Source organism: Coregonus clupeaformis, unplaced genomic scaffold (genome assembly GCF_020615455.1).
Source record: "Coregonus clupeaformis isolate EN_2021a unplaced genomic scaffold, ASM2061545v1 scaf0199, whole genome shotgun sequence".
NCBI lineage: Eukaryota > Metazoa > Chordata > Actinopteri > Salmoniformes > Salmonidae > Coregonus > Coregonus clupeaformis.
The window spans coordinates 389,213-532,500 of NW_025533654.1; the positions used below are offsets into that span (position 1 = coordinate 389,213).

The 143,288-nt window shown below is 42.6% G+C and overlaps 5 protein-coding genes and 2 long non-coding RNA genes across 9 annotated transcripts in view; 1 reads left to right on the forward strand and 6 right to left on the reverse strand.

Annotated features, from left to right (window-relative positions):
• Positions 1-6,640: 6,640 nt before the first annotated feature.
• On the reverse strand, positions 6,641-9,839 carry LOC123484113 (calcium/calmodulin-dependent protein kinase type II subunit alpha-like). Its single transcript, XM_045214126.1, has 2 exons — positions 9,725-9,839; positions 6,641-6,876 (listed from the first exon to the last, which is right to left on the reverse strand). The coding sequence occupies exons 1-2, from the start codon at positions 9,837-9,839 to the stop codon at positions 6,644-6,646; spliced, it is 348 nt and encodes a 115-aa protein (XP_045070061.1). The 3' UTR covers positions 6,641-6,643.
• Positions 9,840-36,018: 26,179 nt separating this feature from the next.
• Positions 36,019-37,918, reverse strand: LOC123484109 (hepatocyte cell adhesion molecule-like). Its single transcript, XM_045214123.1, has 5 exons — positions 37,759-37,918; positions 37,040-37,372; positions 36,544-36,801; positions 36,307-36,438; positions 36,019-36,190 (listed from the first exon to the last, which is right to left on the reverse strand). Exons 1-5 carry the CDS (start codon positions 37,808-37,810, stop codon positions 36,090-36,092), a joined length of 876 nt encoding a protein of 291 aa, XP_045070058.1. The 5' UTR covers positions 37,811-37,918; the 3' UTR covers positions 36,019-36,089.
• A 6,572-nt stretch (positions 37,919-44,490) lies between these two features.
• Positions 44,491-51,569, reverse strand: LOC123484111. Its single transcript, XR_006658405.1, has 3 exons — positions 51,553-51,569; positions 44,748-44,816; positions 44,491-44,634 (listed from the first exon to the last, which is right to left on the reverse strand). It is a non-coding gene; the product is annotated as an uncharacterized LOC123484111 (long non-coding RNA).
• A 9,384-nt stretch (positions 51,570-60,953) lies between these two features.
• LOC123484110 lies at positions 60,954-61,744 on the forward strand. Its single transcript, XR_006658404.1, has 2 exons — positions 60,954-61,592; positions 61,671-61,744. It is a non-coding gene; the product is annotated as an uncharacterized LOC123484110 (long non-coding RNA).
• Positions 61,745-78,063: 16,319 nt separating this feature from the next.
• On the reverse strand, positions 78,064-121,134 carry LOC121541957 (calcium/calmodulin-dependent protein kinase type II subunit alpha-like). Its single transcript, XM_045214124.1, has 5 exons — positions 120,843-121,134; positions 118,261-118,329; positions 117,998-118,147; positions 79,804-80,032; positions 78,064-79,559 (listed from the first exon to the last, which is right to left on the reverse strand). The coding sequence occupies exons 3-5, from the start codon at positions 118,134-118,136 to the stop codon at positions 79,556-79,558; spliced, it is 372 nt and encodes a 123-aa protein (XP_045070059.1). The 5' UTR covers positions 118,137-118,147; positions 118,261-118,329; positions 120,843-121,134; the 3' UTR covers positions 78,064-79,555.
• On the reverse strand, positions 95,326-99,736 carry LOC123484108 (hepatocyte cell adhesion molecule-like). Of its 3 annotated transcripts, XM_045214121.1 has the most exons (7): positions 99,713-99,736; positions 98,556-98,592; positions 97,382-97,444; positions 96,662-96,994; positions 96,163-96,420; positions 95,926-96,057; positions 95,326-95,809 (listed from the first exon to the last, which is right to left on the reverse strand). In XM_045214121.1, exons 3-7 carry the CDS (start codon positions 97,431-97,433, stop codon positions 95,661-95,663), a joined length of 924 nt encoding a protein of 307 aa, XP_045070056.1. In that variant the 5' UTR covers positions 97,434-97,444; positions 98,556-98,592; positions 99,713-99,736; the 3' UTR covers positions 95,326-95,660. The 3 variants fall into 3 exon arrangements, with proteins under 3 accessions (XP_045070056.1, XP_045070055.1, XP_045070057.1); XM_045214120.1 differs by lacking the exon at positions 99,713-99,736 and having other exon boundaries at positions 98,556-98,684; XM_045214122.1 differs by lacking the exons at positions 98,556-98,592; positions 99,713-99,736 and having other exon boundaries at positions 97,382-97,504.
• Positions 121,135-141,709: 20,575 nt separating the features above from the next.
• The window catches only part of LOC121542144 (calcium/calmodulin-dependent protein kinase type II subunit alpha-like), a 7,711-nt gene continuing 6,132 nt past the window's right edge, over positions 141,710-143,288 (reverse strand). Inside the window, exons 4-5 of the mRNA XM_045214125.1 lie at positions 142,746-142,974; positions 141,710-142,440 (exon numbers count right to left, since the gene is read on the reverse strand). Of these exons, the coding sequence (XP_045070060.1) occupies positions 142,437-142,440; positions 142,746-142,974 (233 nt within the window). The 3' untranslated portion in view covers positions 141,710-142,436. The remainder of the gene's footprint in view (positions 142,441-142,745; positions 142,975-143,288) is intronic.

Below are 143,288 nucleotides of genomic sequence, written 5' to 3' on the forward strand. Positions count from 1 at the left end.
GCTCTTATCCAGAGCGACTTACATGAGCAATTAGGGTTAAGTGCCTTCCTCAAGGGCACATCGACAGATCTTTCACCTAGTCGGCTCGGGGATTAGAACCAGCACCCTTTCGGTTACTGGCACAATGCTCTTAACCACTAAGCTACCTGCCGCCCCGAATAGCTGATATCTGTAATAGCAATACATTAGCAATATAAGTGTATGATTTCAGAAAAAACTATTGTCTTCCACAAGTATCAACATCTGTTGTGGGTCATCACATTCAGTCATCTTATTATTACACAGATACATTTTCACAGGGAGACATTGACTGGTTCAAAAGGACTGATTCAATTAAATATTGTGCACTTTGAAGTTTCACATTCAAACTGTCCAATACTTTACATTGATGGTGCTCTCTGATGTGTCACCGGGGGTCCTCACACCTCCATAACAGATCATACAAAAGTCATTACATTGTCGAGTAAACATCTTAAAAATATGATTTAACCCATTGTCTTAAAAAGTTAAATGTTGTCAACTTAACTTGATTTCTTAAGTTTCCACAACTTTGTTTCATACATACAACTAAATACAGTTTTGTCTTATCTTTCATTCTCTGAACTGAGAGCGATTCATATAATCCTGAGGCAATTTAGATCTCCAGTCTTCTCCAGTTTTGAAGTTTAGAACACGTTTATCACCTTTCTTCAAGCTTATTATGTCATTGCTAATGTGTGAACCAAGGTGTAAGGACAATGATTCTCCCAAAGCCCCATAGCATTGGTGAGTTCCATTCTCTTGAGAGAGATTACAGACCATGGCACTAACTGTGGAGCAATGATCTTAGGTCAGTATGTAAGTGTATGTCTGTTTTGCATAAATGTAAGTCTGAAGGTGCATTCAAGTGGAAATATTTCTTAATGAAAATATAACAAAAGCACAATACAATATAATCACATTCATGCAATGCAAATATTTTATATATCTCAGTTTTAATTATTTATTTAACACTTGTTTTCAGTGGACCCACTCTTATAGATTTGGGCTTTTTTTGGGGCTTTTTTTTTATTTATTTTTACATTTGGTAAGTATAGAAGCAAATAAATGTAAAATTGAATTAGCAGAACATGTTCAACAATTAGCATCATTGTTGTTAGTGTCTTATTAAGTCTTGGCTAGGCCTTATACTCTGTTCTGTGTTATATCATGTCTCACCTTGTGCTGCTGCTGCTGTCACCACCAGAACTATAGTAATCAGAGGATCCATTTCTCTTCAGCCTGCACAAGAGGAGTGACAGTTAGCAGAAGTCTCACAGGAGCAGTACCATCAAAACTGTGTGAATTGATGTGAACGGATCATAATGTGCTGATACTCTACAAATGAAAGAGAAGCTTGTAGACAAGAAAGCGTGTTTGTTTGTCAGGGTGACAGACTTTGACACTTTTGTAAGCAGTGCATGCCTGGTGTGAACAGCAAACCACAAGTATACTGTGCCCGCTTGCAAACAGTATAATTTATTCCAGTTAACTTGTTTACTACCATATTATTTAATGAGGACTGTCCACAGGTGAGATGGATGAGCAGTGAAAATTGTATATCTAAAACATAACCCAAGGATCGCAATTAAAAGGTCACTAACTTGAACCCTTATTTACTGCAATGGAATAAACATAGTAAAAAGCATGAAACTATTATTGAAGTTTTTATTTTAGCAAACGTTTTCTTACTTACTTTTTTTTAAAATCTGCAATGTTGATTAAGGGCTTGTAAGTAAGCATTTCACGGTAAGGTTGTATTCGTCGCAAGTGACAAATCAAATTGTATTAGATTTTTGAGTTGATTAAATTATTTGATCCATTACAACCATTATCAATATCATTGTAGAGATCCTGACAATAGGTCCTAATGTTGTTTGTTTTTTGGGTAAAAAAAAATAATAGTAAAATATAAAAACTCATTAACTTTTACCGTTTTTTTGTTGTTGTAAAGATTGGTTTTATTAGTAATGGTACCTTTGGGATGGTTAATACGTTATGGACCAGTTTCCCGGACAGAGATGAAGTCTTCAACTAAAAAACATGATCAATAAAGAATGTCTATTGAATTGGCTTTTTAGTCCAGGACTGGTGTTTCCGGCAAACCAGCAACACATTCATATACAATGTGTTCAACCATATAATTTACCATTATATTCACAAAATATGATCAATTGCATGCAATTTATTGTAGCCTGGAGCCTACATTATCATAAATTAATTGTAAAAAGACTGGTCATTTTCTCAAGTATGAATCAATATATATAACTCTTGCAGTAACCTTAAACTAATTTAATAAAGAAAAAACATATAAATAAACTGACCAGATTCACTCACCTAAGTCGAAATTGCAGCAATCTAAAGTCCAGATTTCCTGGAGAAAAATAACTAAATGTATTTACTGTAGTAAAGTATTATGCTCTTCACATAGCTTTCATCTCATCTCAGTCCTCTCTTCAACAGTGTGAAAACTATTTGAACAACAGTTTGTGATGTTTGACATCCACTCACACTAGCCAGTTGACTAGACTATCAACGTGGTCTCAGAGAATTTCATATTACTCTGCATGTAAATCAGAGACACTCATTTAGTATGATATGTTACGTATCATATGGTATGTATACATTTTTGGATCTTCAGCACCCATTTCATATGATATGTTATGAATTTGCAAAACATATAATATGTTAAGAATTTATAAAACATACAATATGTTACGAATTTGAAGAAAGTATTATATGTTACTGATTCTAGCTAGCTGCTAACGTTAGCTAGGCTAGGGGTTAGGGTTAGGGGTTAGGGTTAAGGTTAGGGTTAGGGTTAGGGGAAGGGTTAACTTAAAGGGTTAAGGTTAGGGGAAGGGTTAGGTAACATGCTAAGTAGGTGCAAAGTAGCTACATAGTAGTAAGTAGTTGAAAAGTTTATAATTAACAAAAATTGTAACGTTGTCTGTGATGAGATTTGAGATCCGTGATGAGATTCGAACTCGCAACCCATCCACCCCGACCAACTACCCTACTTAAATGTTTTGCCTTAAGTAACCATCTGTTTTATGTAACCATGCCAAACGTAACATATACAAATAAATGGAGTGTCTTGGATTTACATACAGATTAATACTGAAATACTCTGAGACCGTGTTGCAACCATTGTCAAATTGTGGCGCCTGTATCTCTTAAGGCATTGGGCAGCTTACACACAGTTTATGTATAGCTTCCACACAAGAACACAAAAGTCAGTCTAGACGTAAAAGCAGATCTAAAAATGTAAATATATGTCCATTACTACTAATTAGTAATGTCCTCTTAAGTAAGGTATCTTGAGGACTATTTTGTTTAGACAAACACAAATGAAACAAAACACAAATGAAACTAGTTTAATGCAAATTAACAATACAACTTAATGCAAGCCTATGCCAAGTTCAAAGTTAGGTTTTGTGGTATCCCTGACTTTTGGAGAAGAAGAAGCGGAATACTGTTAATTTACACACTCACCTGACAGTTTATTAGGTACACCACCCCCTGTTCATGATATTGGATCGCTCCTACAGACAGTGACTCACGTGGCCGTGGCTTGCTATATAAAGCAGGCAGACAGGCATCGAGGCATTCAGTTACTGTCCGATTGAAAATCAGAATGGGCAAAACGAGTGACCTAAGCGACTTTGATCTGGTATAATCGTCGGTGCCATGCACGCCGGATCCAGTATCTCAGAAACGGCCGCCCTCTTGCGCTTTTTATGAACGGCAGTGTCTAGGGTTTTACAGAGAATGTTGCGACAAACCAAAAATATCCAGTCAGCGGCAGTCCTGTGGGCAAAAACAGAGCTTGATGAGAGAGGTCGAAGGAGAATGGCAAAAATCGTTTGTGCAAGCTAACAGGAGGGCTACAAACTGGCAAATAACGGCGCAGTACAACAGTGGTGTGTCGGAACGGCATATCGGAATGGACAACTTGTCGAACCTTGTCACGGATTAGCTATTGCAGCAGACGACCACACCGGGTCCCACTCCTATCAGCTAAAAACAAGACGAAGCGTCTCCAGTGGCCACGCGATCAACACTGGACAATTGAGGAGTGAAAAAAAATTGCCTGGAACATGACAGTGAGTTCAGTTTACTTGAGTGGCCTGCACAGTCACTCAGACCTCAACCCAATAGAGCATCTTTGAGATGAGATGGAACGGGCTGTTCGCACCATGAATGTACCATTGTACAATCTGCAGCACCTGCTTGATGCCATCTCGTCAGCATGGACCAACATCCCAGTGGAACTTTTCCGACAACTGGTAGAATGCCCCAAATAATTCAGGCTGTTTTGGAGGCAAAGTGGGGTCCGACCCCATACTAAATGGGTGTACCTAACAAACTGGCCAGTGAGTGAAGGTAACTCCTATAGATATATGTATGTGTGTTTGTTTATATGTCTGTATGTATACTGAACAAAAATATAAATGCAACATGCAACAATTTCAAAGATTTTCTTTTCTGGCGTGGTTACACGTGGTCTGGTCTTCGGTTGTGAGGCCGGTTCGACGTACTGCCAAATTCTCTAAAAGGGCATTGGAGGCAGCTTATGGTAGAGAAATGAACATTAAATTCTCTGGCAACAGCTCTGGTGGATATTCCTGCAGTCAGCATACCAATTGCACGCTCCCTCAAAATTTGAGACATCTGTGGCATTGTGTTGTGTGACAAAACTGCACATTTCAAAGTGGCCTGTTATTGTCCCCAGCAAAGGTACATCTGTGTAAGGATCATGCTGTTTAATCAGCTTCTTGATATGCCACACCTGTCACGTGGATGGATTATATTGGCAAAGGAGAAATGCTCACTATCAGGGATGTAAACAAATTTGTGCACAAAATATGAGAGAAATAAGCTTTCTGTGTGCATGGAAAATATCAGATTTTTTACTTCAGCTCATGAAACATGGGACCAACACTTTACAGGTTGTGTTTATATTTTTGTTCAGTGTATATATATTTTTATGTAGATTATTATACAGACTTTGTGGATTACAGATTTAATTACATGCTTTAATTAATATGATGATTTTTATAAACAATCACAGTTCTTAATGACTTGTTCAATGTTAGATGTGCAGTCCTATACACAACAAGGGCTATAGTCACTAATATATAAATGTAATAAGATGTTCTACTTGATGGTGTTTCATTCAAGATAACATTAACTTTCCTCTAGCTGTCAATACAGGAAGGACATCAGATACTGTAGGCATTAACATGAAAACAGAGTGGGAGGAACACCAAAGTGCCATCTCTCAGAAGTGGTTTCATGAAACTCGCCATGCTCAATGGATGGAGCAATTTGAAGAGAAATGCCATACTGCTTTGAGGAAATAGATCTCACTCAATGGCCTTTTTACATTTTACATTTTAGTCATTTAGCAGACGCTCTTATCCAGAGTGACTTACAGTTAGTGCATTAATCTTCAGATAGCTAGGTGGGACAACCACATATCACAGCCATAGTAAGTTATTTCTTCTTCAATAAAGTAGCTAACAGCAAAGTCAGAGCTAGTAAGGGGGAAAATAGTCAAGTGTGATTGACCAACGGTCAGCCATTTAATCATTTAAACCTGTGAGGGGAAAGTATGGTTTCCTCTGTTGTCTACATTAAATGTGCTCTTGAGGCGCCATGATCATGTGGTAGTGGATTATCAATCTGGAACACACCATAAGACATTCATAATCAAAAAGAACATTTCACGCTTTGTAAATGCTTGCCCACATCTCATGATCCAATGTGTTTCAAGTTAACAAACATATAGATATTTTGGCATTATAATTCCCCTTCAACGATACACGGTACATTTTTAATGTTTCAATCATAGCTTTCATGTCAGAGTTCAGAGAATAAACTGTATGGCTGTGTGCAGCGGTATGGTGTACTGTAAGTCTAACTGAATTAAAAAGTCAAGTTTAAGAAAACTGTAGGTGGCGATTACTGCGAGTGCTTTAGAGCATGGGAAGATGTTTAGGGGTGGTGCTGTGGTGTTTTTTGGTCGACAAGGGGTGTGGCTCAGGATAATTCTTGTTGGGGAGGGAAGGTTGGACGTTGCTGCGATTTCCTTCTAACAGAGTTGAGAGGAGCGTAAACTGATTTCAAGTAAAGAGATGAGACGTGGGGGGGCGGGAGGCGGGCGAGATCGTGGTTCCTCAGGCTGGTCGTTGGGCATCCCTCTGTGTCCCCATACAGCCGGCTGGTCCACCGGTGTCACTCAGAGAGACGTCTCACTCAAACCCTCTGCTCTGGAGTTCAGCTGGGGTCAGAGGTGGAGACGAGAGGTTAACTGACTTCATTAAAAAACAAATAGTAGGGAATAAGAGAGATGAAATAGAAAGATTGAAAACTGACCCTTATTACAGAAGCCCATGCCTGTACAGCTACAGAATCACTGGCATTGAGTACTAGCAGGCCTTCATGAAATTGCTACATCTCCCACCCGATGGCAGTCCTACATGAAATTGCTACATCTCCCACCTGATGGCAGGCCTTCATGAAATTCCTACAACTGCCAACAGATGGCAGGACTGATCTGAGCTGAGTGTCTCCAGTATAGAGAGTAAAGGAGAGGTGAGGAGACACTCTCCAGACTGGCTTACTTGGTGATGGCGGAGGGTGATCCAGAGCGGTGGAAGTGGACTATCTGCCACTTGCCGTCACGGCGATGCCAGATGTGTGTCTCCTCAGACTGGGCGGTGCGCAGTATGCTGTTGGTGTTGATATACTGTGTGATACGGATGTACGCGATGCAAGCAGCTTCCTCCCCGACCAGGTGGATGTGGCGGTTCAGGATGGTGGTGTGGACAGGCTTACTGTTCTTAGACCACACTGGGGGAGGAGTAGCATACACACAAGACAACAGTCAGTCAATGAATAAGTCATTCTATGACTGCAGGAGTTTTCACTTTTCACAATGGTTTATGACTAGGTATGCCATATTCTCAAATCAATCAAATAAAATGTTATTTGTCACGTGCCGTATTCAACAGGTTTAGACTACAGTGAAATGGTTACCAACGAGCCCATTTCAAACAATTCAGAGTTAAAAAGTAAGACAAATATTTGCAAAATAAAAAGAAAGTAGTGAGTCAATAAAAACAACAATGAACCTATTTACTAGGAGTAGCAGTACTGAGTCAATGTGCAGGGTACGAGGTAGTAATGAGGCTATATACTAGGAGTACCAGTACTGAGTCAATGTGCAGGGTACGGGGTAGTAATGAGGTTATATACTAGGAGTACCAGTACTGAGTCAATGTGCAGGTTACGAGGTAGTAATGAGGCTATATACTAGGAGTACCAGTACTGAGTCAATGTGCAGGGTACGAGGTAGTAACTCTTAGTATATAGCATCATTACTACCTCATACCCTGCACATTGACTCAGTACTGGTACTCCTAGTACATAGCCTCATTACTACCTCGTACCCTGCACATTGACTCAGTACTGGTACTCCTGGTATATAGCCTCATTACTAACTTGTACCCTGCACATTGACTCAGTACTGGTACTCCTAGTATATAACCTCATTACTACCTCGTACCCTGCACATTGACTCAGTACTGGTACTCCTAGTATATACTCTCATTACTACATCGTACCCTGCACATTGACTCAGTACTGGTACTCCTAGTATATAGCATCATTACTACCTCGTACCCTGCACATTGACTCAGTACTGGTACTCCTAGTATATAGCCTCATTACCAACTTGTACCCTGCACATTGACTCAGTACTGGTACTCCTAGTATATAGCCTCATTACTACCTTGTACCCTGCACATTGACTCAGTACTGGTACTCCTACTATGTAACCTCATTACTACCTCGTACCCTGCACATTGACTCAGTACTGGTACTCCTAGTATATACCCTCATTACTACATCGTAACCTGCACATTGACTCAGTACTGGTACTCCTGGTATATAGCCTCATTACTACCTCGTACCCTGCACATTGACTCAGTACTGATACTCCTAGTATATAGCCTCATTACTACCTCGTACCCTGCACATTGACTCAGTACTGGTACTCCTGGTATATAGCCTCATTACTACCTTGTACCCTGCACTTTGACTCAGTACTGGTACTCCTGGTATATACCCTCATTACTACCTCGTACCCTGCACATTGACTCAGTACTGGTAATCCTGGTATATAGCCTCATTACTACCTCGTACCCTGCACATTGACTCAGTACTGGTACTCTTGATATATAGCCTCATTACTACCTCGTACCCTGCACATTGACTCAGTACTGGTACTCTTGGTATATAGCCTCATTACTACCTCGTACCCTGCACATTGACTCAGTACTGGTACTCCTGGTATATAGCCTCATTACTACCTTGTACCCTGCACTTTGACTCAGTACTGGTACTCCTGGTATATACCCTCATTACTACCTCGTACCCTGCACATTGACTCAGTACTGGTACTCCTGGTATATAGCCTCATTACTACCTCGTACCTGCACATTGACTCAGTACTGGTACTCTTGGTATATAGCCTCATTACTACCTCGTACCCTGCACATTGACTCAGTACTGGTACTCCTGGTATATAGCCTCATTACTACCTCGTACCCTGCACATTGACTCAGTACTGGTACTCCTAGTATATAGCCTCATTACTACCTCGTACCCTGCACATTGAATCAGTACTGGTACTCCTGGTATATACCCTCATTACTACCTCGTACCCTGCACATTGACTCAGTACTGGTACTCCTGGTATATAGCCTCATTACTACCTCGTACCCTGCACATTGACTCAGTACTGGTATTCCTGGTATATAGCCTCATTACTACCTCGTACCCTGAACATTGACTCAGTACTGGTACTCCTGGTATATAGCCTCATTACTACCTCGTACCCTGCACATTGACTCAGTACTGGTACTCCTAGTATATTGCCTCATTACTACCTCGTACCCTGCACATTGACTCAGTACTGGTACTCCTGGTATATAGCCTCATTACTACCTCGTACCCTGCACATTGACTCAGTACTGGTACTCCTAGTATATAGCCTCATTACTACCTCGTACCCTGCACATTGACTCAGTACTGGTACTCCTGGTATATACCCTCATTACTACCTCGTACCCTGCACATTGACTCAGTACTGGTACTCCTGGTATATAGCCTCATTACTACCTCGTACACTGCACATTGACTCAGTACTGGTACTCCTGGTATATAGCCTCATTACTACCTCGTACCCTGCACATTGACTCAGTACTGGTACTCCTGGTATATAGCCTCATTACTACCTCGTACCCTGCACATTGACTCAGTACTGGTACTCCTAGTATATCGCCTCATTACTACCTCGTACCCTGCACATTGACTCAGTACTGGTACTCCTGGTATATAGCCTCATTACTACCTCGTACCCTGCACATTGACTCAGTACTGGTACTCCTAGTATATAGCCTCGTTGTTTTTATTGTCTCACTACTTCCTTTTAATTTAGCTAATATTTGTCTTACATTTTAACTGTGAATTGTTGGAAATGGTCTCGTAAGTAAAAATGTCACTGTAAAGTCTAAACCTGTTGTATTCGGAGCATGTGACAGATAACATTTTATTTTATTTTAATAATATAGCATACCTAATCATAAACCATTGTGAAAACTCTTGCAGTCATAGAATGACTTATTCATTGACTGACTGTTGTCTTGTGTGTATGCTACTCCTCCCCCAGTGTGGTCTAAGAACAGTAAGCCTGTCCACACCACCATCCTGAACCCCCACATCCACCTGGTCGGGGAGGAAGCTGCTTGCATCGCGTACATCCGTATCACACAGTATATCAACACCAACAGCATACTGCGCACCGCCCAGTCTGAGGAGACACACATCTGGCATCGCCGTGACGGCAAGTGGCAGAAAGTCCACTTCCACCGCTCTGGATCACCCTCCGCCATCACCAAGTAAGCCAGTCTGGTGAGTGTCTCCTCACCTCTCCTTTACTATCCATACTGGAGACACTCAACTCAGATCAGTCCTGCCATCTGGTGGCAGTTGTAGGAATTTCATGAAGGCCTGCCATCAGGTGGGAGATGTAGCAATTTCATGTAGGACTGCCATCGGGTAGGAGATGTAGCAATTTCATGAAGACCTTCTAGTACTCAATGCCAGAGATTCTGTAGCTGTACAGGCATGGGCTTCTGTAATAAGGGTCAGTTTTCAATCTTTCTATTTCATCTCTCTTATTCCCTACTATTTGTTTTTGAATTAAGTCAGTTAACCTCTCGTCTCCACCTCTGACCCCAGCTGAACTCCAGAGCAGGAGGGTTTGAGTGAGACGTCTCTCTGAGTGACACCGGTGGGTGACCATGAGGCTGCGTGGGGACATAGAGGGATGCCCACCGTCCTGCCTGAGGAACCTTGAGCCCTCCTGCCCGCCACATCTCATCTCTTTACTTGAAATCAGTTTACGGCTCCTCTCAACTCCTTCACAAGCAAATCGCATTAACGTCCACTTTTTTTATTCAGTTAGACTTACAGTATACCTTACAGCTGCACACAGCCATACAGTTTATTCTCTGAACCCGGACATGAAAGCTATGATTTAAACATTAAAGATGTACCATGTATCCTTGAAGGGGAATTATAATGCCAATATATCTATGTGTTTGTTAACTTGAAACACATTGGATCATGAGATGTGGGAAAGCATTCACTAAGCGTGAAATGTTCTTTTTGATAATGAATATCTTATGGTGTCTTCCAGATTGATAATCCACTACCACATGATCATGGCGCCTCAAGAGCACATTTAACATAGACAACAGAGGAAACCATACTTTGCCCTCACAGGTTTAAATGATTAAATGGCTGACCGTTGGTCTGAATAGCCACTTACCTTATGTGATGATATGACTAGGGCAGCAAACTGCCATTTCTCTATTTCAATGTAATACACATCCCTCAACACTCCTCCCTCAACACTGCTCCCTCAACAATTCTCCCTCAACACTTCTCCCTCAACACTTCTCCCTCAACAATTCTCCCTCAACACTTCTCCGTCAACACTGCTCCCTCAACAATGTTCCTTCAACAATGCAGTACATAAATCATTTAATAATAACAAGAGTCCAATCAGAAATATCAAGTAATCAAAGTAATACTAACATAAATATGTACATAATAGAACATAATACTGGTTGTGGGAGGAGCATCAAAGCACTTCTTTACATTCTTCCAATCAGGACTGTCGGTATTTACCATATATCTTCCCCACTGTTTAGTGTTATCAATACAAACCCCCTCTTGCTTGTTAGAGCAGTTTAACTTACTTTCAACAGACAGTGTAAACTACAGTATTCTGCCTACTTCAGAGTAAGACGCTATTTATAACAGACCACTAACACTGCCCCAGGATGTTCTGCAATAAGTTAGATTGGTGTTTTTACACTAAATGGTGTGTTCTTCTGATAAAGATTTGTTGTGGATTTAAAAAATGACAATGAATTTGAGTGACTTTGTTTTATTGATGCGTCCCATTCCCTCTATGTCTTCACTCTCCAGTGTTAACATCTCTGTTTATTGCATGCAAGTGTATAAATGAGCAGTGGATCTCTCTGCTTGTGTTTCCAGTTCTCATTATGGTACTGTATAGGAGGAGCACAGCATTTTTATTCATGTATGATTTATTCATTTATAGGGGACAATGCACATTAATCAATATTACAATAATGCAACATCCATGTGCCAGGGTTAGCCATAAGCTAATTTACACCTGTAGTCCCAGGCCAGGTAAAGGCAATTACACAGCCACAGTACAAATACACACTAAAACAATACAAAATACAAATACATTACATCAACCTACGAGTATCAGGGAACCACAGCGAGACGATCCAATTCCTGTTAATTAGGTCTCCTCAGGTTCACGTGGTATTGGGTATCTCTTGGCTCCAGCGACACAACCCCTTTATTCAAATCAAATCATATCAAATTTTAATTGCCACATGCGCTGAATACAATGCTTTCTTACAAGCCCATAACCAACAATGCAGTTTAAGAAAAAAATAAAAATAGCAAATAATGAAATAGCAGCAGTAAAATAAAATAACAGTAGGGAGGATATATACAGGGGGTACCGGTACAGAGTCAATGTGCGGGGGCACCGGTTAGTCGAGGTAATTGCGATAATATGTACATGTGGGTAGAGTTAAAGTGACTATGCATAAATAATAAACCAAGTAGCAGCAGTGTAAAAGAGGGGGTTGGGGTGGGGTGGGGTGGGGTGGGGTGGGGGGACTGGTCTACTGGTGCCATCATGGGCTGGAGCCTGTTCTGCCACGCTCATTGCCTGAAGACAGCGCAGCCTGCCCCGGGACGTCTTCCTGGGGGCTCGGAAGTTGCCTCGGACCTCTCCGCCATTCCTTCGGAGTACCAGCACCTCCGGGAGGTGTTCAGTAAGGCCGGGGCCACTTCGCTTCCCGCGGAATCAACCTTATCCCAGGCACCACTCTGCCCCTGGGACGACTGTACTCGCTGTCGGGTCCGGAGACCAAGGCTATGGAGACCTACATTGAGGACTCCTTAGCTGCCGGGTTCATCATCCTTCTGCCTCCCCCGCCAGCACTTGGTTCTTTTTTTGTGGAGAAGAAGGACAAAACCCTGTGCCCGTGCATCGACTTCCGGGGCCTCAACGACATCCCGGTGAAGAACCGCTACCCGCAACCACTCATCTCCTCTGCCTTTTAGCCGCTCCAGGGGGCCAACGTATTCTCCAAGCTGGACCTACGGAACGCCTACCACCTGGTGCGGATACGGGAGGGGGACGAGTGGAAGATGGCCTTCAACATGGCCAGCGGTCACTACGAGTATCTGGTCATGCCATTTGGCCTTACCAATGCTCCAGCTGTGTTTCTGGCCCTGGTTAATGATGTTTTCCGCGACATCTTGAACCGGTTCGTCTTCGTCTACCTCGACGACATCCTCGTCTTCTCCCGCTCTGCCCAAGAACACGTGCTCCACATCCGCCAGGTCCTCCAACACCTTGAGAACCAGCTTTTTGTGAATGTGAATTCCATCGCTCCACCATCCCCTTCCTGGGATACATCATCGCTGCAGGGAGTGTACAGATGGATCCCGGGAAGGTGAGAGTGGTGGTGGATTGGTCCCGGTCCCAGCCTTCGTCCAGAGTGCAGCTGCAACGTTTCCTGGGGTTCGCCAACTTTTATAGCCACTTTATCCGGGGTTACAGCACCTGGCTTCCCCCTGTCTGCACTCACCTCTCCCAAGGTTCCGTTTACATGGTCCCCAGCTGCTGACCGGGCTTTCCGGGACCTCAAACACCGTTTCACCACTGCTCCCATCTTGGATCATCCTGACCCGTCCCACCAGTTCGTGGTGGAGGCCGATGCTTTGAATGTCGGAGTGGGGGCGGTCCTGTCCCAACGTTCGGCCCTGGACATCAAGTTACATCCCTGCGCCTTCTTCTCCCATCGCCTCAACACCATGGAGAGGAATTACGATATGGGGAATCGTGAGATTCTCGTGGTGAAGATGGCGGAGGAGTGGAGGCACTGGCTGGAGGGGGCGGGACATCCGTTCATTGTGTGGACAGACCACAAGAACTTGGAATATCTCCGCACCGCCAAGCGTCTTAATTCCAGGCAAGCTAGGTGGGCCCTGCTTTTCACCTGGTTCAACTTCTCCCTCTCATACCGACCGGGATCCAAGAATGCCAAGCCAGATGCGCTGTCACGCCGCTATAGCCCCGTGGCTACACCCCCGGAGCAGGTCCGGTAGGCACAGCATTCCCAGCCGAATCCCGGAGGGGGGGGGGGCCCAAATAACCAGATGTTTGTTCCTGATGCTGTCCGCTCCTTGGTCCTGGAGCCCACTCCTCCAGGCTTGCCTGCCAACTGGGCTCCTGTCGGATCCTGGCCTTTGTGCGACAACGCTTTTGGTGGCATACCGTGGTTCCTGACGCCTGAACGATCTGTGCACAGAACAGGACTCCTCGGCAAGCTCCGGCTGGTCTCCTCCAACCTCTGCCTGTTCCTCACCGTCCCATATAGAACAGATCTACCGTTTCTTAGACTTGCTTAGACTCCTAGTAAAATGAATCTATATTCTCTCTACTACTATCTGTTCTCCTATTTTAACCCTATTCGTACTATAATTGACAGCACTCTCCATCCGTAACATAACCCCTGAGTCTAAAATTCCCCATTTAATTTCAGAAAAGTTGTTGTCGATGTCATACTTCCTAAGATTTGCCATTGCCATCGTATCATTAATCCCTTCCAAAGTTACCATTAAAGTAGTTGATTTAGTTGATGTATCAACCTTAATTATTTCTAGTGGCAAAGTTACCAATATCCTATGTGTATTATTCACTGTTGGAGTGACTACTGTAACATATTCTTCCTGAACTCCTTTGGTGCCTGTGGAACTTCAACAGATTTCAAATCTTCCATCATAAGCGTTACTTTATGAATTACATAGCCTTTTAACCAATAATTCTTAACCGGAACAAATTTTAATGCTTGCACTAGATAAGTACACATATATTCTCCCTGACCTTTCTCTGTAACATTACGCCAAATAAGTGAACAGTCACTCCTAACCTCTTCCACTTCATATCGTTGTACAAACTATCCCTCCTTTGACTAGGGGACACCGCTTCTACATCTGGTCCTGATAACAATACTTATTCTCCATAATTATCTCTTCATATGGGAGAAACGTCCCCATCCTAACCCTAATAAGTATTCTTTCCCCTAAAATTGGTGCTGTATTGGTTCCCTTATAATCAAATGCGATATATTTATGGCTTTAATAACTATCAATGTTGAAAGAGTTAAATTGCTTCTCACTGTTGTTATAATAGACTGAAGTGTTAATGTCCTTAGTTACTTCTAGTTTCCCCAAAGAAAAGTTGTCTTTGCTTGTACTTCCATCTATCACCACTAGTGTCACTTTTTCAAACTTTTGATTATAAAAAATACACCTATAATTACCTTGATCTTCCTACTCTAAAGTGTCATTCACCATTGTTCTCTCTCTTACTACTAACTTTGAAACTTAGCTTACTGTCTTAGAGTTCCTTCAACCTAGTCCTCCTAACTTATTTTAATCTAATCTTTTCTCTCATAACCTTTAACTTTTTCCACTGATTTATTCACAAAATCCCTTTACCACCAAATTTTTAGAATATGTGATAGGGAAAGTCCCCACCTGCTTCTGACTTTCTTACACACAGACTTGGCAAACGTCTAAACACCTTTTAGCCTAGCCTGAAATCCCTTGGTGTAAGAATGTAACCTAGAATAACAGTCACCCCTTTTAACTTTTTCCAGACAGATTGTCTAATAGGCAGAATCATAGATTATCATCCTTCCTATGATATTATCTTTTTAAGCCAATATGATTCCCAAAAACCCTACTTTTTAAAATCTTCTACCAGACAGTCGTCTAGTGTACATCTTATTGTAAAATTCAATTTAAACAATGCATCTCTTCCCAACACTGCAATAACAGTATCTTCTAATATGCGTATGTCTATTTTAATTTCTCTTTGAGTTCTTATAGCATAGCTCAATTGGTTCCCTAAGAGTACTTAACTGTTTTACTACCTCAAATCCCTATCCTAATTAGTTAATTTTACATAGTGAGATGTTTAACCTCTTTAGGCTGAACACAGATAAGTTTTTACACTATTCACTATCACTTCTCATAGTCCTGTTTTTACTTCAATTGTTAGCTATTTTCTCTTCTTCTCTAATCGGTGCTATCAGCTGACACCCCCCTTCCGGATCTTCTAGGCACTCTAGAATCTTTAGGGTTCACCTGGAGAACAGGTGATCTTGAATTGCCCCTGTATCTTCCTTAAAAATGTTCTCTGTTTTTCCTCCTGACTTGTTGCACTCACAGGTAAAGTACCCAATCTGTCCACAATTATAACAGTCTTCTGAAAGTTGCTGGAAGTGTAGCTGAAATCTTCCTCCTCCTTCTAAGCCTTCTCGTCCTCTTCCTCTCCAATTCTGTAATTCGGTGTCGGTCCAGAAACTGGCTGTGGATATGGAACATTTGGTACCCCCCTTGGCTGGTACAATTGCATTTGATATTGTTCAGTTGAAGCTGTAACAGTGATTGTTGATTTGGTTCACTCTGATTCTTCATAACCAAAGCTTCTTTTCTCCACCAGTTGTATGATTGAGTTTTCTCAGAGTTTCTTCGTCCTGTTCTTTCTTCTTCTCCAATTCTTGGGATCCTTTTCTCAGCAGTTTCTCCTCTTCTGTATCTTCAGCTGTGTTACTTCTTCTAAACTATTTGCTTTATCCAGGCATGATAAACATCGGTCTATATCTCTATTTCTTCTTTGCTAGTCATTGTAGGATAAAATCCTCTTGAACATAAAGCACCTTTAATCTCCAAATCTTCATCGCTTTCTTCATCTTTGCTTTCATCAGAGATCAAATCTCTAGTATCCTTCTTCTTTCCTCTCTTGCCAACTTCCTTCTGATCACAGAGTCATCTCCACCCATGACCTCTTCATCATCACTCTCATCTTCATCATCCTCATCTTCTTTAAGTTCCATCCTCCTTAACCTCCCTCTTTTCTTCCAGACATCACATTTTCTTCCTTCTGGAGTTTTGATTCATCTTCATCGTCGTTTCTGCTTGTCCTCTATCTATTATTCATCTTCATCTCTGATGCAACAATCACCCTCCTGGATGATCACCGGAAGCTGAGGATAAACATCCCTAAGCTCTACTCCCTTAGCCTTATCTCTATAGCTTTGTTTATCTTATCGCTGGAATCTTTTATCAGTTTTTGTTTGAGAATGAAGGGCAACTTTTGTTTCACTTGCCGGATAACCTCGCAATACTTTAGTTAAAGGATTACCATTTTATACCATATCAATCGGTGTAATCACCCTCATATAGCCTTACTGTCCTTTCTCCCAATTGTAACTACTCTTTTATATTCCTTTATCGTGAATTATTTTATTTTAGACTGTATAGCCTATGGCTTCCCCCCTCTAATTATTAATATAACCTAACAACTCCAAAAAAGGAAACATGGAACGCTTATATTTTTTTAAATAAATCAATTAAAAATCCTGAATAATTAAAACCAATTTTTATTCCTATATCCTATGTCACCAATTTATCAATTAGTGTTGGCTATCTTACCACAACCCATCAAATGCAAGTAAATGTAAGCTAGTCAACTTCAAAGCAATCCCAAAAACAAAGCCTGTAACCCTACCATTACTCCAATTCCCATAACCCCTTGCTCTATCAGCACCTAATTATCTTAAATTTACAGAATAATGTCAGTCCTTGATTCCCAACACAACTCCAATCAAACCCCAGTGATGCACATAGCCTCCAAAATGCAATTTTTAATGAAATAGTATTTGCCAAGCCTATGTAAAATTGTCATAACATCACATATCTTGTAACAGTCTCAAAACCTTTTTTTGACTTGATCCTCTGCCGCGTCACGTGACGTGTACGTCATAACTTCCTGTATCTCCTCTCTCCCCTCGCTTATCGTTCCTCTCATGACAGAAGAACAAAGACACAGAATAACATTTTAGTAGTTAATGCAATTACTGAGTATTTCCAACCATTCAATATTCGTTCCTTCTACATTATTCACTCTAAGACTAAACTCAGAACTAAATAGATCGCTCAAATTTTATTTTATTTTATTTTAATCCGTCATTTAATTTAATTCATTATACTTCGCCAACATATATTTAATGTATAAATTCAATAGGTCACAAAACAAGTTTAATCTTTAACCAGCCGCCGTTTAAACTAGAATACTCGTGTCAAAATATATCTTCTCTTTCTGTCTATTTCTCCCCTGCGACACGCAGCCCCCCAGAAATATGACACGTTACCCACAATCCCCTTTGTAGGCTTAGCACAACCGCATGTCGTAGTTTTAGCATCCCCTCGTGGTGTAGTTTAGTGCCGTAAACCAAAACGTGTCCTAATCTCGTGCCATAAACTCCCCCTTTCTGTAGTGTAGTGTCGCAAAATTAAACGCATGCGCAAATGCATTCAATGATACGATTCCCGGACAATAGAACGATAGCATTACGCTACAGCTTCACTATTTTATACCTTATACTCACACAATTACACATAACAGAGCTCACATTTGCGTAGAACTTTACATTCTACACACACATACATATTTTAAGAGGCTTAGTCCATCGCAATGGGACCTCTAAGGATACATTAGCATGTAGCACACAACACAATTAGCATTTAGCATTAGCCGCCATGTACCATGTAGCATGAAACACACTCCCATTTAGCATTAACATTAGCCTTAGCCTTTAGCTAACTGCGGCCTACCCAGCCCTAAGTAACCTGCACCGTGGCCAAATCATTGTCCCAATTACCCCCGTCTAACTTTATGCTGCCGTAAGTTCTGGATAATCATAGAGAGGTTATCCCACACATATACTTCGTCAACTATAAGATGAGCATAACATACATATAATCCGTCCAGCTTATAATTCCCAGAATCAACCTTACCCCACCGAACGCGTTGCAAGGATTTCATGGCCCATTCCTAAAGAATCGCCTCGCTTCGAGGTCTTTACCAGATTCACGGTGCCCTAAATATGCATACGTATTCCAGCCTTTATTCTCTACCAATCCATTTGTTCTAGACTTTACCGTTTACACATCAACCAAATTTAGAATATTTTTCAGACTCCCAGTCAACAGCAATAACGCCACCCGAGGCACGGTCGTAATGGTACATCTCTCCAGTGTACACAAGTCGTATCCAATCTAACAAGCTCCGAAGCGGTAAGAAAAACTCACCCTTGTTTGGCCATGCTTCAAAGCGAGTTAGCCTGGCGGTTGACTGAAACAAAGAAGAGGCGCAGACCAGCCCCACGTTGGGCGCCATTTATCGTATCGGATGAGTGGTGGCAATTATTGCTGATGAACAAAAGGAGTCTGCTCATACTGAACGTTGATCATAAGGTTTATTCAGATCACAAGCTTCAGTATGAGTGACAGGTGACATGACACCCGGAGAGCGACGCCTCAGAATGGCTGCTCGTTCTGCCCTCTCTTTCGTTTTCCCCCCTATTTATAAACAATGATGCTCCCTCTTCTGGCCAATCACCAGTCTCCCCTGTCCACAACACACTTCCTGTCTGTTGTATGCGGCGTTACACTAAAAACATTCCCTCTTGATACTAACATAAACAACATTCCATTTCTTCATGAAAAACATTTAACAAAGACATAATCTTAATACACTACACCTGCCCGAACAAGGAGGAGGAGCAGCCTCGGCCGAAACCGTGACAGTACCCCCCCCTTGACGCGCGGCTCCAGCCGTGCGCCGACCCCGGGCTCGGGGACGACCCGGACGACGCGGAGCAGGGCGCGTAGGATGACCCCGGGCGGAACTCGGTCAGCAGGGACTGGTCCAATATGTCCCTCCTTGGCACCCAGCACCGCTCCTCCGGGCCGTACCCCTCCCACTCCACGAGATACTGGAAGACCCCCCATCCGGCGCTCTCGAATCAAGGATGGACCTCGCAGTGTAGCGCGGAGCCCCTCGATGTCCAACGGGGCGGAGGAGTCTCCTCTATCTCATACTCCTGGAGTGGACCAGCTACCACCGGCCTGAGGAGAGACACATGGAACGAGGGGTTAATATTCCTATAGTCAATAGGGCAGTTCTAACCTGTAACACACCTCGTTCAACCTCCTCAGGACTTTGAATGGCCCCACAAACCGCCGACCCAGCTTCCCGGCAGGGGCAGGCGGAGGGGCAGAGTTTCTGGTCGAGAGCCAGACTCGATCTCCAGGTGCGTACACAGGCCCCTCACTGCGGTGGAGATCGGGCGCCTCGTTTTCTGCCGACGGATGGCCCGCTGCAGATGTACGTGGGCAGCGTTCCATGTTTCCTCCGAGCGCCGCACCCATTCATCCACCGCAGGGGCCTCGATCTGGCTCTCGTGGCCAAGGTGCAGAACCGGCTGGTACCTAACACACACTGGAAAGGGGGTTAGTTGGGTGGAGGAGTTGCGGAGAGAGTTCTGTGCCATCTCGGCCCCAAGGAACGTATCTCGCCCACTCCTCCGGCCGGCCCTGGCAATAAGACCTCAGAAACCTACCCACCTCCTGGTTAACACGTTCAACCTGCCCATTACTCTCCGGAAGGTAACCCGAGGTAAGGCTTACCGAAACCCCCAACCGTTCCATAAACGCTCTCCACACTCTGGAGGTGAACTGGGGGCCTCGGTCAGACACTTTATCCTCGGGTACCCCGTGAATGCCGGAAGACATGGGTAAACAGAGCCTCACGGTCTGTAGGGCAGTGGGTAGACCCGGCATGGGAAGGAGACGACAGGCCTTCGAGAACCGATCCACAACGACCAGGATGGTGAGTATTCCCCTGTGAGGGGGAAGGTCGGTAACAAAATCCACCGAGAGGTGGGACCAGGGTCGTTGTGGAACGGGCAGGGGTTGTAGCTTACCCTGGGCAAATGTCTGGGCGCCTTACACTGGGCACACACCGAACAGGAGGAGACATAAATCCTCACATCCCTAGCTAACGTTGGCCACCAGTACTTCGTGCTAAGGCAGTGAACTGTCCGGCCCGATACCCGGATGTCCAGAGGAGGGGACGATGAGCCCAACAAATGAGGCGATCGCGTACCTCGAGCGGGAACGTACGTCCGACCCACTGGACACTGTGGAGGACTTGGGTCGGTGGCACGCCCGCTCGATCTCGGCATCAACCTCCCACACCACCCGGTGCAACCAGACAAGACTCTGGTAGTATGGGCGTGGGCTCAACGGACCTCTCCTCGCGTCATACCGCCGAGACAGAGCATCTGCCTTCCCGTTCTGGGACCCAGGGATGTAAGTGATTTTAAACACAAACCGGGCTAGAAACATAGTCCAGCGGGCCTGGCGAGGATTCAGTCTCCTAGCTGCCCGGATGTATTCCAGGTTACGATGGTCAGTTAGAATGAGGAAAGGGTGTTGAGCCCTCGAGCCAATGCCGCCACACCTTTAGGGCCTGTACCACGGCTAACAGCTCCCTGTCTCCCTACGTCATAATTCCGCTCCGCCGGACTGAGCTTTTTAGAATAAAACGCACAGGGACGGAGTTTAGGTGGTGTGCCAGAACGTTGGGAAAGAACGGCCCTATACCGGCCTCTGACGCGTCCCACCTCTACTTGGAAAGGTAAAGAGGGATCCGGATGCGCCAACACCGGCGCCGAGGTAAACAGGTCCTTCAGTTTCCCAAAAGCCCTGTCCGCCTCAGCTGACCACCGCAAGCGCACCGGACCCCCCTTCAACAGAGAGCGTTATGGGAGCTGCCACCTGTCCAAACCCCCGGATAAACCTCCGGTAATAATTTGCAAAACCCAAGAACTGTTGCACCTCCTTCACAGTGGTTGGGGTCTGCCATACGCACAGCAGACACCCGGTCTACCTCCATCTTCACCCCTGACGCAGACAACTGATAACCCAGAAAGGAGACCGACTTCTGAAAGAACAGACATTTCTCTGCCTTGACATATAGGTCATGCTCCAACAGCCTCCTCAATACTCGGCGCACCAGGGCTACATGCTCTGCTCGGGTAGGACTGTACACCAGAATATCGTCGATGTACCACGACTACTCCCTGTCCCTGCATGTCCCGGAAAATCTCATCGACGAAGGATTGGAAGACTGAGGGAGCATTCATTAACCCATATGGCATGACTAGATACTCGTAGTGTCCGGAAGTCGTGCTAAACGCTGTCTTCCATTCATCGCCCTCTCTAATGCGCACCCAAGTTATATGCGCTCCTGAGATCCAATTTTGTAAAGAACTGCAGCACCGTGCAATGACTCCGTCATAGTCGCAATCAGAGGAAGTGGATAGCTGTACTTCACCGTAATCTGATTGAGACCGCGGTAATCAATACACGGGCGCAGACCTCCATCCTTTTCTTCACAAAAAGAAACTCGAGGAAGCGGGTGAAGTGGAGGCCCGTATGTATACCTGTCTCAGAGACTCAGCGATGTACGTCTCCATTGCCTTCCTCTCCTCTTGAGACAAGGGATACACATGGCTCCAGCGGGAGAGCTGCTCCTGACTGGAGATCTATCGCACAATCCCCCGTCTATGAGGCGGCAGCTGCGCCGCCTAGTTTTACTAAACACCAGTTTCAAATCCTCATACTTGGGGAATATGCAGTGCTGGCATTAGATTCGGACTTTCCACCGAGGTCGCCCCTATGGAAACACCCAGACACCGCCCCCTCACACTGGGCAGACCACCCTTTAAGAGCTTTCTCTGCTAGCAAAATAGTAGGGTCATGGGTCATCAACCAGGGAAGGCCCAGCACTACCGGATACGCAGGGAGAGTCAATCAGATAGAGCTGAATCGTCTCCTCATGACCCTCCTGCGCCATCATCTTAAGGGGGTGCTGTGACCTCCCCTAATCAACCCAGAACCTAACGGACTGGCTATCTAGGGCATGAACAGGGAAAGGCTTATCAACGGGAAGGAGGGGAATCCCTAACTCTACACAGAACTGGCGATCTACAAAATTCCCAGCTGCGCCTGAATCTACCAGCGCCTTATGCTGGGAACGAGTGCAACCTGTGGAAAACAAACAGGCAAGGTTAGGTGAACGACAGAAAGCTCTGGGTAAGTAGGGCGCCTACTCACCTGGGGGACCCCCCAATGCGTGACCTGCCTTCTCCTCCACCGGGGGACCCTCCCCAACACCTAGCCGCGGTGTGCCCTCCACGGCCACAGTTAGTGCAGGGAACGGCCCCCCGGGTTCCTACCCTCCGTTCTCCTAGCGCCCAGCACCCCCGAGCTCCATAGGGCTCGGCTCGGAGGTGCTGGAGGGTGAAATGGGCGAACCCCACCCGGGACGTCCACGGGTGGCGAGCAGGGTATCCAGCCGAATGGCCATGTCGACAAGTTGGTCAAACGTCAACGAGGTGTCCCTGCACGCCAACTCTCTCTGGACGTCCTCCCCGGAGGCTGCAACGGAAGTGGTCTATAAGGGCCCGCTCATTCCACCCTGCATCGGGCCGCTAGAGTCCGGAATTCCAAAGCAAAGTCCTGGGCGCTCCTCATCCCTGTCGGAGGTAGAACAGACGCTCCCCCGCCGCCTTCCCTTCCGGTGGATGGTCAAACACAGCACGGAAGCGGCGGGAGAACTCCGCACAGGTAGTGGTAGCGGCGTCCATTCTCCTCCATTCGGCGTTGGCCCACTCCAACGCCTTGCCGGTGAGACAGGAGATGAGGGCTGAGACGCTCTCGTGTCCCGAGGGCGCCGGGTGTGCGGTGGCGAGGTAGAGCTCCACTTGCAGCAGGAACCCTGACACCCGGCAGCGGAGCCGTCGCACGCCCTCGGGAGCGAGAGCCGAATCCCACTGGGTTCGGAGATGGGACAGGAGGACTGACCGATGGGGATGGTTCGGTAGGTGGGGTCGTGGGTACCCCGCTGGTTTCCCATCGGTGGAGAGTGTTCATCACCCCCTCCAGGGCATGACAGACCTGGTTAATCCAGTCCTCCTGCCCACGAAGACGTTCCTCCATGCTTGCTGTTGGCACGGTCGCTCCTGCTGATTCCATGGGTGATGTGTGATTCTGTCACGAACGCTGAGTGTGGATGTGGTGTAGGGAATCAAGCGCAGGCACACAAGAGTACGTCAACAGTCTTTAGTGGTGCAAAACAACTCCAAACAGGAGAAAATAGCCAACCCAACCGGGAGGCGAGAACGACTAATACGCACACAACACAGTGCGTAAAACAAGGAAAAAGCGCACGCAGTGCGGACTCTCAACATACACAGAAAGAGAGTCAAAAATACCAAGAACACAAACAGCTGACAAAAACAATCACACATAACACCTGACCCAAATAAACGAAACTAAATAGGGAACACAATCAAACACTAACAAGGGACAGGTGTTACAAACAGACAAAAACAAACAAACATGAAACATAGAACGGTGGCAGCTAGTACTCCGGAGACGACGACCGCCGAAGCCTGCCCGAACAAGGAGGAGGAGCAGCCTCAGCCGAAACCGTGACACCGCCATTCCTTCCAGTTCTCTGCTGCCAATGACTGGAACGAATTACAAAAATCTCTGAAGCTGGAGACTCTTATCTCCCTCACTAACTTTAAGCATTAGTTGTCAGAGCACCTTACCGATCACTGCACCTGTACACAGCCCATCTGAAATTAGCCCACCCAACTACCTCATCCCCATATTGTTATTTATTTTGCTCATTTGCACCCCAGTATCTCTATTTGCATATCATCTCTTGCACATCTATCATTCCAGTGTTAATACTAATTGTAATTATTTTGCACAATAGCCTATTTATTACCTTTACCTCCATAACTTGCTACATTTGCACACACTGTATATATATTTTCTGTTGTATTTTTGACTTTATGTTTTGTTTTACCCCATATATAACTCTGTGTTGTTGTTTTTATCGCACTGCTTTGCTTTATCTTGGCCAGGTCGCAGTTGTAAATGAGAACTTGTTCTCAACTGGCTTACCTGGTTAAATAAAGGTGAAATAAAAAAATGCTTGTTTTGGCACAAAATGAAATTAGACTAACCATTAGAATTTTTGCGTCCAGTAAATGACGGTGCAATTTCTGCATAGTGCATCTTTAAATAAAGGATTTTAAAAAAGCTGATAGCTGTAACGGCAATACATTAGCAATATAAGTGTATGAAACTCACTTACCAAAGTTGACTATTCCTTGAACTAAATGGATGACAAATGCTCTAGATGTATTTTAGAAATGATATGATCTCCACCTATCTATAATAAGTCCTCTCCTCTACAATATGAATACACTTTGAACTACAGTTTGTGATGTTAGTTTGACCTCCGCTCAGTGACCACACTCTATCTTAAGACATGCAGAGGTCAGCTGACACACCTTTCATTTATAGCTTCCAGACAACAACCGAAAGGTCAATAATTAGACTCACAGTATAAGCACATGTTTTAACCTAAATGCCCATAATGTTACTCTTCCTGCAACATCAGTGTCTTCCTAGTTATGTTTCCTTATGACTACTTTAAGTATTATTTTTTTCTATTTTTTTTCTTCTTTTTTTTCTGGGGATGGATCAGCTTAATATTGCAGATAGATTGTATCTTCTATCAATGTAATTGTCTGCATCACTTCCAATCCCCATGTTTTTATATATATACTCCCCTTTATTACTTTTCAACCCCGCCATTCCTTTCCTACTTGGAGTAAATTAGTGAACATCAATGCCCAGGCCTCTACTTCCGGTCTATACTTACTATCTACACTTTATGGACACAGTTAATTTTACAATAATTCTATTACATATATACAGTGGGGAGAACAAGTATTTGATACACTGCCGATTTTGCAGGTTTTCCTACTTACAAAGCATGTAGAGGTCTGTAATTTTTATCATAGGTACACTTCAACTGTGAGAGACGGAATTTACAACAAAAATCCAGAAAATCACATTGTATGATTTTTAAGTAATTAATTTGCATTTTATTGCATGACATAAGTATTTGATCACCTACCAACCAGTAAGAATTCCAGCTCTCACAGACCTGTTAGTTTTTCTTTAAGAAGCCATCCTGTTCTCCACTCATTACCTGTATTAACTGCACCTGTTTGAACTCGTTACCTGTATAAAAGACACCTCTCCACACACTCAATCAAACAGACTCCAACCTCTACACAATGGCCAAGACCAGAGAGCTGTGTAAGGACATCAGGGATACAATTGTAGACCTGCACAAGGCTGGGATGGGCTACAGGACAATAGGCAAGCAGCTTGGTGAGAAGGCAACAACTGTCGGCGCAATTATTAGAAAAAGGAAGAAGTTCAAGATGACGGTCAATCACCCTCGGTCTGGGGCTCCATGCAAGATCTCACCTCGTGGGGCATCAATGATCATGAGGAAGGTGAGGGATCAGCCCAGAACTACACGGCAGGACCTGGTCAATGACCTGAAGAGAGCTGGGACCACAGTCTCAAAGAAAACCATTAGTAACACACTACGCCGTCATGGATTCAAATCCTGCAGCGCACGCAAGGTCCCCCTTCTCAAGCCAGCGCATGTCCAGGCCCGTCTGAAGTTTGCCAATGACCATCTGGATGATCCAGAGGAGGAATGGGAGAAGGTCATGTGGTCTGATGAGACAAAAATAGAGCTTTTTGGTCTAAACTCCACTCGCCGTGTTTGGAGGAAGAAGAAGGATGAGTACAACCCCAAGAACACCATCCCAACCGTGAAGCATGGCAGTGGAAACATCATTCTTTGGGGATGCTTTTCTGCAAAGGGGACAGGACGACTGCACCGTATTGAGGGGAGGATGGATGGGGCCATGTATCGTGAGATCTTGGCCAACAACCTCCTTCCCTCAGTAAGACCATTGAAGATGGGTCGTGGCTGGGTCTTTCAGCATGACAATGACCTGAAACACACAGCCAGGGCAACTAAGGAGTGGCTCCGTAAGAAGCATCTCAAGGTCCTGGAGTGGCCTAGCCAGTCTCCAGACCTGAACCCAATAGAAAATCTTTGGAGGGAGCTGAATGTCCGTATTGCCCAGCGACAGCCCCGAAACCTGAAGGATCTGGAGAAGGTCTGTATGGAGGAGTGGGCCAAAATCCCTGCTGCAGTGTGTGCAAACCTGGTCAAGACCTACAGGAAACGTATGATCTCTGTAATTGCAAACAAAGGTTTCTGTACCAAATATTAAGTTCTGCTTTTCTGATGTATCAAATACTTATGTCATGCAATAAAATGCAAATTAATTACTTAAAAATCATACAATGTGATTTTCTGGATTTTTGTTTTAGATTCCGTCTCTCACAGTTGAAGTGTACCTATGATAAAAATTACAGACCTCTACATGCTTTGTACGTAGGAAAACCTGCAAAATCGGCAGAGTATCAAATACTTGTTCTCCCCACTGTATATATATACATATATTTTACTCCTGAACTTCTTCTTCTCTCAACCTCTCCGATCATTTTCATGATGTCCATCCGGTTTGCTTCTATATGCAATATCTTTCTAACTGTGCTCTTTCCCAAAAGCTCCCAACATACAACCTATATACTTATTATGGACACAGTACGCTTACATTATTAGCTATCTTTGTTATTATTTGTTGTTATTTGTTATTAGTCCCATCCTTCAACTCTATTCAATACCTCCCATCTATCTCTTAACACCATCCATATAGGATTTCTATTTGCCATATATATTTCAACCGTACTGTGATGTTTTACAAAAAGTTCTGAACCTTTCTATTCTCATTGCTTCTACAGATTGTGAATTAAAAATAAACATTTTTGCTAAAAGTATTATACCTTTTTAAACATTCTGTCAAAAAATAAAGTTTTTTTTGTCAATTAGTATATTTGAATTTAACCACAATATTTGTTGCATTATTTGTTCTGTCGTTTCTGGAGGATTAAATTGAAATTGCAACCAACTTTCTATGGCTTGTTTTTAAGTATTTGTTTGTATGATGTCACTTTAGTTTTATGCAAAGTAAGTACACTGTATGTTCAATCATTTTATATAGTAAAACCTGCAAAAGAGTGAATGTAAAACCAGGGAAAAAACGCACTACCCTCACCAGTGCCCCCAAAAACCACACAACCCTTCCCTATTTTTGACCACCCCCACTAAACCTACATGGATGCTAGTAGCAATGGACCAAAATATCACACACAGAGCAGTATATACATAACAGTGGGCTAGCACGCTAAGCTAGGCCATGGGCTAGTAGTAGCAGAGAGTATACACAAGGAAGGCTAGCATGCTAGGCTAGCAGACCAGAGGCTGTGGGTAGTAGAACATATTATAAACAATTGGGCCTATCACGCTAGGATAGTAGGCCAGGGTTAGTAGGCCTCAGGCTTTAGGCCAGAGCTGTGTAAACCCCATGTGCAGTACAGGTAGCCGCTAGTGGGGCTAAGGGGTTAGCGGTAGCATGCTAGAATGCTAATATGTAAACTAGCAGACATTTTGGATGTGGCTAGCAAGTGACAGGGGCATGATGATGTCATAGGCTGGCCATTTTGGGTGAGGGTGAACAATGACTGGCTGGCAGCCATCTTGACTCAGAGTAACTAATGGGGAGAGATTTTACCTCATGGTCTGAATAGCTAAGACACACATAAATGATGCCATGATGTCCAGATAAACAGGAGTAAGTAAAATGGCTAGTACCCAGGCATGAATCGCTCTGGATAAGAGCGTCTGCTAAATGACTTAAATGTAAATGTAAATGTAAATTAATTCCTACCATATATACAGTGAAATAAGTATGTATAAGCATCTACTAACATAGTAATAAGAACCTATGACATTTACAGATTAACTATACATCAACTGAACTCTGAGGTACTGTAACGCATGAAAAATAAATTGCACCTTTATAATAAAGCATTGCATGCATATCATGGCATTCTCGTAGAGGCAAAGAGAAGGAGAGGAAAAGCCTTTACAGAAGTTGTACACATGGGGAAGGTTTTTAGTAGCCTAGGGTAATTCTACTTCATTTTACATGACTGGAGACTGGCAGAATATTTTTGAATACAGCACAAATGATCGAAACAGGCTGCTTTGACACTGAGAATCTGAGATCAATGAAAACGACCTTGTCTTGAATCCATTAATAGCCTAGGACTAGGTGTGTGGAGACACGCATTGTGCAATATGAGCGGGGCCGGACTACCGCATTTCAAGTCCCATTTCCTCTGAGAAAATGTGGCAGTTTTAAGCAAGTTTCCTGCTGTTCTACACATTTTGCTATCATGTGCTAACAATGATTCGCTCAATAGGCCTATTTGGAAGTTGATAACATATGTTGGTAGCCTACAGCAGACTGACTAGAGTCTTCTCTCTTTTCAGCCATCTCATGAGCCATCTCATGGGGCACACACTGGTTTAATCAACGTTGTTTCAACCAAGGTGGAATATACATTGAATTGACGTCTGTGTCTAGTGGGTTGCTTTCCAACCTGTGTTTTTCCCACGATTGTATTTGAAAAAAATTGCGAAAGGTCTGTTTTGTCTGCATGCTGTTCACTGACAGATTTGCTGTGCGTTCCTGACTATAGGCTGCAGCATCTCCAGCACCCTTCCCACGGCTATGATTCTATAAGGAAATAAATAATGAAGTGCTGCTGCACATAGGCTATCAGCCAACCAGAGCGAATATTGATGATGATGTAGCATAAATCAAATGTGTTAATCAAATCTTATGCTGCTGTGGCAGTACTGTTGATATTTAAACAGTAGCTCGCTACACACACTTGACCGGTTGCATCTCAAACCATGCATGTTTGGATACTGGGCATGCGCAATCTCCATACCCTGCAGGGCAGACTGGGATAATGGCACAACCGAGTGCACGTGAGCTTCATACCGGGCAGACCAACGGACGGGGTAGGGGCAGTAGCGGTGTGTGGTTAAAATCACTGGGGAAAACTAAATATGATGTGGCTGTTGATGGTTCTAATTTCTGTCTTTGTGTGTGTGTGTGTATGTGTGCGCGCGCTTGTTCTTACAAGTAGAAAAATATGTTGACTCACCCTACTTGTAGAGAAACACCAAGGCCATCCTCCTCTCTTTCATGTTGAGGAAACGTTCTATAACTCTGTCATACAGTACACGTTCTTATGTTTTGTTGTCCTAGGTCACCTGGCAAAAGGCTTGCTCGCTAGCCTAACTTCCATTCATGGGCAACGTTAGCTAGTTAACATTAGCCTTCTACATCTAGCTACGTACTGAACTTCCATCCTCTCAGACCAGGGGCACAACATTGTATGAATAAATGGTTGGATCAGAATCGCCAAGTTATAATCTTTTTGTAGTTGTGTTCATTATGGAACCCCATTAGCTGTTGCCAAGGCAGCAGCTACTCTTCCCTTGGGTCCAGCAAAATTAAGGCAGTTATACATTTTTAAAAAACATTACAATACATTTAGAACAGATTTCACAACAAGTGTGTGCCCTCAGGCCTCTCTCTACTCTACTACCACATATCTATAACACAAAATCCATGTGTACGTGTGTATAGTGCGTATGTTATCGTGTGTTTGTATGCATGTGTCTATGTTTGTGTTGCTTCACAGTCCCTGCTGTTCCATAAGGTGTATTTTTATCTGTTTTTTTAATCTAATTTTACTGCTGTCATGAGTTACTTGATGTGGAATAGAGTTCCATGTAGTCATGGCTCTATGTAGTACTGTATGAAAAGTGTATGCACTAACTGTAAGTCGCTCTGGATAAGAGCGTCTGTTAAATTACTAAAATGTAAAATGTACAAATGTACTGTGCACCTCCCATAGTCTGTTCTTGACTTGGGGACTGTGAATCCCTCTTTCTGGCACCTGACCACACGACCACTATGACCTGTTACCACTATGACCTGCCTTGTTGATAGTGCTGTTAAGAATGCAGAGCAGCGCTTTATTATAGACAGACTTCTCCCCATCCTAGCTACTGTTGTATCAATATGTTTTGACCATGACAGTTTACAATCCAGGGGTTACTCCAAGCAATTTAGTCTCCTCAACTTGCTCAATTTCCACATAATTCATTACAAGATTTAGTTTAGGTATAGGGTTTAGTAAAGGATTTGTCCCAAATACAAAGCTTTTAGTTTTGTAAATATTTTGTTGGAGAGGCTTCCATTAAAGAACACCCTCTGTGTTCTGTTAGACAGGAAACTCTTTATCCACAATATAGCAGGGGGTGTAAAGCCAGAACACATACAGTTTTTCCAGCAGCAGACTATGATCGATAATGTCAAAGGTGTCACGGACGTCTACTAAGTGAGTGGACCAAGGCGCAGCGTGCGATACGAACATGACTTTATTTACTTAAAGTACTCAATACAAAACAACAAACAATGACGAATCGTGAAGTCCTCAGTTACAATGACTGATACGGAACAAAAACCCACAACACTAAGGTGAACACTGACAGTTTAAATATGGCTCCCAATCAGAGATAACGAGCCGACAGCTGACACTCGTTACCACTGATTGGGAGTCACACGACCAAACAAGGAAACACAACCAAATACAACACAACCAATACCAAACACAACCAAATGAACACACCCTGGCTCAAAATACACAGTCCCGGAGCCAGAGCGTGACAGTACCCCCTAAAGGCGCGGACTCCATCGCGCCTACACCCCAAATAGGGGAGGGCTGGGTGGGTGTTGCTCCTCGGAGGCGGCTCCGGCTCGGGCTTGACCACCACCCTTCTTCAATCCCCCGTAGCGCCCCCGGTCCGATCTGACCCAGCTGGTAGGATCTGGACTGACGACGCAGCACCCCTGGCTTGGCGCGTGAGGCAGGAACGGACCGGACCTGGCTGGACGATACGCACCCTAGGCTTGATGCGTGGAGCCGGAACGGGCCTCACCAGGCTGACGACTCGCATCCCTGGCTTGGTGCGAGTAGCAGGAATGGGCTGGATCAGGCTGACGGCTCGCACCCTTGGCTTGGTGCGAGTAGCAGGGACGAGCTGAACCAGGCTGACGACTCGCACCCTTGGCTTGGTGCGAGTAGCAGGAACGGGCTGGACCAGGCCGACCGACTCGTACCCCTGGCTTGGTGCGAGTAGCAGGAACGGGGCTGGACCAGGCTGAGCGCACTCGCACCCTTGGCTTGGTGCGAGTAGCAGGAACGGGCTGGACCAGGCCGACGACGCACACCGTAGGCTTTGTGCGTAGAGCAGGGACAGGCCGGGCTGGGCTGGCCACGCACACCGTAGGCTTTGTGCGTGGAGCAGGAACAGGCCGGGCTGGGCTGGCGACGCACACCGTACGTTTGGCGCGTGGAGCAGGAACAGGCCGGGCAGGGCTGTCGACGCACACCGTAGACTTGGTGCGTGGAGCAGGAACAGGCCGGGCAGGGCTGTCGACGCTTTACACCGTAGACTTGGTGCGTGGAGCAGGAACAGGCCGGGCTGGGCTGGCGACGCACACCGTACGTTTGGCGCGTGGAGCAGGAACAGGCCGGGCAGGGCTGTCGACGCACACCGTAGACTTGGTGCGTGGAGCAGGAACAGGCCGGGCAGGGCTGTCGACGCACACCGTAGGCTTAGTGCGTGGAACAGGAACCGGCCGGGCTGGACTGGCGACGCACACCGTGGGCTTGGTGCGTGGAGTAGGAACAGGCCGGTCCGTACTGGGAGCACACACCACTGGCCTTAACCGGGGATCAGGAACGGGCCGGACCGGACTGGTAACACACCTCAGTCTCTCACGCCGTGCCTCAACTACTTCCCTCCCTCTACTGCGCCAATGGCTCCCCGTAATCCGGTAGCCTTCTCTCCACGTCTCCCTGTGGCAGCCTCCTGCTGCCCAGCCGCCTGCCATGTGCCCCCCAAAAAACTTTTTTGGGGTTGCCTCTTGTCCTTCCGACGATGGCCCTGCTGACGCCGTTGCTCCTCTCTCAGTCGCCTCTCCACTGTTTTACTCCATGGCCGGCGATCTATCCCATCCAGGATTTCCTCCCAAGTCCAAGACCCTTTACCATCCAAAATCTCCTCCCATGTCCAGACCCTTGGCTCCTGGACACGCTGCTTGGTCCTGGTACGGTGGGTTTTTCTGTCACGGACGTCTACTAAGTGAGTGGACCAAGGCGCAGCGTGCGATACGAACATGACTTTATTTACTTAAAGTACTCAATACAAAACAACAAACAATGACGAATCGTGAAGTCCTCAGTTACAATGACTGATACGGAACAAAAACCCACAACACTAAGGTGAACACTGACAGTTTAAATATGGCTCCCAATCAGAGATAACGAGCCGACAGCTGACACTCGTTACCACTGATTGGGAGTCACACGACCAAACAAGGAAACACAACCAAATACAACACAACCAATACCAAACACAACCAAATGAACACACCCTGGCTCAAAATACACAGTCCCGGAGCCAGAGCGTGACAAAAGGCCACACTAAAGTCTAACAAAACAGCCCCCACAATCTTTTTATAATCAATTTCTCTCATTTTTTACATTTACATTTTAGTCATTTAGCAGACGCTCTTATCCAGAGCGACTTACAGTTAGTGAGTGCATACATTTTCATACTGGCCCCCCATGGGAAACGAACCCACAACCCTGCCGTTGCAAGCGCCATGCTCTACCAACTGAGCTACAGGGGACTAACATATCATACGTTTTGCAAATTCGTAACCTATAATACGAATTGTAATTCGTAACAGATCATACGAAATGGGTGATGGACATCCAAAAACGTATACATATCATACCATACTAAATGGAGTGTCTCGGATTTACATACAAAATAATACAAAATGCTCTGAGACCATGTTGGTAAAGGAGATCAAGTAAGGCCGCTACTATTGGGACACAACCATACCAGTGTCTCTCAGCCAATCATCAGTCATTTGTGTAAGTGCTGTGCTTGTTGAATGTCCTTCCATATAAGCGTGCTGAAAGTCTGTTGTCAATTTGTTGAAAGTGAAATAGCATTTTATCTGATCAAACACAATTTTTCCCAAACGTTTACTAAGGGTTGGTAACAGGCTGATTTGTTGGCTATTTGAGCCATTTAAGGGGGCTTTACTATTCTTAGGTAGGGAAATAACTTTTGCTTCCCTCCAGTCCTGAGGGCACACACTTTCTAGTAGGCTTAAATTGAAGATATGGCAAATAGGAGTGGCAATATCGTCCGCTATTATCCTCAGTATTTTTCCATCCAAGTTGTCAGACCACGGTGGCTTGTCATTGTTGATCGACAATAACACATTTTTCACCTCTTCCACACTTACTTTACGGAATTCAAAATTACAATGCTTGTCTTTCATAATTTGGTCAGATATACTTGGATGTGAAGTGTCAGCGTTTGTTGCTGGCATGTCATGCCTAAGTTAATCATTGGCCAGTACGCAGAATGAAGTAAATCCCTATCTCCATCCATGGCTAATTTAGGATAGTGCCAACAAAAGGGCACTTGGTAAGTGGGAGGAGAAAGGGGCAGGTGCTTGGGCACAGGTAGACCCATATCTGTGCACATGCCAATCTCTCTGCAACACTAAGCTCAACTAAAGAAACAGGCAGGAAAGGGGCCTGTTACCCCACCAGATAGGGCCTGTGATTGGCTGACCCCTGTCAGTTGAGTTGCTCAGCAGAGTTGCCCCTAGCAACGGAATGTTCCAGGAGCAAGGGTGTGAAAGTTGGGGGGCAGAGTAGCTGTAAACAATGGAAATTCCCCCATTACCTCTGCTCTATGCTAGTGGAAAGTGTCTCATAGCTAGTGTCTTTGAATGGAGGCTAAGAGAGGGGATTTTCTACAGTAACTGACTAATAAATGTCAATTGGTATACAGAACATTTTCAACGATTACCATTTTTTTTGCGATTTCCTTTTTGGATCCTACCATAGCTGAGCTCATGTTCAATACAATAGATTTCATTATAATCTTTGTAATATAATGTCTTACCTTGTGCTGCTGCTTTGGCCACCAGAACTAAAATTACCAAGGGGATCATTTATTTTCTGCCTGCACAAGAAGAGTGAATTAAGCTACAGGATTAATGTAAAAATGTATACATTGCATTTTATGATGCACTATAAATGAAAGACAGGCTTGTTGACAAGACAACTTACTGGCGTGTCAGGAAGAGAACACTTCTTTATGTCACACATTGCTTGGTGTGAACACCCAACCACAAGTACCTGTTTGCAAAAACAGAAGTTGTAACTTATTACACATTGTGAGTTATCGTTCACTACCATTTTCCTTCATGTAGTTTGATGAGAACAAGGGATTTTTGGACCATCTGTAAGTGTCAGCAGCACTGAAGCAGGAAGAGGAATAGTAATACTGTAATATCTGATATCTGAAATAGCAATATATTAGCAATATAAGTGTATGATTTCAGAAAAAACGATCGTCTTCCTCAATTATCTGTTGTGGGTCATCACATTCAATCATCTTATTATTACACAGATACATTTTCACAGGGAGACATTGACTGGTTCAAAAGGACTGATTCAATTAAATATTGTGCACTTTGAAGATTCACATTCAAACTGCCCAGTACTTTACATTGATGGTGCTCTCTGATGTGTCACCGGGGGTCCTCACACCTCCATAACAGATCATACAAAAGTCATTACATTGTCGAGTAAACATCTTAAAAATATGATTTAACCCATTGTCTTAAAAAGTTAAATTTTGTCAACTTAACTTGATTTCTTAAGTTTCCACAACTTTGTTTCATACATACAACTAAATACAGTTTTGTCTTATCTTTCATTCACTTACCAATATAATTGTTTTGAATTATCACTGCAACAATATATGTAAGAAATCACACATGAATAGCTCTAAATACTTTAAACAATGTAAAAGATAGTTTATTTATTTACAGCCCCTCATTAACAATATATTATAAAACAATTGTAAATGAGTATTTGAACACAAATAAACATTGGTACAACAACATGGATGCCTCAAAAGAAAGAAAGCATTACATTTACAGTATGATATTGCAGCTCAGTTTGAAGGAAATGTTCACAATTCAAAATTAGATTATTATTTATGTTAACAAACTCAAAACTACATGCAGTGCATCTTCCTTGCATTCGTTGCACGATGCATGATGTCATCTTGTTGTGTTGATTTGGCACTAGTCTTTAAGTTTGATGGTCTGTCTGATCTACTCAATCAGTGCATCCACATAATGTTCAGTCAACCCTTGTCTTATATCTGCTTTATAAAGCTACATGTGGATAAAATGTCTACCCTTGAGTCTATGGGCTGGCTGCCACATCCGGGTTCACAGCCATTTTGATCTGTCCATACATTTACATTTTAGTCATTTAGCAGACGCTCTTATCCAGAGCGACTTACAGTTAGTGAGTGCATACATATTTATTTTTATACTGGAATCGAACCCACAACCCTGGCGTTGCAAATGCCATGCTCTACCAACTGAGCTACATCCCTACTCCACCATCTCTGTGGCTGGGGGCCTCTGCTTCCTTGCTGGATTTCTTTGCTTGCCTATTTTCACATCAGCGTATACAACACCCTCGTCACCGTTTTCTGAAAAATGAAAGGAAAGCTGTTGTACAATCTGGACATGAAACAAAATGTCATGTTTTTTCAACATTTCAAATGTACGTTCTGGACGAGAAACTAAATTACTTTTTACATTTTACCTGAAGTATCAAATCTGGATCTTCGTTTCTTGCATAGATGGTTAATACCGACAAACAGTGCAAGAAGTAATGTGAAAGTTCCAACAGTCAGAGCCACTGTCACAGCTACAAAAGGAAACTGGGAAGAGACAACTAGAAAGAAAACATCAGGACACAACACTTGTTGACCATGCAAATGAAACAGAGTTGTACTCTTAATTCAAAAAGTGGGAATTAAGTCAACTGTCCTGACATTACCTGGGCAGGCCAAGGTGAGATCAATAGTAGAGTTGCTGCCGCTAACTTTATTCTGAACCATACAGGTCAGGGTTCCTGTCACATCACTCTTCAACGTGATGACACTGTTCTGGTAGACGTCATAGGCTACACTCCTGGTCAGATTCTGGCCGTTCAGGGTCCAGCTGTACTGAAGACCATCTCCCTCTGAAGAGCATGTGACCACGGTCTCTCCATGAGGCAGACAGAGGTGAGACAACACTGGCTCTGACACCGGGGCTGACAGACACAAACACAAGAGATCACTCAAATACCCTACCTCTGATTCATGCAAACATTATATCTAAAGTATTGTATGATGTAACAATATACTCTCTCTGTTGTACTACTGCTGCCAAGTCCTACATTATAAACCTATTGAAGTACTGACACCCTGGTGACCTTTCAGAAATCTCCCTCACCAGGAAAAGGATGCGTGAAGTATTTAGGTCGAATTAAAAAACAAAAAGGTTCCTACCTTGTATCACCAGTAGCATGTTGACTCTGAGCATCATTGTTCCCTCTGAATTATGTATTTCCAATTGGTAATCTCCACAGTCGTCCTCTATAACTCTGTCCAGTCTGAATGTTCCATTATTAATGAACTGAGAGCGATTCATATAATCCTGAGGCAATTTAGATCTCCAGTCTTCTCCAGTTTTGAAGTTTAGAACACGTTTATCACCTTTCTTCAAGCTTATTTGGTCATTGCTAATGTGTGAACCAAGGTGTAAGGACAACGATTCTCCCAAAGCCCCATAGCATTGGTGAGTTCCATTCCCTTGAGAGAGATTACAGACCATGGCACTAACTGTGGAGCAATGATCTTAGGTCAGTATGTAAGTGTATGTCTGTTTTGCATAAATGTAAGTCTGAAGGTCCATTCAAGTTGAAATATTTCTTAATGAAAATATAACAAAAGCACAATACAATATAATCACATTCATGCAATGCAAATATTTTATATATCTCAGTTTTAATTATTTATTTAACACTTGATTTTAGTGGACCCACTCTTATAGATTTGGGCTTTTTTGGGGCTTTTTTAAATTTATTTTTACATTTGGTAACTATAGAAGCAAATAAATGTAAAATTGAATTAGCAGAACATGTTCAACAATTAGCATCATTGTTGTTAGTGTCTTATTAAGTCTTGGCTAGGCCTTATACTCTGTTCTGTGTTATATCATGTCTCACCTTGTGCTGCTGCTGCTGTCACCACCAGAACTATAGTAATCAGAGGATCCATTTCTCTTCAGCCTGCACAAGACAAGTGACATTTAGCAGAAGTCTCACAGGAGCAGTACCATCAAAACTGTGTGAATTGACGTGAACGGATCATAATGTGCTGATACTCTACAAATGAAAGAGAAGCTTGTAGACAAGACAACGTGCTTGTTTGTCAGGGTGACAGACTTTGACACTTTTGTAAGCAGTGCATGCCTGGTGTGAAGAGCAAACCACAAGTATACTCTGACTGCTTGCAAACAGTATAATTTATTCCAGTTAACTTGTTGTTAGGCATTTACTACCATATTATTTAATGAGGATTGTCCACAGGTGAGATGGATGAGCAGTGAAAATGGTATATCTAAAACATAACCCAAGGATCGCAATTAAAAGGTCACTAACTTGAACCCTTATTTACTGCAATGGAATAAACATAGTAAAAAGCATGAAACTATTATTGAAGTTTTTATTTTAGCAAACATTTTCTTACTTACTTTTTTTAAAAATCTGCAATGTTGATTAAGGGCTTGTAAGTAAGCATTTCACGGTAAGGTTGTATTCATCGCAAGTGACAAATCAAATTGTATTAGATTTTTGAGTTGATTAAATTCTTTGATCCATTACAACCATTATCAATATCATTGTAGAGATCCTGACAATAGGTCCTAATGTTGTTTGTTTTTTGGGTTAAAAAAATTATAGTAAAATATAAAAACTCATTAACTTTTACCGTTTTTTGTTGTTGTAAAGATTGGTTTTATTAGTAATGGTACCTTTGGGATGGTTAATACGTTATGGACCAGTTTCCCGGACAGAGATGAAGTCGAAGGAGAATGGCAAAAATCGTTTGTGCAAGCTAACAGGAGGGCTACAAACTGGCAAATAACGGCGCAGTACAACAGTGGTGTGTCGGAACGGCATATCGGAATGGACAACTTGTCGAACCTTGTCACGGATTAGCTATTGCAGCAGACGACCACACCGGGTTCCACTCCTATCAGCTAAAAACAAGACGAAGCGTCTCCAGTGGCCACGCGATCAACACTGGACAATTGAGGAGTGAATTTTTTTTGCCTGGAACATGACAGCGAGTTCAGTTTACTTGAGTGGCCTGCACAGTCACCCAGACCTCAACCCAATAGAGCATCTTTGAGATGAGATGGAACGGGCTGTTCGCACCATGAATGTACCATTGTACAATCTGCAGCACCTGCTTGATGCCATCTCGTCAGCATGGACCAACATCCCTGTGGAACTTTTCCGACAACTGGTAGAATGCCCCAAATAATTCAGGCTGTTTTGGAGGCAAAGTGGGGTCCGACCCCATACTAAATGGGTGTACCTAACAAACTGGCCAGTGAGTGAAGGTAACTCCTATAGATATATGTATGTGTGTTTGTTTATGTGTTTGTATGTATACTGAACAAAAATATAAATGCAACATGCAACAATTTCAAAGATTTTCTTCAGCAACCCCTCCCCCTCAGACGATCCCGCAGGTGAAGAAGCCGGATGTGGAGGTCCTGGGCTGGGCGTGGTTACACGTGGTCTGGTCTTCGGTTGTGAGGCCGGTTCGACGTACTGCCAAATTCTCTAAAAGGGCATTGGAGGCAGCTTATGGTAGAGAAATGAACATTAAATTCTCTGGCAACAGCTCTGGTGGACATTCCTGCAGTCAGCATACCAATTGCACGCTCCCTCAAAATTTGAGACATCTGTGGCATTGTGTTGTGTGACAAAACTGCACATTTCAAAGTGGCCTGTTATTGTCCCCAGCAAAGGTACATCTGTGTAATGATCATGCTGTTTAATCAGCTTCTTGATATGCCACACCTGTCACGTGGATGGATTATATTGGCAAAGGAGAAATGCTCACTATCAGGGATGTAAACAAATCTGTGCACAAAATATGAGAGAAATAAGCTTTCTGTGTGCATGGAAAATATCAGATTTTTTACTTCAGCTCATGAAACATGGGACCAACACTTTACAGGTTGCGTTTATATTTTTGTTCAGTGTATATATATATTTATGTAGATTATTATACAGACTTTGTGGATTACAGATTTAATTACATGCTTTAATTATGATTTTTTTATACACCATCACAGTTCTTAATGACTTGTTCAGTGTTAGATGTGCAGTCCTATACACAACAACGACTAGTCACTAATATATACATGTAATACCAAGATGTTCTTCTTGATGGTGTTTCATTCAAGACAACATTAACTTTCCTCTAGCTGTCAATACAGGAAGGAAATCACATACTGTAGGCATAAACATGAAAACAGAGTGGGAGGAGCACCAAAGTGCCATCTCTCAGAAGTGGTTTCATGAAACTCGCCATGCTCAATGGATGGAGCAATTTGAAGAGAAATGCCATACTGCTTTGAGGAAATAGATCTCACTCAATGGCCTTTTTACATTTTACATTTTAGTCATTTAGCAGACGCTCTTATCCAGAGTGACTTCCAGTTAGTGCATTAATCTTCAGATAGCTAGGTGGGACAACCACATATCACAGCCATAGTAAGTTATTTCTTCTTCAATAAAGTAGCTAACAGCAAAGTCAGAGCTAGTAAGGGGGAACATAGTCAAGTGTGATTGACCAACAGTCAGCCATTTAATCATTTAAACCTGTGAGGGGAAAGTATGGTTTCCTCTGTTGTCTACATTAAATGTGCTCTTGAGGCGCCATGATCATGTGGTAGTGGATTATCAATCTGGAACACACCATAAGACATTCATAATCAAAAAGAACATTTCACGCTTTGTAAATGCTTGCCCACATCTCATGATCCAATGTGTTTCAAGTTAACAAACATATAGATATTTTGGCATTATAATTCCCCTTCAACGATACATGGTACATTTTTAATGTTTCAATCATAGCTTTCATGTCAGAGTTCAGAGAATAAGCTGTATGGCTGTGTGCAGCGGTATGGTGTACTGTAAGTCTAACTGAAATAAAAAGTCAAGTTTAAGAAAACTGTAGGTGGCGATTACTGCGAGTGCTTTAGAGCATGGGAAGATGTTTAGGGGTGGTGCTGTGGTGTTTTTTGGTCGACAAGGGGTGTGGCTCAGGATAATTCTTGTTGGGGGGGAAGGTTGGACGTTGCTGCGATTTCCTTCTAACAGAGTTGAGAGGAGGCGTAAACTGATTTCAAGTAAAGAGATGAGACGTGGGTGGGCGGGAGGGCGGGCGAGATCGTGGATCCTCAGGCTGGTCGGTGGGCATCCCTCTGTGTCCCCATGCAGCCGGATGGTCACCCACCGGTGTCACTCAGAGAGACGTCTCACTCAAACCCTCCTGCTCTGGAGTTCAGCTGGGGTCAGAGGTGGAGACGAGAGGTTAACTGACTTCATTCAAAAACAAATAGTAGGGAATAAGAGAGATGAAATAGAAAGATTGAAAACTGACCCTTATTACAGAAGCCCATGCCTGTACAGCTACAGAATCTCTGGCATTGAGTACTAGAAGGTCTTCATGAAATTGCTACATCTCCCACCCGATGGCAGTCCTACATGAAATTGCTACATCTCCCACCTGATGGCAGGCCTTCATGAAATTCCTACATCTCCCACCAGATGGCAGGACTGATCTGAGCTGAGTGTCTCCAGTATAGAGAGTAAAGGAGAGGTGAGGAGACACTCACCAGACTGGCTTACTTGGTGATGGCGGAGGGTGATCCAGAGCGGTGGAAGTGGACTATCTGCCACTTGCCGTCACGGCGGTGCCAGATGTGTGTCTCCTCAGACTGGGCGGTGCGCAGCATGCTGTTGGTGTTGATAAACTGTGTGATACGGATGTACGCGATGCAAGCAGCTTCCTCCCCGACCAGGTGGATGTGGCGGTTCAGGATGGTGGTGTGGACAGGTTTACTGTTCTTAGACCACACTGGGGGAGGAGTAGCATACACACAAGACAACAGTCAGTCAATGAATAAGTAATTCTGTAACTGCAGGAGTTTTCACAATGGTTTATGACTAGGTATGCCATATTATCAAATCAATCAAATACAATTTTATTTGTCATGTGCCGAATACAACAGGTTTAGACTTTAGAGTGAAATGCTTACTTACGAGACCATTTCCAACAATTCAGAGTTTAAAAGTAAGACAAATATTTGTTAAATAAAAAGAAAGTAGTGAGACAATTAAAACATCAACGAGGCTATATAATAGGAGTACCAGTACTGAGTCAATGTGCAGGGTATGAGGTAGTAATGAGGCTATATACTAGGAGTACCAGTACTGAGTCAATATGCAGGGTACGAGGTAGTAATGAGGCTATATACTAGGAGTACCAGTACTGAGTCAATGTGCAGGGTACGAGGTAGTAATGAGGCTATATACTAGGAGTACCAGTACAGAGTCAATATGCAGGGTACGAGGTAGTAATGAGGCTATATACTAGGAGTACCAGTACTGAGTCAATGTGCAGGGTACGAGGTAGTAATGAGGCTATATACCAGGAGTACCAGTACTGAGTCAATGTGCAGGGTACGAGGTAGTAATGAGGCTATATACTAGGAGTACCAGTACTGAGTCAATGTGCAGGGTACGAGGTAGTAATGAGGCTATACACTAGGAGTACCAGTACTGAGTCAATGTGCAGGGTACGAGTTAGTAATGAGGCTATATACTAGGAGTACCAGTACTGAGTCAATGTGCAGGGTACGAGGGTAGTAATGAGGCTATATACTAGGAGTACCAGTACTGAGTCAATGTGCAGGGTACGAGGTAGTAATGAGGCTATATACTAGGAGTACCAGTACTGAGTCAATGTGCAGGGTACGAGGTAGTAATGAGGCTATATACTAGGAGTACCAGTACTGAGTCAATGTGCAGTTACGAGGTCGTGAATGAGGCTATATACTAGGAGTACCAGTACTGAGTCAATGTGCAGGGTACGAGGTAGTAATGAGGCTATATACTAGGAGTACCAGTACTGAGTCAATATGCAGGGTACGAGGTAGTAATGAGGCTATATACTAGGAGTACCAGTACTGAGTCAATGTGCAGGGTACGAGGTAGTAATGAGGCTATATACTAGGAGTACCAGTACTGAGTCAATGTGCAGTTACGAGGTCGTAATGAGGCTATATACTAGGAGTACCAGTACTGAGTCAATGTGCAGGGTACGAGGTAGTAATGAGGCTATATACTAGGAGTACCAGTACTGAGTCAATATGCAGGGTACGAGGTAGTAATGAGGCTATATACTAGGAGTACCAGTACTGAGTCAATGTGCAGGGTACGAGGTAGTAATGAGGCTATATACTAGGAGTACCAGTACTGAGTCAATATGCAGGGTACGAGGTAGTAATGAGGCTATATACTAGGAGTACCAGTACTGAGTCAATGTGCAGGGTACGAGGTAGTAATGAGGCTATATACCAGGAGTACCAGTACTGAGTCAATGTGCAGGGTACGAGGGTAGTAATGAGGCTATATACTAGGAGTACCAGTACTGAGTCAATGTGCAGGGTACGAGGTAGTAATGAGGCATATACCAGGAGTACCAGTACTGAGTCAATGTGCAGGGGTACGAGGTAGTAATGAGGCTATATACTAGGAGTACCAGTACTGGAGTCAATGTGCAGGGTACAGAGGTAGTAATGAGGCTATACACTAGGAGTACCAGTACTGAGTCAATGTGCAGAGTACGAGTTAGTAATGAGGCTATATACTAGGAGTACCAGTACTGAGTCAATGTGCAGGGTACGAGGTAGTAATGAGGCTATATACTAGGAGTACCAGTACTGAGTCAATGTGCAAGGTACGAGGTAGTAATGAGGCTATATACTAGGAGTACCAGTACTGAGTCAATGTGCAGGGTACGAGGTAGTAATGAGGCTATATACTAGGAGTACCAGTACTGAGTCAATTGTGCAGTTACGAGGTCGTAATGAGGCTATATACTAGGAGTACCAGTACTGAGTCAATGTGCAGGGTACGAGGTAGTAATGAGGCTATATACTAGGAGTGCCAGTACTGAGTCAATGTACAGGGGTACGAGGTAGTTCAGGTAGTTCAGGTAATACAGTATGTACATATGGGTAGGAGTAAACGTGACTAAGCAATAAGGATATGTAATAAACAAAGTAGCAGCAGTGTGTGTGTATGTGTGTGTGTGTTTGTTTGTGTGTGTGTGTGCGTGTGTGTGTGTTTGTGGCGTCTATGGCGTCTGTACATGTGTTTTGTGTTTGTGTGTGTGTGTGTGTGTGTGTGTGTGTGTGTGTGTGTGTGTGTGTGTGTGTGTGTGTGTGTGTGTGTGTGTGTGTGTGTGTGTGGGTGGGTGGCTGGAGTCTTTGACATATTTTTTAGGGCCTTCATCTGACACCTCCTGGTATAGAGGTCCTGGATAGCAGGGAGCTCAGCCCGAGTGATGTACTGGGCCTTACACTCTGTAGCCTTACGGTCGGATGCCAAGCAGTTCCCATACCAAGAGGTGATGCAGCCAGTCAAGATGGAAAACAAATGGGCCTCAATCATATGAGTGAGCTATACAGAGGTTTTGAGAATGCATCTGGTCTGAACAGATGTCATGATGACTCTTTCCTCTTTCCTGAAATAAGCACTTCTGCTACTAACTTTACTGTAACCTGAGTAAACTCATCTAAAGGAAGAAGATTATTCTGGTGAGGTGTGACATGAATGTAGTGGATCATTACAGTACATACTCACGTGAGTGTGTCTCTGTTTCTGTGCATAACCTTCTGTTGTTTACTTGTTGCATGTGGGAATACTTTTCCTGCAGTATTGTGTATGTTGAAGAAAACAGCTCTGATGTGTCCACCAGAACTATTATTATCAGGGGGATCATTTATCTTCTGCCTGCACAAGAAGGGTGAATTAAGCTTCAGGATTAATATAGAATGATATACATAGCAGCAGAGAATGATGATGCAATATAAATGAAAGACAGGCTTGTTGACAAGACAACTTACTGGCGTGTCAGGAAGAGAACACTTCTTTATGTCACACGTTGCTTGGTGTGAACACCCAACCACAAGTACCTGTTTGCAAAAATAGATGTTGTAATTTATTACACATTGTAAGGTATTCACTACGATGTATACTGCATTTTTCTCAGAAACCTGCTCTTTTAAGTTATCTTATCCGTTTTCCACAGTTTTTTTACTTCATTTTTATGTTATATGTTGTGTTGTGTTTTGTTTCATTCATGTCTAACTCTATGTCTGCAGCTTTCTTGGCCAGGGTCACTTGAAAAAGAGATGTGAATCTCAATTTGACATCTCTGGTTAAAGCTGCAATATGTAACTTTTTAGGGAACCAACAAAATGCACATAGAGATGTGAGTTATAGATCTGTCATTCTCATTGAAAGCAACTCTAAGAAACGGTAGATTGGTTCTATATGAGCTATTTCTATGCTTCCCATTTTTAAGTTCCGTTTTTGCGTCTTTTTCTTTCGGTTTTGTACACCAGCTTCAAATAGCTGAAAATACAATATTCATGGTTATTTAAAATATATTTAACAGCGATATAGATGGTACAATGATTCTCTACACTATATACACTATATACACTATATATATATATATATATATATATATATATATATATGCACTGAGGCTAGGAAACACTATCACCACCGATAAATCTACAATAATCGAGAATTTCAACAAGCATTTTGCTACGGCTGGCCATGCTTTCCACCTGGCTACCACTATCCCGGCTACCAGCTCTGCACCCCCGCTTCTCCTTCACACAAATTCAGACAGCTGATATTCTGGAAAGAGCTGCAAAATCTGGACCCATACAAATCATCTGGGCTAGACAATCTGGACCCTTTCTTTCTAAAACTAGCCACGAAATTGTCGCAAACCCCTATTGCTAGCCTGTTCAACCTCTCTTTCGTAACGTCTGAGATCCCCCAGAGATTGGAAAGCTGCCGCGTCATCCCCCTCTTCAGAGGGGGTGACACTCTAGATCCAAACTGTTACAGACCTATATCCATCCTGCCCCGCCTTTCGAAAGTTTTTGAAAGCCAAGTTAACAAACAGATCACCGACCATTTTGAATCCCACCGTACCTTCTCCGATATGCAATCCGGTTTCCGAGCTGGTCATGGGTGCACCTCAGCCACGCTCAAGGTCCTAAACGATATTATAACCGCGATCGATAATAGACAGTACTGTGCAGCCGTCTTCATCGACCTTGCCAAGGCTTTCGACTCTGTCAACCACAGCATTCTTATTGGCAGACTAAATAGCCTTGGTTTCTCAAATGACTGCCTCGCCTGGTTCACCAACTACTTCTCACATAGAGTTCAATGTGTCAAATTGGAGGGCCTGTTGTCTGGACCTATGGCAGTCTCTAAGGGGGTGCCACAGGGTTCAATTCTTGGGCCGACTCTTTTCTCTGTGTATATCAATGATGTCGCTCTTGCTGCTGGTGACTCTCAGATCCACCTCTACGCAGACGACACCATTTTGCACATCTGGCCCTTCATTGGACACTGTGTTAACAAACCTCCAAAGCGAGTTTCAATGCCATACAACACTCCTTCAGTAGCCTCCAACTGCTCTTAAACACTAGTAAAACTAAATGCATGCTCTTCAATCGAACAATGCTGGCACCTGCCCACCCGACTAGAATCACTACTCTCGATGGGTCTGACCTAGAGTATGTGGACAACTACAAATACCTAGGTGTCTGGTTAGACTGTAAACTCTCCTTCCAGACTCACATTAAGAATCTCCAATCCAAAGTTAAATCTAGAATCGGCTTCCTATTTCGCAACAAAGCCTCCTTCACTCATGCTGCCAAACATGCCCTCGTAAAACTGACTATCCTACCGATCCTTGACTTCGGCGATGTCATTTACAAAATAGCCTCCAACACTCTACTCAGCAAATTGGATGTAGTCTATCACAGTGCCATCTGTTTTGTCACCAAAGCCCCATATACTACCCACCACTGTGACCTGTACGCTCTTGTTGGCTGGTTCTCACTACATATTCGTCGCCAAACCCACTGGCTCCAGGCCATCTATAAATCATTGCTAGGCAAATCCCCGCCTTATCTTAGCTCATTGGTCACCATAGCAACACCCACCCGTAGTATGCGCTCCAGCAGGTACAGTGGGGGAAAAAAGTATTTAGTCAGCCACCAATTGTGCAAGTTCTCCCACTTAAAAATATGAGAGAGGCCTGTAATTTTCATCATAGGTACACGTCAACTATGACAGAAAAATTGAGATTTTTTTTCTCCAGAAAATCACATTGTAGGATTTTTTATGAATTTATTTGCAAATTATGGTGGAAAATAAGTATTTGGTCAATAACAAAAAAGTTTCTCAATACTTTGTATATATACCCTTTGTTGGCAATGACACAGGTCAAACGTTTTCTGTAAGTCTTCACAAGGTTTTCACACACTGTTGCTGGTATTTTGGCCCATTCCTCCATGCAGATCTCCTCTAGAGCAGTGATGTTTTGGGGCTGTCGCTGGGCAACACGGACTTTCAACTCCCTCCAAAGATTTTCTATGGGGTTGAGATCTTGAGACTGGCTAGGCCACTCCAGGACCTTGAAATAATTCTTACGAAGCCACTCCTTCGTTGCCCCGGGCAGTGTGTTTGGGATCATTGTCATGCTGAAAGACCCAGCCACGTTTCATCTTCAATGCCCTTGCTGATGGAAGGAGGTTTTCCCTCAAAATCTCACGATACATGGCCCCATTCATTCTTTCCTTTACACGGATCAGTCGTCCTGGTCCCTTTGCAGAAAAACAGCCCCAAAGCATGATGTTTCCACCCCCATGCTTCACAGTAGGTATGGTGTTCTTTGGATGCAACTCAGCATTCTTTGCCCTCCAAACACGACGAGTTGAGTTTTTACCAAAAAGTTCTATTTTGGTTTCATCTGATCATGTGACATTCTCCCAATCCTCTTCTGGATCATCCAAATGCACTCTGCAAACTTCAGACGGGCCTGGACATGTACTGGCTTAAGCAGGGGGACACGTCTGGCACTGCACACGTCTGGCACTGCAGGATTTGAGTCCCTGGCGGCATAATGTGTTACTGATGGTAGGCTTTGTTACTTTGGTCCCAGCTCTCTGCAGGTCATTCACTAGGTCCCCCCGTGTGGTTCTGGGACTTTTGCTCACCGTTCTTGTGATCATTTTGACCCCACGGGGTGAGATCTTGCGTGGAGCCCCAGATCGAGGGAGATTATCAGTGGTCTTGTATGTCATCCATTTCCTAATAATTGCTCCCACAGTTGATTTCTTCAAACCAAGCTGCTTACCTATTGCAGATTCAGTGTTCCCAGCCTGGTGCAGGTCTACAATTTTGTTTCTGGTGTCCTTTGACAGCTCTTTGGTCTTGGCCATAGTGGAGTTTGGAGTGTGACTGTTTGAGGTTGTGGACAGGTGTCTTTTATACTGATAACATGTTCAAACAGGTGCCATTAATACAGGTAACGAGTGGAGGACAGAGGAGCCTCTTAAAGAAGAAGTTACAGGTCTGTGAGAGCCAGAAATCTTGCTTGTTTGTAGGTGACCAAATACTTATTTTCCACTATAAATTGCAAATAAATTCATAAAAAATCCTACAATGTGATTTTCTGGATTATTTTTCTCAATTTGTCTGTCATAGTTGACGTGGAGCTATGATGAAAATTACAGGCCTCTCTCATCTTATTAAGTGGGAGAATTTGCACAATTGGTGGCTGACTAAATACTTTTTTCCCCCACTGTATATCTCACTGGTCATCCCCAAAGCCAACACCTCCTTTGGCCGCCATTCCTTCCAGTTCTCTGATGCAAATGACTGGAACGAATTACAAAAATCTCTGAAGCTGGAGACTCTTATCTCCCTCACTAAATTTAAGCATTAGTTGTCAGAGCACCTTACCGATCACTGCACCTGTACACAGCCCATCTGAAATTAGCCCACCCAACTACCTCATCCCCATATTGTTATTTATTTTGCTCATTTGCACCCCAGTATCTCTATTTCCACATCATCTCTTGCAAATCTATCATTCCAATGTTAATACTAATTGTAATTATTTTGCACTATAGCCTATTTATTACCTTACCTCCATAATTTACTACATTTGCACACACTGTATATATATTTTCTGTGGTATTTTTGACTTTATGTTTTGTTTTACCCCATATATAACTCTGTGTTGTTGTTTTTATCGCTACTGCTTTGCTTTATCTTGGCCAGGTCGTAGTTGTAAATGAGAACTTGTTCTCAACTCAACTTACCTGGTTAAATTAAGGTGAAATAAAAATAAATAAATAAACATTGACTCAGTACTGGTACTCCTAGTATATAGCCTCATTACTACCCCGTACCCTGCACATTGACTCAGTACTGGTACTCCTAGTACGTAGCCTCATTACTACCTCGTACCCTGCACATTGACTCAGTACTGGTACTCCTAGTATATAGCCTCATTACTACCTCGTACCCTGCACATTGACTCAGTACTGGTACTCCTGGTATATAGCCTCATTACTACCTCGTGCCCTGCACATTGACTCAGTACTGGTACTCCTGGTATATAGCCTCATTACTACCTCGTACCCTGCACAGTGACTCAGTACTGGTACTCCTAGTATATAGCCTCATTACTACCTCGTACCCTGCACATTGACTCAGTACTGGTACTCTAGTATATAGCCTCATTACACACTCGTACCCTGCACATTGACATAGTACTGGTACTCCTGGTATATAGCCTCATTACTACCTCGTACCCTGCACATTGACTCAGTGCTGGTACTCCTGGTATATAGCCTCATTACTACCTCGTACTCCCTGCACATTGACTCAGTACTGGTACTCCTAGTATATAGCCTCATTACTACCTCGTACCCTGCACATTGACTCAGTACTGGTACTCCTAGTATATAGCCTCATTACTACCTCGTACCCTGCACATTGACTCGAGTACTGGTACTCCTAGTATATAGCCTCATTACTACCCGTACCCTGCACATTGACTCAGTACTGGTACTCCTGGTATATAGCCTCATTACTACCTGCGTACCCTGTACATTGACTCAGTACTGGTACTCCTAGTATATAGCCTCATTATTACCTCGTACCCTGCACATTGACTCAGTACTGGTACTCCTAGTATATAGCCTCATTACTACCTACGACCTGCACATTGACTCAGTACTGGTACTCCTAGTATATAGTCTCAGTACTACCCTCGTACCCTGCACATTGACTCAGTACTGGTACTCCTAGTATATAGTCTCATTACTACCTCGTACCCTGCACATTGACTCAGTACTGGTACTCCTAGTATATAGCCTCATTACTACCTCGATTACCCTGCCCATTGACTGAGTACTGGTACTCCTAGTATATAGCCTCATTACTACCTTGTACCCTGTACATTGACTCAGTACTGGTACTCCTAGTATATAGCTTCATTACTACCTCGTACCCTGCACATTGACTCAGTACTGGTACTCCTGGTATATAGCCTCATTACTACCTTGTAACCTGCACATTGACTCAGTACTGGTACTCCTAGTATATAGCCTCATTACTACCTCGTACCCTGCACATTGACTCAGTACTGGTACTCCTAGTATATAGCCTCATTACTACCTCGTACCCTGCACATTGACTCAGTACTGGTACTCCTAGTATATAGCCTCATTACTACCTTGTACCCTGCACATTGACTCAGTACTGGTACTCCTAGTATATAGCCTCATTACTACCTCGTACCCTGCACATTGACCCAGTACTGGTACTCCTAGTATATAGCCTCATTACTACCTCGTACCCTGCACATTGACTCAGTACTGGTACTCCTAGTATATAGCCTCATTACGACCTCGTACCCTGCACATTGACTCAGTACTGGTACTCCTGGTATATAGCCTCATTACTGCCTCGTCACCCTGCACATTGACTCAGTACTGGTACTCCTGGTATATAGCCTCATTACTGCCTCGTACCCTGCACAGTGACTCAGTACTGGTACTCCTGGTATATAGCCTCATTACTACATCGTACCCTGCACAGTGACTCCAGTACTGGTAATCTCTAGTATATAGCCTCATTACTACCTCGTACCCTGCACATTGACTCAGTACTGATACTCCTAGTATATAGCCTCATTACTACCTGTACCCTGCACATTGACTCAGTACTGGTACTCCTAGTATATAGCCTCATTACTACCTCGTACCCTGCACATTGACTCAGTACTGGTACTCCTAGTATATAAGCCTCATTACTACCTCGTACCCTGCACATTGACTCAGTACTGATACTCCTAGTATATAGCCTCATTACTACCTCGTACCCTGCACATTGAGTCAGTACTGGTACTCCTAGTATATAGCCTCATTACTACCTCGTACCCTGCACATTGACTCAGTACTGGTACTCCTATTACTCCTACCATTCTGTTGTATTTTTGACTTTATGTTTTGTTTTACCCCATATATAACTCTGTGTTGTTGTTTTTATCGCACTGCTTTGCTTTATCTTGGCCATGTCGCAGTTGTAAATGAGAACTTGTTCTCAACTGGCTTACCTGGTTAAATAAAGGTTAAATAAAAAAATATAAAAAAATGCTTGTTTTGGCACAAACTGAAATTAGGCTAACCATTAGAATTTTAGCGTCCAGTAAATGACGGTGCAATTTCTGCATAGTGCATCTTTAAATAAAGGATTTTTAAAAAGCTGATCGCTGTAACGGCAATACATTAGCAATATAAGTTAATGAAACTCACTTACCAAAGTTGACTATTCCTCGAACTAAATGGATGACAAATGCTCTAGATGTATTTTAGAAATGATATGATCTCCACCTATCTATCATAAGTCCTCTCCTCTACAATATGAATACACTTTGAACTACAGTTTGTGATGTTAGTTTGACACACCTTTCATTTATAGCTTCCAGACAACAACCGAAAGGTCAATAATTAGACTCATAGTACAAGCACATGTTTCTTTTTCTTCTGGGGGATGGATCAGCTTAATATTGCAGATAGAATGTATCTTCTATCAATGTAATTGTCTGCATCTGTCACGATCGCTGACAGATGCGGACCAAGGCGCAGCGTGATAGGCGTACATACTTTTATTAAGTGTACACAACACGAACAAAAACAACAAACGATACGTGAAGTCCTAGGTAATACAACAAACCATACGGAACAAGATCCCACAATAAACTGTGCCAAACAGGCTGCCTAAGTATGGTCCCCAATCAGAGACAACGAGCCACAGCTGTCTCTGATTGGGAACCACCCTGGCCAACATATAAATAAACGATCTAGAATGAAACACATAGAAAACAAAACAATAAACCTACACACCCTGGCTCAACATTAAAGAGTCCCCAGAGCCAGGGCGTGACAGTACCCCCCCAAAGGCGCGGGTAGGTGGGCATTCCGCCTCGGAGGCTATCTGCAAGGTTAGCTCCAGGTAAATATTGCAATCCTTTAGCCATTCCTGGACCTGTGTCCAAAAACAAGCTACAAATGGACAGAACCAAAACAAATGATCTAATGATTCTGTCTCTTCACAGCAAAATCTGCAGAGCTGGGAAGATTGTATCCCCCATATAAATAACATTCTATTGGTAGCAATAATTTTATATAATAATTTAAATTGAAAGATTCTAATTTTGAATCCAGTGTCGTTTTGAGTGTCAGTTCATAAACACTATGCCATGGGATCGGTGCGTCAAAAATCTCTTCCCAACTATTTTGCAATCTATATGGGACGGCTGTCAATCCTTTGGTCCTTAAGTGAAACTGATATACTTTTTTATTTATCACAGTTTTCCTTAACCAATTATGTTCTTTAATGCAAGGCCGACAGACAAGTTCCTTACTTTCTCCCCCTTCCACTTTCCTCTTCCACTTTTGCGGTAAGGCTGCAATTATTTGGTTGTAATATTGGGTAGAGCAGACATTTCCATATGTTTTTGTAAGCTGTATGTGCGACATAACTCCACCAGTCCTACTGATGATATCATTTACGAAGATTATACCTTTTTTAAACATTCTGTCAAAAAATAAAGGTTTTTGTCAATTAGTATATTTGAATTTAACCACAATATTTGTTGCATTATTTGTTCTGTCGTTTCTGGAGGATTAAATTGAAATTGCAACCAACTTTCTATGGCTTGTTTTTAAGTATTTGTTTGTATGATGTCACTTTAGTTTTATGCAAAGTAAGTACACTGTATGTTCAATCATTTTATATAGTAAAACCTGCAAAAGAGTGAATGTAAAACCAGGGAAAAAGCACTACCCTCATCAGTGCCCCCCAAAAACCACACAACCCTTCCCCTATTTTTGACCACCCCCACTAAACCTACATGGATGCTAGTAGCAATGGACCAAAATATCACACACAGAGCAGTATATACATAACAGTGGGCTAGCACGCTAAGCTAGGCCATGGGCTAGTAGTAGCAGAGAGTATACACAAGGAAGGATAGCATGCTAGGCTAGCAGACCAGAGGCTGTGGGTAGTAGAACATATTATAAACAATTGGGCCTATCACGCTAGGATAGTAGGCCAGGGTTAGTAGGCCTCAGGCTTTAGGCCAGAGCTGTGTAAACCCCATGTGCAGTACAGGTAGCCGCTAGTGGGGCTAAGGGTTAGCGGTAGCATGTTAGAATGCTAATATGTAAACTAGCAGACATTTTGGATGTGGCTAGCAAGTGACAGGGGCATGATGATGTCATAGGCTGGCCATTCTGGGTGAGGTTGAACAATGACTGGCTGGCAGCCATCTTGACCCAGAGTAACTAATGGGGAGAGATTTTACCTCATGGTCTGAATAGCTAAGACACACATAAATGATGCCATGATGTCCAGATAAACAGGAGTAAGTAAAATGGGTAGTACCCAGGCATGAATTACTACCATATATACAGTGAAATAAGTATGTATAAGCATCTACTAACATAGTATTAAGAACCTATGACATTTACAGATTAACTATACATCAACTGAACTCTGAGGTACTGTAACGCATGAAAAATAAATTGCACCTTTATAATAAAGCATTGCATGCATATCATGGCATTCTCGTAGAGGCAAAGAGAAGGAGAGGAAAAGCCTTTACAGAAGTTGTACACATGGGGAAGGTTTTTAGTAGCCTAGGGTAATTCTACTTCATTTTACATGACTGGAGACTGGCAGAATATTTTGAATACCGCACAAATGATCGAAACAGGCTGCTTTGACACTGAGAATCTGAGATCAATGAAAACGACCTTGTCTTGAATCCATTAATAGCCTAGGACTAGGTGTGTGGAGACACGCATTGTGCAAAATGAGCGGGGCCGGACTACCGCATTTCAAGTCCCATTTCCTCTGAGAAAATGTAGCAGTTTTAAGCAAGTTTCCTGCTGTTCTACACATTTTGCTATCATGTGCTAACAATGTTGGCTCAATAGGCCTATTTGGAAGTTGATAACATATGTTGGTAGCCTACAGCAGACTGACTAGAGTCTTCTCTCTTTTCAGCCATCTCATGGGCCATCTCATGGGGCACACACTGGTTTAATCAACGTTGTTTCAACCAAGGTGGAATATACATTGAATTGACGTCTGTGTCTAGTGGGTTGCTTTCCAACCTACTTGTAGAGAAACACCAAGGCCATCCTCCTCTCTTTCATGTTGAGGAAACGTTCTATAACTCTGTCATACAGTACACGTTCTTATGTTTTGTTGTCCTAGGTCACCTGGCTAAAAGGCTTGCTCGCTAGCCTAACTTCCATTCATAGGGCAACGTTAGCTAGTTAACATTAGCCTTCTACATCTAGCTACGTACTGAACTTCCATCCTCTCAGACCAGGGGGCACAACATTTTATGAATTAATGGTTGGATCAGAATCGCCGTTATAATCTTTTGTAGTTGTATTCATTATGGATCCCCATTAGCTGTTGCCAAGGCAGCAGCTACTCTTCCTGGGTCCAGCAACATTAAGGCAGTTATACATTTTAAAAACATTACAATACATTTAGAACAGATTTCACAACAAGTGTGTGCCCTCAGGCCTCTCTCTACTCTACTACCACATATCTATAACACAAAATCCATGTGTACGTGTGTATAGTGCATATGTTATCGTGTGTTTGTATGCATGTGTCTATGTTTGTGTTGCTTCACAGTCCCTGCTGTTCCATAAGGTGTATTTTTATCTGTTTTTTTAATCTAATTTTACTGCTGTCATGAGTTACTTGATGTGGAATAGAGTTCCATGTAGTCATGGCTCTATGTAGTACTGTATGAAAAGTGTATGCACTAACTGTAAGTCGCTCTGGATAAGAGCGTCTGTTAAATTACTAAAATGTAAAATGTACAAATGTACTGTGCGCCTCCCATAGTCTGTTCTTGACTTGGGGACTGTGAATCCCTCTTTCTGGCACCTGACCACACGACCACTATGACCTGCTACCACTATGACCTGCCTTGTTGATATTGCTGTTAAGAATGCAGAGCAGCGCTTTATTATAGACAGACTTCTCCCCATCCTAGCTACTGTTGTATCAATATGTTTTGACCATGACAGTTTACAATCCAGGGGTTACTCCAAGCAATTTAGTCTCCCTCAACTTGCTCAATTTCCACATTATTCATTACAAGATTTAGTTTAGGTACAGGGTTTAGTAAAGGATTTGTCCCAAATACAAAGCTTTTAGTTTTTGAAATATTTTGTTGGAGAGGCTTCCATTAAAGAACACCCTCTGTGTTCTGTTAGACAGGAAACTCTTCATCCACAATATAGCAGGGGGGTGTGAAGCCAGAACACATACAGTTTTTCCAGCAACAGACTATGATCGATAATGTCAAAGGCCACACTAAAGTCTAACACAACAGCCCCACAATCTTTTTATAATCAATTTCTCTCAGCCAATCATCAGTCATTTGTGTAAGTGCTGTGCTTGTTGAATGTCCTTCCATATAAGCGTGCTGAAAGTCTGTTGTCAATTTGTTGAAAGTGAAATAGCATTTTATCTGATCAAACACAATTTTTCCCAAACGTTTACTAAGGGTTGGTAACAGGCTGATTTGTTGGCTATTTGAGCCATTTAAGGGGGCTTTACTATTCTTAGGTAGGGAAATAACTTTTGCTTCCCTCCAGTCCTGAGGGCACACACTTTCTAGTAGGCTTAAATTGAAGATATGGCAAATAGGAGTGGCAATATCGGTCCCACTATTATCCTCAGTATTTTTCCATCCAAGTTGTCAGACCCCGGTGGCTTGTCATTGTTGATCGACAATGACACATTTTTCACCTCTTCCACACTTACTTTACGGAATTCAAAATTACAATGCTTGTCTTTCATAATTTGGTCAGATATACTTGGATGTGAAGTGTCAGCGTTTGTTGCTGGCATGTCATGCCTAGGTTAATCATTGGCCAGTACGCAGAATGAAGTAAATCCCTATCTCCATCCATGGCTAATTTAGGATAGTGCCAACAAAAGGGCACTTGGTAAGTGGGAGGACAAAGGGGCAGGTGCTTGGGCACAGGTAGGACCCATATCTGTGCACATGCCTATCTCTCTGCAACACTAAGCTCAACTAAAGAAAAAGGCAGGAAAGGGGCCTGTTACCCCACCAGATAGGGCCTGTGATTGGCTGACCCCTGTCAGTTGAGTTGATCAGCAGAGTTGCCCCTAGCATCGGAATGTTCCAGGAGCAAGGGTGTGAAAGTTGGGGGGCAGAGTAGCTGTAAACAATGGAAATTCCATCCCCCCCCATTACCTCTGCTCTCTGCTAGTGGAAAGTGTCTCATAGCTAGTGTCTTTGAATGGAGGCTAAGAGAGGGGATTTTCTACAGTAACTGACTAATAAATGTCAATTGGTATTCACAGAACATTTTCAACGATTAACATTTTTTTTGCGATTTCCTTTTTGGATCCTACCATAGCTGAGCTCATGTTCAATACAATAGATTTCATTATAATCTTTGTAATATAATGTCTTACCTTGTGCTGCTGCTTTGGCCAACAGAACTAAAATTACCAAGGGGATCATTTATTTTCTGCCTGCACAAGAAGAGTGAATTAAGCTACAGGATTAATGTAAAAATGTATACATTGCATTTTATGATGCACTATAAATGAAAGACAGGCTTGTTGACAAGACAACTTACTGTCGTGTCAGGTAGAGAACACTTCTTTATGTCACACGTTGCTTGGTGTGAACACCCAACCACAAGTACCTGTTTGCAAAAACAGAAGTTGTAACTTATTACACATTGTGAGTTATCATTCACTACCATTTTCCTTCATGTAGTTTGATGAGAACAAGGGATTTTTGGACCAGCTGTAAGTGTCAGCAGCACTGAAGCAGGAAGAGGAATAGTAATACTGTAATATCTAATATCTGAAATAGCAATACATTAGCAATATAATTGTATGATTTCAGAAAAAACGATCGTCTTCCTCAATTATCTGTTGTGGGTCATCACATTCAATCATCTTATTATTACACAGATACATTTTCACAGGGAGACATTGACTGGTTCAAAAGGACTGATTCAATTAAATATTGTGCACTTTGAAGTTTCACATTCAAACTGCCCAATACTTTACATTGATGGTGCTCTCTGATGTGTCACCGGGGGTCCTCACACCTCCATAACAGATCATACAAAAGTCATTACATTGTCGAGTAAACATCTTAAAAATATGATTTAACCCATTGTCTTAAAAAGTTAAATTTTGTCAACTTAACTTGATTTCTTGAGTTTCCACAACTTTGTTTCATACATACAACTAAAAACAGTTTTGTCTTATCTTTTATTCTCTTACCAATATAATTGTTTTGAATTATCACTGCAACAATATATGTAAGAAATCACACATGAACAGCTCTAAATACTTTAAACAATGTAAAAGATGTACAAGCCTTTATTTCTTTACAGCCCCTCATTAACAATATATTATATAACAATTGTAAATGAGTATTTGAACACAAATAAAGATTGGTACAACAACATGGATGCCTCAAAAGAAAGAAAGCATTACATTTACAGTATGATATTGCAGCTCAGTTTCAAAGGAAATGTTCACATGCTTTCTCTCTAGCAGTAGAGCTAAGTTCTGACTTGCCAGCACTCTAGAGAGGATCCATTCAAACATTGAAATACAGATCAATTGATAGCATGGTTAAGGAAAAGTTTAAATACTTTAAATTTGTTATACCATTGTACAATAAGCAATTCAAAATGAGATTATTATTCATGTTAACAAACTCAAAACTACATGCAGTGCATCTTCTTTGCATTCGTTGCACGATGCATGATGTCATCTTGTTGTGTTGATTTGGCACTAGTCTTTAAGTTTGATGGTCTGTCTGATGTACTCAATCAGTGCATCCACATAATGTTCAGTCAACCCTTGTCTTATATCTGCTTTATAAAGCTACATGTGGATAAAATGTCTACCCTTGAGTCTATGGGCTGGCTGCCACATCCGGGTTCACAGCCATTTTGATCTGTCCATACTCCACCATCTCTGTGGCTGGGGGCCTCTGCTTCCTTGCTGGATTTCTTTGCTTGCCTATTTTCACAACAGTGTATACAACACCCTCATCACCGTTTTCTGAAAAATGAAAGGAAAGCTGTTGTACAATCTGGACATGAAACAAAATGTCATGTTTATTCCACATTTCAAATGTACGTTCTGGACGAGAAACGAAATTACTTTTTACATTTTACCTGAAGTATCAAATCTGGATCGTGGTTTCTTGCATAGATGGTTAATACCGACAAACAGTGCAAGAAGTAATGTGAGAGTTCCAACAGTCAGAGCCACTGGCACAGCTACAAAAGGAAACTGGGAAGAGACAACTAGAAAGAAAACATCAGTACACAACACTTGTTGACCATGCAAATGAAACAGAGTTGTACTCTTAATTCAAAAAGTGGGAATTAAGTCAACTGTCCTGAGATTACCTGGGCAGGCCAAGGGGAGATCAATAGTAGAGTTGCTGCTGCTAACTTTATTCTGAACCATACAGGTCAGGGTTCCTGTCACATCACTCTTCAACGTGATGACACTGTTCTGGTAGTGGTCATAGGCTACACTCCTGGTCAGATTCTGGCTGTTCAGGGTCCAGCTGTACTGAAGACCATCTCCCTCTGAAGAGCATGTGACCACGGTCTCTCCATGAGGCAGACAGAGGTGAGACAACACTGGCTCTGACACCGGGGCTGACAGACACAAACACAAGAGATGCCTCAAATACCCTACCTCTGATTCATGCAAACACAATATATTAATTAAGCATTATATTCTCTATGTCATAACAATGTTCTCTCTGTGTTGTACTACTGCTACTACTGATGATCTATGAAGTATTTAGGCCTAACTAAAAAACAAAAAGGTTTTGTACCTTGTGTTCTCCGTAGCATGTTGACTGTGCGCAACATTGTTCCCTCTGAATTATATATTTTCAATTGGTAATCTCCAGAGTCGTCCTCTATAACTCTGTCCATTCTGAATGTTCCATTCTTAAAGATCTCAGAGCGATTCACATATTCAAGATACAATTTAAATCTCAATTTTTCTCCAGTTTTGAAGAGCAGAATATGTTTATCACCTTTCCTCAAAGTTATTTCTTCATTGATACTGTCTGCAGGCAGGTGTAAGGACAAAAATTCTCCCAAAGCCCCATAGCATTGATGAGTTCCATTCTCATGAGAGAGATTACAGGCCGCGGCATTAACTGTGGAGCAATGATTTTATGTCAGTATGTTATGGTATGGGGACAAGCTTAGTGTTAGGACATAGACAAACACACTATTCAGGATACACTTCCACACTCCATTCACCCAGGGGACAGCAGCAACCTTGTCCAGGTGTTGAGCCTGGTTGATAAGCACATCAGGTGCTGCCAATTAAGGTGATCGTCAGTCAGTGTCCAAGCTTGCAGAGCCGTGTGGCTGCTAGTTTTGTTTAGTGGCCATGAAGCCTTTAGTTTGGTTTTGAGTCTGTAGTTTGGGCATACCTGTTTGTAGTTTCTGTTTTGTATATACATTTTTTCGTCACCATCTGAACAACTAATAATCTGCTTGAACTGGCCGACCAATAGGTGAAGACGGAGCTGGCCCTGAACTCGGTAAATTGATGTCTCCTGGGCAAATATGCATCCAACATGGTCCTTAAACGCTCATTTCTAATGTAAATGCACACATTCATTCAGGTTACAGACCAGTAAACTAGGCCTAAGACTCCTAGATGTTTATTTATTTTAATTTTTTAGGGGTTAGATCAAATGTAATATTGCAGATAGATTGTAGTTTCCATCAATGTAATTGTCTGTATAATTTCCAATATATGTTGTTTTTGAAAAAATATATAAATATATACACTACCGGTCAAAAGTTTTAGAACACCTACTCATTCAAAGGTTTTTCTTAATTTTTTACTATTTTCTACATTGTAGAATAATAGTGAAGACATAAAAACTATGAAATAACACATATGGAATCACGCAGTAACCAAAAAAGTGTTAAACAAATCAAAATCTATTTTAGATTTTAGATTCTTCAAATAGCCACCCTTTGCCTTGATGACAGCTTTGCACACTCTTGGCATTCTCTTAACCAGCTTCACTTGGAATGCTTTTCCAACAGTCTTGAAGGAGTTCCCACATATGATGAGCACTTGTTGGCTGCTTTTCCTTCAGTCTGCGGTCCGACTCATCCCAAACCATCTCAATTGGGTTGAGGTCGGGGGATTGTGGAGACCAGGGGCCTCATGTATCAATCTTGCGTACGCACGAAAACACGGCGTACGCCAGCTTTCACGTTCACGGTCAGATGTACTAACAGTGAAATTAACGTAAGAATGTGCGTTCTTCCACGTAAACTTCAGGCCTGGCGTACGTACATTTTTGTGATGTTTGTCCGTTGGCGACTCATAGAGGCAATAAAGTGAAGTGGCAAACATTACACTACGAACTGTTCTATCGCACCTGCCAGATATTGCTTATAATTTGTAATTGATAAATGATTTGCCATATTATTGTCACACGAGTCTTAGTAGAATATTCTATTAATTATGCAATTAAGTAAGAACATATATAAAGGATGTGAAAATTGATACAACCCGTCTAGCAATGGCAGCTTTGGCTTTATTAGATAACATTTTCAATGGACAAATCCGGAGAGAACGAGTTTTTAGGGACCACGGTGATTTTCTGGCCCACGACGATGACTGGCTCATCAGCCGTTTCAGATTTCCAAGGGCTATACTCTTGGAGCTCTGCGCTGAGTTGGGTCCGAATTTGGAAAGAGAGACAGTGAGGAGCCACGCATTACCCGTTCCTTTACAGGTGCTTACTACACTTGGTTTCCTAGCAACCGGTTCTTTCCAAAGAGAACTGGCAGACCGCTCAGGAATAAGCCAGTCGTGTTTGAGCCGTGCAATGCCACCTGTATGGGACGGCATCATCCGCTTGTCTACCAGGTATATAACGTTCCCATACGATGCAGGTGACCAGCCAAACATCAAAGCGCAATTTGCAGCGATAGCCGGTTTTCCTAATGTAATCGGAGCGATCGACTGCACACATATTGCTATAAAGGCGCCATCTGAAGACGAATTTGCATATGTGAATCGGAAACATTTCCATTCAATAAATGTGCAGATTATATGTGATGCACAAATGCGCCTAACAAATATTGTGGCAAGGTGGCCTGGGTCAACCCATGATTCATATATCCTTACAAACAGCATGGTTGGGATGAGACTCCAAGCTGGCAGGGTGCGCGATGGGTGGCTACTTGGTAAGTTATGCATTTAAATGTATGGTTCTATCTAAAAGTAAAATGCTTGTGTCTGTAATTATTATTACTGCCCATCAGGAGACAGTGGTTATCCACTAAAGACGTGGCTGTTAACCCCCCTCACCAACCCACAAACTGACCGAGAGCGCAGATACAATGATGCCCATTTCCGCACCCGGTCAGTTGTGGAGCGGGCGATTGGGCAGCTGAAATGTCGGTGGCGCTGCCTTGACAGGACCGGGGGGATGCTGTTATACCGCCCTGACAAGGTTTGCCGCATCATACTGGCCTGTGGAGTGCTGCACAATGTCGCGCACAGGCATGGCATACCCCTTGGTGAGGTGGGGGCACCGCCAGATGACCCTGACCCAGGACCAGTATATGTGCAGCACAATCAACAAGCCATTCAGGCCCGTCAACGTGTAATTGCGACAATATAAATGGTACTCAGACACAAAGTTCATTTTTTGACCAATTCTTTTAATGAATGGCTTATTTCTGTGAGTGCGTCAGTGACATTTTTAAGGTGACTGTTCATTTCTTCAATGGCCCTAACAATTTGTTGTTGTGACTCCAGAACAGCATGCGTCAAGACACGGCCAGATGGACGGGCTTCAGCACTGGGGGGAACATTAGAGACACGGGAGACGCTGGACTGAATGGGCTCTGGCTGCTCAGGTGGTGCGGACTCTAAGTGCGTGCCAGTGGACGTTCCTGCGGTTCCTAAGTCCAATTAAACACAGGCACATCTTAACAGTAATTTGAGTCTGTTCCTTATTAATGGGTACACGCATTTGCAATAAAAGCAGTGGATATGTGAAATCTCTGGTGTACCTTTTGCTATATTGCATGCATTTTAAAATTAAACGGTGGCTGGCTATGTATATCAAAGTTAAGGAAATAAATCTGAGTCACCTTGCTGGCAGTCCTGTAGTATATCCGAGTCTCCTACATCAGCGGATACGATTCCAGAGATTAACGTGTCTCCTACAATAGAGGCAACTCTCTGATCAAAGGGTGCAAGTTCATCGGTCCCTGTACCACCGCCTGTTCTGCCCACACTTTGTCGGTGCGCAGCAGTTCTCCGCTTAACTTCCACCTTTATGTCTGACCATTTCTTCTTCAGTTCATTTACGGTGCGTCTCTCAGATCCCACCGCGTTGACGGCATCAGACAAACTCGCCCACTCTTTTTTCTTTCTTTTGTTATTAATTCCAGAGGACAGATTTCCAAATAAAATATTTTTTCTTGTTTCTACCTCTGATAGTAGCACCTCTAATTCGTTTTCAGTGAAATTTCGTTTCTTGCTTGCTTTAGCCATGTTCTTGCAGGTTTCTTTTGCCAAATTGGACTAATTACCATATTTAAATTGATTTAATTGAGGGAGGAGACAGGGTGTGGTGTGGTGCTCGTGCATGTGCGCTCATTTTCGCGTTGATTGGGATGTACAAAGAGAATGTATGTGGAATGATGCGTACGCAGAGATTCATACATCAGATTTTTTTGGTGCGTACGCACATTTATGGCTTTGTCCGTACGCAATGTTTTAGTATGAATTCAACGCAAGTCTTTGTACATGAGGCCCCAGGTCATCTGATGCAGCACTCCATCACTCTCCTTCTTGGTCAAATAGCCCTTACACAGCCTGGAGGAGTGTTGGGTCATTGTCCTGTTGAAAAACATATGATAGTCCCACTAATCCCAAGGGCTGCAGAATCGGGTAGCATGCTGGTTAAGTGGCTTGAATTTAAAAAAAATCACAGACAGTGTCACCAGCAAAGCACCCCCACACCATAACACCTCCTCCTCCATGCTTTACGGTGGGAACTACACATACAGAGATCATCCGTTCACCCACACGTGTCTCACAAAGACACAGTGGTTTGAACAAAAAATCTCAAATTTGGACTCCAGACCAAAGGACACATTTCCACCGGGCTAATGTCCATTGCTTGTGTTTCTTGGCCCAAGCAAGTCTCTTCTTCTTATCGGTGTCCTTTAGTAGTGGTTTCTTTGCAGCAATTAGACCATGGCCTGATTCCTACAGTCTCCTCTGAGCAGTTGATGTTGAGATGTGTCTGTTACTTGAACTCTGTGAAGCATTTATTTGGGCTGCAATTTCTGAGGCTGGTAACTCTAATGAACTAATCCTGCTGCAGCGGTAACGCTGGGTCTTCTATTCCTGTGGCGGTCCTCATGAGAGCCAGTTTCATCATAGCGCTTGGTGGTTTTTGCGACTGCAGTTGAAGAAACGTTCAAAGTTCTTGAAATGTTCCGTATTGACTAACCTTCATGTCTTAAAGTAATGATGGACTGTCGTTTCTCTTTGTTTATTTGAGCTGTTCTTGCCATAATATGTCATCAAGGCAAAGGGTGGCTATTTGAAGAATCTCAAATATAAAATATATTTTGATTTGTTTAACACTTTTTTGGTTACTACATGATTCCATATGTGTTATTTCATAGTTTTGATGTCTTCACTATTATTCTACAATGTAGTAATCTGAATAAAGGGAAAAAGGCCATTCTTGAACATGGGGTGAAACATTTGTACTAATCTGCTAGAGAACCAGTTTGGATTTTAGTATAACCTTTGTATGACTGAAGCCTTTAGTGAGAGGTCTAATGCTTTAATATTTAATAATTTCTGCCCTCCAAATTCGTATTTATTATATAAAAATAAAAAAAGTTTACTTTTTCGTAATATTTTTTTTATTGAATATTAAAACAAACTTGAAGTGAAGCCGCTCAACATCTACATCACATTAGTCATCTAACAGAATCCCTTCCAGAGCGACCCACAGAAGCAACCAGGGCCAACGCCCTGCTCAATGGCACGTCGACAGATCTCCCACAAGGTCAAAAACGGGGACCCGAACCAGCAACCTATCAGCAACCGGCCCAAGCTTCCAACCACCAGGCCACCAGCCCTCCAAGATCCACCCCCACAGTTCCCCAAGAGCTGCACCTCAACCTTCCATTTTTGGGGTAATGCAGTAATCAATTGGTTGTAATCTTGGATTGAGCAGACCTTCCCATGCAATTCTGATAATTCCATGAAAGACATAACTCTACCATTCCAATTTACAATATCATTTAAAAAACAAAATAACTATTTTCAAGGGGATGGAATTGAAATTGTAGCCAGCTCTGCAATGCTTGTTTGAAAAAGAGAGATACTTAAAAAAATGTTTCATTTTCAATTAATCGAAAGTAAAACTTTCGTATAAGTGAAGTTTTTAGAGAGAGGTTTAGTGCTTTTATATTTAATAATCTCAACCCACCCAGTTCATATTCATTATATAGATAGGCACGCTTTATCTTGTCTGGTTTAGCATCCCAGATAAAGCGAAATATTTCTTGCTCATATGATTTGAAAAACAAATCATCAGGAGTAGGCAGCGCCATAAGTAAGTGAGGAAACTGAGATATGACAAAGGAGTTAATCAGGGCAATTTGTCCTTAAATAGACAGGTATTTACCTCTCCATGGTTGCAGGATATTGTCTATTTTTACATGTTTTCTATTGAAATTCATTGTGGAGAGCTCATTTATATATTTTGTGATATGAATACCAAGTATGTCTACTTCACCGTCACCCCATTTAATAGGTAAACTGCAGAGTAATGTAAAAGTTGTATTTTTTAAAGATCCAATACGTAATATTGTACACTTATCATAATTAGGTTTTAGTCCAGAAAAGTTATCTAGATCTTCAATGAGACATTGCAAGGATCTAGCTTGTGGACTTAATATAAAACATGACTCATCGGCATACATGGACACCTTTGTTTTTAAGCCTTGGGATTTCTAATTTACTAATGTTGTTATTTGATCTGATTTTAATAGCTAACATTTCGATGGCCATAATAAATAGATATGCCGATAGAGGACAACCTTGTTTTACTCCTCTTGACAGTTTAATACTTTCTGAGAAGTAGGCATTATTTACTATTTTACACCTAGGGTTACTATACATAACTTTAACCGATTGTATAAGAGATTCTCCAAAAATATATAAATATATAAATAAATTCCAGTCGTACTTTAACAAAATAATTTTCAAATTCAGGTATGAATACCAGGCCTGGTTTCTCAGATTGTTCATGGTGTTCTATTGTTTCCATTATTTGTCTTATATTATCTCCATGTAAAATAACCTGTCTGATTAAGATGAATAATATCAGACAATACCTTTTTAATTCTATGTGCTATGCATGAGAATTTTGCCTCCAAACTGAAGTGTAAGGGGCCTCCATGTTTTTAAATGGACTGGATGTTTATATTTACCACTTACAGTGGGGGGGGAAAGTATTTAGTCAGCCACCAATTGTGCACATTCTCCCACTTAAAAAGATGAGAGAGGCCTGTAATTTTCATCATAGGTACACGTCAACTATGACAGACAAATTGAGAAAAAAAATCCAGAAAATCACATTGTAGGATTTTTTAATGAATTTATTTGCAAATTATGGTGGAAAATAAGTATTTGGTCACCTACAAACAAGCAAGATTTCTGGCTCTCACAGACCTGTAACTTCTTCTTTAAGAGGCTCCTCTGTCCTCCACTCGTTACCTGTATTAATGGCACCTGTTTGAACTTGTTATCAGTATAAAAGACACCTGTCCACAACCTCAAACAGTCACACTCCAAACTCCACTATGGCCAAGACCAAAGAGCTGTCAAAGGACACCAGAAACAAAATTGTAGACCCGCACCAGGCTGGGAAGACTGAATCTGCAATAGGTAAGCAGCTTGGTTTGAAGAAATCAACTGTGGGAGCAATTATTAGGAAATGGAAGACATACAAGACCACTGATAATCTCCCTCGATATGATTATCTTTTAGATTAAACTGGGGCTCCACGCAAGATCTCACCCCGTGGGGTCAAAATGATCACAAGAACGGTGAGCAAAAATCCCAGAACCACACGGGGGGACCTAGTGAATGACCTGCAGAGAGCTGGGACCAAAGTAACAAAGCCTACCATCAGTAACACACTACGCCGCCAGGGACTCAAATCCTGCAGTGCCAGACGTGTCCCCCTGCTTAAGCCAGTACATGTCCAGGCCCATCTGAAGTTTGCTAGAGTGCATTTGGATGATCCAGAAGAGGATTGGGAGAATGTCATATGGTCAGATGAAACCAAAATATAACTTTTTGGTAAAAACTCAACTCGTCGTGTTTGGAGGACAAAGAATGCTGAGTTGCATCCAAAGAACACCATACTTACTGTGAAGCATGGGGGTGGAAACATCATGCTTTGGGGCTGTTGTTCTGCAAAGGGACCAGGACGACTGATCCGTGAAAATGAAAGAATGAATGGGGCCATGTATCGTGAGATTTTGAGCGAAAACCTCCTTCCATCAGCAAGGGCATTGAAGATGAAACGTGGCTGGGTCTTTCAGCATGACAATGATCCCAAACACACCGCCCGGGCAACGAAGGAGTGGCTTCGTAAGAAGCATTTCAAGGTCCTGGAGTGGCCTAGCCAGTCTCCAGATCTCAACCCCATAGAAAATCTTTGGAGGGAGTTGAAAGTCTGTGTTGTCTAGCGACAGCCCCAAAACATCACTGCTCTAGAGGAGATCTGCATGGAGGAATGGGCCAAAATACCAGCAACAGTGTGTGAAAACCTTGTGAAGACTTACAGAAAACGTTTGACCTGTGTCATTGCCAACAAAGGGTATATAACAAAGTATTGAGAAACTTTTGTTACTGACCAAATACTTATATTCTCTCATTTTGTCTGTCATAGTTGACGTGTACCTATGATGAAAATTACAGGCCTCTCTCATCTTTTTAAGTGGGAGAACTTGCACAATTGGAATACTTTTTTTCCCCACTGTAGGTCCTGTTTCAGTAATAATTAAAAAATACCTTCTTGTTGAGCATCTGATAAGCTACCATTTTTATAGGAGGGGTTAAAACATGCTAATAACGGTCCTCCGAGTGCATCACAAAAGGTTTGGTATACCTCGACTGGTATGCCATCCAGCCCTGGAGTTGTCCCCGTCTTAAAGGCTTTAATTGCATCGAGAAGTTCCTCGTCTGCAATTTGGCCTTCACATGAGTCTTTCTGTACAGCTGTTAATTTTACATTATTCATAGAAAGAAAATCGATACAATTAACTTCGGTTAGTGGAGAAGGAGGAGACTGAAACAAAAACATATGCTTAAAGTACTTTTCTTCCTCTTTCAAAATATGGTTTGGTGAATCATGGGTGACTCCGTCATTTGTTACAAGTTTCAGTAAATTCTTTTTGGTAGCATTTCTATGTTGAAGATTTAAAAATAATTTGGTGAATTTTTCTTCATATTCCATCATATAAGGTCCAACTGTGGGACCTTATATAGACAGGTGTGTGCCTTTCCAATTCCTGTCCAGTGAATTGAATTTACCACAGGTGGACTACAATCAAGTTGTAGAAAGATCTCAAGAATTTGCAAAAAATTCTAAAAACCTGTTATCATGTTGTCATTATGGGGTATTGTGTGTAGATTGATGAGGATTGTTTTTTATTTTTTATCCATTTTAGAATAAGGCTGTAACGTAACAACATTTGGAAAAAGTGAAGGGGTCTGAATACTTTCCAAATGCACTGTATATATCGCAGTTCTTGTTTATTTATTTAACTCTTTTTGGCTGATTATTATTATTTTTTTGTACATTTTCTTAACTATAGAAGATAATAAATGTAAATTGGATTAGCAGAACATGTTCCACTATTAGCATCAATGTTGTTTGTGTCTTATTAAGTCTTGGATAGGCCTTATACTCTGTTCTGTGTAATATCATGTCTCACCTTGTGCTGCTGTTGCTGTCACCACCAGAACTATAGTAATCAGAGGATCCATTTCTCTTCAGCCTGCACAAGACAAGTGACATTTAGCAGAAGTCTCACAGGAGCATTAGCATCAAAATTGTGTGAATTTACGTGAACGGATCATAATGTGGTGATACTCTACAAATGAAAGACAGGCTTGTAGACAAGACAACACACTTGTTTGTCAGGGTGACAGAAATACTTTGTCACTTTTGTATGCCGTGCATGCCTGGTGTGAACAGAAAACCAGAAGTATGCTGTGCCTGCTTGCAAACATTATATTTTGTTCCACTTAACATTGTTAGGCATTTACTACCATATTATTTAATGATGATTGTCCACAGGTGAGATGGATGAATAGAGAAAATTAAATATCTAAAACATAACCCAAGGAACACAATTAAAAAATCCCTAACTTTAACCCTTATTAGCTGCAATGGAATAAACATATTCAAAAAAGCATGAACCTATTATTTAATTGGTGATTTTAGCAAATACTTTCTTACATACTTTTAAAAAAAACTCTGCATTGTTGATTAACGGCTTGTAAGTAAGCATTTCACCGTAAGGTCTACACCTGTTGCATGTAACAACAGATTTGATTAAATTATTTGATCCATTACAACATTATCAATATCAATGTAGAGATCCTTAATATAGGTCCACATTTTTGTATTCGTTTTTTTTGGTAATATCTAAATTCAATAACTGTTTTTTTTGTTGTAAAGATTGGTATTATTAGTAATGGTACCTTGGGAAGGTTAATATTCTATGGACCACTTTCCCGGACAGAGATTAAGCCTAGTCCTCAACTAAAAAACAGTATCAATAAAGAATGTCTATTGAAATCACTTTTTAGTCCAGGACTGGTGTTTCCAGCAAACCAGCAACGCATTCATATACAATGTGTTCAACCATATAATTACCATTATATTTGCAAATTATGATCAATTGCATGCAATTTATAGTAGCCTGGAGCCTACATTATCATAAATTAATTGTAAAAAGACTGGTCGTTTCCTCAAATATCAATCAACATATATAACTCTTGCAGTAACCTTAAAACTAATTTAATAAAGAAAAAGCATATAAATAAACTGACCAGATTCACTCACCAAAATCAAAATGGCAAAAATCTAAAATCCAGATTTCCTGGAGAAAAATGACTAAATTTATTTACTTTAGAGAAGTATTATGCTCTTCACATAGCTTTTATCTCATCTAAGTCCTCTCTTGTGTGAAAACTATTTTAACAACAGTTGGTGATGTTTGACATCCGCTCATTCGAGCCAGTGACTACACTATCAACCTGGTCTCAGAGCATTTCATATTACTCTGTACGTATGTCCAAGACACTCATTTAGTATTATATTTTACGTTTCATATGGTATGTATTAATTTGTGGATGTTCAGCACCCATTTTATATAATATGTTACGAATTTTCAAAAGTACAATATGTTACGAATTTACAAAGATACAATATGTTACGAATGTGCAAAACGTACAATATGTCACGGATTTGCAAAACGTATTATATGTTACAGATTCTAGCTAGGTGCTAACGTTAGCTAGTCTTGCTAACGTTAGCTAGGCTAGGGGTTAGGGTTACGGTTAAGGTAAGGGAAGGGTTAGCTAAAAGGGATAAGGTTAGGGGAAGGTTTAGCTAACACGCTAAGTAGGTGTAAAGTGGTCCTCTGTAGCTCAATTGGTAGAGTATGGTGCTTGTAACGCCAGGGTAGTGGGTTCGATCCCCGGGACCACCTATACGTAAAAATGTATGCACACATGACTGTAAGTCGCTTTGGATAAAAGCGTCTGCTAAATGGCATATTATTATTATTATTAAAGTAGTTAAAGTAGTGAGCAGTTGAAATGCTTCTAAGTAGCAACAATTATAAAGTTGTCTGTGATGAGATTCGAGATCTGTGATGAGATTCGAACTCGCAACCCATCCACCCCGACTAACCACTCTACTTAAATGTTTTGCCTTATGTAACCATCTATTTTATGTAACCATACCAAAAGTTCCTCAGATTTACATACAGATTAATACGAAATGCTCTGAGACCAGATTGCAACCATTGTCAAATTGTGGCCCCTGTATCATTTAAGGCATAGGGCAGCTTACAAGCCTTTTATATATAGCTTCCACACAAGAACACAAAAGTCAGTCTAGACATAAAAGCAGATCTAAAAATGTAAATGTACGTCCATTACTACTAATTAGTAATGTCCTCTTAAGTAAGGTATCTTGAGGACTATTTTGTTTTAGACAAAACACAAATGAAACAAAACTTTAATTAAACTAGTTTCATGCAAATTAGCAATACCACTTAATGCAAGCCTATAACAACTACTCAGTTAGATTTTGTGGTATCCCTGACTTTTGGAGAAGAAGAAGCGGAATACTGTTGATTTACACACTCACTGGACAGTTTATTAGGTACACCCCCCCCTGTTCATGATACTGGATCGCTCCTACAGACAGTGACTCACGTGGCCGTGTCTTGCTATATAAAGCAGGCAGACAGGCATCGAGGCATTCAGTTACTGTTCGATTGAACATTAGAATGGGCAAAATGAGTGACCTAAGCGACTTTGATCTGGTATGATTGTCGGTGCCAGGCACGCCGGATCCAGTATCTCAGAAAGGGCTGCCCTCCTGGGCTTTTCATGCATGGCAGTGTCTAGGGTTTACAGAGAATGGTGCGACAAACAGAACATATCGAGTCAGTGGCAGTCCTATGGGACAGTCCTGTGGTAGAAAACAGAGCTTGATGAGAGAGGTCAAAGGAGAATGGCAAAAATCGATGTAAACAAATTTGTGCACAAAATTTGAGAGAAATAAGCTTTTTGTGTGTATGGAAAATATCAGATTTTTTTTTTCAGCTCATGAAACATAGCACCAACACTTTACAGGTTGCGTTGATATTTTTTTCAATTTATATATGTTTTTATGTAGATGATTAGACAGACTTTGTGGAATACAGATTGAATTACATGCTTTAATTGATATGATGATTTTTATACACCATCACTGTTCTTAATAAAAGTCATTAACATGACTGGTTCAATGTTAGATGTGCAGTCCTATACACAACAAGGGCTATAGTCACTAATATATAAATGTAATAAGATGTTCTACTTGATGGTGTTTCATTCAAGACAACATTAACTTTCCTCTAGCTGTCAATACAGGAAGGAAATCAGATACTGTAGGCATTAACATGAAAACAGAGTGGGAGGAACACCTAAGTGCCATCTCTCAGAAGTGGTTTCATGAAACTCGCCCTGCTCAACGGCTGGAGAAGTTTAAAGAGAAATGCCATACTGCTTTCAGGAAATAGATCTCACTCAATGGCCTTTTTACATTTTACATTTTAGTCATTTAGCAGACGCTCTTATCCAGAGCGTCTTACAGTTAGTGCATTTATCTTAAGATAGCTAGGTGGGACAACCACATATCACAGTCATTGTAAGTAATTATTTATTCAATAAAGTAGCTATTAGCAAAGTCAGAGCTAGTAAGGGCGGGAAATAGTCAAGTTTGGATGTTAGTTCACAAAAGGCTTTTTTTTAGGGGGGGTTCGAGGAATGGTGTTGTGGGATATTTGAAGATACTATTCGAAGAGGTAGAGTTTCAGATGCTTTCGGAAGATGGGCAGGGACTCTGCTATCTTAGCTTCAGGGGGAAGCTGGTTTCACCATTGGGGTGCCAGGACAGAGAAGAGCTTGGACTGGGCCCGAAGGGGTGGGAGGGCCAAGAGACCAGAGGTGTCAGAACGAATAACTCAGGTTGGGTTGTAGGGTTTGAGCAGAGCCTGAAGGTAGAGAGGGGCTTGCAGGGGTTTAATGGCACAAGCGGGGAGCCCAGACAACAGCAAGTTGCCTTACACTTTGACCATAAGGTCAAATTTTCTAAAAAAAGGTAAAAGAACGTAACATTCTTCCACAGCGACAGGAAAGTGTCTTCATAATCAAATCAATTCAATAATTCCAAATAATACTATGATTGAAGATGTTTAGATCACATTGCTGAAACTATGATAACTTAAAACACTGTAAAATATTTGCAATACCTTAACATAATAATATGTTTTGATTTACAGACCCACATTCACAATATATTATATAATATTTGCAAATTACGATATTGACCCTTTAGATAAAAACAATTAAAAACACACACACATCAACTTCGGCACATTACAAACTTGCATGCCTCAAAAGAACTATCCAGAATAATATATAGAAAGAAAGCGTCACATATACAAAATAATAAAAATCCTACGATCCCACCATTGTCACATCATTCACAGACATAATTTATTCAGTCTGGATAGCTTTAAGCAGTATGGAGATGCAGCCTTGTCTTTAAGATCCTGCATGGCCTTGCCTCTCCACTCTTATGTCAGCATATCATGCTCAAGGAAAGCACCTGCACGATAACAAGGGCAGTAGCTAGAGGGGATTGCGTTGTCCCTTTTCCACACAGCAAATTCGGTCAATCGGTGTCACGGAATCAGCCGAGGCTGCTCCTCCTCCTTGCTCGGGCAGGCTTAGGCGTTCGTCGTCCCCGGAGTACTAGCTGCCACCGATCTATGTTTCGGTGTTTGACTTGTTTTGTCCTGATTGTGTACACCTGTTCCCCATTACGTTGTATTGTATTCCCTATTTAACCCTCTGTCGTTCATTGTGTGTTGTGTGTTATTGTATTCGACATCGACAGTGTTCGTGTGCGGGTTGTTTTTCCTCCTTGTGTGGAGATTGTTTTCTTCTCTGGTTACTTTCAATTAAAGTACGTTTCCAGTAAGCTCTGTGTCCTGCGTTTGACTTTGCCTACCGCATTTCACCGTCGCATTCTGACAGAATAACACACCTCATCCTACGATACCACCACCATCAGCCATACCCATCGTTCCATCTCCGGAGTCCAGTGGGATTCGGCTCTCGCTCCCGAGGGCTTATGATGGCACCGCGGCCGGGTGTCAGGGTTTCCTACTCCAGGTTGAACTCTACCTAGCAACCATTCACCCGGCGCCCTCGGGATACGAGAGCGTGTCCGCCCTCATCTCCTGTCTGTCCGGCAAGGCGCTGGAATGGGCCAACCAGAGGGTAATGGGCCCCCAGAGGGTAAAGCGGTGGGTGAGCGTCTATTCCACCTTAGACAGGGGAGGAGGAGCGCGCAGGAGTTCTCGCTGGACTTCCGGACGCTAGCTGCCAACACGGGATGGAATGAGAGGGCCCTCATCGACCACTACAGATGCAGCCTGAGGGAGGACGTGCGTCGGGAATTGGCCTGCAGGGACACCAACCTCAGCTTTGATCAACTGGTGGACATGTCGATTCACCTGGATACCCTGTTGGCTACCCGCGGACGTCCGGATTCGGGGCCGTCCATTCCATCCCCCAGCACTTCCGAGCCGACCCCTATGGAGCTCGGGGGTGCTGGTGCTAGGGAGACCAGGAGGGAGACCAGGAGGGAGGCCGTCCCCTGCACCAACTGTGGCCGCAGAGGACACACTGCTGGTCGGTGCTGGGGAGGGTCTCCTAGGAATCGAGGCAGTGGGCGACGCACTGATGAGTCATTCCAGGTGAGTAGGCAACCAACTCACCCAGAGCTCTCTGCTGATCATATTGGTATTCAAGTGGTGTTTCCCGAGGTTTCTCCTCACTCCCCGCATAAGGCGCTAGTAGATTCAGGCGCAGCGGGGAATTTTATCGATCGCCAGTTCACCTATAAGTTAGGGATTCCTATCGTACCTGTTAATGTTTCCTTCCCTATTCATGCCCTAGATAGCCGCCCGTTGGGGTCAGGATTGATTAGGGAGGTCACGGCGCCTCTCCGGAAGAAAACGCAGGAGGGTCATGAGGAGATTGATTCTCCTGCGTTTCCCGTGGTGTTGGGTCTTCCCTGGTTAACAGCTCATGACCCCAACATTTCATGGCAGCAGAGAGCTCTCCAGGGATGGTCTGATCAGTGTACTGGGCGGTGTGTAGGCGTTTCCGTAGGGGCAACGACGGTGGAAATCCCGAACCAAGTTCCCACCTTGCACATTCCACCTGAGTATGCCGATTTGGCTCTCGCCTTCAGTAAGAAGAAGGCGACTCAATTACCACCTCATCGACAGGGGGATTGTGCGATAGACCTCCAGGTAGGCGCTGCGCTTCCACGTAGTCACGTGTATCCTCTGTCTCAGGAGGAGACGGTCGCTATGGAGACCTACGTCACCGAATCTTTGAGACAGGGTTATTACATACGGCCGTCTACTTCCCCTGCGTCCTCGAGTTTCTTTTTTGTGAAGAAGAAGGATGGGGGTTTACGCCCGTGTATTGATTACCGTGGTCTAAATCAGATCACCATCAAATACAGCTATCCTCTCCCTCTGATCGCTAGTATGACGGAGTCATTACACGGGGCGCAATTCTTCACAAAATTGGATCTCAGGAGCGCGTACAACCTGTTGCGCATTAGGGAGGGAGATGAGTGGAAGACAGCATTCAGTACCACCTCGGGTCACTATGAGTACCTCGTCATGCCATATGGGTTAATGAATGCTCCTTCAGTCTTCCAATCATTTGTGGACGAGATTTTCTGGGACTTGCATGGACAGGGTGTTGTGGTATATATTGATGACATCCTAATATACTCCGCTACACGAGCCGAGCATGTGTCCCTGGTGCGTCGAGTGCTTGGTAGACTGTTGGAGCATGACCTGTATGCGAAGGCGGAGAAATGTCTGTTCTTCCAGGAGTCCATCTCCTTCCTGGGACATTGGTTGTCTGCGTCAGGGGTAGAGATGGAGATTGACCGCGTTTCTGCCATGCGTAATTGGCAGACTCCCACCACGGTAAAGGAGGTGCAGCGCTTCTTGGGTTTTGCCAATTACTACCGGAGGTTTATCCAGGGCTTTGGACAAGTAGCAGCTCCCATTACCTCTCTGCTAAAGGGGGGTCCGGTGCGCCTGCAGTGGTCAGCTGAGGCGGACAGGGCGTTTAAACGTCTGAAGGACCTGTTTACCTCGGCTCCGGTGCTGGCGCATCCGGATCCCTCTTTGGCATTTCAGGTTGTGGTGGACGCTTCCGAGGCTGGGATCAGCGCTGTGCTGTCTCAGCGCTTGGGTACGCCACCTACACTCCGCCCCTGTGCTTTCTATTCTAAGAAGCTCAGTCCGGCGGAGCGCAATTATGACGTGGGGGATAGGGAGCTGCTGGCTGTGGTTCAAGCCCTGAAAGTGTGGAGACATTGGCTTGAGGGGGCTAAACACCCTTTTCTCATTCTGACTGAACATCGTAACCTGGAGTACATCAGGGCAGCGAGGAGGCTGAATCCTCGCCAGGCAAGGTGGTCAATGTTTCTTTCCCGCTTTGTATTTAAGCTCACCTATAGACCAGGGTCCCAGAACGCTAAGGCAGACGCCCTGTCCCGACTATATGACACAGAGGAGAGGTCCATTGAGCCCACTCCCATACTTCCGGAGTCTTGTTTAGTGGCACCGGTGGTGTGGGAGGTGGATGCGGAAATTGAGCGGGCGTTACGTTCTGAACCTACTCCTCCACAGTGTCCAGAGGGTCGGAGGTACGTGCCGCTCGAGGTTCGCGACAGTTTGATATACTGGGCTCACACGTCACCCTCCTCTGGTCATCCGGGTATTGGTCGGACAGTGCACTGCCTTAGTGAGAAGTACTGGTGGCCAACCTTAGCTAAGGACGTGAGTGTTTATGTTTCCTCCTGCTCGGTGTGCGCCCAGTGTAAGGCACCTAGACACCTGCCCAGGGGGAAGTTACAACCCCTACCTGTTCCACAACGGCCGTGGTCTCACCTATCGGTGGATTTTGTCACGGACCTTCCTCCCTCCCAGGGGAACACTACGATCTTGGTCGTTGTGGATCGGTTTTCTAAAGCCTACCGTCTCATTCCCCTGCCTGGTCTCCCTACTGCCCTACAAACTGCTGAGGCCCTGTTTACACACGTCTTCCGGCACTATGGGGTGCCTGAGGATATAGTGTCTGATCGGGGTCCCCAGTTTACCTCTAGAGTCTGGAGGGCATTTATGGAACGTCTGGGGGTCTCGATTAGCCTTACCTCAGGTTTTCACCCCGAGAGTAATGGGCAGGTGGAGAGAGTTAACCAGGATGTGGGTAGGTTTCTGAGGTCATATTGCCAGGACCGGCAAGAGGAGTGGTCGGGATATATTCCCTGGGCAGAGATAGCCCAAATCTCCCTCCGCCATTCGTCCACTAACCTTACGCCTTTCCAGTGTGTGTTAGGTTATCAGCCGGTTCTGGCACCTTGGCATCAGAGCCAGACCGAAGCCCCTGCGGTGGACGAGTGGTTTCGGCGCTCGGAAGAAACTTGGAACGCTGCGCATGTCCATCTGCAGCGGGCCATCAGGCGACAAAAGGTGAGCGCCGATCGCCACCGCAGTGAGGCTCCGGTGTATGCACCGGGAGACCGGGTCTGGCTCTCGACCCGAAACCTGCCCCTTCGCCTGCCCTGCCGGAAGCTGGGTCGGCAGTTTGTGGGGCCCTTTAAAGTCCTGAGGAGATTGAACGAGGTATGTTATAGGTTACAACTGCCCATTAATTACCGCATTAACCCCTCGTTCCATGTGTCTCTCCTCAGGCCGGTGGTGGCTGGTCCACTCCAGGAGAGTGAGGTACGAGAGGCTCCTCCGCCCCCGTTGGACATCGAGGGGGCTCCGGCGTACTCAGTCCGTTCCATCTTTGATTTGAGGCATCGGACGGGGGGGCTGCAGTATCTCGTGGAGTGGGAGGGGTACGGTCCGGAGGAACGGTGCTGGGTCCCCAGGAGGGACATTCTAGATCCCTCCATGTTGAGGGACTTCCACCGGAGTCATCCGACTCGCCCTGCTCCGCGTCCTCCTGGTCGTCCCCGAGGCCGGGGTCGGCACACGGCTGGAGCCGTGCGTAAAAGGGGGGGGGGGGTACTGTCACGGAATCAGCCGAGGCTGCTCCTCCTCCTTGCTCGGGCAGGCTTCGGCGTTCGTCGTCCCCGGAGTACTAGCTGCCACCGATCTATGTTTCGGTGTTTGACTTGTTTTGTCCTGATTGTGTACACCTGTTCCCCATTACGTTGTATTGTCTTCCCTATTTAACCCTCTGTCGTTCATTGTGTGTTGTGTGTTATTGTATTCGTCATCGACAGTGTTCGTGTGCGGGTTGTTTTTCCTCCTTGTGTGGAGATTGTTTTCTTCTCTGGTTACTTTCAAGTAAAGTACGTTTCCAGTAAGCTCTGTGTCCTGCGTTTGACTTCGCCTACCGCATTTCACCGTCGCATTCTGACAATCGGCCTTCTCTGTTAGAGCTACAATATACTGGAATGTAATGCCCAGGGACTTGAAAAGCTACACTGATTAATGTACTTTTAAATTTAAATTGAAAACATGGATAAAATCTATCCAAACCTGTGCACATGAGTTATCTGTGGTTCATCATATGTAAGACGACAGTGTTTTTATTACGAATAAGTTGTTGGTGTTAGAATGATATATTATTGGATGTAAAATTGTATTTTGTATTGTTTTACTGTGACTTTGTACTGTGGCTGTGTAACTGCCTTTACCTGGCCTGGGAATACGCGTGCAAATTAGCTTATGGCTAACCCTGGCACATTTACATGGATGTTGCATTATTGTTATATTGATGTTGAGTAATGTGCATTGTCCCCTATAAATGTATAAATAATACATAAATAAATAAAAATGCTGTGCTCCTCCTATACAGTACCATAATGAGAACTGGAAACACAAGCAGAGAGATCCACTGCTCATTTATACACTTGCATGCAATAAACAGAGATGTTAACACTGGAGAGTGAAGACATAGAGGGAATGGGACGCATCAATAAAACAAAGTCACTCAAATTCATTGTCATTTTTTAAATCCACAACAAATCTTTATAAGAAGAACACACCATTTAGTGTAAAAACACCAATCTAACTTATTGCAGAACATCCTGGGGCAGTGTTAGTGGTCTGTTATAAATAGCTTCTTACTCTGAAATAGGCAGAATACTGTAGTTTACACTGTCTGTTGCAAGTAAGTTAAACTGCTCTAACAAGCAAGAGGGGGATTGTATTGACAACACTAAACAGTGGGGAAGATATATGGTAAATACCCACAGTCCTGATTGGAAGAACCTAAAGAAGTGCTTTGATGCTCCTCCCACAACCAGTATTATGTTCTATTATGTACATATTTATGTTACTATTACTTTGATTACTTGCTATTTCTGACTGGACTCTTGATGTTATTATTAATATTAATGTACTGCATTGTTGAGGGAGCATTGTTGAGGGAGAAGTGTTGAGGGAGATGTGTTGAGGGAGAATTGTTGAGGGAGGATTGTTTAGGGAGCAGTGTTGAGCTCAGAAATGGCAGTTTGCTACCCTAGTTATATCATCACATGAGGTAAGTGGCTATTCAGACCAACGGTCAGCCATTTAATAATTTAAACCTGTGAGGGGAAAGTATGGTTTCCTCTGTTGTCTACGTTAATTGTGTTCTTGAGGCGCCATGATCATGTGGTAGTGGATTATCAATCTGGAATACACCATGAGACGTTCAGAATCAAAAAGAACATTTCACGCTTTGTAAATGCTTGCCCACATCTCATGATCCAATGTGTTTCAAGTTAACAAACATATAGATATTTTGGCCTTATAATTCCCCTTCAACGATACACGGTACATCTTTAATGTTTCAATCATAGCTTTCATGTCCGAGTTCAGAGAATAAACAGTATGGCTGTGTGCAGCGGTGTAGTGTACTGTAATCCTAACTGAATTTAATGCTAAAGTGTAAGAAAACTGGAGGTGTCCATTACTGCAAGTGCTTTAGGGGATGGGAAGATGATTAGGGGTGGTGCTGTGGTGTTTTTTGGTCGAGGGGGCGGGGTTGGACATTAATGCGATTTGCTTCTTACAGAGTTGAGAGGAGGCGTAAACTGATTTCAAGTAAAGAGTTGAGATGTGGGAGGCCGGGTGGGAGGGTAAGCTTGTTCGTCCTCAGATTGGTCGGTGGGCATCCCTCTGTGTCCCCACGCAGCCGGCTGGTCACCCACCGGTTTCACTCAGAGAGACGTCTCACTCAAACCCTCCTGCTCTGGAGTTCAGCTGGGGTCAGAGGTGGAGACGAGAGGTTAACTGACTTCAAAAACAAATAGCAGGGAAATAGAGAAAACTGACCCTTATTACAGAAGCCCATGCCTGTACAGCTACAGAATCTCTGGCATTGAGTACTAGAAGGTCTTCATGAAATTCCTACAACTGCCACCAGATGGCAGGCCTGATCTGAGCTGAGTGTCTCCAGTATAGAGAGTAAAGGAGAGGTGAGGAGACACTCACCAGACTGGCTTACTTGGTGATGGCGGAGGGTGATCCAGAGCGGTGGAAGTGGACTATCTGCCACTTGCCGTCACGGCGATGCCAGATGTGTGTCTCCTCAGACTGGGCGGTGCGCAGTATGCTGTTGGTGTTGATATACTGTGTGATACGGATGTACGCGATGCAAGCAGCTTCCTCCCCGACCAGGTGGATGTGGCGGTTCAGGATGGTGGTGTGGACAGGCTTACTGTTCTTAGACCACACTGGGGGAGGAGTAGCATACACACAAGACAACAGTCAGTCAATGAATAAGTCATTCTATGACTGCAAGAGTTTTCACTTTTCACAATGGTTTATGACTAGGTATGCCATATTCTCAAATCAATCAAATAAAATGTTATTTGTCACGTGCCGTATTCAACAGGTTTAGACTACAGTGAAATGCTTACCAACGAGCTCATTTCAAACAATTCAGAGTTAAAAAGTAAGACAAATATTTGCAAAATAAAAAGAAAGTAGTGAGTCAATAAAAACAACAATGAGGCTATATACTAGGAGTACCAGTACTGAGTCAATGTGCAGGGTACGAGGTAGTAATGAGGCTATATACTAGGAGTACCAGTACTGAGTCAATGTGCAGGGTACGAGGTAGTAATGAGGCTATATACTAGGAGTAGCAGTACTGAGTCAATGTGCAGGTATGAGGTAGTAATGAGGCTATATACTAGGAGTACCAGTACTAAGTCAATGTGCAGGGTACGAGGTAGTAATGAGGCTATATACTAGGAGTACCAGTACTGAGTCAATGTGCAGGTACGAGGTAGTAATGAGGCTATATACTAGGAGTACCAGTACTGAGTCAATGTGCAGGGTACGAGGTAGTAATGAGGCTATATACTAGGAGTACCAGTACTGAGTCAATGTGCAGGTACGAGGTAGTAATGAGGCTATATACTATGAGTTCCAGTACTGAGTCAATGTGCAGATACGAGGTAGTAATGAGGTTATATACTAGGAGTAGCAGTACTGAGTCAATGTGCAGGTTACGAGGTAGTAATGAGGCTATATGCCAGGAGTACCAGTACTGAGTCAATGTGCAGGTACGAAGTAGTAATGAGGCTATATACTAGGAGTACCAGTACTGAGTCAATGTGCAGGGTTACGATGTAGTAATGAGGGTATATACTAGGAGTACCAGTACTGAGTCAATGTGCAGGGTACAAGGTAGTAATGAGGCTATATACTAGGAGTACCAGTACTGAGTCAATGTGCAGGGTACAAGGTAGTAATGAGGCTATATACTAGGAGTACCAGTACTTAGTCAATGTTTAAGGTACGAGGTAGTAATGATGCTATATACTAGGAGTACCAGTACTGAGTCAATGTGCAGGGTATGAGGTAGTAATGAGGCTATATCCCAGGAGTACCAGTACTGAGTCAATGTGCAGGGTACGAGGTAGTAATGAGGCTATATCCCAGGAGTACCAGTACTGAGTCAATGTGCAGGGTACGAGGTAGTAATGAGGCTATATACCAGGAGTACCAGTACTGAGTCAATGTGCAGGTACGAGGTAGTAATGAGGCTATATACTAGGAGTACCAGTACTGAGTCAATGTTTAGGTACGAGGTAGTAATGAGGCTATATACTATGAGTACCTGTACTGAGTCAATGTGCAGGTACGAGGTAGTAATGAGGTTATATACTAGGAGTAGCAGTACTGAGTCAATGTGCAGGGTACGAGGTAGTATTGAGGCTATATACTAGGAGTACCAGTACTGATCCAATGTGTGTGTGTGTGTGTGTGTGTGTGTGTGTGTGTGTGTGTGTGTGTGTGTGTGTGTGTGTGTGTGTGTGTGTGTGTGTGTGTGTGTGGGTGGCTGGAGTCTTTGACATATTTATTCGGGCCTTCATCTGACACCTCCTGGTATAGAGGTCCTGGATAGCAGGGAGCTCAGCCCGAGTTATATACTGGGCCGTACACTCTACCCTCTGTAGCCTTACGGTCGGATGCCAAGCAGTTCCCATACCAAGAGGTGATGCAACCAGTCAAGATGGAAAACAAATGGGCCTCAATCATATGAGTGAGCTATACAGACGTTTTGAGAATGCATCTGGTCTGAACAGATGTCATGATGACTCTTTCCTCTTTCCTGAAAGAAGCACTTCTGCTACTAACTTTACTGTAACCTGAGTAAACTCATCTAAAGGAAGAAGAGTATTCTGGTGAGGTGTGACATGAATGTAGTGGATCATTACAGTACATACTCACGTGAGTGTGTGTCTGCTTCTATGCATAACCTTCTGCTGTTTACTTGTTGCATGTGGGAATACTTTTCCTGCAATATTGTGTATGTTGAAGAAAACAGCTCTGATGTGTCCACCAGAACTATTATTATCAGGGGTATCATTTATCTTCTGCCTGCACAAGAAGGGTGAATTAAGATACAGGATTGATATAGAATGGTATACATAGCAGCAGAGAATGATGATGCACTATAAATGAAAGACAGGCTTGTTGACAAGACAACTTACTGGCGTGTCAGGAAGAGAACACTTCTTTATGTCACACGTTGCTTGGTGTGAACACCCAACCACAAGTACCTGTTTGCAAAAACAGATGTAATTTATTACACATTGTAAGGTATTCACTACGATTTTCCTTCATGTAGTTTGATGAGAACTAGAGATTTTTGGACCATCTGTAAGTGTCAGCAGCACTGAAGCAGGAAGAGGAAAATGTATACTGCATTTTTCTCAGAAACCTGCTCTTTTAAGTTATCTTATTCGTTTTCCACAGTTTTTTTAAACTTCAATTTTATGTCATATGTTGTGTTGTGTTTTGTTTCATTCATGTCTAACTCTATGTCTGCAGCTTTCTTGGCCAGGGTCACTTGAAAAAGAGATGTGAATCTCAATTTGACATCTCTGGTTAAAGCTGCAATATGTAACTTTTTAGGGAACCAACAAAATTCACATAGAGATGTGAGTTATAGATCTGTCATTCTCATTGAAAGCAACTATAAGAAACAGTAGATTGGTTCTATATGAGCTATTTCTATGCTTCCCATTTTTAAGTTCAGTTTTTGCGTCTTTTTCTTTCGGTTTTGTACACCAGCTTCAAATAGCTGAAAATACAATATTCATGGTTATTTAAAATATATTTAACAGTGGTATGGATGGTACAATGATTCTCTACACTATTTACACTATATACACTATATACACTATATATATATAATATATTTGTAGGGTTGTGTTTTTAATATATATATATATATATATATATATATATATATATATATATATATATATATATATACATATATGCACTGAGGCTAGGAAACACTATCACCACCGATAAATCTACAAAAATCGAGAATTTCAACAAGCATTTTGCTACGGCTGGCCATGCTTTCCACCTGGCTATCACTATCCCGGCTACCAGCTCTGCACCCTCCGCTGCAACTTGCCCATACAACACTCCTTCAGTAGCCTCCAACTGCTCTTAAACACTAGTAAAACTAAATGCATGCTCTTCAATCGAACGCTGCTGGCACCTGCCCACCCGACTAGAATCACTACTCTCGACGGGTCTGACCTAGAGTATGTGGACAACTACAAATACCTTCCAGACTCACATTAAGCATCTCCAATCCAAAGTTACATCTAGAATCGGCTTCCTATTTCGCAACAAAGCCTCCTTCACTCATGCTGCCAAACATGCCCTCGTAAAACTGACTATCCTACCGATCCTTGACTTCGGCGATGTCATTTACAAAATAGCCTCCAACACTCTACTCAGCAAATTGGATGTAGTCTATCACAGTGCCATCCGTTTTGTCACCAAAGCCCCATATACTACCCACCACTGTGGCCTGTACGCTCTTGTTGGCTGGTCCTCACTACATATTCGTCGCCAAACCCACTGGCTCCAGGCCATCTATAAATCACTGCTAGGCAAATCCCCGCCTTATCTTAGCTCATTGGTCACCATAGCAACACCCACCCGTAGTATGCGCTCCAGCAGGTATATCTCACTGGTCATCCCCAAAGCCAACACCTCCTTTGGCCGCCATTCCTTCCAGTTCTCTGCTGCCAATGACTGGAACGAATTACAAAAACCTCTGAAGCTGGAGACTCTTATCTCCCTCACTAACTTTAAGCATTAGTTGTCAGAGCACCTTACCGATCACTGCACCTGTACACAGCCCATCTGAAATTAGCCCACCCAACTACCTCATCCCCATATTGTTATTTATTTTGCTCATTTGCACCCCAGTATCTCTATTTGCATATCATCTCTTGCACATCTATCATTCCAGTGTTAATACTAATTGTAATTATTTTGCACTATAGCCTATTTATTGCCTTACCTCCATAACTTGCTACATTTGCACACACTGTATATATATTTTCTGTTGTATTTCTGACTTTTTATGTTTTTTTTTTTACCCCATATGTAACTCTGTGTTGTTTTTATTGCACTACTTTGCTTTATCTTGGCCAGGTCGCAGTTGTAAATGAGAACCTGTTCTCAACTGGCTTACCTGGTTAAATATAGGTGAAATAAAAAAATGCTTGTTTTGGCACAAACTGAAATTAGACTAACCATTAGAATTTTAGCGTCCAGTAAATGACGGTGCAATTTCTGCATAGTGCATCTTTAAATAAAGGATTTTTAAAAAGCTGATAGCTGTAACGGCAATACATTAGCAATATAAGTGTATGAAACTCACTTACCAAAGTTGACTATTCCTTGAACTAAATGGATGACAAATGCTCTAGATGTATTTTAGAAATGATATGATCTCCACCTATCTATCATAAGTCCTCTCCTCTACAATATGAATACACTTTGAACTACAGTTTGTGATGTTAGTTTGACCTCCGCTCAGTGACCACACTCTATCTTAAGACATGCAGTGGTCAGCTGACACACCTTTCATTTATAGCTTCCAGACAACAACCGAAAGGTCAATAATTAGACTCACAGTATAAGCACATGTTTTAACCTAAATGCCCATAATGTTACTCTTCCTACAACATCAGTGTCTTCCTAGTTATGTTTCCTTATGACTACTTTAAGTATTTTTTTTCTTATTTTTTTTTCTGGGGGATGGATCAGCTTAATATTGCAGATAGATTGTATCTTCTATCAATGTAATTGTCTGCATCACTTCCAATCCCCCATGTTTTTTATATATATACTCCCCTTTATTACTTTTCAACCCCGCCATCCTTTCCCTACTTGGAGTAAATTAGTGAACATCAATGCCCAGGCCTCTACTTCCGGTCTATACTTATTATCTACACTTTATGGACACAGTTAATTTTACAATAATTCTATTATATATATATATATATATATATATTTTACTCCTGAACTTCTTCTACTCTCAACCTCTCCGATCATTTTCATGATGTCCATCCGGTTTGTTTCTATATGCCATATCTTTCTAACTGTGCTCTTTCCCAAAAGCTCCCAACATACAACCTATATACTTATTATGGACACAGTATGCTTACATTATTAGCTATCTTTGTTATTATTTGTTGTTATTTGTTATTAGTCCCATCCTTCAACTCTATTCAATACCTCCCATCTATCTCTTAACACCATCCATATAGGATTTCTATTTGCCATATATATTTCAACCGTACTGTGATGTTTTACAAAAGTTCTGAACCTTTCTACTCTCATTGCTTTTACAGATTGTGAATTAAAAATAAACATTTTTGCTAAAAGTATTATACCTTTTTTAAACATTCTGTCAAAAAATAAAGGTTTTTTGTCAATTAGTATATTTGAATTTAACCACAATATTTGTTGCATTATTTGTTCTGTCGTTTCTGGAGGATTAAATTGAAATTGCAACCAACTTTCTATGGCTTGTTTTTAAGTATTTGTTTGTATGATGTCACTTTAGTTTTATGCAAAGTAAGTACACTGTATGTTCAATCATTTTATATAGTAAAACCTGCAAAAGAGTGACTGTAAAACCAGGGAAAAAACGCACTACTGTCGTAGTAAATATATATAATGTTATAGCTTGGTCTGACTAAAATCTTGTGCATGACCCATCTTGTGTTGGGCCTTTGTATTTAATACAATGCACAAAGACTTCTATCTTGTCGGCCTTATCAGCAGGTGGCTATGGACAACACCCACGCCATAGGTCTCTCAGTTCTCCCAACTCACGACTTCTTGCTCTGAGGACATACACACACACACCCCCCACACACACACATATACACACACACACACACACACACACATCATCATTGTTAAACATACACACACATACACACACACACACACACACACACATACACACACGCACACACACACACACATCATCATTGTTAAACATACACACACATACACACACACACACACACACACACACACATATACACACACACACACACACACACACACACACACATCATCATTGTTAAACATACACACACATACACACACACACACACACACACACATACACACACGCACACACACACACACATCATCATTGTTAAACATACACACACATACACACACACACACACACACACACACACATACACACACGCACACACACACACACACACATCATCATTGTTAAGCACACACACACACAAAAACCCCCTTCTCTTAGGCTGAACATCTGAAGACAGAGAACCCGACTCAGAGCCAATGCAATGGAGGTGACCTCGACCAACTCATCAGGACCAATCAGAAGATCAGAACTACTAGAATCAACCTACTTTATTTTATTGTATAAAATGTCAGCACACAATGTTTAGGGGCTCGCTCGCTCTCAGATATCTCCCTACGAGGTTGACGAACGGGTCCGTGCACGCGATTTACAGATATCTTTACCTCTGAATAAACTGCCTTATATTATACAATTATCCACCTTGTCCGAAAGTCTCTACTTGGTCTCCGTTCTCCAGTAAACTTGTGATCATCAACACTACCCTCACCAGTGCCCCCCAAAAACCACACAACCCTTCCCTATTTTTGACCACCTCCCACTAAACCTACATGGATGCTAGTAGCAATGGACCAAAATATCACACACAGAGCAGTATATACATAACAGTGGGCTAGCACGCTAAGATGGCCATGGGCTAGTAGTAGCAGACAGTATACACAAGGAAGGCTAGCATGCTAGGCTAGCAGACCAAGAGGCTGTGGGTAGTAGAACATATTATAAACAATTGGGCCTATCACGCTAGGATATTAGGCCAGAGCTGTGTAAACCCCATGTGCAGTACAGGTAGCCGCTAGTGGGGCTAAGGGTTAGCGGTAGCATGCTAGAATGCTAATATGTAAACTTGCAGACATTTTGGATGTGGCTAGCAAGTGACAGGGGCATGATGACGTCATAGGCTGGCCATTTTGGGTGAGGGTGAACAATGACTGGCTGGCAGCCATCTTGACCCAGAGTAACTAATGGGGAGAGATTTTACCTCATGGTCTGAATAGCTAAGACACACATAAATGATGCCATGATGTCCAGATAAACAGGAGTAAGTAAAATGGCTAGTACCCAGGCATGAATTACTACCATATATACAGTGAAATAAGTATGTATAAGCATCTACTAACATAGTAATAAGAACCTATTTACAGATTAACTATACATCAACTGAACTCTGAGGTACTGTAACGCATGAAAAATTAATTGCACCTTTATAATAAAGCATTGCATGCATATCATGGCATTCTCGTAGAGGCAAAGAGAAGGAGAGGAAAAGCCTTTACAGAAGTTGTACACATGGGGAAGGTTTTTAGTAGCCTAGGGTAATTCTACTTCATTTTACATGACTGGAGACTGGCAGAATATTTTTGAATACCGCACAAATGATCGAAACAGGCTGCTTTGACACTGAGAATCTGAGATCAATGAAAACGACCTTGTCTTGAATCCATTAATAGCCTAGGACTAGGTGTGTGGAGACACGCATTGTGCAATATGAGCGGGGCCGGACTACCGCATTTCAAGTCCCATTTCCTCTGAGAAAATGTAGCAGTTTTAAGCAAGTTTCCTGCTGTTCTACACATTTTGCTATCATGTGCTAACAATGTTCACTCAATAGGCCTATTTGGAAGTTGATAACATATGTTGGTAGCCTACAGCAGACTGACTAGAGTCTTCTCTCTTTTCAGCCATCTCATGAGCCATCTCATGGGGCACACACTGGTTTAATCAACGTTGTTTCAACCAAGGTGGAATATACATTGAATTGACGTCTGTGTCTAGTGGGTTGCTTTCCAACCTGTGTTTTTCCCACGATTGTATTTGAAATAATTGCGAAAGGTCTGTTTTGTCTGCTTGCTGTTCACTGACAGATTTGCTGTGCGTTCCTGACTATAGGCTATGCCTAGTTATCATGCTACACACACTATATAGATGGGCTATTTTTATTAAAGAAGCTATTGATCCTTTGTGGCTAAATTATAGGCCTACACATGGTGTACTAGGCTCTTCTGAATGATTTCATTGATTTCTGAACAGACAGCAGTAATTCTATAACTTTGGTAATTTATTTTAATTGATCAGGGGTGTCTGGGGTGCTGCAGCATCTCCAGCACCCTTCCCACGGCTATGATTCTATAAGGAAATAAATAATGAAGTGCTGCTGCACATAGGCTATCAGCCAACCAGAGCGAATATTGATGATGATGTAGCATAAATCAAATGTGTTAATCAAATCTTATGCTGCTGTGGCAGTACTGTTGATATTTAAACAGTAGCTCGCTACACACACTTGACCGGTTGCATCTCAAACCATGCATGTTTGGATACTGGGCATGCGCAATCTCCATACCCTGCAGGGCAGACTGTGATAATGGCACAACCGAGTGCACGTGAGCTTCATACCGGGCAGACCAACGGACGGGGTAGGGGCAGTAGCGGTGTGTGTTTAAAATCACTGGGGAAAACTAAATATGATGTGGCTGTTGATGGTTCTAATTTCTGTCTGTGTGTGTGTGTGTGTGTGTGTGCGCGCGCTTGTTCTTACAAGTAGAAAAATATGTTGACTCACCCTACTTGTAGAGAAACACCAAGGCCATCCTCCTCTCTTTCATGTTGAGGAAACGTTCTATAACTCTGTCATACAGTACACGTTCTTATGTTTTGTTGTCCTAGGTCACCTGGCTAAAAGGCTTGCTCGCTAGCCTAACTTCCATTCATGGACAACGTTAGCTAGTTAACATTAGCCTTCTACATCTAGCTACGTACTGAACTTCCATCCTCTCAGACCAGGGGCACAACAATGTATGAATTAATGGTTGGATCAGAATCGCCGTTATAATCTTTTGTAGTTGTATTCATTATGGATCCCCATTAGCTGTTGCCAAGGCAGCAGCTACTCTTCCTTGGGTCCAGCAAAATTAAGGCAGTTATACATTTTAAAAACATTACAATACATTTAGAACAGATTTCACAACAAGTGTGTGCCCTCAGGCCTCTCTCTACTCTACTACCACATATCTATAACACAAAATCCATGTGTACGTGTGTATAGTGCGTATGTTATCGTGTGTTTGTATGCATGTGTCTATGTTTGTGTTGCTTCACAGTCCCTGCTGTTCCATAAGGTGTATTTTTATCTGTTTTTTTAATCTAATTTTACTGCTGTCATGAGTTACTTGATGTGGAATAGAGTTCCATGTAGTCATGGCTCTATGTAGTACTGTATGAAAAGTGTATGCACTAACTGTAAGTCGCTCTGGATAAGAGCGTCTGTTAAATTACTAAAATGTAAAATGTACAAATGTACTGTGCGCCTCCCATAGTCTGTTCTTGACTTGGGGACTGTGAATCCCTCTTTCTGGCACCTGACCACACGACCACTATGACCTGCTACCACTATGACCTGCCTTGTTGATAGTGCTGTTAAGAATGCAGAGCAGCGCTTTATTATAGACAGACTTCTCCCCATCCTAGCTACTGTTGTATCAATATGTTTTGACCATGACAGTTTACAATCCAGGGGTTACTCCAAGCAATTTAGTCTCCTCAACTTGCTCAATTTCCACATTATTCATTACAAGATTTAGTTTAGGTATAGGGTTTAGTAAAGGATTTGTCCCAAATACAAAGCTTTTAGTTTTTGAAATATTTTGTTGGAGAGGCTTCCATTAAAGAACACCCTCTGTGTTCTGTTAGACAGGAAACTCTTTATCCACAATATAGCAGGGGGTGTAAAGCCAGAACACATACAGTTTTTTCAGCAACAGACTATGATCGATAATGTCAAAGGCCACACTAAAGTCTAACAAAACAGCCCCCACAATCTTTTTTATAATCAATTTCTCTCAGCCAATCATCAGTCATTTGTGTAAGTGCTGTGCTTGTTGAATGTCCTTCCATATAAGCGTGCTGAAAGTCTGTTGTCAATTTGTTGAAAGTGAAATAGCATTTTATCTGATCAAACACAATTTTTCCCAAACGTTTACTAAGGGTTGGTAACAGGCTGATTTGTTGGCTATTTGAGCCATTTAAGGGGGCTTTACTATTCTTAGGTAGGGAAATAACTTTTGCTTCCCTCCAGTCCTGAGGGCACACACTTTCTGGTAGGCTTAAATTGAAGATATGGCAAATAGGAGTGGCAATATCGTCCGCTATTATCCTCAGTATTTTTCCATCCAAGTTGTCAGACCCCGGTGGCTTGTCATTGTTGATCGACAATAACACATTTTTCACCTCTTCCACACTTACTTTACGGAATTCAAAATTACAATGCTTGTCTTTCATAATTTGGTCAGATATACTTGGATATGAAGTGTCAGCGTTTGTTGCTGGCATGTCATGCCTAAGTTAATCATTGGCCAGTACGCAGAATGAAGTAAATCCCTATCTCCATCCATGGCTAATTTAGGATAGTGCCAACAAAAGGGCACTTGGTAAGTGGGAGGACAAAGGGGCAGGTGCTTGGGCACAGGTAGACCCATATCTGTGCACATGCCTATCTCTCTGCAACACTAAGCTCAACTAAAGAAACAGGCAGGAAAGGGGCCTGTTACCCCACCAGATAGGGCCTGTGATTGGCTGACCCCTGTCAGTTGAGTTGCTCAGCAGAGTTGCCCCTAGCAACGGAATGTTCCAGGAGCAAGGGTGTGAAAGTTGGGGGGCAGAGTAGCTGTAAACAATGGAAATTCCATCCCCCCCATTACCTCTGCTCTCTGCTAGTGGAAAGTGTCTCATAGCTAGTGTCTTTGAATGGAGGCTAAGAGAGGGGATTTTCTACAGTAACTGACTAATAAATGTCAATTGGTATTCACAGAACATTTTCAACGATTACCATTTTTTTTGCGATTTCCTTTTTGGATCCTACCATAGCTGAGCTCATGTTCAATACAATAGATTTCATTATAATCTTTGTAATATAATGTCTTACCTTGTGCTGCTGCTTTGGCCAACAGAACTCAAATTACCAAGGGGATCATTTATTTTCTGCCTGCACAAGAAGAGTGAATTAAGCCACAGGATTAATGTAAAAATGTATACATTGCATTTTATGATGCACTATAAATGAAAGACAGGCTTGTTGACAAGACAACTTACTGGCGTGTCAGGTAGAGAACACTTCTTTATGTCACACGTTGCTTGGTGTGAACACCCAACCACAAGTAACTGTTTGCAAAAACAGAAGTTGTAACTTATTACACATTGTGAGTTATCATTCACTACCATTTTCCTTCATGTAGTTTGATGAGAACAAGGGATTTTTGGACCATCTGTAAGTGTCAGCAGCACTGAAGCAGGAAGAGGAATAGTAATACTGTAATATCTGATATCTGAAATAGCAATATATTAGCAATATAAGTGTATGATTATAGAAAAAACGATCGTCTTCCTCAATTATCTGTTGTGGGTCATCACATTCAATCATCTTATTATTATACAGATACATTTTCACAGGGAGACATTGACTGGTTCAAAAGGACTGATTCAATTAAATATTGTGCACTTTGAAGTTTCACATTCAAACTGTCCAATACTTTACATTGATGGTGCTCTCTGATGTGTCACCGGGGGTCCTCACACCTCCATAACAGATCATACAAAAGTCATTACATTGTCGAGTAAACATCTTAAAAATATGATTTAACCCATTGTCTTAAAAAGTTAAATTTTGTCAACTTAACTTGATTTCTTAAGTTTCCACAACTTTGTTTCATACATACAACTAAATACAGTTTTGTCTTATCTTTCATTCTCTTACCAATATAATTGTTTTGAATTATCACTGCAACAATATATGTAAGAAATCACACATGAACAGTGGCGGCTGGCCGATAGAGGGCGCTAGGCGCGCCCCTTAAATAAAATTATTTTAAAAAATAAAAAATAAAAAATAATAATAATAATAATAATAAAAACATCAGTATGTCAATATTTGTGTGTTTGAAATATGGAATGCACACAGTAATATGTGTAAGATATGATAGAAAATCATATTCGCAACCTTTCCTCTGCCTGTCAAACGCCTCGTCAGCTCTGGGCGATACAGAAAGTGCCCCGAGGAGGCGGGTCTACGTAGCAGTTAAGCCAATTGCTAATTTAAGATATGAATGTATGACATAAAATGTAGTCAATAAGCGATCTTAAATCGAATCCAAGGAGGGCGATTATTTTACCGCCCCAAGCTCGCCCCCTGATAAAATAAGGACCGGGGGTCCAGTGACGCCATTTTTACTAGACAACAATGGCGAACGCAAACGTTACTCCTCCAAGACCCAACCCTAACTCGGGTGAAATCTCTCCTCCAAGATCCGTTTTGAGAGGAGAACTTTGTCAGAGAAAGTTCGGGTGAAAGAGCTGGGCCCAGATCAACCTGACCTCTCAATCAGACAGCAGGCTAGCGAGAAAGGGAAGCAGTATATGCGCGGCTTCTCCCGTAGCTGGTACACCAGGAAGGCTTGGCTAGCTGGGTGCACTGATGCTAATGCTTTATTTTGCTTTCCGTGCTTGCTTTTTAAAACGACGGGGGTCAGATTCAGCATGGACAGGTACCGGAGTGAGGGATATGAAGCACCTGTCAGAGAAGGTAAAGAAACATGAGAACACCAGGGCACACATGGACAACTCTGTAAAGCTAGCTGTATTAGGAAGGGTGAACATTGCTACGCAGCTGGATGACGGCCACAGGATTGCGGTGAGGAAACACAATGAGGAGGTGGATAAAAACAGGCACATTCTATCCAAAATTATCGATTGTGTGAAGTTCTGTGGGGCTTTTGAGTTGGCCTTGCGTGGGCACGAGGAGACTGACTCCTCAGACAACCCCGGCATTTTCCGGGGCTTAGTGGATTTTGTTGCCTCCTCGACAGTGTGCTGGAGGAGCACCTGAAGACAGCTACCGTTTTTAAGGGCACGTCAAAGACGATACAGAACGAGCTGTTGGACTGTATGCTGTCAATGCTTAAGGATTACATCCTGGAGGAAGTAAAGAGTGCTGATTTTATCGCCATTCAAGCTGACGAGACGACTGACGCTTTCCACCCACTGCCAGTTGGTGCTTGTGTGAGTGATTATCATAGAGCCGTCACAATTATATTTGTTTTAGTATTTTAAAAGGAAAGAGAAGACACAATCAGACGTTGATAATAATGCAGGAAAGTACTACACAGTTTGTAATAATTATTCAGGTGTCCACCAGGTCAATTTCTAGAAGAGGCCTAGTTGTTATTGAATATTAACTTTATTGCTAAGTGAACAGCAGAACAAAATTATGTTGCATCCCTCTCACAAATGTAATAGAAAAAGGCTTTAAAACGTAATAACATCAGTTAATTATGTACATCACAGGTTAAAAGCAGTTACTAGACATAGTTTGTGTGTATATACACACTGTCTGTCTGTCTGTCTGTCTGTCTGTCTGTCTGTCTGTCTGTCTGTCTATATATATATATATAAGTCACTGGTTGTGTGTTGAGGGGGAATTACAGTGAGTTAAGAAGTCTGATTGCAAGTTATCAAATTAAACTTTATTTTTTGGACCCAGGGCCTCAATTCCCTCTTTGTGTGGGGACAGCGCATCTGACGAGCAGCAACAGCCCATCAAGCGACGGAGGATGCTGGGACCAGGAGAACAACAGAGGTTGGCTATAGAGGTAAGTTGTGATGTAATTGTCAGTGTTTCCCACCTAGAACTTTTTTCAGGCCTGGTAGTATGTAGCCAAAACCCTGAACAATCAGCACCTTGGTAATCATATACTTGAGTTGGACATAGGCATGTGTCAGTCAGGATCACTTGCATCAAAATAGCTTAATTGCAAATTAAAGCTGATGATGTATCTTTTACAGGTATGTGATACCATCCTGAGTCATGCCAAAGAGAGGTTCTCCTTCACCCAGCACCTCATCAGCGCAACACTATTGCACGGAGAGTTGTTCCCCACAACACAGTGTGAAGTTCCCCGATACAGCGCTTGAAACAACCGTGGAGGCGTACCCCATGTTGAACAAGGCCAAGCTCAAAACCAAACTGTCCCTCATCTATGAGAACAGTGAGTTCAAGGCTTGTAGTGGTGCAGTGCCCCTGTACCAGTTCTTCATGGAGAACAACCTTCAGAGCACTTTCACAGAGACTGCCAGCCTCCTCAAGATCCTCATCACCACACCCATGACAACTGCTGAGTCAGAAAGGTGCTTCTCTACACTGAAAAGGATCAAGACCTTCCTGAGAAACAGCATGACACAGGATCGCCTGAACGCTCTGGCCATGCTCTCCATGGAGAAGAAACTTGTCAGGGACATTCCTGACTTTAATCAAAGGGTCATTGAGAGGTTTGCCACTCAGAAGGACAGACGGGCAAAATTCCTGTACAAATAAGATGACAGACACACACACACAGAGCAGCTCTGGCCGCATGTTTCTTTGTATATAGTTGACCTTAGCATAAAAAATCCAGTTATATATGGTACTCTAGAAAGTCTTAATAGTGTCTTTGCTAATATTACTGTATATATGTTGTTTTGTATCAATTAATTGTTGCAGTTCTGGAGCACATTAACAATTAGTCACATTTAGTATGATCATAAAATACTGTATGCTATTCTTCCAGTCAAAGGTTTGAGTTCATCCACTTGATATCCATTTCTATATTATACATCCTTTCATACAGTGTAAGATTTCCTATAAACTTTATAATAATTTCATGTTATTGTCCACTTTCCACTCTGTTCTGACAGCATGCCTGTTGCGTTGCCTGTTTACTACCAATGGTGAAAAGTTCACTTTAAATGCAAATGAAAGGCTTGGGTTTGTGTAATATGTTTTTTGTGTAAGAATGCCTCAACTTTTTAATATTGGCATTAAATAATTACTGAATGTTTCACTGAGCACTGCTGTCCTGCAGTTTGTGTTAAAATATATCGCGATGGTTACAGGAAAAAAAAGTATGGCACAGCCCCACCGAGAATATTTTTCACCAGCCGCCACTGCACATGAATAGCTCTAAATACTTTAAACAATGTAAAAGATAGTATATTTATTTACAGCCCCTCATTAACAATATATTATATAACATTTGAACACAAATAAACATTGGTACAACAACATGGATGCCTCAAAAGAAAGAAAGCATTACATTTACAGTATGATATTGCAGCTCAGTTTGAAGGAAATGTTCACAATTCAAAATTAGATTATTATTTATGTTAACAAACTCAAAACTACATGCAGTGCATCTTCCTTGCATTCGTTGGACGATGCATGATGTCATCTTGTTGTGTTGATTTGGCACTAGTCTTTAAGTTTGATGGTCTGTCTGATCTACTCAATCAATGCATCCACATAATGTTCAGTCAACCCTTGTCTTATATCTGCTTTATAAAGCTACATGTGGATAAAATGTCTACCCTTGAGTCTATGGGCTGGCTGTCACATCCGGGTTCACAGCCATTTTGATCTGTCCATACTCCACCATCTCTGTGGCTGGGGGCCTCTGCTTCCTTGCTGGATTTCTTTGCTTGCCTTTTTTCACAACAGTGTATACAACACCCTCATAACCGTTTTCTGAAAAATGAAAGGAAAGCTGTTGTACAATCTGGACATGAATCAAAATGTCATGTTTATTCAACATTTCAAATGTACGTTCTGGACGAGAAACTAAATTACTTTTTACATTTTACCTGAAGTATCAAATCTGGATCTTCGTTTCTTGCATAGATGGTTAATACCGACAAACAGTGCAAGAAGTAATGTGAAAGTTCCAACAGTCAGAGCCACTGGCACAGCTACAAAAGGAAACTGGGAAGAGACAACTAGAAAGAAAACATCAGGACACAACACTTGTTGACCATGCAAATGAAACAGAGTTGTACTCTTAATTCAAAAAGTGGGAATTAAGTCAACTGTCCTGAGATTACCTGGGCAGGCCAAGGGGAGATCAATAGTAGAGTTGCTGCTGCTAACTTTATTCTGAACCGTACAGGTCAGGGTTCCTGTCACATCACTCTTCAGTATGATGACACTGTTCTGGTAGTGGTCATAGGCTACACTCCTGGTCAGATTCTGGCCGTTCAGGGTCCAGCTGTACTGAAGACCATCTCCCTCTGAAGAGCATGTGACCACGGTCTCTCCATGAGGCAGACAGAGGTGAGACAACACTGGCTCTGACACCGGGGCTGACAGACACAAACACAAGAGATAACTCAAATACCCTAACTCTGATTAATGCAAACATTATATCTAAAGTATTGTATGATGTAACAATATACTCTCTGTGTTGTACTACTGCTGCCAAGTCCTACATTATAAACCTATTGAAGTACTGACACCCTGGTGACCTTTCAGAAATCTCCCTCACCAGGAGGAAAAAGGATGCGTGAAGTATTTAGGTCGAATAAAAAAAAAAAAGGTTCCTACCTTGTATCACCAGTAGCATGTTGACTCTGAGCATCATTGTTCCCTCTGAATTATGTATTTCCAATTGGTAATCTCCAGAGTCGTCCTCTATAACTCTGTCCAGTCTGAATGTTCCATTATTAATGAACTCAGAACGATTCATATAATCCTGAGGCAATTTAGATCGCCAGTCTTCTCCAGTTTTGAAGTTTAGAACACGTTTATCACCTTTCTTCAAGTTTATTTGTTCATTGCTAATGTGTGAACCAAAGTGTAAGGACAACGATTCTCCCAAAGCCCCATAGCATTGGTGAGTTCCATTCCCTTGAGAGAGATTACAGACCATGGCACTAACTGTGGAGCAATGATCTTAGGTCAGTATGTAAGTGTATGTCTGTGTTGCATAAATGTAAGTCTGAAGGTGCATTCAAGTGGAAATATTTCTTAATGAAAATATAACAAAAGCACAATACAATATAATCACATTCATGCAAAGCAAATATTTTATATATCTCAGTTTTAATTATTTATTTAACACTTGTTTTTAGTGGACCCACTCTTATAGATTTGGGCTTTTTTGGGGCTTTTTTTAAATTTATTTTTACATTTGGTAACTATAGAAGCAAATAAATGTAAATTTGAATAAGCAGAACATGTTCAACAATTAGCATCATTGTTGTTAGTGTCTTATTAAGTATTGGCTAGGCCTTATACTCTGTTCTGTGTTATATCATGTCTCACCTTGTGCTGCTGCTGCTGTCACCACCAGAACTATAGTAATCAGAGGATCCATTTCTCTTCAGCCTGCACAAGACAAGTGACATTTAGCAGAAGTCTCACAGGAGCAGTACCATCAAAACTGTGTGAATTGACGTGAACGGATCATAATGTGCTGATACTCTACAAATGAAAGAGAAGCTTGTAGACAAGACAACGTGCTTGTTTGTCAGGGTGACAGACTTTTACACTTTTGTAAGCAGTGCATGCCTGGTGTGAACAGCAAACCACAAGTATACTGTGCCTGCTTGCAAACAGTATAATTTATTCCAGTTAACTTGTTGTTAGGCATTTACTACCATATTATTTAATGAGGATTGTCCAAAGGTGAGATGGATGAGCAGTGAAAATTGTACATCTAAAACATAACCCAAGGATCGCAATTAAAAGGTCACTAACTTGAACCCTTATTTACTGCAATGGAATAAACATAGTAAAAAGCATGAAACTATTATTGACGTTTTTATTTTAGCAAACATTTTCTTACTTACTTTTTTTTTTAAATCTGCAATGTTGATTAAGGGCTTGTAAGTAAGCATTTCACGGTAAGGTTGTATTCGTCGCAAGTGACAAATCAAATTGTATTAGATTTTTGAGTTGATTAAATTATTTGATCCATTACAACCATTATCAATATCATTGTAGAGATCCTGACAATAGGTCCTAATGTTGTTTGTTTTTTGGGTAAAAAAAATAATAGTAAAATATAAAAACTCATTAACTTTTACCGTTTTTTGTTGTTGTAAAGATTGGTTTTATTAGTAATGGTACCTTTGGGATGGTTAATACGTTATGGACCAGTTTCCCGGACAGAGATTAAGCCTAGTCCTCAACTAAAAAACATGATCAATAAAGAATGTCTATTGAAATCGCTTTTTAGTCCAGGACTATTGTGGCCGGGCAAACCAGCAAAGCATTCATATACAATGTGTTCAACCATATAATTTACTATTATATTCACAAAATATGATCAATTGCATGCAATTTATTGTAGCCTGGAGCCTACATTATCATAAATTAATTGTAAAAAGACTGGTCGTTTCCTCAAGTATCAATCAACATATATAACTCTTGCAGTAACCTTAAAACTAATTTAATAAAGAAAAAACATATAAATAAACTGACCAGATTCACTCACCAAAGTCGAAATTGCAGCAATCTAAAGTCCAGATTTCCTGGAGAAAAAGAACTAAATGTATTTACTGTAGTAAAGTATTATGCTCTTCACATAGCTTTCATCTCATCTCAGTCCTCTCTTCAACAGTGTGAAAACTATTTGAACAACAGTTTGTGATGTTTGACATCCACTCACACTAGCCAGTTGACTAGACTATCAACGTGGTCTCAGAGAATTTCATATTACTCTGCATGTAAATCAGAGACACTCATTTAGTATGATATGTTACGTATCATATGGTATGTATACATTTTTGGATCTTCAGCACCCATTTCATATGATATGTTACGAATTTGCAAAACTTATAATATGTTAAGAATTTATAAAACACACAATATGTTACAAATTTGAAGAAAGTATTATATGTTACTGATTCTAGCTAGCTGCTAACGTTAGCTAGGCTAGGGGTTATGGTTAGTGGTTAGGGTTAAGGTTAGGGTTAGGGTTAGGGGAAGGGTTAACTTAAAGGGTTAAGGTTAGGGGAAGGGTTAGGTAACATGCTAAGTAGGTGCAAAGTAGCTACATAGTAGTAAGTAGTTGAAAAGTTTCTAATTAACAAAAATTGTAACGTTGTCTGTGATGAGATTTGAGATCCGTGATGAGATTCGAACTCGCAACCCATCCACCCCGACCAACTACCCTACTTAAATGTTTTGCCTTAAGTAACCATCTGTTTTATGTAACCATGCCAAACGTAACATATACAAATAAATGGAGTGTCTTGGATTTACATACAGATTAATACGAAATACTCTGAGACCGTGTTGCAACCATTGTCAAATTGTGGTGCCTGTATCTCTTAAGGCATTGGGCAGTTTACACACAGTTTATGTATAGCTTCCACACAAGAACACAAAAGTCAGTCAAGACGTAAAAGCAGATCTAAAAATGTAAATATATGTCCATTACTACTAATTAGTAATGTCCTCTTAAGTAAGGTATCTTGAGGACTATTTTGTTTAGACAAACACAAATGAAACAAAACACAAATGAAACTAGTTTAATGCAAATTAACAATACAACTTAATGCAAGCCTATGCCAAGTACAAAGTTAGGTTTTGTGGTATCCCTGACTTTTGGAGAAGAAGAAGCGGAATACTGTTAATTTACACACTCACCGGACAGTTTATTAGGTACACCACCCCCTGTTCATGATACTGTATCGCTCCTACAGACAGTGACTCACTTGGCCATGGCTTGCTATATGAAGCAGGCAGACAGGCATTGAGGCATTCAGTTACTGTCCGATTGAAAATCAGAATGGGCAAAACGAGTGACCTAAGCAACTTTGATCTGGTATAATCGTCGGTGCCATGCATGCCGGATCCAGTATCTCAGAAACGGCCGCCCTCTTGGGCTTTTTATGAACGGCAGTGTCTAGGGTTTTACAGAGAACGTTGCGACAAACCAAAAATATCCAGTCAGCGGCAGTCCTGTGGGCGAAAACAGAGCTTGATGAGAGAGGTGGAAGGAGAATGGAAAAAATTGTTTGTGCAAGCTAACAGGAGGGCTACAAACAGGCAAATAACGGCGCAGTACAACAGTGGTGTGTCGGAACGGCATATGAAACTCGCCATGCTCAATGGATGGAGCAATTTGAAGAGAAATGCCATACTGCTTTGAGGAAATAGATCTCACTCAATGGCCTTTTTACATTATAGTCATTTAGCAGACGCTCTTATCCAGAGTGACTTACAGTTAGTGCATTAATCTTCAGATAGCTAGGTGGGACAACCACATATCACAGCCATAGTAAGTTATTTCTTCTTCAATAATGTAGCTATCAGCAAAGTCAGAGCTAGTAAGGGGGGAAATAGTAAAGTGTGATTGACCAACAGTCAGCCATTTAATCTTTAAACCTGTGAGGGGAAAGTATGGTTTCCTCTGTTGTCTACATTAAATGTGCTCTTGAGGCGCCATGATCATGTGGTAGTGGATTATCAATCTGGAACACACCATAAGACGTTCAGAATCAAAAATAACATTTCACGCTTTGTAAATGCTTGCCCACATCTCATGATCCAATGTGTTTCAAGTTAACAAACATATAGATATTTTGGCCTTATAATTCCCCTTCAACGATACACGGTACATCTTTAATGTTTCAATCATAGCTTTCATGTCCGAGTTCAGAGAATAAACAGTATGGCTGTGTGCAGCGGTGTGGTGTACTGTAATCCTAACTGAATTTAATGCTAAAGTGTAAGAAAACTGGAGGTGTCCATTACTGCAAGTGCTTTAGAGGATGGGAAGATGATTAGGGGTGGTGCTGTGGTGTTTTTTGGTCGAGGGGGCGGGGTTGGACATTAATGCGATTTGCTTCTTACAGAGTTGAGAGGAGGCGTAAACTGATTTCAAGTAAAGAGTTGAGATGTGGGCGGCCGGGTGGGAGGGTAAGCTTGTTCGTACTCAGGCTAGTCGGTGGGCATCCCTCTGTGTCCCCACGCAGCCGGCTGGTCACCCACCGGTTTCACTCAGAGAGACGTCTCACTCAAACCCTCCTGCTCTGGAGTTCAGCTGGGGTCAGAGGTGGAGACGAGAGGTTAACTGACTTCATTCAAAAACAAATAGTAGGGAAAAAGAGAGATGAAATAGAAAGATTGAAAACTGACCCTTATTACAGAAGCCCATGCCTGTACAGCTACAGAATCTCTGGCATTGAGTACTAGAAGGTCTTCATGAAATTGCTACATCTCCCACCCGATGGCAGTCCTACATGAAATTGCTACATCTCCCACCTGATGGCAGGCCTTCATGAAATTCCTACATCTCCCACCAGATGGCAGGACTGATCTGAGCTGAGTGTCTCCAGTATAGAGATTAAAGGAGAGGTGAGGAGACACTCACCAGACTGGCTTACTTGGTGATGGCGGAGGGTGATCCAGAGCGGTGGAAGTGGACTATCTGCCACTTGCCGTCACGGCGATGCCAGATTCGTGTCTCCTCAGACTGGGCAGTGCGGGGCATGCCGTTGGTGTTGATATATATGACTATTTTCTCTGTGTATATCAATGACGTCGCTCTTGCTGCTGGTGACTCTCAGATCCACCTCTACGCAGACGACACCATTTTGTATACATCTGGCCCTTCATTGGACACTGTGTTAACAAACCTCCAAACGAGCTTCAATGCCATACAACACTCCTTCAGTAGCCTCCAACTGCTCTTAAACACTAGTAAAACTAAATGCATGCTCTTCAACCAAACACTGCTTGCACCCGCCCACCCGACTAGAATCACTACTCTCGACGGGTCTGACCTAGAGTATGTGGACAACTACAAATATCTAGGTGTCTGGTTAGACTGTAAACTCTCCTTCCAGACTCACATTAAGAATCTCCAATCCAAAGTTAAATCTAGAATCGGTTTCCTATTTCGCAACAAAGCCTCCTTCACTCATGCTGCCAAACATGCCCTCGTAAAACTGACTATCCTACCGATCCTTGACTTCGGCGATGTCCTTTACAAAATAGCCTCCAACACTCTACTCAGCAAATTGGATGTAGTCTATCACAGTGCCATCCGTTTTGTCTCCAAAGCCCCATATACTACTGTCACGCTCTGGCTCCGGGACTGTGTATTTTGAGCCAGGGTGTGTTCATTTGGTTGTGTTTGGTATTGGTTGTGTTGTATTTGGTTGTGTTTCCTTGTTTGGTCGTGTGACTCCCAATCAGTGGTAACGAGTGTCAGCTGTCGGCTCGTTATCTCTGATTGGGAGCCATATTTATACTGTCAGTGTTCACCTTAGTGTTGTGGGTTTTTGTTCCTTATTCGGTCAGTGTAACCGTGGACTTCACGAGTCGTGTTTTGTTTGTATTTAGTACTTTAATTAAATAAAGTCATGTTCGTTTCACACGCTGCGCCTTGGTCTACTCTCCTTTACGACGATCGTGACAGAAAAACCCACCGTACCAGGACCAAGCAGCGTGTCCAGGAGCCAAGGGTCTGGACATGGGAGGAGATTTTGGATGGTAAAGGGTCTTGGACTTGGGAGGAGATCCTGGATGGGATGGATCGCCGGCCATGGAGTAAAACAGTGGAGAGGCGACTGAGAGAGGAGCAACGGCGTCAGCAGGGCCATCGTCGGAAGGACGAGAGGCAACCCCAAAAAGTTTTTTGGGGGGCACATGGCTTGGGCGGCTGGGCAGCAGGAGGCTGCCACAGGGAGACGTGGAGAGAAGGCTACCGGATTACGGGAGCCATTGGCGAGTAGAGGGAGGGAAGTAGTTGAGGCACGGCGTGAGAGACTGAGGTGTGTTACCAGTCCGGTCCGGCCCATTCCTGATCCCCGGTTAAGGCCAGTGGTGTGTGTTCCCAGTACGGACCGGCCTGTTCCTACTCCACGCACCAAGCCCACGGTGTGTGTCGCCAGTCCAGCCCGGCCGGTTCCTGTTCCACGCACTAAGCCTGCGGTGTGCGTCGCCAGCCCTGCCCGGCCGGTTCCTGCTCCACGCACTAGGTTTACGGTGTGCGTCGCCAGTCCAGCCCGGCCGGTTCCTGTTCCACGCACTAAGCCTGCGGTGTGCGTCGCCAGCCCTGCCCGGCCGGTTCCTGCTCCACGCACTAGGTTTACGGTGTGCGTCGCCAGCCCAGCCCGGCCTGTTCCTGCGCCACGCACAAAGCCTACGGTGTGCGTCGCCAGCCCAGCCCGGCCTGTTCCTGCTCCACGCACAAAGCCTACGGTGTGCGTCGCCAGCCCAGCCCGGCCTGTCCCTGCTCCACGCACAAAGCCTACGGTGTGCGTCGCCAGCCCAGCCCGGCCTGTTCCTGCTCCACGCACAAAGCCTACGGTGTGCGTCGCCAGCCCAGCCCGGCCTGTTCCTGCTCCACGCACAAAGCCTACGGTGTGCGTCGCCAGCCCAGCCCGGCCTGTTCCTGCTCCACGCACAAAGCCTACGGTGTGCATCGCCAGCCCAGCCCGGCCTGTCCCTGCTCCACGCACAAAGCCTACGGTGTGCGTCGCCAGCCGACCCGGCCTGTTCCTGCTCCACGCACAAAGCCTACGGTGTGCGTCGCCAGCCCAGCCCGGCCTGTCCCTGCTCCACGCACAAAGCCTACGGTGTGCGTCGCCGGCCTGGTCCAGCCCGTTCCTGCTACTCGCACCAAGCCAAGGGTGCGAAGTCGTCAGCCTGGTCCAGCCCGTTCCTGCTACTCGCACCAAGCCAGGGGTACGCAGTCGTCGGCCTGGTCCAGCCCGTTCATGCTACTCGCACCAAGCCAAGGGTGCGAGTCGTCAGCCTGGTTCAGCTCGTCCCTGCTACTCGCACCAAGCCAAGGGTGCGAGCCGTCAGCCTGATCCAGCCCATTCCTGCTACTCGCACCAAGCCAGGGATGCGAGTCGTCAGCCTGGTGAGGCCCGTTCCGGCTCCACGCATCAAGTCTAGGGTGCATATCGTCAGCCAGGTCCGGTCCGTTCCTGCCTCACGCGCCAAGCCAGGGGTGCGCGTCGTCAGTCCAGATCCTACCAGCTGGGTCAGATCGGACCGGGGGCGCTACGGGGGGATTGAAGAAGGGTGGTGGTCAAGCCCGGAGCCGGAGCCGCCTCCGAGGAGCAACACCCACCCAGCCCTCCCCTATTTGGGGTGTAGGCGCGGTCGGAGTCCGCACGGTACTGTCACGCTCAGTACTGGTACTCCTAGTATATAGCCTCCTTACTACCTCGTACCCTGCACATTGACTCAGTACTGGTACTCCTGGTATATAGCCTCATTACTACCTCGTACCCTGCACATTGACTCAGTACTGGTACTCCTAGTATATAGCCTCATTGTTTTTATTGTCTCACTACTTTCTTTTAATTTAGCTAATATTTGTCTTACATTTTAACTGTGAATTGTTGGAAATGGGCTCGTAAGTAAAAATGTCACTGTAAAGTCTAAACCTGTTGTATTCGGCGCATGTGACAGATAACATTTTATTTGATTTTAAGAATATAGCATACCTAATCATAAACCGGTGTGAAAACTCCTGCAGTTATAGAATGACTTATTAATTGACTGACTGTTGTCTTGTGTGTATGCTACTCCTCCCCCAGTGTGGTCTAAGAACAGTAAGCCTGTCCACACCACCATCCTGAACCCCCACATCCACCTGGTCGGGGAGGAAGCTGCTTGCATCGCGTACATCCGTATCACACAGTATATCAACACCAACAGCATGCTGCGCACCGCCCAGTCTGAGGAGACACACATCTGGCATCGCCGTGACGGCAAGTGGCAGATAGTCCACTTCCACCGCTCTGGATCACCCTCCGCCATCACCAAGTAAGCCAGTCTGGTGAGTGTCTCCTCACCTCTCCTTTACTCTCTATACTGGAGACACTCAGCTCAGATCAGTCCTGCCATCTGGTGGGAGATGTAGGAATTTCATGAAGGCCTGCCATCAGGTGGGAGATGTAGCAATTTCATGTAGGACTGCCATCGGGTGGGAGATGTAGCAATTTCATGAAGACCTTCTAGTACTCAATGCCAGAGATTCTGTAGCTGTACAGGCATGGGCTTCTGTAATAAGGGTCAGTTTTCAATCTTTCTATTTCATCTCTCTTATTCCCTACTATTTGTTTTTGAATGAAGTCACTTAACCTCTATTCTCCACCTCTGACCCCAGCTGAACTCCAGAGCAGGAGGGTTTGAGTGAGACGTCTCTCTGAGTGACACCGGTGGGTGACCATCCGGCTGCGTGGGGACACAGAGGGATGCCCACCGTCCTGCCTGAGGAACCTTGAGCCCTCCTGCCCACCACATCTCATCTCTTTACTTGAAATCAGTTTACGCCTCCTCTCAACTCCTTCACAAGCAAATCGCATTAACGTCCACTTTTTTTATTCAGTTAGACTTACAGTATACCTTACAGCTGCACACAGCCGTACAGTTTATTCTCTGAACTCGGACATGAAAGCTATGATTTAAACATTAAAGATGTACCATGTATCCTTGAAGGGGAATTATAATGCCAATATATCTGTGTTTGTTAACTTGAAACACATTGCATCATGAGATGTGGGAAAGCATTCACTAAGCGTGAAATGTTCTTTTTGATAATGAATATCTTATGGTGTATTCCAGATTGATAATCCACTACCACATGATCATGGCGCCTCAAGAGCACATTTAACATAGACAACAGAGGAAACCATACTTTGCCCTTGTCGTATCGGATGAATGGTGGCCATTATTGCTGTCAACAAAGAGTCCGTTATGCTGCATCGTGTTAGAGGCTTTTATTAAAATCACGAGGTTACAGCATAAATGACAGGTGACATGACACCCGGGGAGCGACGCCTCCGAATGGCTGCTCGCTCTGTTTTCTTCTTCGTTTAACCCCCCTATTTATAAACAATGAAGCTCCCTCTTCTGGCCAATCCCCAGTCTCCCCTGTCTACAAGACACTTCCGGTCTGTTGTATGTGACGTCACACCCAAAACATTCCCTCTTGATACTAACACAACCAACATTCCATTTCTTCATGAAAAACATTTAACAAAGGCATAATCTTCAGATACGATATTCCCCCCTTCGAGACGAACTAAACGTCTCGAAAACAAACAGAATAGGATTATGACTAGTAACAATTTATCTTATTGAGTATCTTTAACATTAAACCAAAAACATTCTTCTCTAGAGTGTAAATACCTTTCTTATGAAATAACTGTTTATGAAGTGTGAATACATTACTATGAAATATGAACAAATCTCTATGGAGTGTAAGAGCGAAAAACTGTCCGGCAGCCATCTTTTCAGATATCCATCCATCAATCAAGACAGTAAAATTCTCCCACGGTCCCTCTGCCCGAGGCAACCACCTCGGTACTCCAGATAACCTCATAACCAATGTAAATGCATTTGAAAGTATGATGCAATTAAATACACATGTAAGCCCCTGCAAACAAAATCCTATCCAAAAACATCCACTGTAAGGCTGGTCAACCCATTGGACCGTACAGTGAAACTCTCCCTTCCTAGCCTCTCTGTCCCTAAACATTCACGAAATAAACAAAAACATCTAAGATCCTCACATGTATTCAATAACATCAAACATCATTCTACAAAATTAATCCCTGAGGCTATTACACAATTATGTATTACACATGTCTATATTTCATTGCAGACACTGGAATGTAGTCCACTACACTTCATCTCCCTGTAGTCTCGACTTCCAATGGACTGTTGATGATGGAATCAGCCACACCCTCCTTGTTTCATCTCCTCCAGTCATATTGTCCCTTCATATTGTCTTTGTTTGAGTATTTCAATCTCCATATGTTCTCCCAAATGCTTCTGGAAGAAAAGAACAGAAACGACCAAACAGTATCTTTTGCAAAACAAACACTTTCAATTTAAACATGAATATCAACTAAGAATATAAACTGATATATAAATGATGCATGAATCACATAAACCTATTCCCCCCTTTGATTCATAAATCATACCAACATCACCCCAATATTGCATTTTTTTATTTTTTTTTATGATCAAATAATCAAAAATGATATTTATCCCTCAGTTCCACTTGTCCATCTTTATCCAGATCAGGAACAGTCAACACCGGCATCTGAGTGTTGTCTCCAGGAATCACTCTCCAACCTATCTCAATATCATAGCTTTCTCAAAGGTCAGTAACAAATTACAAACATCACACAGTGTTATCAAAGCTGAAACTAAAATCTGACCCATCACTGCCCCTACTGGCCTAACTGATCTTGCAACCAAGTCTTCCAAATGCATCCCTTATTTCCTTCAATGCATCTATAACCCCAGTGATATTATCTGAACTATCTGGACTCAAAGTATAACTAATATTTATCAATATGATCTTCCCAAATGTTACACCATACCATGAATAAAGTCCCCCCTTCTCCCTTAGATTTATTCTTCAATAATAGGCTTGAAGACTATGACATGTAGCCATGTCACCCTTTTAACCCTAGATTTAGCTGTGTCCGGTGCTATCCCTCTTATAATGGTAAAACCTCATATGGAAGCTTCAACGTTGACATGTAACAAAATCCTTTCCATCCATACTGTAAGAATATATACTTTATCACCACAAACCCTCAAAATATCTCTAAAATTCCCCATAGTCACATTGTCAGTCAAAAGCTAATCTTTTAACCATCAAAGTCCTGCTGTTCCTACTAACTGGTACATAAAAAGTTACATTATATTTGTCATCACTACCCTTAATGTCATGCTTATCCAAAGTCATCATATAACATCACAATCTGATATTCCCATAAACATACCCCTTACCATATGTTTTATTAGAACAAAAACAACTTTTAACCCTCAATGGTTACACCTCAAATGCTCCAGTTACGCTGTTACCTGATTTTCCTTTACCATCCAACAAATTCACACAAGTTAATTCACTTAACCTAATAACACCTAACCCTAGGCTTAAACAAATGTTTTGATAACGACATTATTCTATCTGTTACTGATTGCTGTTGCTGATACCACAGTCATGACAACGCATAAGATTGACACATACTTGATAGAGGTCGACCGACCGTCTCTAACATGTGTGGTTCTGGAATTCTCACCAGACATGGACCCTCAAAATTCCTCACTGATATTACAGAATGAGCTGCTGGAACCTGCCCATCTATCTCTAATCTTCACAACAGAAGAATCAAACCACTCCCTTTAGTTTCTCTCTTCCCTAACGAGCGGTACTGATCAGATACCTCTCCTTGTCTGTCATCAAAATCAAAGACCTCATTCTGTCCTCCATGATAGTATCCTTCACTATTTCAGATGAATCTATATTGACTCTCTACCCTTATCTGCTCTCCTATTTTAACCCTATTCGTACTATCATTGATAGCACTCTCCAACCGTAACATAACCCCTGAGTCCTTCTTGCTAACCCCCTTTAATTTCAGAACAGTTGTTGTCGGTGTCATACTTCCTACATTTACTATTGACCTAATATTATCATTAATCCCTTCCAAAGTTACCATTAAAGTAGTTGATTTAGCTGCTGTATCACCCCTAATTACTTCTAGTGCAAAAGTTCCCATTATCCTCTGTGTATTATCTACTGTTGGAGTGACTACTGTAATCTACTCCTCCTGAACTCCCTCAATGACTGTGGAAACGTCAACAGACCTCAAATCTTCCATTATAAGCGTCACTTTACGAATTACATAGCCCTTTAACCCATAATTCTTAACCGGAACAACTTCTAATGCTTGCACTAGATAAGTATACATATATTCTCCCTGACCTTTCTCTGTAACATTACGCCAAATAAGTGAACAGTCACTCCTAACCTCTTCCAAACTATACCTCCTTTGACTAGGTGCAACAGCTTCTACTCCTGGTCCTGATAACAATACTTATTCGCCATAATTATCTCTCCATATGGAAGAAACGTCCCCATCCTAACCCTAATAAGTATTTTTCCCTAACATTGGTGCTGTATTGGTTCCCTTATAATCAAATGCGATATATTTATGGCTTTGATAACTATCAATGTTGAAAGAGTTAAATTGCTTCTCCCTGTTGTTCTAATAAACTGAAGTGTTAATGTCCTTAGTTACTCCTAGTTTTCCCAAAGAAAAAAGTTGTCTTTGCTTGTACTTCCATCTATCACCACTAGTGTCACTTTTTCCCCAAATCTCAGTCCTTTCTCTAAATCCCTGACTTTAAACTTTTGATTACACAAAATACACCTATAATGACCTTGATCTTCCTACTCTACAGTGTCATTCACCATTGTTCTCTCTCTTACTACTAACTTTGAAACTTAGCTTACTGTCTCAGAGTTCCTTCAACCCTAATCTACTCCTAACTTATTTTAATCTAATCTTTTCTCTCATAACATTTACAACTTTTTCCCCTGATTTATTCACAAAATCCCTTACCACCAAATTTTTAGAATATGTGATTGGGAAAGTTCCCCACCTGCCTTTGACTCATTACACACAGACTTGGCAAAACGACTAAACACCTTTTAGCCTAGCCTGAAATCCCTTAGTGTAAGAATGTAACCCAGAATAATAGTCACCCCTTTTAACTTTATTTTTCCAGACAGATTGTCTAATAGACAGAACAATAGATTATCATCCTTCCTATGATATTATCTTTTTTAAGCACATGATTCCCAAAAACCCAGTCGTCTAGTGTACATCTTATTGTACACTTCAATTTAAACAATGCATCTCTTCCCAACACTGCCATAACAGTATCTTCTAATATTAGTATGTCTATTTTGATTTCTCTTTGATTTTTATAGCAGAGCTCCATTGATTCCCTAACTTCAATTGTTAGCTATTTTCTCTTCTTCTCTAATCGATTCCCTCAGCTGACACCCCCCTTCGTCTCTTCTAGGCACTAACAGGTGATCTTCACTTGCTCCTTTATCTTCCTCTGTTGTTTTCTCCTGGCGCATTTCCATCCCAGGTAAAGTAACCAATCTGTCCACAATTATAACAGTCTTCTGAAAGTTGCTGGAAGTGTAGCTGAAATCTTCCTCCTTCTTCTATTTCTTCTTTGTTCTTCTCCAATTCTTGGGATCCTCTCAGCAGTTTCTCCTCTTCTGTATCTTCAGCGTCTCGAGCTGTTCCTCTAGCTCTTTTACCTCTCCCAAAGTCGTCGCTTCCTCCAGGCCTGATACGCCTCGGTCTATATCTCCTATTTCTTCTTCGCCAGTCATTGGAGGATAAAATCCTCTTGAACATAAAGCACCCTTAATCTCCCTCTTTTCTTCATCTTCAACTTCCATCAGAGATCAAATCTCGTGTATCCTTCTTCCTTCAACTTCCATCTGATCACAGAGTCATATCCACCCATGCATGACCTCTTCATCATCACTCTCATCTTCATCCTCCTCGTCTTCTTTAACCTCACTCTTCTCTTCCAGACATCTCATTTCCTTCCTTCTGGAGTTCTGGATTCATCTTTATCGTCGTTTCTGCTTGTCCTCTATCTATTATTCGTCTTCATCTCTGATGCCATAATCACCCTGCTGGATGATCACTGAAAGCTGAGGATAAACATCCCTAAGCTGTACTTTTTCTTCTCGTAAGGTGGGTGTCTTTTTGCTGAATCCGTATGTGAGAAAGGTGTACTAACTTCTGCCATTAGTTTTCCTAACACTACTTTCTAACCCTACTTTAATTAAAGGATTACTATTTTCCCCCCTATATCAATCGGTGTAATCACCTTCCTCTAGCCTTGCTGTCCTTTCTCCCCATTGTAAAAACCTTTTATATTCCTTTACTATGAATTATTTTATTTTAGACTGTATAGCCTATGGCTTCCCCCCCTCTAATCATTAATATAAACCTAACAACTTTTTTTTAAATAAATCCATTAAAAATCCTGAATAATTAAAACCAATTTTTATTCCTATGTCACCAATATCAATTAGTGTTGGCTATCTTACCACAACCCATCAAATGCAAGTAAATGTAGTTAGTCCACTTCAAAGCAATCCCCCAAAAACAAAGCCTCTAACCCTATCATTACTCCAATTCCCATAAACCCCTTGCTCTATCAGCTCTAATTATCTTAAATTTGTCTTAAAATCTTAAAATGTCAATCCTTGATTCCCAACACATCTGTAATCAAACCCCAGTGATACACAGATCTTCCAAAATGCAATTTTTAATGAAATAGCATTTGCCAAGCCTATGTAAAATCGTCATAACATCACATATCTTGTAACAGTAACCTTTTTTTTTTTTGACTTGATCCTCTGCCGCGTCACGTGATCACTTCCTGTATCTCCTCGCTCCCCCTCTCTCCTGTCTCTCATGACAAGGGACAAAGACACAGAAACAGCTTTTAGTAGTTAATGCCATCACTGAGTATTTCCAACCATTCAATATTCATTCGTTCTACATTATTCACTCTAAGACTAAACTCAGAACTAAATAGATCGCTCAAAAACATTATTTTATTTTAATCCGTTATTTAATTATTTAATTCAATTTATTATAATCCGCTACCATATATCTAATTTATAAATTCAATAGGTTACAAAACAAGTTTCATCTTTAACCAATCGCAGTTTAAACTAGAATAATCGTGCTAAAATCTATCTTCTCTTTGTCCGTGTGTTTCTCTGTCTGCCCCTGCAGCTCCCAAATGGGACCTATGACCTCAACCAACCATTTTGTTTTGTAGGCTGAGCACAACCGCATGTCGTAGTTTTAGTGCCGTAAACCAAAACGTGTCCTAATCTCGTGCCATAAACTCCCCTTTCTGTAGTGTAGTGTCGCAAAATTAAACGCATGCGCACAGCCATTCAAAAATCCCTTTTCACCGTGGAAGGAAGATTTTCTACTCCCTCCCCCTTATAGTCAAACAACATTTAACAGCGCTCACAAAACATATAACCTGACTTAAACACAGAGACAAATTTAAGAGACTTTAATCCATCGCAATGGAGTCTCTAAGGATACATTAGCATGTAGCACACAACACAATTAGCATTTAGCATTAGCATTTAGTATTAACCTTAGCCACTATGTAGAATGCAGCATGATTCACACTTTAGCATTGAGAATTAGCCTTAGCCACGATGTACCACGTGGCCCAAAACAATCAAGCATTAGCCTTAGCCTCTAGCTAACTGCGGCCTACTACACAATCACACACCCTGCACTGGCCTATTTATTTTTGAACCTATTTCTCCTACCGTTTTTGTTGCCGAGAATTAATGACTATTACACCGAGAAATCAGACCCAATCAAACATCCCGTCGGACGAGAGTCAAATCATAATCACAATCAGATAAATTCCACCAACCCGAGTTCTCTTCAAAAACTCACCAAATGTACATTCTATCGTACACATGGATTTGCCAGCCCATTATCTAAAATGGCCCCCCCGGGGTCTTAAAGCGGTCCAGTGCCCTAAAGATGAATGCATATCGGCCTTCTCTAAATTTCCCCATTGTCACCCGTTACCAATGGAATCTATCTTAATGCTCTAAATTTCCCCATTGTCACCCGTTACCAATGGAATAACATTTTAGCAGACTCCAGTCAACAGCAACAACGCCACCCGAGGCAAGGTCTTATGGTACATCTCTCCAGTGTACACAAGTCGTATCCAGTCTAACAAACTCCGAAGCGGTAAGAAAACACTCACCCTTTTTTTTGGCCATGCTTCAAAGCGAGTTAGCCTGGCGGTTGACTGAAACAAGGAAGAGACGCAAACCCAGCCCCACGTTGGGCGCCATTATGTCGTATCGGATGAATGGTGGCCATTATTGCTGTCAACAAAGAGTCCGTTATGCTGCATCGTGTTAGAGGCTTTTATTAAAATCACGAGGTTACAGCATAAATGACAGGTGACATGACACCCGGGGAGCGACGCCTCCGAATGGCTGCTCGCTCTGTTTTCTTCTTCGTTTAACCCCCCTATTTATAAACAATGAAGCTCCCTCTTCTGGCCAATCCCCAGTCTCCCCTGTCTACAAGACACTTCCGGTCTGTTGTATGTGACGTCACACCCAAAACATTCCCTCTTGATACTAACACAACCAACATTCCATTTCTTCATGAAAAACATTTAACAAAGGCATAATCTTCAGATACGATACCCTCACAGGTTTAAATGATTAAATGGCTGACCGTTGGTCTGAATAGCCACTTACCTTATGTGATGATATGACTAGGGCAGCAAACTGCCATTTCTCTACTTCAATGTAATACACATCCCTCAACACTCCTCCCTCAACACTGCTCCCTCAACAATTCTCCCTCAACACTTCTCCCTCAACACTTCTCCCTCAACACTTCTCCGTCAACAATTCTCCCTCAACACTTCTCCGTCAACACTGCTCCCTCAACAATGTTCCTTCAACAACGGAGTACATACATCATTTAATAATAACAAGAGTCCAGTCAGAAATATCAAGTAATCAAAGTAATACTAACATAAATATGTACATAATAGAACATAATACTGGTTGTGGGAGGAGCATCAAAGCACTTCTTTACGTTCTTCCAATCAGGACTGTCGGTATTTACCATATATCTTCCCCACTGTTTAGTGTTATCAATACAAACCCCCTCTTGCTTGTTAGAGCAGTTTAACTTACTTTCAACAGACAGTGTAAACTACAGTATTCTGCCTACTTCAGAGTAAGAAGCTATTTATAACAGACCACTAACACTGCCCCAGGATGTTCTGCAATAAGTTAGATTGGTGTTTTTACACTAAATGGTGTGTTCTTCTGATAAAGATTTGTTGTGGATTTAAAAAATGACAATGAATTTGAGTGACTTTGTTTTATTGATGCGTCCCATTCCCTCTATGTCTTCACTCTCCAGTGTTAACATCTCTGTTTATTGCATGCAAGTGTATAAATGAGCAGTGGATCTCTCTGCTTGTGTTTCCAGTTCTCATTATGGTACTGTATAGGAGGAGCACAGCATTTTTATTTATTTATGTATTATTTATTCATTTATAGGGGACAATGCACATTAATCAACATTACAATAAAGCAACGTCCATGTGCCAGGGTTAGCCATAAGCTAATTTGCACGCGTATTCCCAGGCCAGGTAAAGGCAATTACACAGCCACAGTACAAATACACACTAAAACAATACAAAATACAAATACATTACATCAACCTACGAGTATCAGGGAACCACAGCGAGACGATCCAATTCCTGCTAATTAGGTCTCCTCAGGTTCACGTGGTATTGGGTATCTCTTGGCTCCAGCGACACAACCCCTTTATTCAAATCAAATCATATCAAATTTTAATTGCCACATGCGCTGAATACAATGCTTTCTTACAAGCCCATAACCAACAATGCAGTTTAAGAAAAAAATAAAAATAGCAAATAATTAAATAGCAGCATTAAAATAAAATAACAGTAGGGAGGATATATACAGGGGGTACCGGTACAGAGTCAATGTGCGGGGGCACCGGTTAGTCGAGGTAATTGCGATAATATGTACATGTCGGTAGAGTTAAAGTGACTATGCATAAATATTAAACAGAGTAGCAGCAGTGTAAAAGAGGGGGTTGGGGTGGGGTGGGGTGGGGGGGACTGGTCTACTGGTGCCATCATGGGCTGGATCCTGTTCTGTCACGCTCATTGCCTGAAGACAGCGCAGCCTGCCCCGGGACGTCTTCCTGGGGGCTCGTAAGTTGCCTCGGACCTCTCCGCCATTCCTTCGGAGTACCAGCACCTCCGGGAGGTGTTCAGTAAGGCCGGGGCCACTTCGCTTTTCCCGCGGAATCAACCTTATCCCAGGCACCACTCTGCCCCTGGGACGACTGTACTCGCTGTCGGGTCCGGAGACCAAGGCTATGGAGACCTACATTGAGGACTCCTTAGCTGCCGGGTTCATCATCCTTCTGCCTCCCCCGCCAGCACTTGGTTCTTTTTTTGTGGAGAAGAAGGACAAAACCCTGTGCCCGTGCATCGACTTCCGGGGCCTCAATGACATCCCGGTGAAGAACCGCTACCCGCAACCACTCATCTCCTCTGCCTTTTAGCCGCTCCAGGGGGCCAACGTATTCTCCAAGCTGGACCTACGGAACGCCTACCACCTGGTGCGGATACGGGAGGGGGACGAGTGGAAGATGGCCTTCAACACGGCCAGCGGTCACTACGAGTATCTGGTCATGCCATTTGGCCTTACCAATGCTCCAGCTGTGTTTCTGGCCCTGGTTAATTATGTTTTCCGCGACATCTTGAACCGGTTCGTCTTCGTCTACCTCGACGACATCCTCGTCTTCTCCCGCTCCGCCCAAGAACACGTGCTCCACATCCTACAGGTCCTCCAACACCTTGAGAACCAGCTTTTTGTGAATGTGAATTCCATCGCTCCACCATCCCCTTCCTGGGATGCATCATCGCTGCAGGGAGTGTACAGATGGATCCCGGGAAGGTGAGAGTGGTGGTGGATTGGTCCCGGTCCCAGCCTTCGTCCAGAGTGCAGCTGCAACGTTTCCTGGGGTTCGCCAACTTTTATAGCCACTTTATCCGGGGTTACAGCACCCTGGCTTCCCCCCTGTCTGCACTCACCTCTCCCTAGGTTCCGTTTCCATGGTCCCCAGCTGCTGACCGGGCTTTCCGGGACCTCAAATACCGTTTCACCACTGCTCCCATCTTGGTTCATCCTGACCCGTCCCACCAGTTCGTGGTGGAGGCCGATGCTTTGGATGTCGGAGTGGGGGCAGTCCTGTCCCAACGTTCGGCCCTGGACATCAAGTTACATCCCTGCGCCTTCTTCTCCCATCGCCTCAACACCATGGAGAGGAATTACAATATGGGGAATCGTGAGCTTCTCGCGGTGAAGATGGCGGAGGAGTGGAGGCACTGGCTGGAGGGGGCGGGACATCCGTTCATTGTGTGGACAGACCACAAGAACTTGGAATATCTCCGCACCGCCAAGCGTCTTAATTCCAGGCAAGCTAGGTGGGCCCTGCTTTTCACCTGGTTCAACATCTCCCTCTCATACCGACCGGGATCCAAGAATGTCAAGCCAGATGCGCTGTCACGCCGCTATAGCCCCGCGGCTACACCCCCGGAATCCGAGACCATCCTTCCCACCTCGTGCTTGGCGACGGCACTCAGTTGGGGAATAGGGAAGCAGGTCCGGTAGGCACAGCATTCCCAGCCGAATCCCGGAGGGGGGGGGGCCCAAATAACCGGATGTTTGTTCCTGATGCTGTCCACTCCTTGGTCCTGGAGCCCATTCCTCCAGGCTTGCCTGCCACCCGGGCTCCTGTCGGATCCTGGCCTTTGTGCGACAACGCTTTTGGTGGCATACCATGGTTCCTGACGCCTGAACGATCTGTGCGCAGAACAGGACTCCTCGGCAAGCTCCGGCTGGTCTCCTCCAACCTCTGCCTGTTCCTCACCGTCCCATATAGAACAGATCTACCGTTTCTTAGACTTGCTTAGACTCCTAGTAAAATGTCCAGCCACCCACACACATATACAAACACGCTTACACAAAAAACACATGCATAGTCGCCATAGACGCCACAAACACACACACACACACTGCTGCTACTTTGTTTATTACATATCCTGATTGCGTAGTCACGTTTACTCCTACCCATTTGTACATACTGTATTACCTGAACTACCTGAACTACCTCGTACCCCTGCACATTGACTCAGTACTGGTACTCCTAATATATAGCCTCATTACTACCTCGTACCCTGCACATTGACTCAGTACTGGTACTCCTAGTATATAGCCTCATTACTACCTCGTACCCTGCACATTGACTCAGTACTGGTACTCCTAGTATATACCCTCATTACTACCTCGTACCCTGCACATTGACTCAGTACTGGCACTCCTAGTATATAGCCTCATTACTACCTCATACCCTGCACATTGACTCAGTACTGGTACAACTAGTATATAGCCTCATTACTACCTCATACCCTGCACATTGACTCAGTACTGGTACTCCTGGGGTATAGCCTCATTATTACCTCATACCCTGCACATTGACTCAGTACTGGTACTCCTAGTATATAGCCTCATTACTTCCTCATACCCTGCACATTGACTCAGTACTGGTACTCCTAGTAATGATGCTATATACTAAGAGTACCAGTACTGAGTCAATGTGCAGGGTACGGGGTAGTAATGAGGCTATATACTAAGAGTACCAGTACTGATTCAATGTGCAAGGTACGAGGTAGTAATGAGGCTATATACTAGGAGTACCAGTACTGAGTCAATGTGCAGGGTACGAGGTAGTAATGAGGCTATATACTAGGAGTACCAGTACTGAGTCAATGTGCAGGGGTACGAGGTAGTTCAGGTAGTTCAGGTAATACAGTATGTACATATGGGTAGGATTGAACGTGACTAAGCAATAAGGATATGTAATAAACGGAGTAGCAGCATTGTGTGTGTATGTGTGTGTGTGTAAAGTGTGTGTGCGTGTGTGTGTGTGTTTGTGGCGTCTATGGCGTCTGTACATGTGTTTTGTGTGTGTGTGTGTGTGTGTGTGTGTGTGTGTGTGTGAGTGTGTGTATGTGTGTGTGTGTGTGTGTGTGGGGGTGGCTGGATACTTTGACATATTTCTTCGGGCCTTCATCTGACACCTCCTGGTATAGAGGTCCTGGATAGCAGGGAGCTCAGCCCGAGTTATGCACTGGGCCGTACACTCTACCCTCTGTAGCCTTACGGTCGGATGCCAAGCAGTTCCCATACCAAGAGGTGATGCAGCCAGTCAAGATGGAAAACAAATGGGCCTCAATCATATGAGTGAGCTATACAGAGGTTTTGAGAATGCATCTGGTCTGAACAGATGTCATGATGACTCTTTCCTCTTTCCTGAAATAAGCACTTCTGCTACTAACTTTACTGTAACCTGAGTAAACTCATCTAAAGGAAGAAGAGTATTCTGGTGAGGTGTGACATGAATGTAGTGGATCATTACAGTACATACTCACGTGAGTGTGTCTCTGTTTCTATGCATAACCTTCTGTTGTTTACTTGTTGCATGTGGGAATACTTTTCCTGCAGTATTGTGTATGTTGAAGAAAACAGCTCTGATGTGTCCACCAGAACTATTATTATCAGGGGGATCATTTATCTTCTGCCTGCACAAGAAGGGTGAATTAAGCTACAGGATTAATGTAAAATGGTATACATAGCAGCAGAGAATGATGATGCAATATAAATGAAAGACAGGCTTGTTGACAAGACAACTTACTGGCGTGTCAGGGAGAGAACACTTCTTTATGTCACACATTGCTTGGTGTGAACACCCAACCACAAGTACCTGTTTTCAAAAACAGAAGTTGTAACTTATTACACATTGGGAGTTATCGTTCACTACCATTTTCCTTCATGTAGTTTGATGAGAACAAGGGATTTTTGGACCATCTGTAAGTGTCAGCAGCACTGAAGCAGGAAAAGGAAAATGTATACTGCATTTTTCTCAGAAACCTGCTCTTTTAAGTTATCTTATCCGTTTTCCACAGTTTTTTAACTTCATTTTTATGTTATATGTTGTGTTGTGTTTTGTTTCATTCATGTCTAACTCTATGTCTGCAGCTTTCTTGGCCAGGGTCACTTGAAAAAGAGATGTGAATCTCAATTTGACATCTCTGTTTAAAGCTGCAATATGTAACTTTTTAGGGAACCAACAAAATTCACATAGAGATGTGAGTTATAGATCTGTCATTCTCATTGAAAGCAACTCTAAGAAACGGTAGATCGGTTCTATATGAGCTATTTCTATGCTTCCCAATTTTAAGTTCAGTTTTTGTGTCTTTTTCTTTCGGTTTTGTACACCAGCTTCAAATAGCTGAAAATACAATATTCATGGTTATTTAAAATATATTTAACAGTGGTATAGATGGTACAATGAATCTCTACACTATATACACTATATACACTATATATATGCACTGAGGCTAGGAAACACTATCACCACCGATAAATCTACAATAATCGAGAATTTCAACAAGCATTTTGCTACGGCTGGCCATGCTTTCTACCTGGCTACCACTATCCCGGCTACCAGCTCTGCACCCTCCGCTGCAACTTGCCCATGCCCCCCCTGGTCATGGGTGCACCTCAGCCACACTCAAGGTCCTAAACGATATTATAACCGCAATCGATAATAGACAGTACTGTGCAGGCGTCTTCATCGACCTTGCCAAGGCTTTCGACTCTGTCAACCACCGCATTCTTATTGGCAGACTAAATAGCCTTGGTTTCTCAAATGACTGCCTCGCCTGGTTCACCAACTACTTCTCAGATAGAGTTTAATGTGTCAAATCGGAGGGCCTGTTGTCTGGACCTATGGCAGTCTCTATGGGGATGCCACAGGGTTCAATTCTTGGGCCGACTCTTTTCTCTGTGTATATCAATGATGTCGCTCTTGCTGCTGGTGACTCTCAGATCCACCTCTACGCAGACGACACCATTTTGTATACATCTGGCCCTTCATTGGACACTGTGTTAACAAACCTCCAAACGAGTTTCAATGCCATACAACACTCCTTCAGTAGCCTCCAACTGCTCTTAAACACTAGTAAAACTAAATGCATGCTCTTCAATCGAACGCTGCTGGCACCTGCCCACCCGACTAGAATCACTACTCTCGACGGGTCTGACCTAGAGTATGTGGACAACTACAAATACCTAGGTGTCTGGTTAGACTGTAAACTCTCCTTCCAGACTCACATTAAGCATCTCCAATCCAGGGTTAAATCTAGAATCGGCTTCCTATTTCGCAACAAAGCCTCCTTCACTCATGCTGCCAAACATGCCCTCGTAAAACTGACTATCCTACCGATCCTTGACTTCGGCGATGTCATTTACAAAATAGCCTCCAACACTCTACTCAGCAAATTGGATGTAGTCTATCACAGTGCCATCCGTTTTGTCACCAAAGCCCCATATACTACCCACCACTGTGGCCTGTACGCTCTTGTTGGCTGGTCCTCACTACATATTCGTTGCCAAACCCACTGGCTCCAGGCCATCTATAAATCACTGCTAGGCAAATCCCCGCCTTATCTTAGCTCATTGATCACCATAGCAACACCCACCCGTAGTATGCGCTCCAGCAGGTATATCTCACTGGTCATCCCCAAAGCCAACACCTCCTTTGGCCGCCATTCCTTCCAGTTCTCTGCTGCCAATGACTGGAACGAATTACAAAAATCTCTGAAGCTGGAGACTCTTATCTCCCTCACTAACTTTAAGCATTAGTTGTCAGAGCACCTTACCGATCACTGCACCTGTACACAGCCCATCTGAAATTAGCCCACCCAACTACCTCATCCCCATATTGTTATTTATTTTGCTCATTTGCACCCCAGTATCTCTATTTGCATATCATCTCTTGCACATCTATCATTCCAGTGTTAATACTAATTGTAATTATTTTGCACAATAGCCTATTTATTACCTTACCTCCATAACTTGCTACATTTGCACACACTGTATATATATTTTCTGTTGTATTTTTGACTTTATGTTTTGTTTTACCCCATATATAACTCTGTGTTGTTGTTTTTATCGCACTGCTTTGCTTTATCTTGGCCAGGTCGCAGTTGTAAATGAGAACTTGTTCTCAACTGGCTTACCTGGTTAAATAAAGGTTAAATAAAAAAATGCTTGTTTTGGCACAAACTGAAATTAGACTAACCATTAGAATTTTAGCGTCCAGGAAATGACGGTGCAATTTCTGCATAGTGCATCTTTAAATAAAGGATTTTTAAAAAGCTGATAGCTGTAACGGCAATACATTAGCAATATAAGTGTATGAAACTCACTTACCAAAGTTGACTATTCCTTGAACTAAATGGATGACAAATGCTCTAGATGTATTTTAGAAATGATATGATCTCCACCTATCTATCATAAGTCCTCTCCTCTACAATATGAATACACTTTGAACTACAGTTTGTGATGTTAGTTTGACCTCCGCTCAGTGACCACACTCTATCTTAAGACATGCAGTGGTCAGCTGACACACCTTTCATTTATAGCTTCCAGACAACAACCGAAAGGTCAATAATTAGACTCACAGTATAAGCACATGTTTTAACCTAAATGCCCATAATGTTACTCTTCCTACAACATCAGTGTCTTCCTAGTTATGTTTCCTTATGACTACTTTAAGTATTTTTTTCTTATTTTTTTTCTGGGGGATGGATCAGCTTAATATTGCAGATAGATTGTATCTTCTATCAATGTAATTGTCTGCATCACTTCCAATCCCCCATGTTTTTTATATATATTCTCCCCTTTATTACTTTTCAACCCCACCATCCTTTCCCTACTTGGAGTAAATTAGTGAACATCAATGCCCAGGCCTCTACTTCCGGTCTATACTTATTATCTACACTTTAAGGACACAGTTAATTTTACAATAATTCTATTATATATATATATATATATATATATATATATATATATATATATATATATATATATTTTACAAATGAACTTCTTCTACTCTCAACCTCTCCGATCATTTTCATGATGTCCATCCGGTTTGTTTCTACATGCCATATCTTTCTAACTGTGCTCTTTCCCAAAAGCTCCCAACATACAACCTATATACTTATTATGGACACAGTATGCTTACATTATTAGCTATCTTTGTTATTATTTGTTGTTATTTGTTATTAGTCCCATCCTTCACTCTATTCAATACCTCCCATCTATCTCTTAACACCATCCATATAGGATTTCTATTTGCCATATATATTTAAACCGTACTGTGATGTTTTACAAAAGTTCTGAACCTTTCTACTCTCATTGCTTCTACAGATTGTGAATTAAAAATAAAAAAATTGCTAAAATTATTATACCTTTTTTAAACATTCTGTCAAAAAATAAAGGTTTTTTGTCAATTAGTATATTTGAATTTAACCACAATATTTGTTGCATTATTTGTTCTGTAGTTTCTGGAGGATTAAATTGAAATTGCAACCAACTTTCTATGGCTTGTTTTTAAGTATTTGTTTGTATGATGTCACTTTAGTTTTATGCAAAGTAAGTACACTGTATGTTCAATCATTTTATATAGTAAAACCTGCAAAAGAGTGAATGTAAAACCAGGGAAAAAACGCACTACCCTCACCAGTGCCCCCCAAAAACCACACAACCCTTCCCTATTTTTGACCACCTCCCACTAAACCTACATGGATGCTAGTAGCAATGGACCAAAATATCACACACAGAGCAGTATATACATAACAGTGGGCTAGCACGCTAAGCTAGGCCATGGGCTAGTAGTAGCAGACAGTATACACAAGGAAGGCTAGCATGCTAGGCTAGCAGACCAAGAGGCTGTGGGTAGTAGAACATATTATAAACAATTGGGCCTATCACGCTAGGATATTAGGCCAGAGCTGTGTAAACCCCATGTGCAGTACAGGTAGCCGCTAGTGGGGCTAAGGGTTAGCGGTAGCGGTAGCATGCTAGAATGCTAATATGTAAACTAGCAGACATTTTGGATGTGGCTAGCAAGTGACAGGGGCATGATGACGTCATAGGCTGGCCATTTTGGGTGAGGGTGAACAATGACTGGCTGGCAGCCATCTTGACCCAGAGTAACTAATGGGGAGAGATTTTACCTCAATGTCTGAATAGCTAAGACACACATAAATGATGTCATGATGTCCAGATAAACAGGAGTAAGTAAAATGGCTAGTACCCAGGCATGAATTACTACCATATATACAGTGAAATAAGTATGTATAAGCATCTACTAACATAGTAATAAGAACCTATGACATTTACAGATTAACTATACATCAACTGAACTCTGAGGTACTGTAACGCATGAAAAATAAATTGCACCTTTATAATAAAGCATTGCATGCATATCATGGCATTCTCGTAGAGGCAAAGAGAAGGAGAGGAAAATCCTTTACAGAAGTTGTACACATGGGGAAGGTTTTTAGTAGCCTAGGGTAATTCTACTTCATTTTACATGACTGGAGACTGGCAGAATATTTTTGAATACCGCACAAATTATCGAAACAGGCTGCTTTGACACTGAGAATCTGAGATCAATGAAAACGACCTTGTCTTGAATCCATTAATAGCCTAGGACTAGGTGTGTGGAGACACGCATTGTGCAAAATGAGCGGGGCCGGACTACCGCATTTCAAGTCCCATTTCCTCTGAGAAAATGTAGCAGTTTTAAGCAAGTTTCCTGCTGTTCTACACATTTTGCTATCATATGCTAACAATGTTCGCTCAATAGGCCTATTTGGAAGTTGATAACATATGTTGGTAGCCTACAGCAGACTGACTAGAGTCTTCTCTCTTTTCAGCCATCTCATGAGCCATCTAATGGGGCACACACTGGTTTAATCAACGTTGTTTCAACCAAGGTGGAATATACATTGAATTGACGTCTGTGTCTAGTGGGTTGCTTTCCAACCTGTGTTTTTCCCACGATTGTATTTGAAAAAATTGCGAAAGGTCTGTTTTGTCTGCATGCTGTTCACTGACAGATTTGCTGTGCGTTCCTGACTATAGGCTATGCCTAGTTGTTATGCTACACACACTATATAGATGGGCTATTTTTATTACAGAAGCTATTGATCCTTTGTGGCTAAATTATAGCCCTACACATGGTGTACTAGGCTCTTCTGAATGATTTCATTGATTTCTGAACAGACAGCAGTAATTCTATAACTTTGGTAATTTATTTTAATTGATCAGGGGTGTCTGGGGTGCTGCAGCATCTCCAGCACCCTTCCCACGGCTATGATTCTATAAGGAAATAAATAATGAAGTGCTGCTGCACATAGGCTATCAGCCAACCAGAGCGAATATTGATGATGATGTAGCATAAATCAAATGTGTTAATCAAATCTTATGCTGCTGTGGCAGTACTGTTGATATTTAAACAGTAGCTCGCTACACACACTTGACCGGTTGCATCTCAAACCATGCATGTTTGGATACTGGGCATGCGCAATCTCCATACCCTGCAGGGCAGACTGGGATAATGGCACAACCGAGTGCACGTGAGCTTCATACCGGGCAGACCAACGGACGGGGTAGGGGCAGTAGCGGTGTGTGGTTAAAATCACTGGGGAAAACTAAATATGATGTGGCTGTTGATGGTTCTAATTTCTGTCTGTGTGTGTGTGTGTGTATGTGTGTGCGCGCGCTTGTTCTTACAAGTAGAAAAATATGTTGACTCACCCTACTTGTAGAGAAACACCAAGGCCATCCTCCTCTCTTTTTTTTTGTTGGTACCTGGCTAAAGGCTTGCTCGCTAGCCTAACTTCCATTCATGGGCAACGTTAGCTAGTTAACATTAGCCTTCTACATCTAGCTACGTACTGAACTTCCATCCTCTCAGACCAGGGGCACAACATTGTATGAATAAATGGTTGGATCAGAATCGCCGTTATAATCTTTTGTAGTTGTATTCATAATGGATCCCCATTAGCTGTTGCCAAGGCAGCAGCTACTCTTCCTTGGGTCCAGCAAAATTAAGGCAGTTATACATTTTAAAAACATTACAATACATTTAGAACAGATTTCACAACAAGTGTGTGCCCTCAGGCCTCTCTCTACTCTACTACTGTTACACCCCTGAAAAAGGGAAGAAATAATCACGAACGTGACGCAGTTATGTTTCCTCACTGACAAATTTAGTGTAATGAGAAAAAGACCGCGATTCCCCCAGGAAGTTGGGTGGAGACCAGAGCAATCGATCTCAGGCTCATAGATTAAGAGCATTTAGTAGATCACAGATGAACACTTTTACCCTTAAATTAGGCACCACAAACTAAAGTAGTCAATATCACATTTACACATTCCTCTTACAATATTAACCCTTTGACTCTTGACGGATTTTAAACACATTTATGCATTTTATCAATCTCTATGAACTAGTACTGGATGCATTCTCTTTTTAACCTTAGATATTTTAAGATCCTTACATACCATGAACTTACTAATACTTTTAGTGTATAACAGGCTATGAATATGTCCTTTAACCTGTCACACTCTCCCCGACAAAATAAATGTTGTCCCAACATTACCAACATTATCTTCTTAAACAGTCTATAAGCACTGGACGTAGAAAATCCTCTTCTGTAAGCTAGTCCTTGAGCAGAGGTCAAAGTTCACAGTTCAAATAGAACCAAGAAGTTATATTCACAGTCCATATCTGTTGACCAGCTGTATAAACAGTCCATAAGCAGTCTTTTTCTCATACTATTGTCAACAGTCCATCAGTTTTAATGATCTATATGCATAGTCTGCTAATTGTCTTGTGAAAGTCTGTGAAATCAGTCAGTAGTCCATGGTCAAACATGTCAACTCTGTCTGTGGCCTCAAGTTTGCTGAAGTCCATACATGTAGGGTGGCTGAAGGTAATATCGCTGTAGTGATGGCAGCCATGGAACCAGTCCTGGTGCAGGGTAGACAGGGAACAACTGTGGCTGTGGCTGGATACTGTAGCAGGAAGGGATACCAAGCTGATCATAGGTGATACGTCTTGGAGGGTGTCTCTCTCTTGTGGCAGCTGGTAAGCTGGTTCCTCCGGTTCAGCAGCAGCAGTTAATGAAGGAAAGGCACTTAGTGGACGATCATCCAGCACATTTTCAGCAGGCAAGTTCATCTCCTCAGCAGGCAGTTCTTTAACTGTTGTTTTCTCCTCCAGCTGATTTTCAACAAGCGGCTGTGCTGGTAGCATATCAGGAACTGGCACCGCAACTGTTTGTTTCACTGGTGGGGGCCTGTTTTCCGACTCTCTCGCTGGTTCAGCATACCTCTCAGGCACTGTAGGAAATGTGGGGACCTGTAGCGGCTCATGATGAAGGTCATATTCATCCCCGCTGTCTTCATCAGAATCTAGAGGCTGTGATCCAGGCTGATGTCTCTTTTTCTTACTTTTGTCATCTTTAGTCATTTCTGGTTGTCTCTCAAAAGGTAAGTAGTCACAGGACATGAGCAGGTTTCTGTGCAGGACCCTGGAGCGTCCCCTACCCTTTTCTGGTCTCAACTCATAAATCGGCAGGTCTGAACCCATTTGTCTCACTACTGTGTGAATTTGATCTTCCCAATAGTTACGGAGTTTGCCTGGTCCTCCTCTTGGTGTCAGGTTTTTAATCAGAACTTCGCTCGCCAGGCTGTAGCACTGAACTCCTAACTTTAGTGTCATAGTACTTCTTACTTCTTTCAGCAGCTTTCTGAGCATTTTCTTTTGCAATGGCGTATGCTTCTTCCATTCCTCGTTTCCAGTTCTCCACGTAGTCTCGCTGGTTACTGGAACCTGCCTCTGTGCACAATCCAAAGAACATATCAACTGGAAGCCTGGGTGATCTCCCAAACAGAAGATAAAATGGTGAATAGCCAGTCACTTCGCAACGGGTGCAGTTATAGGCATAAACCAGTTTGTTTAGAGACTCCTTCCAGTTTGACTTTTTGTGTCTCAGTTAGTGTCTTTAGCATTTGCAACAATGTTCTGTTCATTCGTTCCACTTGACCGTTCCCCATCGGGTGGTAGGGTGTTGTTCTGGACCCCGCCATGCCACTGAGTTTCTTTAACTGATGGAACAACTGATTTTCGAATTCTCCCCCTTGGTCATGGTGGATGCGGGAGGGGAACCCAAACTTCAGGGCAAAGTCATTGAAGATGAGATTTGCAGCAGTTTTTCCTGACTTTGATGTGGTGGCGTAGGCTTGAGGTGTAACGTGTAAAATGATCAACAATCACGAGGATGTACTCATATCCCCCCTTTGCATCTGTCGAGATGGAGGAAATCTATACATACCAGTTCAAATGGCTGTGTTGTCACAATGTTTGTCAGAGGAGCTCTTGTTTCATGGCCTGGCTTTTTCTGCTTGACACAGCTACAAGTTTTAGTCACATAGTGCTCAATGTCAGATTGCATATAAGGCCAGAAGAAGCGGTCACGTACTAGTGATACAGTGCGGTCAGTACCTTGGTGTCCCATGTTATTGTGCAACTCTTCCATCACTTTACCTTTGTACTGCTCTGGTAGAACTAACTGCTTGCGGGCTGTAGTGATTCTGTACAGAATACCATCACTGTCGATTGTCAATTTGTCCCATTCTCTGAATAGGCATTTTGTCTTTGGACTGAATTCCTTTTGCTCTTTAACTGGCGGTTTGGAACCAGACAGCTTGAAATCGAGCACAGGACGGATGACCGGATCAGACTCTTGTGCCTCTCTTATCCCCTCTTTTGGGATCGAGCTGATTGTTGCTGTAGTTGTCTCACCTTCAGCTGATACTGACATAGATGCAGCTGAAATTGACCAAGGCACAAAAGGCTCTTTCTGTACCTCTACTGCTTGTATAGTGGCGGCAATGGTGTCTGGTGGAAGCTCCTCAGAACATTCTCTCATCAGTGACTCTACATCCAGTGGCATCCTCGACAAGCATCTGCATCACCGTTCTCTCTGCCTGGCCTGTACTTTATTGTAAAGTGGAAATCGCCAATTCTGCAACCCACCTGGAAGTGGTTGCGTTCAGTTTTGCAGTAGACAGAATGTAGCTCAGCCGGGTTGTTATCACTGTATACAGTGAAGGTCGAGCATAGTACAAATAATCATGGAACTTATCAGTGATTGCCCACTTGAGAGCTAGAAATTCTAGCTTGCCAGAGTGGTAGTGATAGTTCTTCTCAGCTGCTGTTAAGGTTCGAGAGCCATAAGCAATGACCCTAAGCTTCCCATCTTGCTCTTGATAAAGAACTGCTCCCAAGCCTTGGTGTGACGCATCAGTGTGTACAACAAATGGCTGAGTGAAGTCAGGAAACCTAAGACTGGTGGGTGAAGCAGACACTCAATCAGCTGTTCAAGTGCCTGTTGATGCTGGTCAGTCCACAGGATTGGCTTGTTTGAGGGCACCACATGACTTACTTTCTTTGTTTTGCTTTCCGTGGGTGGTCAGGTAATTTCTCTGAATCTGCTTTCAGGAGGTCATACAGACAGCTGGCCCTCCTAGAAAAGTCTTTGATGTACTGTCTGTAGTAAGTGAGTAAACCAAGCATTTTTTCTGAGCTGGCCCACAGTCTGTGGTCTGATCTCTTTCAATGCTCTTACTGCTTCAAAATCGGCTGGGTCAACTTTGCGCCGTCTGCAGACACTATTCTGCCCAAATAACGGACCTGGGGTTTAAAGAGATCACACTTACTTGGCTTGAGTTTGATGCCATACTCTCTGAGACGCTGCAAAACCTTTTGCACATCATTCACATGGCTGTCGAAAGTTTTACTGAAAAACTAGCGTGTCGTCCAGATAAGGAATGCAGATGTTGTCCCCGAGCCCTTCCAAACATTCCTCCATACAACGCTGAAAAGCTGCAGGAGCGTTCATGAGGCCGAATGGCATACGTATCCACTCATAGAGTCCCCATGGGGTCACAAATGCTGTCAGTGATCTGCTTTCTTCAGAGATGAACCCTTGGTGATATGCTTTTCCCTGATCTAAAAGGGGAGAACCAGGAATTACCACCTAAACTGTCCATGATGTCCTGGACCCGAGGGGGATGGGCTGGGCGGTCGGGATGTGTCTTTCTGTTCAGGTCTCTGTAATCTATACACAACCGGAGGGTCCCGTCCTTCTTCCTAACGCACACGACAGGTGAAGAATATGAAGAGTTTGACTTCCTAACCCAACCCTGGGCTATGAGGTCATGAAGGTAACCCTTCATCTCCTGATACAGTGGCCTGGGCACTGACATGTATGTGCGCTTGACTGGTTCAGAGTCCTTTAGAGAAATAGTCATTTTCAATCGTTCAATGCAGCCAATGTCATTGTCCGATCTGGAGAAGGAGTGACACTCTTCTCTAAGCATTTTCCTAACAACCTCTCTCTGTTCTTCGGTTAGGTGACTTAAACCTACTGGGTGGATCCCACTGTTCAGTAGCAGTACATGGAGTTTGAACACTAGTGTGATTCACTGTGGCTGGGGTGACAGCTTTTCAAAGACTTGGGCAGGTAACACAGTCATAATGGTTTGTACTGTACCGATTATGGTGCTTGTCCTAGCAGGGCAATGTCGTGGTCAGTGGGGTTAGAGACATCAAGCATGACAACTGGAAAAACACCTTTCTTAACTCTGACTAGTGTGTCAAAGAACTCAAGTTCATCTGGCCACTGCGGGTTCAGGTCTGGCTGGAAAAGCATTGTCATGTCATCTTTGAAAGGCTGGGGAAGCTACCCGGCACTCAATCTGAATGCTACTGTGTTTTGGTACAGCAACCTTCTCTTTCTTGGTCTTCACTGCGTATTCATCTGTCTGTTCTGCGCTAACAGCCTGTATAAAAGCCCTCACCTTATTTCTTTTGAGGCTTGGGAAAGCTTTTTCACTGTACTGTACCGTTTAGTCTTTTCGGTCATTGTCAGGATGTGCTCAATAACATTGAAACCTATGATGGGATGAGATAGGTGACAGCCTTTCATTACCAGCACTGGGATGATCAGTTCCTTCGTTTGGTCAGTTTCAGAGGCTAGCCGGAAAAGTTGTTTCAATCCATCCCAGGTACGGCATTTCAGTCCCATTTGCTGCCGTCAATCTTAGATCATCAGGTGAGTCCAGAATTTCTGAAACATCCCTCAGCCTTGCGTTTGGGAGAGATTCCGCTTTCCATCGTTCATCAATGACCGATACCTGAGAGCCTGTGTCCCATAGAGCTTGGAGGTGGTGGCGATTCAGGTGACACTCAACAAGGCACTGTCTACCGACTAGGGCGAGGTGACCTTATGGGGGTGGCAACCTTGAGCTAGGGATGGTAAAGAGTGGGCATTTTCTTCTGTACAGGAAAGCTTTTCACAGGTAGAGTCCATTTTCAGGTGAGTGCATTTTTCCTTATGTTTAGTCCAATGTTGGTTTTGACATCCTTTGGAACAGTACAGTGTCTCTTTACATGATGAACATTGTTTCAGGTTCTCAAATGAATCTTCTCTGGCACAATTTGCACATTTCTGGGACTTTTTGGTAGCTACGGTTAACACTTGTCCCTCAGCGGTAACCCTTCCCCGTTTAAAGGGGCCTCTTTGGATGGTCTGACTCCCGGATTTTACATCCAGCTTGGAAATGTTCCCCCACTCCCACATCGGAAGCAGTGTGTGCAGCGTGCATCTGTTCTGGCCTGCTGGCAGACAAACACCTCCTTGGAGCTTGAGCAGAGCGGTTGGTATACAGGTTAGGTGCATATTGATACTGCGCAGGGTCAGGTGCATGGGGGCTGACTGTAGTTGCTGTAATACTGCTGCTGGGAAACAGGTGGCTGGGGTTCCCTATCTGGCCTCCCTAACTGGAAGTGGGGCATGGGCATAAGGCGATGACTGAAACATAGGCTGCTGTAATGTCTCCTTAATCTGAGCAATCTCTGCACTGAGACCTTTTAGGGAAGCTACACCTGTCTTAAGTTCAGCTAACTCTGTTAACAGTTCTGCGGGTATCTTAGCTTTGGCTTCCTTCACAGGACACTTTGCAGATGGCGTATCTTCTAACTGGACTACACTTACAGTTGTAGCAGGCTGTGGGGCATTAAAACGCTTTTGTTTCGTCTTTCTAACTCATTAGCACAAGCAATGTTAAGCTTCTCTAGCAAAACCTCATCTGATGTTTCGCTATCAAGCAGGAGAGAGGCTGCATGTCTATCCTGATACTGTCACTCTGGAGACCTGTAAGGACTGTGTGTAAACACATGCGCTGGACTAGGGCAGGGTCATACTTAAGCCCTGATTCTGACTCCTGGGACGCAAATAGTACTTTCTGCCTCAAATCTAAGACGCGCATCAGGAAGCTTTGAGGGGTCTCCTTGCTATGCTGTGCTTCTGAAGCTAGCTGTTTGTAAAGCTCTGTTGCACTCTTCTCTTGGAAGTGGGAACGCAGGATGCATCTAAGTGTGGGAAGAGTTAGCTGGGGTTTACCTTCCAAGTAGCTGCGTAGCTGTGAGCCTGGAGAAATAGCCCTGATTACTGCGTCTACTATTTCTACCTCAGGATAGCCTCTGTTAAGTCCATTCTCAATCTGATGGGCAAGGCTGGAAAAAGTCAGTTTATCTTTCTGGCCCGGTTCACCTATCTGACCAGAAATTTTTAACTCTTTGCGCCAGTATGAGCCGGGCTGTGCACTGGGTGAGAGCTGCATGCTCCTCTGAAGATGGGCAGGGGTTGGGGCTGGCGAGAGAATCACTGGCTTGGTCTGCAGTACTCTGCTCAGTTCCCACCCCTTGTTGTGGGGTTACAGTTCTCAGTCCCTCTATTCTGTGATGTGTTCTGGCTGTTTCAATATCATGGTCAGTTTGCCCTGTCTTGCTATCTATGCCACTGATCATCTCTGTCATTTTGTCTTTAAGTAGCAATAATTCCGACATGCCGCCATCTTCTAACTCTGCAACTTCCTCTCTTTCAAGGAACATCATAATGTGAGTCATCAATGATATGCGGGATTTGTCTTGAACATCTCTTCTCTGTTCGCCTGATATGTCAAGGAAATCACATACGTCTAGTAACTTGTCTTTAGTCAGGGTGTGCAATTCTCCTACTACCTCTTCCTGTAGTTCTTCCAAGGCGGTTGTCATGTTGACAGGACAGGAGGAACCTTTACTGTGCAGGAGTTGACTCTGAATTAGGTGGTCCTTACTGTCTCTGATGGTCTCTCAACGGCCTCAGTTGACACGTACTTAACCCCCAACTTCCAGCTCCTCGAACAGCAACACTTTCCTCACTGCAGCCTGCCTGGGTTGTTATGTAGGGATTTAGCTGGCTCGGAATTCAGCGACCAGGATGTGGAAGCCGGACATCTGAGCAGCAATCTCAGCGGAGCCTCCAAAATGTTACACCCCTGAAAAAAGGGAAGAAATAATCACGAACGTGACGCAGTTATGTTTCCTCACTGACAAATTTAGTGTAATGAGAAAAAGACCGCGATTCCCCCAGGAAGTTGGGTGGAGACCAGAGCAATCGATCTCAGGCTCATAGATTAAGAGCATTTAGTAGATCACAGATGAACACTTTTACCCTTAAATTAGGCACCACAAACTAAAGTAGTCAATATCACATTTACACATTCCTCTTACAATATTAACCCTTTGACTCTTGACGGATTTTAAACACATTTATGCATTTTATCAATCTCTATGAACTAGTACTGGATGCATTCTCTTTTTAACCTTAGATATTTTAAGATCCTTACATACCATGAACTTACTAATACTTTTTAGTGTATAACAGGCTATGAATATGTCCTTTAACCTGTCACACTACCACATATCTATAACACAAAATCCATGTGTACGTGTGTATAGTGCGTATGTTATCGTGTGTTTGTATGCATGTGTCTATGTTTGTGTTGCTTCACAGTCCCTGCTGTTCCATAAGGTGTATTTTTATCTGTTTTTTTAATCTAATTTTACTGCTGTCATGAGTTACTTGATGTGGAATAGAGTTCCATGTAGTCATGGCTCTATGTAGTACTGTAAGAAAAGTGTATGCACTAACTGTAAGTCGCTCTGGATAAGAGCGTCTGTTAAATTACTAAAATGTAAAATGTACAAATGTACTGTGCGCCTCCCATAGTCTGTTCTTGACTTGGGGACTGTGAATCCCTCTTTCTGGCACCTGACCACACGACTGAACAGTACTCCAGGTGCGACAAAACTTGGGCCTTTATGACCTGCCTTGTTGATAGTGTTGTTAAAAAGGCAGAGCAGCGCTTTATTATAGACAGACTTCTCCCCATCCTAGCTACTGTTGTATCAATATGTTTTGACCATGACAGTTTACAATCCAGGGGTTACTCCAAGCAATTTAGTCTCCTCAACTTGCTCAATTTCCACATTATTCATTACAAGATTTAGTTTAGGTATAGGGTTTAGTAAAGGATTTGTCCCAAATACAAAGCTTTTAGTTTTTGAAATATTTTGTTGGAGAGGCTTCCATTAAAGAACACCCTCTGTGTTCTGTTAGACAGGAAACTCTTTATCCACAATATAGCAGGGGGTGTAAAGCCAGAACACATACCGTTTTTCCAGCAACAGACTATGATCGATAATGTCAAAGGCCACACTAAAGTCTAACAAAACAGCCCCCACAATCTTTTTATAATCAATTTCTCTCAGCCAATCATCAGTCATTTGTGTAAGTGCTGTGCTTGTTGAATGTCCTTCCCTATAAGCGTGCTGAAAGTCTGTTGTCAATTTGTTGAAAGTGAAATAGCATTTTATCTGATCAAACACAATTTTTCCCAAACGTTTACTAAGGGTTGGTAACAGGCTGATTTGTTGGCTATTTGAGCCATTTAATGGGGGCTTTACTATTCTTAGGTAGGGAAATAACTTTTGCTTCCCTCCAGTCCTGAGGGCACACACTTTCTAGTAGGCTTAAATTGAAGATATGGCAAATAGGAGTGGCAATATCGTCCGCTATTATCCTCAGTATTTTTCCATCCAAGTTGTCAGACCCCGGTGGCTTGTCATTGTTTATCGACAATAACACATTTTTTCACCTCTTCCACACTTACTTTACGGAATTCAAAATTACAATGCTTGTCTTTCATAATTTGGTCAGATATACTTGGATGTGAAGTGTCAGCGTTTGTTGCTGGCATGTCATGCCTAAGTTAATCATTGGCCAGTACGCAGAATGAAGTAAATCCCTATCTCCATCCATGGCTAATTTAGGATAGTGCCAACAAAAGGGCACTTGGTAAGTGGGAGGACAAAGGGGCAGGTGCTTGGGCACAGGTAGACCCATATCTGTGCACATGCCAATCTCTCTGCAACACTAAGCTCAACTAAAGAAACAGGCAGGAAAGGGGCCTGTTACCCCACCAGATAGGGCCTGTGATTGGCTGACCCCTGTCAGTTGAGTTGATCAGCAGAGTTGCCCCTAGCAACGGAATGTTCCAGGAGCAAGGGTGTGAAAGTTGGGGGGCAGAGTAGCTGTAAACAATGGAAATTCCACCGCCCCCCATTACCTCTGCTCTCTGCTAGTGGAAAGTGTCTCATAGCTAGTGTCTTTGAATGGAGGCTAAGAGAGGGGATTTTCTACAGTAACTGACTAATAAATGTCAATTGGTATTCACAGAACATTTTCAACGATTACCATTTTTTTTGCGATTTCCTTTTTGGATCCTACCATAGCTGAGCTCATGTTCAATACAATAGATTTCATTATAATCTTTGTAATATAATGTCTTACCTTGTGCTGCTGCTTTGGCCAACAGAACTAAAATTACCAAGGGGATCATTTATTTTCTGCCTGCACAAGAAGAGTGAATTAAAAAATGTATACATTGCATTTTATGATGCACTATAAATGAAAGACAGGCTTGTTGACAAGACAACTTACTGGCGTGTCAGGTAGAGAACACTTCTTTATGTCACACGTTGCTTGGTGTGAACACCCAACCACAAGTACCTGTTTGCAAAAACAGAAGTTGTAACTTATTACACATTGTGAGTTATCGTTCACTACCATTTTCCTTCATGTAGTTTGATGAGAACAAGGGATTTTTGGACCATCTGTAAGTGTCAGCAGCACTGAAGCAGGAAGAGGAATAGTAATACTGTAATATCTGATATCTGAAATAGCAATACATTACCAATATAAGTGTATGATTTCAGAAAAAAACGATCGTCTTCCTCAATTATCTGTTGTGGGTCATTACATTCAATCATCTTATTATTACACAGATACATTTTCACAGGGAGACATTGACTGGTTCAAAAGGACTGATTCAATTAAATATTGTGCACTTTGAAGTTTCACATTCAAACTGTCCAATACTTTACATTGATGGTGCTCTCTGATGTGTCACCGGGGGTCCTCACACCTCCATAACAGATCATACAAAAGTCATTACATTGTCGAGTAAACATCTTAAAAATATGATTTAACCCATTGTCTTAAAAAGTTAAATTTTGTCAACTTAACTTGATTTCTTAAGTTTCCACAACTTTGTTTCATACATACAACTAAATACAGTTTTGTCTTATCTTTCATTCTCTTACCAATATAATTGTTTTGAATTATCACTGCAACAATATATGTAAGAAATCACACATGAATAGCTCTAAATACTTTAAACAATGTAAAAGATAGTTTATTTATTTACAGCCCCTCATTAACAATATATTATATAACAATTGTAAATGAGTATTTGAACACAAATAAACATTGGTACAACAACATGGATGCCTCAAAAGAAAGAAAGCATTACATTTACAGTATGATATTGCAGCTCAGTTTGAAGGAAATGTTCACAATTCAAAATTAGATTATTATTTATGTTAACAAACTCAAAACTACATGCAGTGCATCTTCCTTGCATTCGTTGCACGATGCATGATGTCATCTTGTTGTGTTGATTTGGCACTAGTCTTTAAGTTTGATGGTCTGTCTGATCTACTCAATCAATGCATCCACATAATGTTCAGTCAACCCTTGTCTTATATCTGCTTTATAAAGCAACATGTGGATAAAATGTCTACCCTTGAGTCTATGGGCTGGCTGCCACATCCGGGTTCACAGCCATTTTGATCTGTCCATACTCCACCATCTCTGTGGCTGGGGGCCTCTGCTTCCTTGCTGGATTTCTTTGCTTGCCTATTTTCACAACAGTGTATACAACACCCTCATAACCGTTTTCTGAAAAATGAAAGGAAAGCTGTTGTACAATCTGGACATGAAACAAAATGTCATGTTTATTCCACATTTCAAATGTACGTTCTGGACGAGAAACTAAATTACTTTTTACATTTTACCTGAAGTATCAAATCTGGATCTTCGTTTCTTGCATAGATGGTTAATACCGACAAACAGTGCAAGAAGTAATGTGAAAGTTCCAACAGTCAGAGCCACTGGCACAGCTACAAAAGGAAACTGGGAAGAGACAACTAGAAAGAAAACATCAGGACACAACACTTGTTGACCATGCAAATGAAACAGAGTTGTACTCTTAATTCAAAAAGTGGGAATTAAGTCAACTGTCCTGACATTACCTGGGCAGGCCAAGGGGAGATCAATAGTAGAGTTGCTGGTGCTAACTTTATTCTGAACCATACAGGTCAGGGTTCCTGTTATATCACTCTTCAACGTGATGACACCGATCTGGTAGTGGTCATAGGCTACACTCCTGGTCAGATTCTGGCCGTTCAGGGTCCAGCTGTACTGAAGACCATCTCCCTCTGAAGAGCATGTGACCACGGTCTCTCCATGAGGCAGACAGAGGTGAGACAACACTGGCTCTGACACCGGGGCTGACAGACATAAACACAAGAGATACCTCAAATACCCTAACTCTGATTAATGCAAACATTATATCTAAAGTATTGTATGATGTAACAATATACTCTCTGTGTTGTACTACTGCTGCCAAGTCCTACATTATAAACCTATTGAAGTACTGACACCCTGGTGACCTTTCAGAAATCTCCCTCACCAGGAGGAAAAAGGATGCGTGAAGTATTTAGGTCGAATTAAAAAAAAAAGGTTCCTACCTTGTATCACCAGTAGCATGTTGACTCTGAGCATCATTGTTCCCTCTGAATTATGTATTTCCTATTGGTAATCTCCAGAGTCGTCCTCTATAACTCTGTCCAGTCTGAATGTTCCATTATTAATGAACTGAGAACGATTCATATAATCCTGAGGCAATTTAGATCGCCAGTCTTCTCCAGTTTTGAAGTTTAGAACACGTTTATCACCTTTCTTCAAGCTTATTTGGTCATTGCTAATGTGTGAACCAAGGTGTAAGGACAACGATTCTCCCAAAGCCCCATAGCATTGGTGAGTTCCATTCCCTTGAGAGAGATTACAGACCATGGCACTAACTGTGGAGCAATGATCTTAGGTCAGTATGTAAGTGTATGTCTGTTTTTCATAAATGTAAGTCTGAAGGTGCATTCAAGTGGAAATATTTCTTAATGAAAATATAACAAAAGCACAATACAATATAATCACATTCATGCAATGCAAATATTTTATATATCTCAGTTTTAATTATTTATTTAACACTTGTTTTTAGTGGACCCACTCTTATAGATTTGGGCTTTTTTGGGGCTTTTTTTTTTATTTATTTTTACATTTGGTAACTATAGAAGCAAATAAATGTAAATTTGAATAAGCAGAACATGTTCAACAATTAGCATCATTGTTGTTAGTGTCTTATTAAGTATTGGCTAGGCCTTATACTCTGTTCTGTGTTATATCATGTCTCACCTTGTGCTGCTGCTGCTGTCACCACCAGAACTATAGTAATCAGAGGATCCATTTCTCTTCAGCCTGCACAAGACAAGTGACATTTAGCAGAAGTCTCACAGGAGCAGTACCATCAAAACTGTGTGAATTGACGTGAACGGATCATAATGTGCTGATACTCTACAAATGAAAGAGAAGCTTGTAGACAAGACAACGTGCTTGTTTGTCAGGGTGACAGACTTTTACACTTTTGTAAGCAGTGCATGCCTGGTGTGAACAGCAAACCACAAGTATACTGTGCCTGCTTGCAAACAGTATAATTTATTCCAGTTAACTTGTTGTTAGGCATTTACTACCATATTATTTAATGAGGATTGTCCAAAGGTGAGATGGATGAGCAGTGAAAATTGTACATCTAAAACATATCCCAAGGATCGCAATTAAAAGGTCACTAACTTGAACCCTTATTTACTGCAATGGAATAAACATAGTAAAAAGCATGAAACTATTATTGACGTTTTTATTTTAGCAAACATTTTCTTACTTACTTTTTTTAAAAATCTGCAATGTTGATTAAGGGCTTGTAAGTAAGCATTTCACGGTAAGGTTGTATTCGTCGCAAGTGACAAATCAAATTGTATTAGATTTTTGAGTTGATTAAATTCTTTGATCCATTACAACCATTATCAATATCATTGTAGAGATCCTGACAATAGGTCCTAATGTTGTTTGTTTTTTGGGTAAAAAAAAATAATAGTAAAATATAAAAACTCATTAACTTTTACCGTTTTTTGTTGTTGTAAAGATTGGTTTTATTAGTAATGGTACCTTTGGGATGGTTAATACGTTATGGACCAGTTTCCCGGACAGAGATTAAGCCTAGTCCTCAACTAAAAAACATGATCAATAAAGAATGTCTATTGAAATCGCTTTGTAGTCCAGGACTATTGTGGCCGGCAAACCAGCAAAGCATTCATATACAATGTGTTCAACCATATAATTTACTATTATATTCACAAAATATGATCAATTGCATGCAATTTATTGTAGCCTGGAGCCTACATTATCATAAATTAATTGTAAAAAGACTGGTCGTTTCCTCAAGTATCAATCAACATATATAACTCTTGCAGTAACCTTAAAACTAATTTAATAAAGAAAAAACATATAAATAAACTGACCAGATTCACTCACCAAAGTCGAAATTGCAGCAATCTAAAGTCCAGATTTCCTGGAGAAAAAGAACTAAATGTATTTACTGTAGTAAAGTATTATGCTCTTCACATAGCTTTCATCTCATCTCAGTCCTCTCTTCAACAGTGTGAAAACTATTTGAACAACAGTTTGTGATGTTTGACATCCACTCACACTAGCCAGTTGACTAGACTATCAACGTGGTCTCAGAGAATTTCATATTACTCTGCATGTAAATCAGAGACACTCATTTAGTATGATATGTTACGTATCATATGGTATGTATACATTTTTGGATCTTCAGCACCCATTTCATATGATATGTTACGAATTTGCAAAACTTATAATATGTTAAGAATTTATAAAACACACAATATGTTACAAATTTGAAGAAAGTATTATATGTTACTGATTCTAGCTAGCTGCTAACGTTAGCTAGGCTAGGGGTTATGGTTAGGGGTTAGGGTTAAGGTTAGGGTTAGGGTTAGGGGAAGGGTTAACTTAAAGGGTTAAGGTTAGGGGAAGGGTTAGGTAACATGCTAAGTAGGTGCAAAGTAGCTACATAGTAGTAAGTAGTTGAAAAGTTTCTAATTAACAAAAATTGTAACGTTGTCTGTGATGAGATTTGAGATCCGTGATGAGATTCGAACTCGCAACCCATCCACCCCGACCAACTACCCTACTTAAATGTTTTGCCTTGAGTAACCATCTGTTTTATGTAACCATGCCAAACGTAACATATACAAATAAATGGAGTGTCTTGGATTTACATACAGATTAATACGAAATACTCTGAGACCGTGTTGCAACCATTGTCAAATTGTGGCGCCTGTATCTCTTAAGGCATTGGGCAGCTTCCACACAGTTTATGTATAGCTTCCACACAAGAACACAAAAGTCAGTCTAGACGTAAAAGCAGATCTAAAAATGTAAATATATGTCCATTACTACTAATTAGTAATGTCCTCTTAAGTAAGGTATCTTGAGGACTATTTTGTTTAGACAAACACAAATGAAACAAAACACAAATGAAACTAGTTTAATGCAAATTAACAATACAACTTAATGCAAGCCTATGCCAAGTTCAAAGTTAGGTTTTGTGGTATCCCTGACTTTTGGAGAAGAAGAAGCGGAATACTGTTAATTTACACACTCACCGGACAGTTTATTAGGTACACCACCCCCTGTTCATGATACTGGATCGCTCCTACAGACAGTGACTCACTTGGCCATGGCTTGCTATATAAAGCAGGCAGACAGGCATTGAGGCATTCAGTTACTGTCCGATTGAAAATCAGAATGGGCAAAACGAGTGACCTAAGCGACTTTGATCTGGTATAATCGTCGGTGCCATGCACGCCGGATCCAGTATCTCAGAAACGGCCGCCCTCTTGGGCTTTTTATGAACGGCAGTGTCTAGAGTTTTACAGAGAATGTTGCGACAAACCAAAAATATCCAGTCAGCGGCAGTCCTGTGGGCGAAAACAGAGCTTGATGAGAGAGGTCGAAGGAGAATGGCAAAAATCGTTTGTGCAAACTAACAGGAGGGCTACAAACTGGCAAATAACGGCGCAGTACAACAGTGGTGTGTCGGAACGGCATATCGGAATGGACAACTTGTCGAACCTTGTCACGGATGGGCTATTGCAGCAGACGACCACACCGGGTTCCACTCCTATCAGCTAAAAACAAGACGAAGCGTCTCCAGTGGCCACACGATCAACACTGGACAATTGAGGAGTGAAAAGAAATTGCCTGGGACATGACAGCGAGTTCAGTTTACTTGAGTGGCCTGCACAGTCACCCAGACCTCAACCCAATAGAGCATCTTTGAGATGAGCTGGAACGGGCTGTTCGCACCATGAATGTACCATTGTACAATCTGCAGCACCTGCTTGATGCCATCTCGTCAGCATGGACCAACATCCCAGTGGAACTTTTCCGACAACTGGTAGAATGCCCCAAATAATTCAGGCTGTTTTGGAGGCAAAGTGGGGTCCGACCCCATACTAAATGGGTGTACCTACCAATCTGGCCAGTGAGTGAAGGTAACTCCTATAGATATATGTATGTGTGTTTGTTTATATGTCTGTATGTATACTGAACAAAAATATAAATGCAACATGCAACAATTTCAAAGATTTTCTTCAGCAACCCCTCCCCCACCCCCCCCTCAGACGATCCCGCAGGTGAAGAAGCCGGATGTGGAGGTCCTGGGCTGGCGTGGTTACACATGGTCTGGTCTTCGGTTGTGAGGCCGGTTCGACGTACTGCCAAATTCTCTAAAAGGGCATTGGAGGCAGCTTATGGTAGAGAAATGAACATTAAATTATCTGGCAACAGCTCTGGTGGACATTCCTGCAGTCAGCATGCCAATTGCACACTCCCTCAAAAATTTAGACATCTGTGGCATTGTGTTGTGTGACAAAACTGCACATTTCAAAGTGGCCTGTTATTGTCCCCAGCAAAGGTACATCTGTGTAATGATCATGCTGTTTAATCAGCTTCTTGATATGCCACACCTGTCACGTGGATGGATTATATTGGCAAAGGAGAAATGCTCACTATCAGTGATGTAAACAAATTTGTGCACAAAATATGAGAGAAATAAGCTTTCTGTGTGCATGGAAAATATCCGATTTTTTACTTAAGCTCATGAAACATGGGACCAACACTTTACAGGTTGCGTTTATATTTTTGTTCAGTGTATATATATTTTTATGTAGATTATTATACAGACTTTGTGGATTACAGATTTAATTACATGCTTTAATTATGATTTTTTATACACCATCACAGTTCTTAATGACTTGTTCAGTGTTAGATGTGCAGTCCTATACACAACAACGACTAGTCACTAATATATACATGTAATACCAAGATGTTCTACTTGATGGTGTTTCATTCAAGACAACATTAACTTTCCTCTAGCTGTCAATACAGGAAGGAAATCAGATACTGTAGGCATAAACATGAAAACAGAGTGGGAGGAGCAACAAAGTGCCATCGCTCAGAAGTGGTTTCATGAAACTCGCCATGCTCAATGGATGGAGCAATTTGAAGAGAAATGCCATACTGCTTTGAGGAAATAGATCTCACTCAATGGCCTTTTTACATTTTACATTTTAGTCATTTAGCCGACGCTCTTATCCAGAGTGACTTACAGTTAGTGCATTCATCTTCAGATAGCTAGGTGGGACAACCACATATCACAGCCATAGTAAGTTATTTCTTCTTCAATAAAGTAGCTAACAGCAAAGTCAGAGCTAGTAAGGGGGAAAATAGTCAAGTGTGATTGACCAACAGTCAGCCATTTAATCTTTAAACCTGTGAGGGGAAAGTATGGTTTCCTCTGTTGTCTACATTAAATGTGCTCTTGAGGCGCCATGATCATGTGGTAGTGGATTATCAATCTGGAACACACCATAAGACATTCATAATCAAAAAGAACATTTCACGCTTTGTAAATGCTTGCCCACATCTCATGATCCAATGTGTTTCAAGTTAACAAACATATAGATATTTTGGCATTATAATTCCCCTTCAACGATACACGGTAAATGTTTTATGTTTCAATCATAGCTTTCATGTCAGAGTTCAGAGAATAAACTGTATGGCTGTGTGCAGCGGTATGGTGTACTGTAAGTCTAACTGAATTAAAAAGTCAAGTTTAAGAAAACTGTAGGTGGCGATTACTGCGAGTGCTTTAGAACATGGGAAGATGTTTAGGGGTGGTGCTGTGGTGTTTTTTGGTCGACAAGGGGTGTGGCTCAGGATAATTCTTGTTGGGGGGGAAGGTTGGACGTTGCTGCGATTTCCTTCTAACAGAGTTGAGAGGAGGCGTAAACTGATTTCAAGTAAAGAGATGAGACGTGGGCGGGCGGGAGGGCGGGCGAGATCGTGGTTCCTCAGGCTGGTCGGTGGGCATCCCTCTGTGTCCCCACGCAGCCGGCTGGTCACCCACCGGTGTCACTCAGAGAGACGTCTCACTCAAACCCTCCTGCTCTGGAGTTCAGCTGGGGTCAGAGGTGGAGACGAGAGGTTAACTGACTTCATTCAAAAACAAATAGTAGGGAATAAGAGAGATGAAATAGAAAGATTGAAAACTGACCCTTATTACAGAAGCCCATGCCTGTACAGCTACAGAATCTCTGGCATTGAGTACTAGAAGGTCTTCATGAAATTGGTACATCTCCCACCTGATGGCAGGCCTTCATGAAATTCCTACATCTCCCACCAGATGGCAGGACTGATCTGAGCTGAGTGTCTCCAGTATAGAGAGTAAAGGAGAGGTGAGGAGACACTCACCAGACTGGCTTACTTGGTGATGGCGGAGGGTGATCCAGAGCGGTGGAAGTGGACTATCTGCCACTTGCCGTCACGGCGATGCCAGATGTGTGTCTCCTCAGACTGGGCGGTGCGGGGCATGCTGTTGGTGTTGATATACTGTGTGATACGGATGTAGGCGATGCAAGCAGCTTCCTCCCCGACCAGGTGGATGTGGGGGTTCAGGATGTTGGTGTGGACAGGCTTACTGTTCTTAGACCACACTGGGGGAGGAGTAGCATACACACAAGACAACAGTCAGTCAATGAATAAGTCATTCTATAACTGCAGGAGTTTTCACACTGGTTTATGATTAGGTATGCTATATTCTTAAAATCAAATAAAATGTTATCTGTCACATGCGCCGAATACAAAAGGTGTAGACTTTACAGTGACATTTTTACTTACGAGCCAATTTCCAACAATTCACAGTTAAAATGTAAGACAAATATTAGCTAAATTAAAAAGGAAGTAGTGAGACAATAAAAACAATGAGGCTATATACCAGGAGTACCAGTACTGAGTCAATGTGCAGGGT

What these genes read in the sequence shown, in the direction of transcription:
- LOC121541957 (XM_045214124.1), bottom strand. Translation starts at nt 118,136, where the DNA reads ATGATCCCCCTGATAATAATAGTTCTGGTGGACACATCAGAGCTGTTT. An exon ending in AGAAACAGAGACACACTCAC is followed by an intron (nt 80,033 to 117,997) that starts GTGAGTATGTAC and finishes CTCCTCCCCCAG; the next exon opens with TGTGGTCTAAGAACAGTAAG.
- LOC123484109 (XM_045214123.1), bottom strand. Translation starts at nt 37,810, where the DNA reads ATGGATCCTCTGATTACTATAGTTCTGGTGGTGACAGCAGCAGCAGCA. An exon ending in GACAGCAGCAGCAGCACAAG is followed by an intron (nt 37,373 to 37,758) that starts GTGAGACATGAT and finishes ATTGCTCCACAG; the next exon opens with TTAGTGCCATGGTCTGTAAT. An exon ending in TCTCACCTTGGCCTGCCCAG is followed by an intron (nt 36,439 to 36,543) that starts GTAATGTCAGGA and finishes TTTTCTTTCTAG; the next exon opens with TTGTCTCTTCCCAGTTTCCT.
- LOC123484108 (XM_045214121.1), bottom strand. Translation starts at nt 97,433, where the DNA reads ATGGATCCTCTGATTACTATAGTTCTGGTGGTGACAGCAGCAGCAGCA. An exon ending in CATGCTACTGGTGATACAAG is followed by an intron (nt 96,421 to 96,661) that starts GTAGGAACCTTT and finishes TGTGTCTGTCAG; the next exon opens with CCCCGGTGTCAGAGCCAGTG. An exon ending in ATCCAGATTTGATACTTCAG is followed by an intron (nt 95,810 to 95,925) that starts GTAAAATGTAAA and finishes TTCATTTTTCAG; the next exon opens with AAAACGGTTATGAGGGTGTT.
- LOC123484113 (XM_045214126.1), bottom strand. Translation starts at nt 9,839, where the DNA reads ATGCAAGCAGCTTCCTCCCCGACCAGGTGGATGTGGGGGTTCAGGATG. An exon ending in AGCATACACACAAGACAACA is followed by an intron (nt 6,877 to 9,724) that starts GTCAGTCAATGA and finishes CTCCTCCCCCAG; the next exon opens with TGTGGTCTAAGAACAGTAAG.